General features: G+C 44.4%; 4 protein-coding genes and 1 pseudogene across 6 annotated transcripts; 1 reads left to right on the top strand and 4 right to left on the bottom strand.

Moving 5' to 3' along the window:
* Positions 1-891: 891 nt before the first annotated feature.
* On the bottom strand, positions 892-13,065 carry LOC115398746 (GTPase IMAP family member 4-like; annotated as a pseudogene).
* A 29,547-nt stretch (positions 13,066-42,612) lies between these two features.
* LOC115398255 (GTPase IMAP family member 4-like) lies at positions 42,613-43,287 on the bottom strand. The gene is given in 4 exon segments (XM_030104937.1): positions 42,613-42,764; positions 42,767-42,799; positions 42,802-43,173; positions 43,176-43,287. Coding segments are annotated over 4 exon segments (669 nt in total).
* A 9,382-nt stretch (positions 43,288-52,669) lies between these two features.
* Positions 52,670-55,306, bottom strand: LOC115398316 (alpha-(1,3)-fucosyltransferase 7-like). Its single transcript, XM_030105012.1, is given in 3 exon segments — positions 52,670-53,437; positions 53,439-53,827; positions 55,241-55,306. Coding segments are annotated over 2 exon segments (1,047 nt in total). The 5' UTR covers positions 53,799-53,827; positions 55,241-55,306; the 3' UTR covers positions 52,670-52,750.
* A 3,013-nt stretch (positions 55,307-58,319) lies between these two features.
* Positions 58,320-105,410, top strand: abca2 (ATP-binding cassette, sub-family A (ABC1), member 2). Of its 3 annotated transcripts, none has more exons than XM_030103882.1 (50): positions 58,320-58,635; positions 76,910-77,003; positions 79,571-79,573; positions 81,469-81,580; positions 81,914-82,077; positions 82,428-82,549; positions 82,671-82,784; positions 82,910-83,086; positions 83,230-83,451; positions 85,246-85,625; positions 86,676-86,835; positions 87,099-87,227; positions 87,316-87,483; positions 88,212-88,308; positions 88,508-88,681; positions 89,843-89,945; positions 90,256-90,370; positions 90,792-90,982; positions 91,444-91,594; positions 91,691-91,895; positions 91,979-92,143; positions 92,436-92,616; positions 92,687-92,899; positions 93,366-93,562; positions 93,811-93,984; positions 94,095-94,279; positions 94,536-94,656; positions 94,766-95,038; positions 96,214-96,435; positions 96,563-96,665; positions 97,011-97,336; positions 97,624-97,837; positions 98,215-98,320; positions 98,407-98,518; positions 99,603-99,663; positions 99,774-99,948; positions 100,028-100,143; positions 100,274-100,421; positions 100,494-100,617; positions 100,791-100,923; positions 101,000-101,120; positions 101,785-101,963; positions 102,815-102,956; positions 103,065-103,199; positions 103,316-103,419; positions 103,506-103,598; positions 103,693-103,795; positions 103,869-104,006; positions 104,084-104,293; positions 104,540-105,410. In XM_030103882.1, the coding sequence occupies exons 1-50, from the start codon at positions 58,570-58,572 to the stop codon at positions 104,573-104,575; spliced, it is 7,557 nt and encodes a 2,518-aa protein (XP_029959742.1). In that variant the 5' UTR covers positions 58,320-58,569; the 3' UTR covers positions 104,576-105,410. The 3 variants fall into 3 exon arrangements, with proteins under 3 accessions (XP_029959742.1, XP_029959741.1, XP_029959743.1); XM_030103881.1 differs by having other exon boundaries at positions 94,536-94,651; positions 94,758-95,038; XM_030103883.1 differs by lacking the exon at positions 79,571-79,573.
* Positions 105,411-105,553: 143 nt separating this feature from the next.
* npdc1b (neural proliferation, differentiation and control, 1b) lies at positions 105,554-120,387 on the bottom strand. The gene is made up of 9 exons (XM_030103884.1): positions 120,062-120,387; positions 113,983-114,168; positions 111,278-111,367; positions 111,010-111,195; positions 110,559-110,625; positions 110,393-110,474; positions 109,163-109,242; positions 108,973-109,072; positions 105,554-108,621 (listed from the first exon to the last, which is right to left on the bottom strand). The coding sequence occupies exons 1-9, from the start codon at positions 120,129-120,131 to the stop codon at positions 108,550-108,552; spliced, it is 933 nt and encodes a 310-aa protein (XP_029959744.1). The 5' UTR covers positions 120,132-120,387; the 3' UTR covers positions 105,554-108,549.
* Positions 120,388-121,896: the final 1,509 nt, after the last annotated feature.

Genomic DNA, 121,896 nt, shown 5'->3' on the forward strand with positions numbered 1-121,896 from the left:
CAAACAAACAAACAAACAACCTCTTCTCTGTACATGTCAGTGCTGTGAGAAACAAAAATGTGATATGATACAGTAACCAGTGGTGTAGTCCAGGTTTACCCTTTTTCAAGCAACATGATGTACATCCTCTTGCGAAAAACTGCATTGCACCACTCACTCAGCACTATTTTTTCCCTATAGGCTCTATGCACAACTCAACCACTTCCTGAACTTCAGGAGGCTCCTTGTTTCCTGTCTTTCATGATCGGATGAACTGATTAATACAGGTGTGTCTGAAGTGTTAGAGAGGTCAGACACATCTGCATTAATCAGCTCGTCCTATCATGAAAGACAGGAAACAAGGAGCCTCCTGAAGTTCAGGAAGTGGTGAAGTTGTGCATAGAGTCCATCGGGTAACCCTAACCCTGTGGGACTGATTTTGCTATAGTAGTTTTCATGCCACTATTTCTAAAAATGGGATGCTGTATATGAACACAAAAATCAAGCATATCTACATCTCCAGGGACCGCTACACCCCTGGCCCAGCTAATTTTGGAAGTAAACACCTGATTTGACAATAGCACAAGAAATTCAGGCCCAGAGTGTTCTGTCCACTCCATTATAGAACACTAATACTCTGTAATTATGCAGTATTATGAATCATAAAAAACAGTACCATGAGCATTCACAAAATCAATATAGTGCAATTAAATATCCCACAATGCATCATGAAAACTGAAAATGAATGTGGCTCACAGAATAGTACAGTCAGGTGTGTTTGATTTTAGAAGTTTTTTGGATCAATTCACTCAGCTGTTTCTCATGTTTTTTCTGAGGGTTCTCGTTCCTCCATCCCATCTGTGGACTTCATTTCCTTCTCTTTGTTTTTTCAGCAAGCGACTGATACTTTTGACATTTTCTCTTTCCCTGTGATACATTTAATCAAATTTTGGATTTCCTCTGATCTTTTTTGGTACTTGGTCTTGAATTCGTTGCACTCCTCTGCTTGTTTTCTGGCCTTTTCTTCATAGTCATCTTTCATGTTCTGCAGTGAGTTTGATACGCCTCCTCAAAGTCTTTTCGCTCTTTTTCTTCCAGTTTCCTCATTCTTTCTTCTTCTTTTTGAAGTTTTACTTTTTTCTTCTTCATGTTGTGTTTTCAGGTTTTGGATTTCCATGTGATGTTTCAACCAGTTTTACACTATTTTCTGCACGTCTTTTTTTCCCGTATTCCTTTTGTTCTTTCTCCCAGGTGTCATTGTTTCTCTTTCATTTCTGCTCTCAGCTGCTCCAGCTCCTTTTCAATCATCTCCTGTGATGTGGACTGCTGTTTTATTTTGATTTGCAATGCTTCGTAGTTTTGGTGCCACGCCGCTGGATCAATTCATCCTCTTGTCTCTTTCTTTCCTCTTCTTCTTGTTCTCTCTTTTCTTGTTCATCAAATTTTTCTTTGAGCATTTTGATGTGTTCTTCTTTTTCCTTCAGTTGTTTTTCCTTATTTTTATTTCCGAACTGATTAGTATTTTCCCCTCTTCTGATTTTCTTTTCATTACTTGCATTCTTCGTCATGTTTCATCTTAAGGTCTTCCATCTTACTTTTCATCTCTTCTTCCTTCTCCTTCAGGATCTTTTCCATTTTTTTCTTTATCGCTGCCTCAGCTTCTTGCAACATCTCATTGGTGAAGCAGTCACCGCCGTTTTTTTTCCACCATGGTGTTGATCTTTGCTATCAGCTCTCTGACTTGCTTGTAATTTTGTCTGTCTAAGTTATCAAACACATGGTATCTTCCTCCACAGTCAGAGACGAACCTCTTAAAATAGTGACCACTTTCACTGATGTACTGTTCAATTGACTTACCCTGGGGTTTCAGTGAATCTCCTTTGGTGAAAAGAATGATAGTGAACTTCTCTGAATTTTCCCCAAATGCTTTCCTGATGAGTTTCAGGGTCTTCTTTTCCTCCAAAGTAAACCGTCCGATTTGTAGCACCAGTAAGAAGACGTGTGGTCCTGGAGCCAGAAGACTGACACATTTCAGCAGCTCCTCCTGAACCTCATCATGGGACAAATTGTTATCAAACAGTCCAGGAGTGTCGACCACGTGGACAGCACGACCGTCCACTTCTCCCACTGCTTTCTGACAGCATTTGGTGACTGAGGTTGAAGAAATATCAGCTTTAAACTGATTCATTCCAGTAATGGTGTTTCCTGTGGAGCTCTTTCCATGGCCAGTCTTTCCAAGAAGAACTATTCTGAGTGGCTTTTGTCTCTGCATCTCTCCCTCACCTGTGGAGTAAGAAAACTTGGATTTACTCATTTTAACAGATTGTTTTCACAAATAAAGGTGCACAAAAAGTTGTGAACTGTAAATAAGTGTCAGATGCACATTGTTCATTTTTCCAGATTCCCCATCCTTTGATATTACAGGAACATCATGGTCCTGTGTGTCCTGTCTTTTATCTCCTGTCATTCCTGAGTCCTGTCCCCTATCTGTCCATAGCCCCATATGTTGCCAGTGTCTAGTTTTGCACCCTCTCTGTGTCTCCCACTCTCCTGCTGTCCTCACCCGTCCATGCTTCCCTTGTCTCTCACACCTGGACTGTTCAATCTTCCTGTTAAGTCGTCATATCTCGTCTCCTCCCTCTGTCACTGTATTTAGTTTTGTCTTTTCAGTTTGTCTGGTCAGTCTAGGAAAGCTTGATAAACACGTCAGGATTTTTACAATCTTCCCCCTCTGCACTTGAAAATAATTCAGCATTTTAATGTTTTTTTTTGTTTGTTTTTTTAACTTTTGCTTCCAAAATGGAGCAGTAGACAAGAAGTTTTTAGTCTCTGACAAATACAAACTACTTTTTTAAATTACCGAATATCCTAAATATTCTTTTTTTTACCCCCAGATTGAATAGTTTAGACCAGAAAAAAATATGTATTTTAGCTTGAGTATAGTTTTATGATACATCTTCTTTGTCACTTTTTGTGCGGCACGGACTCCTCCGGGAGTTTTTATTTCCTTCATTTTCCCATAACTGTTAATAATGGAGACGAATGGAACATTGGGATATCTGACATCCAGGAGCAATACAATATTGAGGATTATCGGCTCACTTTCTGCATTACTGGGTTTAGGAAGTCTGACTTTTCTGTGTTTCATTGTCATATATACAGACATACATACATATATATATATATATATATATATATATATATATATATACATATATATACATATATATATATATATAATATATATATATATATTCATGTCTCCAGCACTGAGACTAATTTTTTAAAAGCAGCTCCACCCACACCTTGGTGAGTCGGAGCTATTAGTCAATCAGTTTCTTACAAGGGTGTTGAAAGGCTGGCTCTGAACTGATCCGCTCCTCTTGGAGCTCCACACACAACTGGATTTGCGATCAGAAATATTAAACATGTTCATATCTACGATCTCACTTCTGAGACCTCCCAAGTGGCTCCAACAGTAAAAAATCACTCCTAAAACACTGCACACCACAGGAACATCGAACCCAATCGAATTTGCATACTCCCGACAATCAGACCTTTGCTGGCTTTGATCGGGAGGAGATCATGGCTAAATCCAGCCCGATTATCCTGTAGTGTGTACCAGCCAGTCTGTTGTCCTGTCCTTTCTATCCTGTTGGGGTGGAGAGCCAGCTCCTTCTGTGTCTGCCTGCTCATCTGGTTTTGAACTAGTTCAGGGACATGAACTCTGTTTTGGATTACTCGTCTGGACTTGTCTATCTTGTTGAAACTTGTTTTGACTCAAAAGCCAGTTGGTTTCATCTTTTCCCATTTCTTTGATGGAGAAGCCTTCCATGTAGCACTTCCAAGCTAAGCCATGCCAGGAAAAGTGGGCTATTTAGATAAATGGTCTTTACCAAAAAATAGCCCCCAACACCTGGTAACAGTGAGATTCCTGGTTACTGACAATAGAGTCTGTAATGAATGAATGAATTCCAGGAGTGGTACATTGTGACACTTGTCAGTGTTTAACAGAGACAAGGGGTATTCTGGGTAATGGGAGTGTGTTTCAGTCAGTGGACATTCATGATCTTTTCGGTAAACATGGCAACTGAATTCCTGGAGTTGGTGTGTGTCATTGTATGTCAATCAGCAGAGTGTACCGACATTACAGTGTTATTCTAATATATTGGGTAAATTTTGTGATTGTGAAAATCAGGGTCTTCATCACAGATCTGTCTGCCATGGGAGACTCTACCAGTACCATATTCTTTCCAATTGGAATAGTTCTTGAGATCATGAAACCACACAAGCCCTCCCACCCAGACAATCTCGGGTCAAATCATTAGTTGGATTGTCTAGGAACCCATCAAATCCCACGATGTTCATTTATGACAAAGTAACAACATCATGCAAAGCAGATGTCAAAAGCTTTGATCTTTACTACTACTTTAGCAATAAGAATAGAAAGTCTGTATTTACCCAGCCAAAAAAAAAAATACTTACAGGTGATGTTTGTCTCAAGCTTTGCTTGTCGGACCTTAATAGATTTTTCCAGCTCAAGGTTTCTTTCCATTTGAGCACGAGCAAGAGATTCCATTGTGTAGCCAAATGGTCTTCTGTTCTTGTTGAGTCCATCTACCACAACCATTAACTGTACGATCCAAGTCATGTCCTTGTTGTTAACAGCAACAGATCGTCCACATCTCTCAAAGAGGTCCTGGATGTCTCTGGGTGGTCTTGTGGTGTTTTGACATTTTTCTGTGAAGGATCTGAGTTGTCAAGGATTAGAAGCACAGTGAAGTCATTGACTTCGAGAGCTGAAGGTGTCCTGGATGGTCTGTATTTCTCTCTTGTCTTCATCAGTGGGTGGACCCACAGGCAGGACCAGGATGAAGGCGTGGACACCTTCAGGATCACAGAGGGAGACACACCTGAGAACCTCCTCCATCACCTCCTCCTGAGGTCTTCCACACAAAGCAGGCAGCTCCACCACAGAGACCTGACGTCCACACACCTCTCCCTGGATTCTGACAACACTCTGAGGAGGTTGAATGATGGTCACTTCGTCCTAAAATGGTTGCGGCTATTGAGTCTTCCCTGGTCCACTTCTCCCACACACAAGTAGGTTAAAACTGGCTTCATCTGTTGAGAGATGGATGTCATGGGTCCTTGGTTGATGGGAGGAAAGTTCCTTCATTTTCAACTGCCATCTTTTCAATCTTCTCCATTAACTGCTCTTTGGTTTTTTCAGTACAGCTGTAATGTCGTCCATCACATTTCTCAACAGTTCCCTTATGATGACATTTCTTTCCATGTGTTTGGCATTGGTGACGACCATCAAGTGTTTGAAAGTGTTTTCACCAAAAACATTCAAGATGGAAGAGATGTTCAGTGTCTTTGCTCCAATGACGTCAGAAGGCTCCACTATTAGCAGCAGAACGTGTGGTCCAGGATAAATCAGACTCTCCATGTCTCGCTTCACTTCCTCCTCAGACAGTCTGTTGATATCTGGAGACTTCACAACTTTTATTGTTTACACTTCCATTCCACAGTCCAGAGATGGCCTTGGAGTGTTGAGAGTATCATATCCCTGACGGTTGAATTTGGGGTTTTTCGTAATTATATCGCTCAAAAGCATCTTCGAAACCTCATTTTCACCCAGCAACAAGATCCTGAGTGAAGTTGCTGAAAAACATTAAGGAGATAGATGACGGACTTTAACATTGAAAACACAAAGCCAGTTTTTTTGTCCTTGTGATCTCCTGGCGAATTATAAAGGCTCTTTCATGCTTTCCGCATTGTGTCCGCTGACGACATTGGACCTGTACACTAACTGCAGACGTGCACATGGTTCCTACACTGTAATAAATGAATCTATGGCCATGTAAATTATAATCAATTAATAAGTAAATGATATTCAATATTATTTATGTTCTTGCTTTTGTCGCAATCATTTGATAAAAAAAACATAAAAATGTTAGGAGAAATATCTACTTATTTTAGTTAGACAAAAAACAAGCATTTGTTTATGTGATTCCAAACACAGAGATAAATCAATGAATCCAACTTAATGTTTTTGAAACAGTTTTTAATTGAGAACCACTTCCTGTTGAAGCAGGAAGTTGTCTTTTGAATGCTGCCCGCCTACAAGACACTTGAAGGCTTGCATGGTAAGGTCTCCAGCTTTTTCCATATTTCTCTGCAATATGACAATTATTAACTAAGTTGTTGAAATGTACATTATTTTCTCATGTAAAAAGTATTGAAATAATATGTAGGTTGCAGATAGGTTACAGTTTTCTGCGGTTACCTTTCCTATGCTTCTTATAGGCTATTGTTAATACATTAAAATTGTGTAAATCACTTTCATCGAGTGAAATGTTGAGAGATGAAGCTGAAGGTATAGGTTGTCTTGTCTTTCTTTTCTTTTAAGTTTTTATTTATTTATTTATTTATTTTGTCCTCACGACAGCCCGGTGTCGCGAGATTGTCATATATCCAGATATATGTTCGATTTGAACGTATTACTTGGCATCCACCCGTATCTAGATACCTTTTTTAATTGATATAATTAACGGGGCCACACGGTTGGTGCAGTGGTTAACGCTCGTGCCTCACAGCAAGAAGGTCCTGGGTTCAAATACCGGCTGGGCTCAGGCCTTTGTGTGTGGAGTTGCATGTTCTCCCCGTGTGTGCGTGGGTTCTCCTCCGAGTAGTCCAGCTTCCTCCCACGGTCCAGAAACATGCATTTCAAGTTAATTGGTCACCCTAAATTGCCCCTAGGTATGATGTGTGAGTGAATGTTGTATGTCTGTATATATATATATATATATAGAGTGTGTCAGCCCTGCGACAGACTGGTGACCTGTCCAGGGCATACCCCGCCTTCACCCACAGCAGCTGGGATTGGCTCCAGCCACCCGTGACCCCGAAAGGGAAGAAGCGGCAGTTAATGAATTAATTAATAATCATATAATAATCATTGATTAATTTAGATGATTATTACTAAACTGTATATCATTGAAGTGTATAATTAAATTAATTTTTATAAATACTGCTAAATCATTTCTAAGTTTCAGTTTATTTCAATTCAAATTAATATTTTAGATTAGTTATCAATTAATTCACTTATGTTTTGAATCAGAATTTACTCATTTAAATGGGTAATTATGACACGCCTTATTTCACTTAAATTTCTCAATATCAAACATACTTGAATTTAATTAATATATTGCTTGTAATGTGTTGCCTTAATTTTATTGAGTAGATAGGGGGTACTTTTTTTTACAGTGTATATTCAAGTTCACGCTGGTACGCGTTCCACGTATGCCCAACTGGACTACCTGTTCTGGGAAGTTTGGGGTCTGTCTGGCGATGTTTCACAATCAGAGAGGCAGTCCAGCGTATGTTCAATACCAAGAAAGTCCTGGACTGAAATCTCAAAACTATGGTTAAAGAGGAGAATACCTCCTGCCAAAAATGGAATTATCTTCGCGACCAATATGGCATCCACCTTGTTTGTTGCTGCTGCACGCAAATGCACATGGACGACCAGCACATTGAGTCCACATGGTCACAAAAATCAGCCTTCATGGATCGATAGCAGAGGAATTTGCATGGACTGTCGCACACACTAGTCAATGATGACTTTTACGTTACACATAACAACATGCACCATGTGGACTCATGGATGCGCAAAAGCATGAATGAGCCTTAAGTCTCAACTCATATAAGCACCGCAAAGTAATATTTCTAGAATTTTTTACAGACAACCGGACACAACACAACTTTTGTGCTGAAAAGACAATGCATGAATGTGTCAGTATGAGTTTAAAGGTAAAAATGAGCTATCACGCCTTCATCTTTTCTTGTTGACAACACAAAATAAAGCCTTAACATTGTGTGTGTGTTGCGTGTGCGTGCATTATATTATTAAGTATTATATTAAGTATTAAAGAAGTTCTTTCTTACTTTGTGCGGTCACATGACTATCTTGTGCTTGGTTGAGGGAGGAACCTGGTTTGTACCCTACAAAAAACAAATAGAGAAACAGAACAACAAAAAATGGACAGAGATGGAATAAAATATGCTATGATAAGATAAATCTTTCAGGTTAAATAAATAATAAATTGATTGTCATTTTGCAGTCACACTTTTGTATGCGAGTACAACAAATTCTGGCATTAATCTAAATGTGTTTTGGTGGATTATTCCGTTGTCTTATACAAAGCTCATGGTGTAATTGTTGTATCTCTTGCCTCACGAATGTTTTTCACGTTGGGTCGACCTACTTTTGGGTCGAGCCGGGGCCGCTTCGAGGAGGAGGTCCGAGGTCGAGATGCCCAAGTCAATATGAACACAGCCTAAAACTTACTTCCTGAGCAAATTTAACTTCTCCGGCAGTAGCCATGCTTGTTGTTGTTAGTTACCCAACGCTGAGTGAAGGCAGGCACACACTTCCGTCATGACGTCATGAGACGGGCCGGAGAAAACTACGGTGGCTTAAGCCCCGTCACACCGCCCGAACTTTGCTGGAGCGTCCCTGGAGCGGTGAAAAAAATCCATCACCACTCGTAAACGTTCACCACCGTTCACCACCGTTCACCACCGTTTAACAGAAGTTGGTCTCCGTTAAAGCGACGTCGTAAACGCTCGGCCACCGCTGATGTTACCGGAGGGGCCCTCCCACCGCTCCGAAAGTTTTGAGCTGCACAAAATATTCCGAGCGGTGAGGAGCGTTGAATTTTCCGCCCCGGCAACGTTCACCCCCGCTCCACCAACGCCCAGTCCAAGTTTGGCACCGCTAGACGCAAGTTCGTGGACGCTCGGGTCCGCCAGGCCAGCGCAATCTTGAACGCTGGACCACCGCTGCTTCGCTGCGTTGCCCGGGCAGCGATTAAACGTTGCACAAACATCGGTGGAGCGGTGGTAAGCGTTTTACGAGCGGACACGGGGTTGCTGGAACGGTGGAATGGAATAATAAATGAAAAAGGTTTGAGTAATATATATAAAACAGTATTTTTTTTCACAGTTGTTAACACCAGAACAGCCAAGACGGTCTGACAGACCGTTTGGGTTTTTAGAATTCTAATAAATCTGTTAAAATAATTCCCCTGTCCTCTAATTCTTTGACTTTTCCTAAATATGTGTCTTGTATGTTTTTCTGAAGCAAATAAGGTTTCTGAAGCAAATAAGGTCCTAACAATGACACACATAATATTACAAAGCATTTATACCTCCAAAAGAGAAGAAGACGCACTTCGCGTTGCTTGTTTTCTGCGATTGATTTGTTTTGGTTCATATGCGCGCATCTGAACAGGGAGCTAGCTTGACATCAATCGGCCATAAATATCAACCAATCCCCCCCCCCCCCAAAAAAAAAAAAAAAAAGACAATAAAAAGAGGCATAAGAGATATAAGGTGGAAGAAAGCTTTAGCAATGATACAGGAGGTCAGTGAGGGGGAATCGGATGCGGAGACGTGTCGGACAGTCCAGCAGAACCTGCAGCGGCGCATGAAGCGCTCACGCGTCACCTCCAGGTATAGAGAATTACTGTAGGCTGCTGTCAGTTTACACTAAATAATAATAACATAAAATGGTGTGAAAAAAAATAACTCATGGAATAAATCTCAACACAACAGTGAACACGGTAGTTGGAGCACTGCAGCGTATCCAGAGGGTGCCAGTTTACAGATTCAAGTAAAATATTCTATCCTCCATCAAAGTACAGCAAACCAAGTGTTTTTCATTTCCAAAAATTAATTTTAGAACGAACATATTTTCTGAATAAATACCTCTGTCCTGTGGAGCCTGCAGTCCAGAATCAAATGAGCAGGGTGAGGACGGATCGTGTGGGAAGGTGTCCGTCCTGGTGCGCAGCCGGGGAGACTTATTTACTAATTTTTAATATGTTCTTGATTATTATTGATGGTAAATAATACAACTGTTTTATGTGTGTTGGTGGGTGTGGTGCATGTTTAGCAAGGAAACAGAGTGCGTGGAGTGTGAGAGGTGACGCTACGCAAATGCGCACTTTAAAAAAGTCAAATAAATTTTAAAACCTGATTTGAGGCATTAATACAGCAGACATGAGGCATTAAAAGGTTTGCTGATCCTCTTGACTTAATATTTTGTTTTTTTATCTTAATTTCTAATATATTAGATTACAGAAAAACAACCTGCTGGTGTGCTCCTGAACAAAAACACTGTTTATGATGGTCTGGCTGACCGTTGCAGCCTTTGGAGGGGGTGTAGAAATATTTCTTGACACAACCAGTGGGCCACATCTATTACTGATTCCATTGCTTCAGCTGCCTGCTCAGTAATGAATGATCTTCTTGGAGGCTGCTGCCTTTCCTTCTCACGCCTTCCTCTTCTTTTGGCCACGTCGCATGATGAACTTCAACTATCCACTTCTATCAAAAACGATCAGAAGTTGTATCAAAACGGTCCGTTCAGCTCCGTAGTCACAGAACGCTGCTATACCAACGCTCGCTACCGCTCTCTGCCGCTCTCTACCGCTAAACCACGCTAAGCAATGCTGGCTTCAGCGGTGCACCGCTAAGCTAACGTCTGTGTTATCGATTTTTTTCCCCATTTTGTGCGCGGTGACGAGCGTTCGGCCCCCCTCCCGACCGTTTCAAGGAACGCTCCGGCAAAATTCGGGCGGTGTGACCGGGCCTTAGAGACACCAAAACGGATGCGTTCATGTGAAAAGCCGAAAATCGTTCATGTACCATTTCAGCGTTTTACCATCTTCTTAACCCACAAAGTCGATTACGATTCAAAATCGATTAATCGTGCAGCCTACCTCCTTGCAGGATCTCTGAAATGTGGAACTGGAAGTTGATCTTAGCTTTCTGCCTCAATCTGTCTGCAGTGAGTGAATTTATGTCTGCTGCTGTATTGCTACCCAAAACACGGGTTTGTCCCTATATCCACAATCTTGTTGTCTGTCCTACATTTTCACTTCGTCTATCTCCGAACCCCAGCTGATACAGCAGAAAGTCTCAACCTCTGAGTCGAGTTTTGCAGGGTTCTCCATCTTTGAGTCTCTTTCTGCAGAAAATCTCCACCTGTGAGTGTGGTTCGGCAAGCCCTGTTCAAAGGAAGTTTTTCCTTGAAACCATATTTTCTGCTTGCTCATGTGAGATTGTTGGTTTTCAGGTGACTGTGTTGTATTTGGTGTTGTAGAAATAAAATTGAATTGAATTCTCTTCCACAGCTGAAGAGCAATAAAAACAGAGAACCATTTTCATGAGCAAATAATCCACCAAGCACATATTTCCGATCTAATGGGATGAATATTATTAATTCAGCGACTTATGCATCAGAAAGCTGCTTGTTTATACTTTCTATATTCAAACTTTGTCCTGCACAGACTGACATGCATGTATGACTTACCAGGATCCCCTGTCCACGTTTCAGCTTTGGTAAAACGTGATATGGTGCTGGAAAATCTTCATGGGAGCTCAGGTATTTTCCTTTGTTCTCTGTTACAATTTGATTGAAGAGCCCAAAGAGATCTGATTGTTCGAGGTGTTGCTGAAAAGCAACTCTGTTTCTGAATTTGCTGATCAAGTCTGGCAAGGGGAGAACTTGGACTGGTAGTTATATGGGCCCGGCTCTGTGGATGGTGTAATCAGTACCAATGAATGATGAAATGCGTCGTCACTGAAGAGTTGAAGGACTTTGCAGAAAGTCTTGTTCTGTTCTTGAGTAAAATGTTCAGGCTGCACAACCAACAGGAGCAAATGGGGGCCAGGAGTAGAGAGTCTCACACAGTTCTCTACAAGTTCTTTCAGTGTTTTCTCAGAGACTTTGGGAGACACTGTATGTGGAGTGACAATGAAAACAAAGTCTTTGATTCCCCGAATTATCACACAACGGTCTTCATCAAATGGGATCGCAGGAAGTTCTCCCAGCAGGAAGTTCAGCACTTGGGTTCTCTGAGAGAAGCTGTTCCACACACAACAACCCTCACCTCAGACACTGAAAGAAAGCAGAAAAGACAATTCACGAAGGACTTTACTGTTTTCCATTTTCTGTGTGAAGGAAGCACAGTGGTGTCGTGATCACACTGAAAGTATCCTTGATTTTTTTCTGGTTGGAAGCCTTTCTGTGTGGAAGTTAATCTTGTCCCTATGTGGGAGTTGTTTTCTCTGGGTGCTCTACTTTCCTTGAACTTGATTAAAAATACACATTACCACCAAACAGTCCACAGATATTTGGCTTTTTTAGGTGAAATCTATTGAAAACATAAAGCGTTATAATATTATTTTCAATGTATCTGTCAGGGACTGAGAAGAACCAAAATGGAGACTTGCACAGATGGCTGAAGTAGATCATTTATTGTCATCCAGGCAGACACATAGGGACAAACCAAGAGCAGGGTAAAGTCCAAAGCAGAGTTTGTTACCAGGGAAGCAGGATGACAGACTGAGGTATCAAAATGATCCAGAGACAGAGAGGTCAGTGCCACACGAAAGTCCAACATACATGAAACACAGAGAAGAAGAGACAAAAGTACACTGATGACCAAGCACCTTGTTCGAGAAACAGAGAGGAGACAAGAGAAAATGACACAATTGACAGATCGCAGGGGTGAGGTGAAGTGAGGGGAAAGGCACAGAGAGAGAGAGCACAGAGAGAGAGAGTCCTGACAGCATTGTTGGGGTTTACGTTTGGTAATTGATATTAAATTACTTAAGTCTGGATTACCGAAGGTAATTCGTCACTTAAAGTAATTTCATTAAATTATTACTTTGAGTAAGTTTTCATTTACTAATTAATAATTACAGATCATGAACTGTGGGTCACTATAACAATGAATTACATTGTAATAAACTGTTTAAAGTGAGACACAAAAATAATTTATCCCAAAATCAATTATTAATTGATTTATTGATTCATTAGATAAATGAAGACATTTCATCATATTGTACAAGATTCACATATAGTACACAAATGGCAGTTTAAATTATGCTTCTCCTGTGTAACTCACTCCTAATGTCTTAACCAAATGTTTTTACTCACCAGATTGTGCAGTTGCCATTCTTCTCAGATGGAGACATTTACAGTTAAACTTTGTCCCAACTTCTGAGCTTGACAACCTACAAAAAGAACAAACAGATAACATTCTTTGCATTTCTGTTGACACACACCTGTATACACGAGACTGATCTTGTACGATTGAAAATGCTAAAAAGTTAGGTGGCCGAAAGGTGCAAACGCGTTGCAAACACAGTAAACACATGCAAGAAAGAAATGCTGCAAGAAAAAAATGCTGCAAGAGAAAAAAACGCCGCAAACACAGAAAACACCTGCAAGAGAAAAATGCTGCAGTCACAGAAAACACATGCAATAAAAAAAAAACACATGCAAGAAAAAAAAAATGTTGCAAGAGAAAAAACCGCTGCAAACACAGAAACACCTGCAAGAGAAAAATGCTGCAAATTCGATCCACAACTGAAGTGCACCAGGTCGCTCCAAGAAGAAGAAGATGAAGAAAGTACGGAAGCCCTACAAGGACATAGTCAAATACTTTTTTTTAATTCCTCCGCTTTGCATGATAAAGAGTTAATTTCAGTGGTTTATCAAGAAGTCGACTTGTTTTTTCCGCGTTGTCTCGACAAAACGACAATACGGTGAACCAGAAATCACAGTCTTTCTCCAGACAGCGACGCTCCGCTGCCACGGACCACAGACAGAGGTGAGTTCAGCCTGTTCATGAGGTTTTTGTACTGTTACCCATTCTGAATAACTTATATGATGCATGCAAATCAAACAACTGTCTGTCCAGCATTTGCACAGTGGAACTGCGATATTAGCCTCCTAATGCAGGACCTGTGTGTTTTCTAGTGTCTGACCCAGACTGTGTCTGTTCTGGAGCAGCTCAGAGAACTGCAACAACCTCACCAAATTCACCAGGTAAGCTTTCTGTACTTATGTAATAATAAAAAAATGCTGTTCCCTGCTTCCCATCCTGACAACCGTACTGTTTTGGGTGTTTTTTCAGTTATATGCATATAGCAGAATAGCCACTTTGGCTATAGCCATATGTTCATTATAGAAAAAAAGTCGTTTCAAATGAGTCGATGGTGAAGGACTCATCAGTCACAGGTAATGTTAAGTTACAAGAGCAAGGTGGCTGTAACTTGCTTGATAAACTTCAGAAGTATTTGGAAGTGGTCCATCAGCAACCATGGCATAACTTTGTGCCTGTAGCTGTGGCCTAAAGAGCCAATACAACAAAAGGCTGCCCCTGTTGACAAAAGATCAACAGTTACCTCCCTTAAGTGCAAACAATAGCAGATATGTCATATATGCAGATATATGTTCAATTTGAATTTACTACTTGGCGTGCAGCATATCTAGACCCTACATCTAATATCTATGTCTATATGTCTAGGCGGTGGTGGGACGTCAGCGGGAGCTACGGGAGGCTGCAGTGTTGTTGTGTGCGTGTTTTTTTCGACTGCCGATGCTAACGCATGTTTCTGATCCCTGCTCTTGGAATAAACATCGTCACGCTGCCAAACGCCTCTGGACTTCTTTCAGGCATATTACAGAGATAAATGTTTTGGTGTTTGTTTACTTCTGAACTGAAAGCTTTGTTTACGGCGCCGCAACAGCTCATTGTTTTCCGGGGCGACATGAGGCTACACGGTGCTTTTTGTTCCAGTGTAGTGTAAAATGGACGAATATCTATTGATGAATATGTTGTGGACGAGAACTTTGAATGATTTTCTCTTTAGCAAAAGCAGCGTTTGGCATTTTAGCACTAGCTTTTAATCCAGAAGAATGAATCTCACACTTTGTTACTGTAGCTAAAGAGCTAGCTGTCGCCATATTAACCGGTCCGTCACTACAGATGTCCGGGTGGTGCGCAGGAACAATACTTTGGTTCCGCAAGTGGCGTCCGTGCTACTGGCGTCTAGTTATTATGAAAAATAATCGATTTTAAATATTTATGAATCATAATCGAATCATTATGTGTCGCATCACGATTAATCTAATAATCGATGTATCAGCACACCTCTAATGAATAACATGCAAGTGAGCAAAATTTCACTCTCTAAATACTGTTTTTTGTTCAAGGACAATGACATTTCACTCTATCTACATCCCAGAAGAAAATAAAAGTTCAACCTTGTTTTATGTTTTCTGCTTGATCATCTTTCTCTGTTTTCCTCCACACCAGCATGTTCACCCAAGGTAACTTCTCATACGGACTCCATTTCAAGCAAAACCTACCTCAATGATGATGGACCTGTGTACAAATAAAAGATTCACAAATAAAGTTAAAACTCTCTGTTCTCCTTTTAGCCTCCTACTGCTGAGTGCCTGCATTTTTATGTCATTTATTCCAGCGACCCAAGCTGTTCATCTGCTCTTTTATTATAGATTATTTAAAGAGAAAAAAAGCACACACATTGTTGGTTCATCAATTAAAGCCCGCCTGTGGAACAGCATGCTGGAGAACCTCGGGACTGTAGAGACTGTATGGGTGTGTCTGAATGTCCACACTATTCCCTATATAGGGGCACTACATAGTGAAGACACCATTTGTAGGGCTGTCCGAATGTGCAGATAGCAAAAAAGAAGGGCACTAGAAATGTCCCACAATGCATCTCGAAAAGCAGTGAGCATCGATGGTGGGCGAGGGGTGTTGAGGAGCAGGGGGATTGGGCACGGGGGGGCTGAGGAGGTGTGAGGGGGTGGTAGGTGGTATGATTGAGGTTTGTATGGGTGTATGGTGTGTGTGGGTATGTGTTTGGGTGTATATGTGTGTGTGTGTGTGGTGTGCGGGTGGGTATGTGTGAATGTGTATGTGTGTGTGTGTGTGTGTGTGTCTGTGTGGGTGTATAGGTGTGGGGTAGTTAGGTGTGTGAGGAGAGAGCAAGGTGCCCTGTGGGGGGTGGCCCTGGTGGGCCTGGGGTTTGGGTTATTCCGCTGCCCCCTGTCTGTCCTCACCTTCACTCCTCCTGATGCATGATGGTGTGTGCTTCTTGGGTCAGTGGCCCTCTGGCCATGGTCGCTGGCCGCTGTGGTCCTGGGAGGGGGATCGCGCTCCTGGCCCTGTCCTTCATCCGGGGGCTCCTGGGTGACGGGGGTGCTGCGGCATCCCCGGACCCCTCTCTCCCCCCGCTCTCATTCACACACACATAGTGCTTGGGAGGCAGGCTTATCAAGATGGGTGTGGTGGAGGGGGCCATCTAAGTGGCCCCAATGACTGCACCCTTCGGTGGCTCGCCTCTCCGTCTTAATTGCTCTAGTCATCTAACATGACCAAATACATACAACACACACATCTGGGGGTCTGGGCGCGCCGTGTCGGGGGGGGGGGGGGGGCTGTTCAGTAGATGGGACTGCTCGTTTGGCCTCACTCATGGCACAGTGTGGTTACTGCCCCTTAATTTTAATCGCAAACAACATATACATCAACACTTATGAGCGGGAAGGGAGAGGGCCATGGGGTCTTCTGTGTTCCCGTCTCCAGTCCTTTCAGTTGGGTGGGACGGGGATTGTTGTTTCCCTGCAGGCCTGGGGTTTGGACTGGCTGTGGTTTGGGGGCTGCTGGCTCCAGGGGGTGCATGCCTGTCTGCAGCGGAGGGGGCTGGAGGGGTGGGGGGGGGGGGGGAGTTGCGGGTGGTGGGGACCTGGACGTGGGTGCTCGGTGTTCCCTTGCCTCCTGGGGGGTCTCCGACAGGACAAGGTGGACGGGTGACACGGGAATGAGAGTGTGCTTTGGATTAGGTTTGACTGGCTGTGTGTGTGTGTGTGTGTGTGCGTGCGTGCGCGCGCGCGAGAGGGACGTAGGAGGAGGGATAGGAGGGAGGAGGGGGGTGAGCTGGGTGGGTGGGTGGGTGGGGGGGGCTGGGGAGTTGGGGGGGGGGGGGTGATGCCCTGGATCTCAGGGTACTTGGCTGGGGGGGTGCCAGCCCGGGGCGGGTAGCCGCCCGTGTGGGCCGGCAATTCTAGGTATGGACATGGCCCTCTTGAGGTGGGTGAGGGCGGGGGGGGGGGGGGGGGGGGGGGGGGGGGGTGGGGGGGGGGGGGGTGGGGGGGTGGTGTCGGCCCTCTTGGGCTCTTGCGCCCTGGGCTCTCAGCTCTGCCGTCCCCGGGCATCCTGGGCCAAGGGTGAGCCAGCTCCTGCCGGCCGTGGCTCCTGGCCGGTGCGTTCCTCTGCCCTCTTCTGGACCGGAGCGCGGGTGTCTGCCTGGGAGAGGGATCGGATCTGGGCTCTGGGATGGCCGCCAGCTATCTGGCCCTGAATGCCTCTCTGGCCTGCTTCTGGCCTTCATAGGGGTCAGAGGTCATATATGCATGAACACTGTCACTATTACATTTGCATGATCACGCCGACTCTTTAATCACTCCTCACACTCTACTTGTGAAATTAGTTAAATTGTTTTCCTGTAGTGAGTTAGACTAATAGTGATAAAAAAAAAGCAAGATGCCATTTGTCATACCCTTGTACTAGTAGTAGCTGATTGTGTAGTGTTTAATTTCACACAAAAAAAAAAGCATTTCCGTCCTGGTCATGTCCGGCAGCCATGTCATATGCCAGATCCTAATAAACTGTACAACATCAACAGGACTCTCAGGAGCTTCATTCAGAACTCAATGGGGCTGTGGAAGACAAGTCTAGAGGCCAACTCAAAGCCAGTGGCACAGGTGAGCATCAAAAGCGGCATATACCAAGGTGATGCCCCTGCCCCCCCTGCTGTTCTGCATAGGCCTGAACCCCCTCAGCCAGATCATTACCAAGAGCGGCTTGGATACCGGTTCAAAAGCGGAACAACCTGTCAGCCACCTTCTCTACATGGATGACATCAAACTGTATGCCAAGAATGAGCGTGACATCGACTCCCTGATTCACCTCACCAGGATATACAGCAATGACATCGGGATGTCATTCGGGCTAGATAAGTGTGGACGAATGGTATCTAGAAGAGGGAAGGTGGTCACAACTGAAGGAGTTGAATTGCCTGAAGGGAACATAACAGATGTGCAGGACAGCTACAAGTATCTGGGGATCCCACAGGTAAATGGTAACCATGAGGAGGCAGCTCGAAAGTCAGCCACAGCCAAATACCTACAGAGAGTAAGACAAGTCCTGAAGAGTCAGCTGAATGGCAAAAATAAGATCCAGGCCATAAACACCTATGCCCTACTGGTAATCAGATACCCTGCTGGCATAATATCCTGGCCACTGGAAGAAATGCAAGCCACTGATATCAAGACAAGAAAGCTCCTTACAATGCACGGAGGGTTCCACCCTAAGTCCAGCATACTGAGGCGAGACACCAAGAGAAAAGAGAGAGGCCGAGGACTAGTGAGTGTCAGAGCCACTATCCAGGAGGAAACCAAGAGCCTCCACGAGTATACCAAGAAGATGGCTCCCAGTGATGATCTGTTAAGTGAGTGCCTCAGACATCAAAAGCCCAGTAAGGAGGAACCAGAGGAGCTATCATGGACAGACAAAGCCCTGCATGGCATGGACCACCGACAAATTGAAGAAGTGGCTGACATTGGAAAAACATACCAGTGGCTGGAAAAGGCCGGACTGAAGGACAGCACAGATGTACTAATCATGGCTGCACAAGAACAGGCCCTTAACACAAGATCAATGGAGGCCGGGATCTACCACACCACACAAGACCCCAGGTGCAGACTGTGCAAAGAAGCCCCAGAGACAGTACAGCACATCACAGCAGGGGGTAAGAGCTGGCAGGCAAGGCATACATGGAACAGCACAACCAGGTAGCGGGCATCGTGTACAGGAACATATGTACCGAGTATGGACTGGAGGTCCCAGGGTCAAGATGGGAGACACCTCCAAAGGTGGCCGAGAACAATCGAGCCAAGATCCTGTGGGACTTCCAGATCCAGACTGACAAGCAGGTGATAACCAATCAACCAGACATAGTGGTGGTGGATAAACAGCAGAAGACAGCTGTGATGATAGATGTAGCAATCCCAAGTGATGGAACATCAGGAAAAAGGAGCACGAGAAGCTGGAGAAGTACCAAGGGTTAAGGGAAGAGATAGAAAGAGTGTGGGGCGTGAAGGCAACAGTGATACCAGTAGTGATCGGGACACTGGGAGCAGTAACCCCCCAAGCTGGGAGGATGGCTCCAGCAGATACCAGGAACAACATCTGAAATCTCTGTTCAAAAGAGCGCAATCCTAGGAACAGCTAAGATCCTGCGCAGAACCCTCAAGCTCCCAGGCCTCAGGTAGAGGACCCGAGCTTGGAAGGAGACAGACACAATACCGCCGGGGGTGGCGAGAACACAATTTTTTTTTTTTAATATATATATATATATATATACATATGTTATGCTGCCCATTGTTATGCGCCATTTTGCGAAGGTAATCCTGCCGACGGCACCTTTAAGAGCACCTTCTCAGATGAACTGCAAAATAAAATTTCCAACATATCGAGATGAAAAATAGAATGTAGAAGAAAAGCAGGATGAAGAAAACAATTAAAGATTAAAAGTATATATACTTTTTGTTTGTTAAGTTAGTATTTTGGTGAGACTCTTATATTCTTCTATGTTATTAGAAATATATTGTTGAAGCTGGATTTTCAAACAGAAGTTTTCATATTTAGAACATTATTTAATATTTGTAAAGAGTGTAAGAGAGCTATTATTTTGTCACAAGTATTTACATTTCATTTTATTTTGTTAAAGAAGTCAATTTCGCATCATTGAAGCATAGTAAAGCATGTTCATCAACCTCTGAGAAGCCTATCTGAATTTGTGTCTCAAGCCCCGCCCCCGTCCTCTTTTTTGAGATTTAAAATATGGTCACCCTAGGTCACGTGATCAGCGCTGAGGGAAAAAGTAGGGAGCTGCGTGTCCGAATCGCCAATGAATTTAGGGCACTATAAAGTCCACGATGTGGTCCAGCACTATATAGTGACTGAGGGGTAAGGGCATAGTGTGGATGTTAGAAGAAATTCTTATGCCACTGAGTACATGTGCTTTATCGTTGCACAGATGTCCCAGTTATGCACAATATGCTATCATGATGAAACAAGTTCAAAGACTACGAACACATGTGTCACCTCATTACCTGTCTCAGCAAATGACATGTAGGATGAAAGTTCATTGTTATCTAAAGACTCGCTCTGTATGTGTGTCAATCAATCAATCAATCAATCAATCAATCAATCAATCAATCAATATGTGTATGTGACGCCGTCTCAATAAAAGGAGTGGTGGACAGACAGAAGCAGAGATCAGGCTGGAGCATACATCCTTTAGTCAGGCTCTCCTTCCGACGGAAGTAAAACCTCAATCGAGTCTTGTGTCTTTTTGTAATGTCTGTTGTCTGTTTTCTATCAGGTTTTGAACCTGACAGTGGACATTCGGACACAGCCTATATTTTTAAAGGACGGTTAAAAACTTAGGCTTTTAACTGACCTTGTATATTTTCTCAAGCATGTATTTATTTTATTATGTAGGTATTTTTTTTTACTTACAAAATGTATTTTATTCATCCTATTTTAAGCATTTCATTCTATCTTAAATTCCAGTCTTCTCTTTTAATCGGGACATAATATGCTTTTTTTTGACTTTGTGAATAGTTTCTTATAGTAGTATGTGTTGCTGTAGCCTCATTATGACGTTCAAATGTGAAAATTGTCTGTTTCCTCCCTGTCTTGCTACACCACATTTTGTGGAAATGCCTGCTGAAACGGTAGTGTTTGAGTTTGGTCCACTTATCTCGAAATAAGCGAAATTAACTCCCCCCGCTGACTGTGCCCCCACCATTACCGGTACGCCTTCTGTGTACCAGTGGACCTGCAGTCAGTGTGTTCAGCTCAGCTGTGGTCACCTGCTGCCCCGAAAAGTCGAGTTGCTTGTTTTAACAGAGCGGCTCGTCTCCCTCCTGGCTACATTTGAGCTCGGGGTTGGGTTAGCATGGGATTAGCAGCAGCAGCAGCAGCAGCAGCAGCAACAGCAAGTGTCATGCTAGTGTTGATGTGAGGTGCTTCATAAGGTTGGAGTTGCTCGAGACAGACGTGGATAAAGTCTTACAGTGACACTTCCAGTTTCAGAACGCTACCTTTGAATGTCCTGGGCTCGAGCTTGTTGTGTTTACTGGTCAGCGCGTGCATTGAGTGAGACACGTGATCAGGGCATGATCTGCCAACCAGCCCAATAATCATCGCGTCTTCATCACTTTTTTCTGTGCTCTCCAATATCGAACGAGGCACTCTGCTACACCAGATCTCCTGGCGGCTTGGAAGTTGTTTGATGACTCTGCTGCGTTGATCACCATCAGTTTAAAGTTGGTATCATAAGTTTGCCTCTGTTGTTTGCTCAGTTGTCCAGCGTTCGAGCCCCTTTGTTCCAGATGATCTGCCATTTTTCATCAGATCATTTGATCTCATCTCATCGCTCCACTGGTCAGTGATACTTTGGCTCCATCTGGCGGCGCGGATGCGTATTGACCATTTACCGTAAGTCCGCGATTATAACACGACCCCACTTTTGAGGATGCAATTTCTGGAAAAAAACATTGTCTTATATTCGGGCCAATCCGGTAATTATAGTAACTCACAACTTCATATTCTCAGTAACGGTAACGGCGTTGCAACGATGGGAAAAGTAATTAATTAGATTATTCGTTACTGAAAAAAATAACGCCGTTACTAACGCCGTTATAATCTAATGCTGGTATTACCAACACTGCCAGTGAGTGGTCTTCAAAGGTAAAAGACAGTCTTTTATTTATAAGCAACACAGAAATAATCTTCTCCTCCTCTGTCTGTGGGCCGTGGCATCACAGCACATCATTCACAGCAAAATGGAGACATTTTTTTAGTCATGCCTGTATTATAAAAATTGTAATACAACAATATTTTGACAGTAGTGTCAGTAGCATCTCATAATCTGGAAATTCTGCTATTTGAGCCAGATTTGAGATTATGTGCCCTGACTTGTTCCAGACCTGTATGATTTGATTGGACGCCTGTTTAGCTTTAAGCTGATGAGAGAGAAGCCGCTGGGCCTTGTCACTATGTTCATAGGGCACGTATGAATGAATAATCAACCTTTCTGCTTCTATAGAAGGTTAAGATCTGTTTGGGCAGATAGTCCCTCTTTTTTTAAGTCTACTTTTAGTTTACCGAAACAAACATAAATTTCACTCTTTTGCATAACTCATTCCATAATTAAATAATCTTCATATATTCTCTCATACTTGTCTGGGTTACATGTATATTTGCTATGGACAGTAATTTATCAGTGTTTGCGATCTGTCTTTCCAGTTCCTGTTTCAGGTTCCTTCTGTGTTTGTTAGCATGAGACGTATAAAAGTTAATCCTATCTCGGAGGAAGGCTATTAAAGTTTCGCAGAGCAAAAATGGGTCTCTTTCATTGTTCTAATTTGTAACGTGGTAAAAAGTAATAGAATCTGACGTATATTTGCAAAATTGAAACCCTAACCCTAACCCTAACCCTAGATGTGGTTTCACTTGTTTTAGCACGAAATTATCACTGCACCAAGCTGAGCCACCTCCCCATGGTGTACGGCCACACCACTCTTGGCACAAGCAGAGTGGACCAGTCAGTAAAAATACCAAATTTAACTTTGAACGTGTTGTGCGTGTCGAAAATTACCACTGCAGGGCCCACGCCACCTTGCGCACCCCTTGCTGAGCCGTTAAAATGGGGGCCTTAGAGTTTAATTTGTTCTTTTTATCTATTTCTGAGGGTTAAAAATTACAGCTGATATGCGGATTTGGCTCTTCTGGTATGGAGGACCAAAACTGCTGTAATTAAAATAAATATAAAAATGGGTCAATAGGTACATTTATGTGCCAAAAAATCAAACAATATAAACATTTATTTTTGTTCATTACAAACCTATAAAATGTGACAGGAAATATATATTTATTTTGTCAAATCAATCAATATTTTGTCATTTTGACTTAAGTCTGTTTAATAATTTCTTGCCTTTTTAAATTTCTTTCCTCATTAATTTTGATGCCTGTATTTATTTCCGTATTGTTTTACTTTCTCATTTATTTTCTCCAAATTATATGTTTCTGTATTTTATTGTCATCTGACATTTTACTTATGTGTCCGGGGATCGGGTCGCCGGCCACCCTGCCGTTGGCTGCCACGGCCTGGGCCCCGTAGCCAAAGGCGCGGCCACCAGGCGCTCGCTTACGAGCCCCAACCCCAGACCTGGCTCCAGGGTGGGGCCCCGGCTGCGCCATACCGGGCAACATAACTACCTTTGTTCTTTTATACGCATAAGGGCTATTAAACTGCTTTCAGTCTGGCCCGTCACCCAGGACCTGTTTGCCATGGGAGACCCTACTAGGAGGCATAACGCCCCCCGGCAACATAGCTCCTGGGATCATGTGGGCTCTCAAACTCCCCCACCATGTTAAGGTGGCAGTTCTAGAGGGACTGTGTGTATTTTGTCACCTCGTTGGAGGGGGAAGGAGGACGAGCTCGTGAGGGAGGTTGAGAGGTACCGGCTAGATATGGTCGGGCTCACCTCCACACATAGCCTGGGCTCTGGAACCCAATCTCTCGAGAAGGGCTGGACTCTACACTTCTCTGGCGTTGCCCGCGGTGAGAGGCTGCCGGCTGATATGGGTCTGCTTATAGCCCCACAGCTCAGCCGCCATGTGTTGGAGTTTACCCCATGTGACTGAGAGGGTCGCATCCCTGTGTCCTTCGGGTCGGGGATAGGTGCCTCACTGTTGTTTCAGCTTACGAGCCAAACAGCAGTGTAGTGTACCCGGCCTTCTTGGAGACCCTGGGCAGGGTGGTGGACAGTGCTCCAACTGGGGACTCTATTGTTCTCCTGGGGGACTTCAACACCCACGTGGGCAGTGACAGTGAGACCTCGAGGGTGGCAATTGGGTTGCGAGGCCTCTCTGATGTGACCCTGGGTGATGTTCTGTTGTTGGACTTCTGTGGTAGCCACAGTTTGTCCATAACAAACACCAAGTTCGAGCACAGGAGTGTCCATAAGTGCATTTGGCACCAGGACACCCTAGGTCGGAGGTAGGATGATCAACTTTGTTGTCCTGTCATCTGATCTCCAGCCACGTGTCTTGGACACAAGACAGGAGCAGAGCTGTCAACCGATCACCACCTGGTGGTGAGTTGGATTCCTCTGGCAGGAGGAGGAAACCGGACAGACTTGGCAGACCCAAACGCGTTGTGAGGGTCTGCTGGGAACGTCTGGTGGAACCCTCTGTCAGCATGGTTTTCAACTCCCACCTCCGGGAGAGCTTCTCTCATGTCCCGAGGGAGGTTAGGGACATTGAGTTCGAGTAGACCATGTTCTCCACCTCCATTGTCGAAGCAGCTGCCCAGGAGCTGTGGTCGTAAGGTCTCCAGTGCCGGTCGTGGCGGCAACCCCTGAACCCGGTGGTGGACACCGGAAATAAGGGCTGTCGTCAAGCTGAAGGAGTCCTATCGAGGCCTTGTTGGCTCGTGGGACTCCAGAAGCAGCTGACAGGTACCGGAAAGTGGATTCAGGAGGAACAATGCTCTATATCCTCCATAGGGTGCTTGAGGCCTCGTGGGAGTTCGCCCAACCAGTCCACATGTATTTTGTGGACTTGGAGAAGGCGTTCGACCTGCAGTCCCTCGTGGTGTCTTGTGGGGGGTGCTTCGGGAATACGGAGTCCAAGGCACTTGTTAAGGGCCGTCCGGTCTCTGTACGACCAGAGCAGGAGCCTGGTCCGCATTGCCGGCAGTAAGTTGGACCTGTTCCCGGTGCATGTTGGATTCCGGCAGGGCTGCCCTTTGTCACCGGTTCTGTTCATAATCTTTATGGACAGAATTTCTAGGTGCAGCCAGGGGCCGGAGTGGGTCTGGTTAGGACCACAGGATTTCATCTTTGCTTTTTGCAGATGATGTTTTCCTGTTGGATTCATCAAACCCAGACGTACAGCATGCACTGGGGCGGTTTGCAGCTGAGTATGTAGCGACAGGGATGAGGATCAGCACCTCCAAATCCGAAGCCACTGGTCCTCGACCAGAAGAAGGTGGCTTGCCCCCTCCAGGGTGGGGGAGACATTCTGCCCCAAGTGGAGGAGTTTAAGTATCGTGGGGTCTTGTTCAGCGTGAGATTGACAGATGGATTGGTGCAGCGGCCGCAGTGATGTGGTCACTGTATCGGTCCGTCGTGGTGAAGAAGGAGCTGAGCCAAAAGGCGAAGTTCTCGATTTACCGGTCAATCTACGTTCCCACCCTTACCTGTCCTGAGCTTTGGGTCATGACTGAAAGGACAAGATCTCAGATACAAGGGGCTGAAATGAGCTTCCTCCGTAGGGTGGTTGGGCGCTCCCTTAGAGATAGGGTGAGGAGCTCAGTCACCAGGGAGGAGCTCGGAGTAGAGCTGCTACTCCTCCACATCGAGAGGAGCCAGCTGAGGTGGCTCGGGCATCTGTTTAGGATGCCTCCTGGACGCCTCCCTGGGAGGTGTTCGGGCATGTCCCACCAGGAGGAGACCTAGGACACGGTGGAGAAAGTATGTCTCTTGGCTGGCCTTGGGATCCTCCCGGAAGAGCTGGAGGAAGTGTCTGGGGACAGGGAAGTCTGGGCATCTCTGCTTAGACTGCCTGTCAGTGTTAAATCTGTTTTGTCAGTCAGAATGTGAAAACGAGCTAAATCCTTGTTGATTGTTTTTACCCAAAAATGAAAAACTGTGAAAAGGACCCATTTTACGGAATCTGATCATGTCAATTTAATAGAAGATAAAGCTAACAAACTGCACCTTGTCCCGTCTCCCTTCCGAGACCCCTCACAAGAGAAACAGACGTGTAGTCAATCCGTGGATGTAGACCATGTTGGTTTATCCAATAGGCAAGGAGCTTTTCCCAAGACTCACCTCGAAACCCCATCCCCTTTTTTACATACTGATGCAGCACTGCAGAAATAAAGAAATATTTGTGGTGAAAAAAAGCAGAGGAATAAAATCCAAGATTGAATATAATAATAATAGAAATATGACAGTGAATAAAATATGTGTCAAAAAATAAATTAAGTAAATAAGATGTCAGATGAAAATAAAATACAGAAAAATATAATTTGGAGAAAAGAAAATGTGAAAGTAAAACAATACAGAAATAAACAGGCATTAAAAGTAATGAGAAAAGAAATAGTAAAAATCACTAAGCAGATAAATAGATTGAAGTCAAAATGACAAAATATATATTTTCAGCTACTTTTTATGGGTTTTCACATGAAAAAAGCTATATGTTTATTTTGGATTTATTTTTTGGCAAATAAGTTTATTTATTTAACCTTTTTTTTTTTTTTTTGGATTTCTGTATTTATTTTTAAATGTAGTAATTTCGGTCTTCCATATTATGGACCAAACAAGCTTCAGCCAGGTAAAATCTTCTACTAATGCAGAAACAGCACAAATATTATTTGGCAACAGGGCAACAGTCACTAATCTACAGAATGAACTCCTGGCAGAGAAAGCATGCTGCTGCAGATATCACTCCTTCAATAATGAGATGAGAATTTGACTATTGTTATTATTATGAGTGTGACTCACATATTCACCAGTCTTCACAATATTGAAATGTAGTGCAAACAAGTTCAACATAAAAAAGTTCCATATTTGTTCTGGCTTCAAGTGGAAGAATGTGTCAATACCCCTTCATTAATATTTCATGTGTATTGTTTTCGCCTCCATGAAGGGCCACATTATGTAATAACGCCGCATTATGTAATAATGTAAAAAAAAAAAATCACATCATTATGTAATAACGCCGCATTTTGTAATAACTTGCTGCATTTGTAATAAAATTCTTGAATGCAATATGTAATAAAGTTTGCCACATTTTGTAATAAGTTGTTATATTGCACCGGTTATTACAAAATGCGGGTTTTCAAAAAATTTTTGAAGAAAATGTAATAACTTGGTGCATTATGTAATAAACCACCAAAATGTATGTCTTCATTTTAAAGAGCATAACATCAGAACAACATTGATTTTAAGTATTCTAGCATGACTCAAGTCAGATGATATATTGTTGTTATACTGTAGTTATGTTATTGTATAGTATATATTTATGGGGATGACTCTGTGGTATGTGGGGGCATATTTTGTGTATTTATAAGGATATCTGCACAGTTTATGCATATTATATTTGGTCATATTATGTCATTATATTACAGGATGTTCTTTGAAGTATGACTTTAAAACTTAAAAAGGGGTAGGAATCTTTAAAAAAAAGTCTTTACTTCCTCCTACTCCTTTTTTAACTATGTTGATGTCTTCTTTTGTTTTCTTGATTTGTATTAACTTTTTTTTTATCATTTTTTCTTTGTATGTACAAATTAGCTGCATACGTTTTTACAAGTTCGAAAAATAATTCATTCATTCATTCATTCATTCATTCATTCATTCAAGATGTTTCATTAGTCAACACTTATTTAAATGTAAGTGTTCACTGTAATCAGAGAATGTGTTTGAAAGTGCAGACAAAAACTGCAGACAAAAACTGCATTAAATGCATGTTACAGACAGAAACATTATCAGTGCACTGAAATGTCAGAAGACACACACACATCTGGATTATGTTATGCATATATACGTGATAGAAAGCAGACAAAAGACAAAAATCCTTTTCTATAGAGGTCGCAAGGTGTCAGAAAAGTTCCCACAGGGATAACTGACTTGTGGCGGCCAAGCACTCATAGTGATGTTGCTTTTTGATCATCCTGCTTCCTAAAAAACAGTCGAAACAATCAAAAATAAGACATTTCTAATCTGTTATTAAAATCAAAAAGAGGGCTATCCACAATTGCCTATTAACAAAAAGATTTGCAATATATCAAATATCCAAGACATTTACTTAAAGCTACACTAAGGAACTTTCAGTTTTCGTTGATTTTGGCGGCGCCAGTGGACAAAGCGGTAGTGTTTTGCCTGAAGGAATACTACAGTTCCCATGAGGCCTCGCGCGTGGCGTGGTAAAATGCTGCTCCCTGTGGCGTGCTGTCGGACTGAACTCGCCTACATTTGTTTCCAGTGGCTGTGTGAAGGACGGATAGCGATGAGGTCATGAATCTAATAGTGGCTAAACAATGTTATATCATGATGTGACGCATGCCGTAAAGCAGTCCGTACATTTGGAGTTCTTAGTGTGCAGGGTTCCTACCACCCTCCTCACTGCTGCTCAGTCCAAGTGAAAGCAATACTGACGCCCTCGGCCCGTGACAGAGGGGTCATTCAACTAGTTGTAAGTCGATGTATCATCAGAAAAGATATTAAAATGTTTTATTAAGGTTGAAAAGTTCCTTAGTGTCGGTTTAAGACTTGAAAAAAAACAACAGCAGAAATACATTTTCCTCCAACATAAACTTCTCTTAAAACCACCACTTAGTATGATTAAAGATGATCAGTCAGAAAATGATTGAATTAGGTACAACAGAGTGTTCAAGGTTAAATGGGATCTGTGCCACATTTGGAAGCTCCTCCTATCATTCTTTCCTTTATTCATTCACTCTTTACATCATATTGCTCTTTCCTTCCTTTCTTTCCTTTCCTTCCTTGATTTTTAAATGTCCACAGCTTGTGTGGCTCAGCAAGACCCAGGCCCTCAACCGCTTCCTATTTTTTCCAAATAGCTCCCTTAATCTTGCGGAGTGACCACTCCCACATCCAGTTGATTTGTATAGCCTCATGATGCCAATGACACTATCACTGTCATGTTCCAACTGAAGGCTTTCAGCTAAAGATTCCCTGATGTAGATTTGAGGAAGAAATCGTGATGCAAAGTCTTGAAAAAGTTTAGAAACCCTGATGAATACACCAAGCATTGGCATGTCAGAATGTACTGAATAACACGTGACAGCAATTCTGTCGGCAGGTTGGGCATGTCACAGTGTCCATCATCATATAGAAGGACATCATCATGGGGAATATTCAGGGCATCCTGATGGTGTTTATCCAGGGCACAGTCATCGGGTTGATCCAGCACATGGATAAAAAATATATCACAATGTATGTGCTTAATTTTCTCTAAATAATCCGTAATAAAGGAGCAGATAAACAGTCTGTCATGCCAGAAAAGTGCCAGAAAAGGTCATTTCAGAAACTGTCCAAAACCAATCTAGCATCTGCTAGTTTAGCTTAGATCATGATTACTGCCTTAAAAGTTTGACCATTCAGTGCACGGATAATGTTTCTGTCTGTAACATACATTTAATGCAGCTTTTTGTCTCTGAACTTTCAAACACATTCTCTGATTACAATGAACACTTATATTTAGACAAGTGTTGACTAATGAAACATCTTACTTGTTTGTAAAAGTAATTCTTAGTTATGAGTCATGCCAGATTGCTTAAAATCAATGTTGTTGTGACTTTATCAGCTTTTTTTTTCAAATTAAGACATACATTTTGGTGGTTTATTACATAATGCACCAAGTTATTACATTTTCTTTAAAAAAAAAAATTAACACCCGCATTTTGTAATAACCGGTGCAATAAAACAACTTATTACAAAATGCAGCAAACTTTATTACATATTGTGTTCAAGAATTTTATTACAAAATGCGGCGTTATTACATACTGATGTGAAATTTTTTTACATTATTACATAATGCGGCATTATTATATAATGATGTGAAAATTTTTTACTTTATTACATAATGCGGCACTACACTCCACCTTACCATCTGACATGTTTGCTTCACTGCCAGTACCTCTGCCCCATCCCATCAAGAATGGGCGAGTCATCATGAGAATTCCCCCGCTGCTTTTTTTTTTTTAGCACAGTCTGCCCCTGCTGCACAATGTTTTTATGATCACTACCTGTTTCACCTGGTCACACCAGGTGAAACAGGTAGTGATCATAAAAACATTCACTGAATTACGAGAAATGACATCAAGGTGTTTCCTGTAATGCTTACCAGCAGGTGTGGCTTCTGGTAATTAAATCTGTCATTCAGCAGTTAGCCTTCAGCTCATTGTTGTGTTGATTAAAAGTGAATACAACAAGTTATACATTTTCAGTTATCAGCCACACAGGGGGAATGGACACAGGGACACAAACATCTCAGTCTGTAACTATATTTCCAAGAATTGATGGGACATATTTTACAGAATTTGAATGAAAATTCTTATGTAGTGAAATCAGCCCCCAAGATAAAAAACAAAAAAAAAAACAGCTCTAAATGAAAGCACAATAGTTCTGTAACACACTAAATAGGCTCTGCCACAGCTTATCAAACTATCTCCATTGATAAAGCATTTTGAAAATAGCTGAAACTAGAAATTGGCACTCAGAGAGCGCAGACCTCTGCCACAGCTGAAATCAGATAAAGAATCCTTTAAAAAATTCCTGGATCCAGACAGTAATCCGGATCATCACCAAAATTTAATGGATTCTAAGTTAGCCCAAGACCCACTTTTCCATAAAGTTTCATTGCAACAATCCGTCCATTGCTTTTTCCATAATATTGCTAACAAACCAACCAACAAACCGACATGATAACATAACCTCCTGGTGGAGGTAATTAAGGGCGGTTCACAAACAATCCAAACAAGCAATGAAAACAACCAGTTAGACAACTGTGATTCAACTTCTTGGATGAGTAATAGCAGTCTTCTCAGAATCATTTATATTTAATTTGTTCATACTTTGCTAATTTAGACAGTTTCAGAACTGAAATTAACAGCTGAAGATATTTTTTCCATTTTTACTATTTTAGCTACTTTAACCACACTATTTAAACACTATTTAGCATATTTTTACAAATTTGAGAAGTTTAGTATTTTAAGGAAGCATTTTGAGCATTTAAACATTTTCACAATTTTTGCTGCTGGAGGTTCTGTTAAGATGACAATGTTTTTCAGTGAAAACAGGAACATTTCATTGCATTTGCCAAAACAACGGTGGTTTTAACCACCAAAAACACAACTTTTTGAAAACTATTATGACCACACACTGGTCACATTAAATATCCTGAAATCAACTGCAAATTAAAAGCCATAAAGTCAATGAAGCCATTTTGAAGACAGAGATGTAAAAACCTGATGTGATGCAGCTGCTCTGTGTCCTGTGTATCCCGCTCTGAGTCTCATGTGGAGGGATCTGAATCCGGACCGGCTACATTTCAGTCAAACTTTCATCCACACCCATCAGGCAGAAGTCCAATCAAACATGATGAGCAACAAGATGGCAGAGAAGAATAGTTTCCACTCGTGGAGATATTCGGCGAATTCGCATTATTTCATGCATCGTGACTATGATTTAATTTAATTCATTTATTTAATCCATTCGGCCCGACAGACCGACAGCTGTGCGCGACTTCACAATGTGTAAAAAGTGACTAAAGTGCTGTGTGGATGTTTTCTTTCAATTGTATCTCAAACAAGAAGCCTTAATCTCACTAAATGAACGCTCCAGCCACACTTTGACGACCGAGTGTTTGTTTTATAACAACTTTAAAATCCGAATGCAACAATTCGACACGCCCCCCTCATCTGCACCTCCAGACACAAAATGCAACACAACACAAGATCCATCTGCTCCACCCCAACAAGTTGGGTCTCATATGAAACTAGAAAAAGCTACATTTTAAGGTGACACCAGGCAGAATATTCTCTGAGCCAACCAACTCCCGTCAGCGGCAAAAAAAAATCCAAAACCCAGCTTCACGTTTCACAGCCAACACCTCAGATTGCATGTTTCTCACATACTTCTTCAACAAATCTCAAAGCTATTCACACCAAACACAACATGTTTTATTTCCTTACCATTTTTTGGTCATTTTCCATCTATCCGGGCTCTCCTCTGACCAAAACTATTACCATAATCCTCTGGAGTAGTGAAAGAGCGTCATGCACCAGACTGTATGTGCTGCCCCTTGTCCCCATCTTGTGGGCCTGCATTTCATTTTGGGAGTTTAAATAAAGTTTGTTGACGTTCTACGTCTTGCAAGCTTTCGAATGATATGTTACATGTGACTGAGGCATCATCCAGCTGGGAGACATCTTTGAGCGTAACTGCACAGTACTGCTAGAATGAGGCATGTGGATGGTAAATAGCTACTATTTCTGTGATATTTGGCAATTTTTTTATTCTGAAACATGCACATTTATCTTCATTGTGCGTTTCCACAGCACATTTCACGTTTTTTTTTTTTTCTTGATGTGAATTTTGCAGATGTTTACATATTGCAAAGGGGATTTTTTTGTTTTCCCTGTGATATAATTGGCTATTTTTGTATTGATATGCATGTGGTGTTATGCATCAGTATGCATTTCATATTTCATTCGTTGTCTTTAACAGAAGTTCTTAGGTGCTGAGTTAAAGCACGTTAATTTGTCCAATTTGATTCTGAATAATAGATTATACCAGAATGTCTATATTTGCTTTAAGCCACTTTAATTTTTTTGCAGGCTGATGTTGAATAAAATAAATAGGCATTGAAAAAATACTTTGGTGTTTGTGTTGGTGCACAATGGATAATATTCCATGGCTAGTTAGTAGTTAGATTCAGTGATGTGGATGAAATGAACTGAAATGGTTGGTTTCATCAACAGTTTGTAAAATAACATCAGTACAGACTGAAATAAGGGCAACAGGGGAGTTCAATCAGTCAACCTTTATTTATTGAGAGCACTGGAAAAATGTTTAAAAGTAACTGAAAAAGTTACTTTTTCAGGAATGCATTACTTTTTGGTTTAAGTAACTGAGTTACTTTTTTCATGAAGTAACTAATAACGGTAACGAGTTACTATTTTTCAGTAACTAGCACAACACTGCAAAATACACACTGCGTAGAAAAAAAGCATAATTCGGGGGGGAACCTTTAGCGGTGTAGAGTAACTCTGGATGGATGGAGAATGAGCGACTGTTGTGCTGTGTCACTGATTTCTCTGCAATATTTTCAGTATTTCCAGAGCATCCCTTTTGAAGGATTATCTATTTATCTGCCAGTGGAAACCCAGCTGGGACCTGCTACATTTACACTGCATTGTTGATTGAAATTCAATTTTCATAAACTCTGATGATTAAATGAAAAAAAGCTATGTAATATGTCATAGAAGATCACATATAGTCCACAAATGAAAGTTTGGTGGGGGTTTTTTTACTTAGATTTTTTTTTTTTTGTGGGGGGGGGGGGGGGGGGGGGGGGGGGGTTCTCTTTTGCAATCTAACTCTATGTCTTCGCCAAATGTTTGGACTTACCAGATTGTGCAGTTGCCATTGTTTCCTCTCAGCTGGAGACATTTAGCGTTCAACTTTAATCCGACTTCTCAGTCTGAGAACCTACAAAAAACACAAATTGGTTAACAGTCACTTTGGATTTCTGTTGACACACAGGACTATGAGTACTTCATTCTTAAAATGCCCCATATATAAAAAGAAATCATACAGTACAAAATATTAGTAGAAGAAGCCTTTCTACCAGTTGATTAATATTTACTATGCTTTATCCAGTTCAGGGTCTCAGGGTGCTGATTGATTCTAAGTGAGTGTGGTGAATTAAGGAAACACCTGGAGAGTGACTCATGTCTTTAAGAGTCTAAGAGGATACCTGGGTGTTAATACAAAGCCAAATGCACAGGAAGAACATGAACATTTCACAAAAACATGAAACTGAACTGGAGATAGTTTCACCATGACGTTCTGAACCTCCTCGACTCAGGTTCATCTTATTGAAGGATTGGAACCAATCCCAGCCGAGGATGGTTGGAAGGCAGGGTACAGCATGTCTGAATCCTTCATAGTTTCGTTGGTAATCACTTCCTGTGGTCAGTCACATCCATATGGGCTCAATATTATGCCATAAATATTTAGCTTCTGTAAATGAATGTTTGCACATCATTTCAGAGTTTGTATTTGCAAATCAAGTTTTGCCATGCTTTAAAAAAAAGCTTCACGAAAAATTCATCTTTGTGAATCTGTTGAAAAAGATTTGCATGGCTGGAGAAATGATTAGCATCTGTGAAAATAATGGAAGTTCCGTTGCAAATATCCTGTTTTGAGGTGCAAAGTATAAAAACTGCATGCAAGTCTCTGAAGTTGTGGTTGTGAATTCTGGGATGGTCACTAGTTTCTACACATTCACTAAGTTGAATTGGTTTACAAATATAAACTCTGAAATTATGTGCAAAACAAGACATTATGTACAAACCTTCATTTACAGATGCAAAACACTTATGGCATGATATTGAGCCCATGCAGTCATTCATTAACTTACACACTCACACACCTCACATTAATTGAGGGTGCTTTGAAAGGTGTTCAACCCCACTGGAAGTAATGGTAACACTTTACTTGAAGCCCCCCTGTATAACACATTATTAGTACATTATAGCATCGTATAAACTATAGTTATAAACACTCATAAATGATTACAATGCTTTATAACATCAGTAACTAACCCCAAACTGGTAACACTTTATTTGAAGCCCCCCGGTATAACACATTATAAGACATTTATAAAGCATTATAATGCCATTATAACAAGTGTAGCTATAGTTATAACATTCATAAATGATCACAATGCCAGGACCCTAACCCTATGCTGTATGGTGGGTTATAAAGCATTGTGATCATTTATGAGTGTTTATAACTACTTATAATGTGTTATACCGGGTGCTTCAAGTAAAGTGTCACCAATTAAAACAATGAAAACAGACTTTAGAGGGCAGGTAATGCTGGTGCTGAAAAAGCCACATTTAACATTCAAGTAAAATGGGATACCGTGCACTGAGCTCAAAAGCTTCTATTAAATAAAGTAGTTGTAGTAAGAAAGAGCTGCTTTGCTGCCACCAGGTGAAACAGGAAGTGATCACAAGAACATTCCACTGTATGACCAGAAATGACACTTAAGTAGTTCCTGTAATGCTTCTCAACAGGTGTGGCTCTCTGGCATTTAAACCTGGAGTGGGGCAGTTTGCCTTCAACTATTTACTGTATTGATTCAAAGTAAACACAATAGTTCCTGCATTTTCAGTAATCAACCACAAAAAGGAAATGTACATTGGAACACAAACATCTCTTTTAGACTGCATTTCCAAGAGGTGATGGGACTAGTAGGCAAACTTTTAAAGGAAAATTCTTCTGCAGTGAAATCAGCCGAAGATAAAAAAAAAAAAAAGTGACAGATAAAAACACAATAGTGCGACAACGAGCTAAACTTGCTTTGCTACAATTGATCAAGCTGCCGTCAATTGATGAAGCATTTTAAAATAGCTGGAAGTAAGGGCGGTTCACAAACAACACAAACAAACAAGAAAGATGCAGTCAGCCAGCTGTGAGCCAGCCTGCGGATGAGGTGCGGGAACACAAGAGCATCTTTCTCAGAAGGTTGTTTAGTTTGTTTACACTTCACTAATTTAGACAGTTTCACGAACTGTAGCCTACAACCAAACACATTTTTCTACAATTTTCAAAATCTTAGCTGTTTCAGAAAGCTTCAGAAAGTTTTAACTAATTTAAGCATTTGAATCTTATAATCATTTTCTGCATTTCAGCTACTATAAACACCTTTTACATGACAACATTTTTCAGTGAAAACAGGAATATTTCATTGCATTTGCACAACAACAGTGTTTGGAACTAATGAAAACAACTTTTTTTACTAGTTTAAACAGTTACAGAATTGTAGCTTACAACCGAGCCCATCTTATTTCATTTCCGAAATCTTAGCTGCTTAGAAAGTTTCAGAAATGTTTGAAGAATTTTAAGCATTTGAATAATTTCATTCATTTCAGCTGCTTTAGGGTCCTTTACATGATGTTTTTCAGTGAACATTTCATTGCATTTGCACAAACAAAAGTGTTTGGAACTAATGAAACAACTTTCTGAAAACTAATATTTCCTCCTACTGGTCACATGAAACATACTGAAATCAAACTGTAAAGTTAAAGACAGAAATTCAGTGAGATCTTTTAAAGACAGAGATGTAAAAACCTCGATGTGATGCAGCTGCTCTGTGTCCTGTGTGTCCCGCTCTGAGTCTCATCGGGAGAATCTGGTTGAATCTGGACCAGTTACAATTCAATCAAACTTTCATCCACACCCATCAGGCAGGAGTCCAATCAAAACACCCTGGTCACGCCATCTGAAGTCTACTGAATGATTAAATTGGAAATTAATATTGTCTTTTACTTTTGTTCTTCTCAAAAGAAAATGTGCTACTTGATAACAAAAAAGGAAAAATGAACAATGAATTGTTCTCACAAATGTTTCAGGGAGGTCATAGTAACTCTCTGTTATATCTGCTGAAATCCATGTGATGTTGCATGCAATTATATGACAGTCAGCAGCCACAAGAAATAATTATAAGTATTTGGAACAGTTCCTTGATAGACTAATAAATGTTATGTCATAATGCTCAGTCCGGCTGTCACTCACTCACAGCCATTCTCCATTATAAAGCCTGAGACCCTAAAAGCAAGGACTGAATCAAACTCTGCACAGCACTAGTCTGTTGTCATGTTTGAATCAGACCCTCCATGTGACTGGGGATCCACTGTATGGACACATGCTTTCATACACACCTGAAAAAATGTTCATGACCCTTTACTCTGAAACTGCTTCTGTTTCTGAAAGCCTCCTGGGGCTTCACCTGGTGTCTGCATTATATATTTGGGCCTCTGTTGTGTGTCTTGGAGCCAATTTGTTGATGTGTCAGTCATTCCTGCATTACTTTTTGTGCTTCAAGTTTGGAATTTTCAATTATTTGTTTGCACCACTACATCTGGCTCCAGCTCCTCTTTTCTCCCCAACTCTAATGAAACTGGCTTCAGTCCAGTAAATGTAACTGGTTAATCATGCAACAAGATGCTGAGTTGAAAACGTCTAAACTTTTTGTCCAAAGTGTAACAACTTCTTACGCCTTGGATGAATGGAGCATTATAACTTGATCAGATTTGCTCTAAATGACATGAGATTTGTGGGATGTGTTCACACCTCGACCAGAAAGTAATATTTAAAATGTGGAAGCCCGGCCTCCTTCCTGAAGCTACTTCCTGTTTGGGGAGGAACCTATGAAATGATTCCATCAGATTATGATTTTACAGTTTCCTGAAGCCTCACAGTTCAAGTTTCAGGTCTGTTTCTACTGAGGAGAAATGAGAGCAAAAGAGCAATCGAGGTCAAAGGTCTGAACAGGTTTCATATTCAGTGAGGCCTCTGAGGGTACATGGTCTTTCCTTAGCTCCTTTAAAGGAGTGTGTGACCAGAGTTGGGTATGTAACGAAAAGTAACGAACGTTACAAGTAGTTTAATTACTTTTGATGGGAACGAGTAGTGTAACGGCACTACCCCTTCTAGATTGGTAGTTAAACTACCGTTACAAATGAAACGTTATGATCGTTACTTTTACAATGACTGCAAATAGAGCAACCAGAATATTATTATTTGAGCGGAGTTCTTTTTATTACCACCAGCAGATGGAACGGTGGCCATACGAGGAACGACTCGCTATCTCTTCCGGGTCAGGGCTGATGGAACCGTCAAAGTAAAATTGGTTGTCTTATATAAATTTGTGCCCCACTGACAACACTGCACTCCCTCCTACTGTAAATGCCCCTTTTAAATGAATACTCTGAAGATTAGGGACCCACGCCCTTTCCCTATCATTGACAAAGTTAGACAAGCTCATAAATACCTTTTTTGTGTCTCTGGTCCAGCGGCTGGTTCCCAGCTGTTAGCATCGTAGTTAGCTTAGCTCGAAGCTTAGCTGGAAGTCAGTCAGAGCCGGACTGACGAAAGTGGACAAAATACTCCTTCCAGTGGTCCAGGGGATGGCGTATTAGAACGTGAAGTAAATCCGAATGATTATAAAACATTTTAAAAGACGTGTTTTCTTTTCAATCAGTTAAAATAACGTTTTGATGCACAGACCTGCGGAGCGCAGCGCTCCGGAAGGATTATACCGGAGCACAGTCCTGCGGAGCACTATGCAGTAATGAGTGGTGTAACTTCTTTACTATTTCCATGGAGTAACCAAGTAGTGTAAGGCACTACTTTTTTCAAAAGTAACGAGTAACGGGTAACGCTTTACTTTTTTGAATAACAGACCCCAACTCTGTGTGTGACACTAATCTTGTTCCTGGACTAACATGAGCAAGAAAAATCAATCCCTTGGCTTCAAAACGTTTTCTAAACATCAAAATGCAGTTTCAAGTTTCATAAATGTCCATACATCATAATCTTCAGAAGTACAGTTGACAAGAAAGTTTGAAAATATTATGATCTTGATGTTTTAATGTAATATACACACACATACAAGCAGATAAACTGATTGATTTGCTGATTCACTTTATGATTCATTTACCTCAGGATAACTAAATTGTTTTTAGCAGTATGGATACACCACGTCTGAAAAAGTAAATGAATTAAGTATTCATGAAAGAAATGACTTAAAACTGCCAGTATAATGTCGGAACCCTCTGTCAGCACAGTTTTCAGCTTTCAGCTCCGAGAGGGCTTCTCTCATATCCCAAGTGTAGGCTGGGGGAAATAGAGTCTGAGTGGACGATGTTCTCCACCTCCATTGCTGAAGCACCTGCTCAGGGTTGTGGTTGTAAGGTGTCCGGTGCCTGCTGTGGTGGAAGCCTCTGAACCCGGTGGTGGACACCGGCAGTAAGGGCTGCCATCAAGCTGAAGAAGGAGTCCTATTAAGTCTTGCTGGTTCTTGGGACTCCTGAAGCAACTGATAGGTGCCAGCAGGCCAAGCAAACTGCTGCCCAAGTGGTTGTGGTGGCAAAAACTCGGGCCTGAGAGGATTGTGGAGAGGATGTGGAAGAGGACTATCGGTCTACCTCTAAGAAATCTTTTCAAACTGTTTGGTGACTCAAGACGGGAAAGCAGCTCTCCACCAATACTGTTTCCAGTGACGATGGGGAGCTGCTGGGGATCTCCTCAATCCTGTTGCTACATCTTCCATGCAGGAAGCAGAGGTCGAGGTGTCAAGGTGGACTTGTCCATCACCCAAGCTGAAGTCACCAAGGTGGTTGGTAAGCTCCTCAGCGGCAAGGCACCGGGGGTAATTGAGATGTGCTCTGAATGTTGTGGAATTTTTGGTGAATCAGAGCCAAAGATGACGAGTCAAGGTGTTGACGCTGCACAAGGAGGATTTATTGAGGATTGCAGAGGAAGCACACACAAATCAGCTGATTGAGAGCAAGGCTGTTGCTCCGGGGAGAATCCAACCCGACTCTGGCATGACTTCTGGCCAAGCCCTCTCACATAGCTAGATTTCACGAGACGAGCAGACGCAGTTTCCAAGTGACTTCAGACAAAACAGAGCGGCCTTCACACTGTGTTCCTGAGAACTTGGAAACAAAGCATTATTCCATATCACTGAGTACCTTAAGTTTCTGGATGTGCAGGGACTGTCATGATTGGCATGTAATTGCAGCATTGCGTGGCGGTTGGCAACCGTGTTTCTAGATTGACAGACCGGGGTGGTGGTTCCCCTTATAACAAAATATAAAAACACTTCGATCAGGGACGTGTATTGTAAAATAATCATTTATTTTACATTATGTACAATTCAATAACAGAAAACTCAACAATTCAGACTGTGGTGTGTGTGGTGTGTTGTGTGTGTGTGTGTGTGTGTGTGTGTGTGTGTGTGTGTGTGTGTGCATGTTTCCACCCCTCAATCAGTAATCAAGGATCCATCCACATCATGCTGACCCAGATCAATCGGAGAGGCTGGGTGACTGAGGAGCGGACTCTGCACGGCACACCAGATCTCACCCTCAGGCGGCACCTGACGGTGCGGGTTGGCCCTCGGATACGGACCTGCATCACGGTGTCTCCTCTCCTTCATCCTCTCCACAATCTCGACTGGACTGACTCAGGACACCGCGTCTTATACTCTGTCCGAGTGCAAGCTGCTGGAATTTCGAGTCTGACTCGCCTATAGCCAAGTTCTCTCACATCGTCATCTCAAAGCTTCCTCTCCAGTTTATGCCGGTTGAGTTGTGATGGTGCCCCAGAGCCACTCTCAATAAAAATGCAATTGACGTCTAAAGACACCTAAAGACATCCATGGCAGTGGCACATAGAACAAGTTTATGTGCTCACCTAATACTTTTAGGAGAGCTCACTTAAAACAAAGTTGGTGTCCCTTTAGGGTCTCCGTAGCTTTCTTTCCAGCACCTGACTTTCTGTTTAGCTTGATCTGGGAGGGCTGCAGTGTGTGGAAAAAATTGGATCCCAGTGAAGTCTTCCACAGCACCACACGGCCTCCGGGGGCGGATGCGTAGACGGCGCGGGCGCTGGAGCGGCGTGTTGAGGCGTCCCTTTCTCACCAGCGCGGTCTGCGTGAGCGGGTTGTCTGCGGCAACGGGCTACAAGTGTAATATGTTTGAAGTAATTCGAGAGGCGTTTCGGGAGCGAAAGGATGTTTATTCCCAAGAGCAGGCATCCAGAAACGTGCATCAGCATCGGCAGTCAAAGACACAACACAATGCGGCTTCCGTAGCTCCGGCATAGACCTATAGATATAGATCTCTAGATATGTGTATCTAGACACACGCGCTCCTCTTAACTGCGCCGAATAGTAAATTCAAACGGAACATATAAAAGCGCTGCGCCGCGGAATGCCAGCATCTTGCTCCAAAGTCACCGGCAGCGCAGCGGCGCTCCGGCTGGATGGGGAGGGCTTCTGCTCTGAGAGGCTCTCTGCTCTCGATATCACACGAACCAACACATGATATAAACAGAAAATAAAAAAAAAACACACCTCATTTCGCTTCTGCAAGGTCGCTCTGCTCGTCCAGCCACCATTGATCTGTGATTTATAGGACTTCCAGCAAGGATGAGTGCATGGTTATGTTTTGATCTCAAATGAGTGCTTTTCTTTATCCAATAGTTACTTTTGTATGGTTTATTCTATATAAAAACGGTAATTTCTGCGTTCGCTACTGTCTGGGACCCTGTTGAGCTGATTCTCGTGCCTACCAAGGTGGCCTAATAACAATAAGAAAAAATGTCCGTCTGTGAGGTCCTGCCATTGTGTTTTATTTCGAAACTTCCGGTGTAACTTCCTCTCTGGTGCTTTCTGAACGACAGTGAGTTTACGAGGTTTAGAAGCGGCGGTGCAGAAAATAGAACTGAAGCGAATCACCAGCGCCATGGCGCGCACCAGCACTTCTGGGGCGCGGTGCTTCGAGTCCAGTGGAAATTGTCTCATAGAAGAGAATGGGTTCAAAGTGCTGCGCAGTACGTTTCAAGGCGCGGTGCTTTCACGTCTGGTGGAAATTGGGGGTAAGCATTGCTGAGAGCCTTCCGTTTTAGTGGTTAATTGGGTGCTTTGTCATTTAGTGACTTACAGCCCGCGTCCGCTTTGGAGTGTCCGCGGCGACCCCGCGCACCACCGGTGCACACGCGCTTTCTCCCATACTACATTTTGAGCTCAGCTGTGCGCTTCCATGCAGGCGCACTGATCCACGCATCACGAGAAGCTTTTACAGCACTACAGACTGTTTATCTGCTCCTTTATTCCAGATAGAAAATTAAGCCCATACATTGTCTACGTTATCATTAAGCATTAAAGTTTATTTAGCCTTTCTTTCCCGTTTCTGAATCGCGGGGCGGCGCCGGAGAGATTAGTTACTTTCACTTCTGTCTGCAGATCTTCTCCTCCTCCAGACAGAGTCTGCTCTCTCTTTCCACGAGTTTTTCACTCTTTCGGTGTCTTTAAGTGGAGCCATCAGGCTGGAGCTCCGTCTACTTTCACTTTTACCATCATGTTTTGTTTGCTGTGGCGCTCTGGCGCATGTGTAAAATTTTCTGTCTTTCTCATTCTTCTAGCACAAATTAGTCTGCAATGAAAATGAATGTGTCTCATAGAACAGTACAATCAGGTTTGGTTTTTTATCAAGAAGTTCTTGGATCAAGTCACTCAACTGTTCCTCGTGTTCTTTCTGCAGGGCTTTCTTTTCCTCCTCTCCATCTGTGGACTTCATTTCCTTCTCCTGTTTTTTCAGTAAGTGGCTGATTCTCTTGACATTTCTCTCTTCCTGGTGGCACATTCATCAAGTTTGGATTTCCTCTCCTCTTTTTTGGTACTTTGTCTTCAAGTCGTTGCACTCCTCTGCTTGCTTTCTGGCCTTTTCTTCATCGTCATCTTTTACGCTCTGCAGTAATTTTTCACAATCCTCCAAGTCTTTTCTCATTCTTTCTTCTTCTTTTTTAATCTCTGCTTTTTCTTTCTCATGTTGTGTTTTCAGGCTTTTGGACTTCCATGTCATGCTCAATCTGTTTCTGCATATTTTCTGCAAATGTTTTCTCCCTATTTTCCCTCTGGATCGTGTCCCAGGCGTCTTGTTTCTCTTTCAGCTCTTCTCTCAGCTCTGCAGCCTCATCTCCTGTAATAAGGATTTTTGAATTATTTTGAATTGCAAGACTTCATAGGTTTGTTGTGACACTCGGTGGAGCACCTCCACTTGTCTTTTCCTTTCCTCTTCTTCTTTTTGTCGCTTTTCTTGTTCTCGTAATTTTTCTTCAAGTGTTTTTGATGTTTTCCTGTTTTTCTTTCAGTTCTCGTTCTTTCAGTTTCATCTCTGAACTGATTTTTTACTTCCTCCTCCTCTCTTCTTATTTTCATTGCTTGCATTTCCCTGTCATGTTTTCTCCTGAGGTCTTCCATCTCATTTTTCATCTCTTCTTGCTTCTCCTTCAGAATCTTTTCCATTTCTTTGCCTGAGTGCCTCAGCTTCTATCAGCTTCTCGTTGGTGAAGCAGTCACATCCATTTTTCTCCACCATGGCGTTGATCTTTGCTATCAGCTCTCTGACCTGCTTCGATTTTGTCTGTCTGAGTTATCAAACACATGTATCTTCCTCCACACTCAGAGACGAGCCTCTTAAAATAGTCACCACTTTCACTGATGTACTGTTCAATTGTCCCTCCTTCATCTTTCAGTAAATCTCCTCTGGTGAAAAGAATGATGGTGAACTTCTCTGACTTGTTCCTGAATGCATCCTTTATGAGTTTCAGGGTCTTCTTGTCCTCCAAAGTAAACCGTCCGATTTGAAACACCAGTAAGAAGACGTGTGGTCCTGGAGCCAGAAGACTGATACATTTCAGCAGCTCCTCCTGAACCTCATCATGGGACAAATTGTTATCAAACAGTCCAGGAGTGTCGACCACGTGGACAGCACGACCGTCCACTTCACCCACTGCTTTCTGACAGCATTTGGTGACTGAAGTTGAAGAACTTGAGCGTTAAACAGGTTCTTTCCGATGATGGTGTTTCCTGTGGAGCTCTTTCCATGGCCAGTCTTTCCCAGAAGAACTATTCTGAGTGGCTCTGGTCTCTGCATCTCTCCCTCCACCTGTGGAGTAAGAAAACCCAATTTTAGTCATTTGACAGACTGTTTTCACAAATAAAGGTATGATATTTTGTATGTAAGGAGCAGATTATCTTTGTTTTTCAGTTCTTAATATCTGGAAAGTAAAAGCAATCATCCTTTCATATTGAAGAGCAGTTTTGTACCTCTACCCCAATTTCTTTGATGGAGGTACCTCCCAAGTAGCACTTCCAGGATATGCCAGGCCAGGAAAACTGGAATATTTAGCCAAGACGTGCTAACCAAAAAATATCCCCCAAAACTTGGTACCAGTGAGAGTCCCAGCCACTGCCAGTCTTTTGTTATCTTGACAGTAACTGGGTAAATTGGTAAGTTTTGTGAGGTTGGGCTTGCAGTGTGGAGTGAGCTCAGCTTGTCATCGGCACAGCTTCTCCGATAGATCCAGGTCAGCATGTGGCGGATGGATCCATTATTACTTGTGAAGGGGAGGAAACATGGACGCACGCACACACACACACACACACACACACACGCACACACACACACACACGCACGCTCTCACTCACTGACTCACTTACTGTGAAGTGTCGAGTTTTTTGTTGAGTTGTCTATAGTTATTGCTGAAAATAAGTGATTATTTTACAATCAAAATCCCTCATCTAAGTGTTTTTAAATTTTGTATGAGGGAAAATAACAAGTGTTCCGATGTTTCAGGATTCACTAAAAGAAAAACATTAGCACAACGTCAGTTTTCTGTTTGATTTTTCTCCTTTTCTAGTAAGAGAGTGCTCTGTTTTTGGTGAAACCACCTATCTTCTCCTGCCAATAACTAAAGAGCAGAAAACAGCAGAAACACAATCCTTTTGCAGATGAAAGAAAGAGTTTACTCTTTGTTTTGCTGGATCAATGTTTATGTTATCATGAAATTCAATATTCTGTTGGTCTTCAAAATCTGTCAAAATCCTTGAAAGCAGCTGGCAGTGAGGGGTTGTCTGCTCCGAAAAAGGCTGGAAATCAGTGAGTTGTCAATGGTTTGCACCTACCAGATTGTGCAGTCGCCATTGTTTTCTCACAGCTGGAGACATTTACGAGGGTGGACCCAAAGTTCCCGGACTGTAGTTCTAACTTTTTATTTTTTAATCTTCGCAATTATTTGAAACTGTCACCTTAAAAATACTCTCCTTTGGCTTGAATACAACGCTGCACCGGAGATTTTCACTGTTCAGAAGAGTCGCCATAACCGTGCGTAACTGTGCCGATTAGATAGAACTTCGATTTTCCATCCCCCGCCTGTATGTCTGTCTTACCGTTCCGCTGCCGCTCCAGTTTCATCTTTGACAACAAAAAGCAGTCGCCTGGGGCCAGATCAGGGGAATATGGCGGTGGGAGGCTGGCTGGTCACGGTTTTAGTCCAAAAATATGCTTTACGCACAACATTTGGTGCTATTTCTGTGCATAACGGGGCGTCCTGTGGTCTGCTGTCTGCTGTGATGCGGCCATTTCCGGGGGCCTTCGTCTCCCTGCTTCTAATAACCGCCTGAGGATGGTCAGTCTGGATCTCTACAATACTCCCATCAGTTCTGCAATGTCATCAAAGTCCTGCGTGGACCTACCAGGACGTCTGCTTCAGTTTTTGTGACGTTTTCCTCTGTTCTGGAAGTGGATTGTTGTCCTCTGCGTGCCTGGTCTTCGTGATGTAATCTGATTACTCTTAAAGGGCCCAAACCACTCAGACACCCTAAGAATCCTTCTTAAAGAATGTCTGCAACATGGTGTGTGTTTCTGCCGCTGGTTTTCCCAATAAAAACAAAATGTTTTGACAGAGCGCATATCCGTGGATATCCGCCATCTTGAAAATCGAAGAACGGGGTGTAACTCTGTCAACATAAACAATGATTGTCAGCTGACCGCATCACGGGGGAAGACCAAACCTGGCACAGTTATGCATGAGGTTATCCTGTAGCGACATCTGGATGGGACTCCGGGGGGCGGGGGATCTCTGGTGGCCCTTTGCTTCGGGTTGGGCCTGGGTGTTGGGGTCGGCCCGCTGGCCCGGGTACCTGTGGTGCGGATGCAGGTCGGCCCTGTGGGGGGTGCTTGTCTGGGGTGGGACTGGGGGGGGCCTGCTGTGTCTTCTGGGCCCCCGCCGTGTGTGGGGTGCACCCTCTTTTTTTTTTTTTTTTTTTTTTTTTTTTTTTGGGGGGGGGGCAGGATTTTATCTGGGCGTGTCCCTGGTCCCCAGCGCTGGAAACACCCCGACTGGGTCATGGTGGCGTTCCCTCCTGGCCCTCTTGGGGGCGCTGGGCCCCAGAGACATGACCAGCATTAGGGTGGGTTTCCCCCGGGCTGGTGTCGCTGCTGCTCATTGGGTGTCGCCTGTGCCCCCGGCTGCCCCAGTGGGTCCTGGTTGACCTCTGGCGCCCCGGGGGCGGGACGGGTGGGGGTGGGGGGGGGGGGGGCGGTGCGCGGCGGGCTCGCCCTATTTCCTTGCCTCCCTCGGGGGCGGCCCTGGGGGATTGGGGGCAGGTGCCTGCATGCCTCCGGGCCTCCGGGGTGGCGGACTTTCCCGGTTTCCCCCCTGGGTCGCGGGGCGTGGCATTACGGGGGCTCCGGTGGCGTGGATTGGTATCGGCTGGGTAACATCACATGAACGTCTATATGATCATTCCAGCCTCTGCTCAGTCCTACAAAAATTTCAAGAAAAAAAAAAAAAAAAATCCTGTAGCGACATCTAGCGGCCAAAGTCGAAACTTCATTGTATTTTTTATTAATAGAATCAGTCCGGAAACTTTGGGTCCCCCCTCGTATTGTTCAGCTTCACGCCGAGTTCTCAGTTTGACAACCTGGAAATAGAATAACATTTCCTTGCATTTCTGATTTCACAAAAGACATTGTTGCTTTAAAATTGCATTATTCATTCTATACTCAATAGCAGGTAAGCTACATATGTAGCGACAGCTACCCTGGGGTAGACTGATAGAAACTGGATAGAAGGCTGCCAATCCATGTCATCAGCCTCTCCAACCACTCACTATCACACTGCTTTATCCAGTTCAGGGTCTCAGGATGCTGATCTGATTCCAGCTGACTGTGGGTGAATTAAGGAAAAACCTGGACAGTGACATGTCTTTCAGAGTGTGAGAGGATCCCTGGGTGCAAATCAAAGTACAAATGTCACGCACAAGAACAACATGAAAATTTCACAAAAGCATGAACTTAAACTCTCGGGGCTCTACTTTGATGGCGCAACTTGTCCGGTGAATACCGGCGGAGACCGCGGATTCCTATTTTCGACAGGTGCAGAAGAGGGTTTCTGACCGGTCCGCTGCACTTGCGCCAAGATGGGCGTGGCCGCGCACCAGGGGGCGGTGTCGACAGAATCAGCTGGGCGCAGTGATAGTTTCATGCAGAAGGTGTGAGCAGGCTAATTTGTCTGAGAAAACCTCAGAGGCAGGGTTTCAGCTTGTCAGTGTCATGAAAGATACACAAAATCACTCATGAAGCACATCATTGTTTTTATTCTTTAAAAGAATACTGCGAAGATTTTGGACCCACGCCCTACCCCTATCATTTACAAAGTGAGATAAGCTCATAAATACCTTTTTTGTGTCTGTTCGTCCAGCCGCTGACTCCCAGCTGTTAGCATCGTAGTTAGCTTAGCTCAACTGTGGGACGTGAAGAGGAGGCAGAGCCAGACTGACGAAAGTGGACAAAATCCTCCTTCCAGTGGTCCAGGGGACGGCGTATTAGCACGTGAAGTAAATCCAAATGGTTATAAAACATTTTAAAAGACGTGTTTTCTTTTCAATCCGTTAAAGTAACGTTTTCATACACACAGATCTGCACAAGCATAGTGCTTAGTGAAAGGATATACCGGTGCACAGCAGCTGAGTCTGTTTCTACTTCTGTGCTTTGGTATATCCTTCTGCAGAGCTCTGCCATGCGCAGGTCTGTGTGTATCAAAATGTTATTTTAATGGATTGAAAAGAAAACACATGTTTTAAAATGTTTTATAACCATTCGGATTTACTTCACGTGCTAACACGCCGTCCCCTGGACCACTGGAAGGAGTATTTTGTTCACTTTTGTCAGCCCGGCTCTGTCTCCTCTTCACCTCCCAGCAGACAGCAGACAATCAGACAGACGGCCAAAAATATCAACCAAATCCCAAAAGAAAGAAAATAAAAAGAGGCATAATGAAGAGATATAAGGTGGAAGAAGCTTTAGCAAAGATACAGGAGGTCAGTGAGGGGGAATCGGATGGTGGAGACATGTTGGACATTAGCGATCTTGACTGGAGTGAAGAGGAGGAACGTTCTGAATCAGAAAAACATTCGCTTCGCTCCCAAGTCCTGCGTACGGTCCAGGGGTCGGTGGGGCCGGACAGTACGGGGTAGCCAAGACCCTGCATCGGTTCTGGGCGGGGTTCCACTGGCACGGCTACCGGAAAGATGCACAACTTCATGTGCATGGCTGCGACGTCTGCGCCTGGTCCAGTGGTCACGCCGCTCCGCGGTGCAGGAGCCCAGCCAGCGCTGGAGTAAGACCAAAGTGGGTCAGGATGCCCAAGCGCAGGCACGTGGTGGTTTCACACCGGGACAGGCTTTCCCCGTACCGGCCTTTGGAGCCGCCGGAGAGGGAAGAAGCCGAGGAGGACAAGACTTAGACTGTTGGTGCAGACCCCCAGCCGGGACGGACGCCGGAGGGTCCGCGTTGTTCTTCACGCCGCCGGGGGCGGGCTGGACAATTGGATTCCTTTTCGAGTATTTTCTTCCTGGACTAACAGTGTTTCGGGGACGTTAAACCCCTTAGGTGGGGGCTATGTAGCGGCCGTGGGGGCCGCTGGGGGCCGCTGTAAGAGCGACTGTGTGCTGTGATGGGGCCGCTAGGCATCATGGGGATTTTGGGGACTGTTCGGGCCGTTTGCTGGCCGTTTGAGTGTTTTTTTGTGTTTGTTATGTCTTCCCTTTATTATTAGTTGCTTGTGCTAGTCTTGCTTTTGGTGTTCTGCGTTCATTTGTGTTCATTTTATTTTCTAGGGGAGTGGCCTCGGCCTGCAAACCAGTATAAGGGTTGTGTGATGTTCCCAGAGTGCTTAGCTGTTGTGACAATAAAGTCCTGGTTGAGTGAAGAGCAGTTGTACGCCTTGTTTCTTGCCATCAGTAGCCACTTGACTCTACAATATACATTTATTTTGTTGTCATTCATTTTTGTTTGTCTGTAAAGAACCTTGTTGTTGTCACTATTTACTATTGTGAGCACTTGTCTGTCAAATTCTTCATTACGTTAATTTTGATTGAACTATTTTTTCAGTTTATGTTCCATGTTTAATAAAGTTCCTGGGGAAAAAAAACCTGAAGTATTTCCTGTATTGCAGTTGCGAGTCTCTGGCATTGTGATCTCCAGTTTGGCAGTTTGCCTTCAACTCATTGCTGCGTTACCACAAAAGGGGAATGGACCCTGGGACTCAAACATCGCAGTCTTAAACTGCATTACCCAGAAGCGAGGGAACACGTTTGACAGACTATGAAGGAAAATTCTTCTGCAGTGAAATCAACCCAAGGTAAAAAGAGCTACAAACAAAAACACAATAGTGCTACAACAAGTTAAACATGCTCTGCTACAACTGATCAAACTACCTTCATTGGTAAATCTTTCTCAGAAAGATCTATAATTAGTTTATTGATGTTTTACTAGTTTAAACAGTTACAGAATTGTAGCTTACAACCGAGCACATCTTATTTCATTTCCGAAATCTTAGCTGCTTAGAAAGTTTCAGAAATGTTTGAAGAATTTTAAGCATTTTGAATAATTTATTCATTTCAGCTGCTTTAGGGTCATTTTCACGATGTTTTTCAGTGAACATTTCATTGCATTTGCACAACAACAGTGTTTGGAACTAATGAAAACAACTTTTTGAAAACTAATATTTCCTCCTACTGGTCACATGAAACACGCTGAAATCAAACTGTAAAGTTAAAGACAGAAATTCAGTGAGATCTTTTAAAGACAGAGATGTAAAAACCTGATGAGATGCAGCTGCTCTGTGTCCTGTGTGTCCCGCTCTGAGTCTCATCGGGAGAATCTGGTTGAATCTGGACCAGTTACATTTCAATCAAACCTTCATCCACACCCATCAGGCAGGAGTCCAATCAAAACACCCTGATCACGCCATCTGAAGTCTACTGAATGATTAAATTGGAAATTAATATTGTCTTTTCCTTTTTTCTTCTCAAAAGAAGAAAAGCAAAATATTGCTGAAACTCATGTGACGTTTCAATTGAAGTCAAGCGGAACTCAACAGACACAAGAAATTATCTTAAATATCTGGACGCTCGGAACAATCCTTTGATGGACTAATGAATGTTATGGTTTATGGGTCAATTCAGAAACGCTCAGTCCGGCTGTCTTTCCCACTCACAGCCATGCTCCATTATAAAGCCAGGGACCCTAAAAACATGGACTGACTCAAACTCTGCTCATCTCCAGTCTGTGTAGTCTGGCTTGAACCAGGCCCTCCATGTGACTGGGGATCCTCCGTATATTCTCCACACACTTTAATACACACCTGGAATAATGTTCAACGACCCATTTACTCTAAAACTGCTTCTGTTTCTGAAAGCCTCACGAGGCTCATGGTGCTTCCCTGCTGTCTGCATGATAATTTGGGCCTCTGTTGTGCGTCTTGTTGCCAGCTGGTTGATGCTTCAGTCATTCCAGCCTTCCTTCTCATGTTTCAAGTTTGGAATTTTCAATTCTTTGTTTTCACGACTACATCTTGCACATTTTGTCCTTGACTTCAGAGTGAGGAGGCAGCAGCATCACACTGAAATACAGAAGAGAAACCAGAAGATTCACAAACACATGAAATACAAATATCTTTACTTGTGGGTAGAGAGAAGTGATACACCCAGATTTGACTCACACTGTAAATGAAAGGCCCCTACGTCTGATTTGATTAGTGTAGGTCGCCATCTAGTGGCCAAACAAAGCACTGCTTCCCCGAGACCTGCCTATAAATCACTTCAGCTCTACAGGGGTAAATAAAGACTCTTTAGTTACTGTTACTTTGCAGCTTAAGTGGTTTGAAGGCAAGAGTCAGTAAAGACAAACTTCAAAACTTCACTTTGATTCATCTGAATCAAGCTAATTTTTTCTCAGGATTACATTCAAATCAATTTGTAGAGCAATTTTTTGACAGGGAATAATTTTTATTCCTATTTTAGTTGCTGAGGTTTAAATCAAATTACATCACATCTGGTCACATGTCTTCCAGTACTTTTATACAGCAATTGTACACGACCACTCTGCAATACCACATCTGGCCACCAGAGGGCCGCATCCCACTGTTTGAGAATCACAAGCTGTAACAACATTTTGTGAAAATTCAAAGAGAAATTATTACATTGTAAGAATTGTGGAGCGGGGGGACTGATCACTTTGCTTTTTTTTGTTTGTTTGCTTTTTCAATGTCGTTACATATTTATTCAGACAGTTACATTTAGTTAATTATTTCTTGAGTTTCAATATTTTCTCTTTTCTTTTATTCAGGGAAGTTTTTTCAACAGAAGCACCAGCTGATATAAATGCATGTCATCCACCACTGGATGATGTTACTGATGAATCCAGTCCAAACATATCAATGATATGTTGTTAAAAAAGAACAGAAGAGAAGAGAAAACATTTTTACATGTGTGACATTTGTGTTTTGGACTTATGTCTTCATTGAGTCAGAAAATATTCAGAACAGCCTCTAAAACAGAGCAGCCTTCAGTGACATCCACTGGATTCAACAGAATGAAAAGAAATTTGCAGAAAAGAAAGAAACAAGTTGAATAATTAAAAAAAAAATCTTAATGTGGATGTAAAACTCATCAGCGCACTGCAGTCGACATGAAACACAGAAATGCACCAAATGAAACTGGCAGAATGAGGAGCGGCTCTGTGTCTGTACAGATGTGTGCAACCAGCTGGTAAACATGGTGAACATGATCCTGTCTCAACGCCTATTTTGACACATCACTGAATCTGGCTCGGAGATGTCAAACAACATGCATATCTATATTTCACAAAAGCCAAACAATTACTCCCAAAAATGACTATAATCTCAACATAAAGTATTTTTCTAATGAAATCTTCTGATGTAAAATACAGTGAAATGTCCAAAAAAAAAATCTTCTCCTGTAGCCTCTCCTGTTGCATTTTACATGAGCAAACCAAGTGAGAGATTGCAGTGAAGCGTGTGAGCGTGACTGTGCAGAGGTGACGGAGAAGCGGATGTCTTGTTCAGTAATCGGGGTTTGCCTTAAAGACAAGACCCTCCCTGCAGTTACCACACTGTTTATTTATTGCAACACAAAAGCTCACACTTCCACATTTTTTCTGCTGCTGAGGACTCAGGATTTGCTCGTGTACAGTGGTTTGTATCGGAGTCGATTCCCCCTGAAGTTTTCCACATTCGGGCTCATTACAACCCTAAATGTAAATATAATTATTCAGAAACAAACCTAAAGAGACTTGGGTAACACTTTACTTTAAGCACCCGGTATAACACATTATAAGTAGTTATAAACACTCATACATGATCACAATGCTTTATAACCCACCATACAGCACAGGGTTAGGGTTAGGGTTAGGGTTAGGTTAGGGTTAGGGTTAGGGTTAGGGTTCGGTCCTGGCATTGTGATCATCTATGAATGTTTATAGCTATAGCTACACGTGTTGTAATGGCATTATAATGCTTTATAAATGTACTTATAATGTGTTATACGGGGGGCTTCAAATAAAGTGTTACCGAGACTTGTAGCTGTGATTGCAGCTCTTGATGGCTCGAAGGTCTTCTATTGCATTTTCAGGGTTCTTTTTGAAAACGGCGACCAAGGTGGAACCTTTTGAAAATGCTCAGACTCCATGGAAACGGGGAAACCACAACTTCCTGAAAACAGCTCTTCTGCACATGTGAGAGCAGATGGATAACAACAGCATATTCTCCTGTTAGTTTTATAGAGTTATGGTAACAACAATCTGACTTCATCATCTGTCCATGCAAACGTTCTTGTACTCAGCAGTGTCAGTGTTGAAAGCGTATTCTGGTCTGCAGGCATGTGTGTGTGGTTTCATTTCAAAAACAACCAACAGCACCAACTCGTGGCCCAACACACTAACTACATCACTTTTCAGCGTTTCTGTCATCCATGTAAACAGACGTCGTTTTCGAAACATTGTCATGTAAACATGAAACTTTTCTGGAACAAAAACACAAAAATGATGTTTCACTTGAAAAGTTATTTGAAAAAAAAAATCAAAAACCATGTGTCATTTTCCTTCTGCCTCACATTGCATTGATCGTTCACATAAAATCCCACTTTAAAAAAAGACCAAGTGGTTTCAACTCCTTTGCAAAGCCACCGCAGTTTGAATGATCGAGAGAATCCAAACGACATTTTTCAGTATTTATGAATCTCAGTGATGAATCTCAGTCCGAGTCCGTGCTGTGAACCCAGCGCTCCAGGTCCTGGTAGACCTTCCTGGTGGGCAGATGTGGATGCTGGAGGCAGATCTGACACAAGCGTTCCCTCCAGTCGGTGTAGGTCTTGATGGAGTGAGTGCGGCGCCACAGGAAGTACTCCTCGTAGGCCTTCCTGTCAGCTGCCAGCTCTTTCAGATAAGCAGCCAGATCTTCTGTGCTATTAAAATCAGAGACATGGATGAAGGAGTGAGGGGGGGCCAGGGACTCATACGTGGCCCTGCTGGGGCCGAGGACCACAGGTACGGCCCCAGCTTGGAAGGCGTTCCTCCACAGTTTCTCGGTGATGTAGTCCTTTGCCTCGGAGTTCTCGAAGGACAAATAAAACAGGCACTTGGCGATCGTGGGCAGCAGCTTCCCGCTGGGCAGAGGTTTCCTCTTCCACCTGCCGTAAACCTCAATGGGGACCAACCTCTTCAGGCGATGGTAAACCCTGGCTCGAGCCTGGCGAGCCTGGTACCTGCTGATGACCCAGCCGACCAGGCAGGAGCGGTTTGTAGAGACCTGGAAGTGTGGCTCGTTTCCCCCCACCACCGTCTTCCCGTACGGGACGAAGACGTCGGCGTCGCGCCTGTAGCTCATCGTCCAGTTGAAAAGCCCGTTGAGCTGCGAGAGGTTGGTGTTGTGGGCGGGGGGGCTCCAGGGACAGCCACACCCAGTGCTGGGAGGCGGGGCGGGGCAGGTGCAGGGGCGGAGCCGAGCGGCTCAGCTCCTGGTGGTGGAACACCACCACGTCGGCCTCGGGGAAGGCGGAGGGGTCGTCGGTCAGGAAGCAGTGGCTGATGTTGTACTTGGCGAGGCATCGGTTGCCGTCCAGCCGGTAGGAGCGGCCGAATGGCCAGTGCCACAGGAGCACGGTGAGATTCCTCCGAGGAGCCGGCGCACAAAGAACCAGCTCCCGGTCCAGGAGGCGGCGATAGAACAGAGGCAAGACCGAGCTGAAGAGGAGAAGGACGATGAGGAAGAGGTGGAAGATTCGAGGTGCAGGTGCCGTCATGGCGACCAGGTCAAACAGAACACAGATCACTGGTGAAAAACAGAAGGAAGGAAGGAAGCAGAGACCAATGTCATGACCTCATATACCTCACAGGAACCACAAAAGAGATGTTAGATACACATTAGAAGAAAAACAGCAGAACATTTTCAATCCAACGTCAGTCCTGTCATTGCTGATGGGTATTACTGCTTTAGCAGTCCATTGAAAAAAATGACCAACTGGCCATAATTTTTCATTTGGTTGGTTTGTACTAAAATCCGAGCATGCGTTCTGTCAGTCATTGTTTCTCAGGAGAAAACCATTTTATTTGAATTTACTTAAAAAGCCTAATTCAGACATTAAAGCAGAACTTTGCAACTTTTTTACCTCAATAAATGTGTTTCAGAATCCCTGTGGGGGTAAACAAAGACTTGTCACTGTGATTCGCCTGTCCCTTCACTCCCCCCGGGGTCTGAGTCCTGAAAACAGCGCTTGCAATTTCAGAGGAGCGGACCCGATTACATCTCGCGAGAACAAACCTGCTTTACGGCGCTCATACGGGATTACAAGTATAAAAGCTGTTGGAGTACGATGCGGAGGACGTTTACGACAGTGAACTTTCACAGGAGACCAGTAGGGGGAGTGCTAAAGAAAATCTTGCATAGTACTCTGGCTGCAGACCTCCACTCTCAGGACCCAGACCCCTCTCCCCAAGGCTCCGCCCAGCTCCCACCCCATTGGAGGAGCTCCCGTTGGGAGCGGAGACGCGGAGACGTTCACGGCGTGCGCGGTGCGCGCGGCACTTTCGCATCCAGTGCGTTCTTGGCGTAACCTGTCCTCAGCGCTTCGTTTCTTCGTTTTTCTTTATTTGCACTGCGCCAAGTTATGGCGCACTCAACGGTAAGTGAACCCCCAAACATTCGTCTCCGCCATTCTGCAACCAGGACCACTGAACCAGGGTCAGTGCACGCGTACATGTACGCGCAGGGGGCAGGTCCAACGGCGAAGGGATTTGATTGGTTTAAAAAAAGGTGTCCCCTCAAGACTATTGGTTGCTGTTTTTCCCGTTTTACTCCTTCTGTAGATAGCGGATATTTTCCAAACTACTTTAAGAACACACTATGAATTGCTGCCCATCGGGTCATGAAGATCATTTTAATCAGTATTTAAAGAAATGTATCTCATTCAAATCGCCAACCCTAGCTTTAAAGAATAAAGAATCTGGAAAATTTGTTGCTTCGTTTTGCAACATTTGGAACCTCTTTCAAATAATTAAAGTGTTTTGAGAACTGTGCTCCAAAATGCGAGCTAAAAGTACACATGGACTCTTCTGTCAATCAGCTGTTAAATCTGTGAATTTCTTTCAGCAAAATTGTGAAAAGAGAAATTTCCCACCGGTGGAGAAGGTGCATATATCTAAAAACTGTCTGTAGTGTGCAGTAAGTGTAGAAGTTTCCTCTCACCTGCTGGGATGAGGCCGCAGGGTGAGAAAAGAGCGTCATTTCATCCCAGTTTCTCAGATGTGACAGTTGGTGCGTGCCTTCTCAGTGTTCATGCTGGTTTGCAGCAGATGTGGTTGATTTGAGCTGGTACACCACAGCTGGGCTTCCTCTTCCTGCCAGGGTGGCTCTGCAGAGGAAAGGGGCAGCGCTTCTGTAGGCAGCCGCCACATCATAACCGTCTCAGAGAGACGCAAACTCTCAGTTCAGAGCAAATTCACCAGTGGGGGAAAAAAAAACATTGAAACTGCCCTCAGAATCACCTCCGCCTGCTCTGACGAACAAGCAACGCTCAGTTTTTGATCTGGAAATAAAAGCACTGTTGGCATTTTTCCTGCTGTGACTGGTTTATGCTGAATTAGATCTGTGCAGGAGAACCTATGGTGGCCATGGAGGTAGAAAGCTGCACAGATTCCTTTACAGAGAAGCTTAATCTAGCAGTAATGATCTCTAAAGATTTGATTTTTTTTTCAATCTACTTTTAACTCTGAAATCTCTCAAAACTTTGCCACAGTTGTTTTAATAAAGGATATTTTCAGACTTCAACAATTTAAAATCTGTGTAAATAAACACCATAAAGTAAAGTTAGTTTATATCAGATGATCTGAGGACAGTGATAAACTGAACAAACACACACACACACACACACACACACACACACACACACACACACACACACACACACACACACACTGACTGCAATGAGACATTGCTTTTAATACTGATTTTTTCCAGTTCCAATCTAGACTGTTCTAACTACAGTCACTTGAACTGTGACAGGTTGAAAAAATGCTGAAACTCTCACATATTAACATTTAGCACTGCTTCTGAAGAAGAATTAACTTTGCTTTCTCCTCTTGGGACTGGCTGGGGAGGGTGAGTTGAATTAGTTGGTAAACATTTGCTAATGCTAAAGTAGTTTGAATTAAAGCAGAACTGCTTCATCTTGCTGCCTGTGCTGCTGCAGCAACGGTTTCACACATTAATCAGTGTGAAGCCGATCCTGTAGTAAGTCCCTCCACAAAGTTGCAATGCTAAGATTGCAGCAATCACTGCAAATTCAACTAGTATCCATGAATTTCGCAAGACCTTGCAATTTTGTCAAAGTTGCGTTGATTAGAGAAAATTCCATGATCATCCATGATTCAGATATTGATTGAATTTAACATTAGTATATTTAAAAAAACAATTTTCACAAATAAACCATAAACTATGGAGCCTGATGAGCGATAGATGAGCCTCTATTCAGCTTGCAAGCCACAGTTTGAGCCACAGGTTCAGTTCAGTTTGCAGCACTTTGCTGCCCTCTACAGTCACAGAGTGTGATTACAAATTATAGTGAATGCTGCTGCAGGAAGAAGTTTAAAGGTGCCTTAAGGAGTTTGCACGTTTTATGCGAAACAGCGCCCCCTGCAGGCCTTGGGCGTAATGCAGCTTAGTGAAAAACTCGTCCCTGTGGCTCGCGTGCACGGAAGAGGGGGACTCCGTCTTCGCTCGTTTAGTAGCGCTCAAGTAAGATGTAAGTTTCTTTTACCTGGTGGAGTCTGTGTGGAGCTGTGGCAGTGCTAGAAGCCGGTCTGTTCTGACTTTCTGGAAGATCCTGCTCAGTTGTTGCTCACTAAGCATCTGGCGGAGTAATGGCGGGCATAATGAAACCTAACCAGCCAGAGCGCGCATTACGTCATTCCTTTCAAATTCTCCCCAAAAAAACTCTGGTGCTGGACTGGCACTGCAACTTTCAAGTGACAATTCAGCGCTGTTAGAGGTACTTGTAATGAATATGTCAGGGCACATTGTACACATCACTAAAAATGTGTAACATATTTATGGTGGAAAATAAGTATTTTTAAGGTAAAACTCCTTAATGCACCTTTAAAAAAATCATAATTCAATTTGGACCATTTGATATGATTATAAATTGAAAGATTCTATATTTAAAAGTTTTTGTGTAAAAAAAAAAAGTTTTCTGGAAATACGGGATTATTTCCATGTGATCAATGATATATCTGCATGTTATAGGACCTCCATACCCGGCACTTTCTGGTGAATGAAGTATCTAGAAAGGATATCTTCTTCCTTTGTGTATTATCTGTTAGTCTTTTATGTATTTTTTGTTTTAAAATTAAAAGTTTTTGAGTTAATATACTAACAGCTGTGAAACAATGTAAGGAAATGAGAATTACCTTATGTTTTCATCACGAGACACACTATGGTCACGGAAGAAGCAACTCATCCATGAAAAAACATACCGGTACAAACCACGTGTGGCCACTAGATCCCGCTGTGTGACAACAGACAGCTGCTGCATTGCCACAGAAAAACCTTCATCAGTCTGACTGACAGAGCAAGAAAAATGTCACCAAAAAGACAACTGCCTACACAGAAAATTAAAAATAGAAAACAAAGTGCTGTTTTTTTTTTTTAAATCTTTGTACCCTTGCTTGGTGGTATGTTGGCATGTAATTGTATATGTCTCTTTTTAAGGTTTTTCTTTTTTGGCTGTTTTTATGATTTATGAATGTTTCGGTAGTGATTTTTGTGTCGTTGTGCATTTTTCCGTTCATTCTGTCTTATTTGTTTATTTGTTTGTTTATTCATTTTATCTGTTTTGATTTTCTTGGGGGTCTCCTGTGTGGGTGTTTTTTTTTTTTTTTTTTTTGCATTAGTCTTGATTCATATTTGTGCCTTTGCTGACCATGTAGTTTTGTGGTGCTTTTATGTGAATTTTTTAATACTTCCTTATGTTTTTTTTGTTTTTTATTTTGTTATTTATTATTATTATTATTATTATTATTATTATTATTATTATTGTTGTTGTTATTATTACCATCGTTGTTGTTGTTGTTGCTGTTGTTCCCATGCGTCTCCGTCTCTCCAGCTGCTCTCCGGTGCAGAGCGCATGTGTGAGCGGAGCGTCAGCGCTGTTGTGCGCACTAACCGGAGCCGCGCTGCTCTCCCGTCCACAGACCGGCTGGGGCGTGCAGTGGTCAGCTGGGGCGTGCGCCAGCGTGTTCGGATGTGCAGTGGTGTGCTCGGCAGCGGGCGGCTACATGCCACGTCGTACCGCTCCGCCCTCCCCGCAGACAGCCGCTCGGACTCGCCGGTGCGGAGCGATGCCCGGCGCCTCCTCCCACCGCCGCTGCCCGGTCCGCGCCGAGACGCCACCGTGAGCCGCCGAGGCCCACACGATCCCCCCCAGGCGGACTCGGACGGGATGCCCTCGGACGGGGCTCGGAGCGGTTGTTGAAACCCAGCCCGCGCGCGCGCTCACGTGTTAGAATAACAACGCGAAGATGGGATTCCTGCACCAGCTCCATCTCCTCCTGTGGAAGAACATCACCCTGAAGAGGAGGGGGCCGGTGAGTCTGCTGGGGGGGGGGGGGGGGGGGGGGGGGGGGGGCTTATTTTATCTTATCTTATCTTATTTATGGGGCCAGACGGGCGTCGGTTCAGCCCCTGCGCTCCTGCTGCATTACCGCTTTAATTCACCTGTGTGTGTGTGTGTGTGTGTGTGTGTGTGTGTGTGTGTGTGTGTGTGTGTGTGTGTGTGTGTGTGTGTGTGTGTGTGTGTGTGTGTGTGTGTGTGTTAGAATAACACCGCAGTAAAGCTGCGTGACTGTCTCCGGGCGGCCGCAGAAGGGCCGCGCGCCTCCTCTGCGCGCGCCCCTGCTGTCTAACAGGTTGTTGTTGGTGGTGTTGGTATAGGTGGCATTGATGGGGCAAACAACAGATATGTCTTTGTGTGTGTGTGTGTGCGTGTGTGTGTGTGGTGGTGGTGGTGGTGGTGGTGGTGGGGGGGGGGGGGGGGGGGGGGTCTGGGCTGACAACACACTCCTCTGCACCACCTGATGCAAATCCTCCACAAAGTTGAGGGAGCAGAGCAGAGAGTCTCCACCCAGCCTGTGCTGCTCTGCTCACATTCACCTGGAATACCTCACTTCATCTGAAGAAGGTTTATTCAGGAAGAGAAACAGGGCTCCCACTGCATGGCTGAAAATACAGTTTTTTATTTCTAATGCTTAAAGAGAAAATATAAAGAAGAGAACTGCTTCTTGCAGCCAATCTGATCATATATTAGTGATCAATAATCTGATTTGACAAGATTATTGATAGACTGCAGGTAAAAATCTTAAGAATAATAAAGTCAGAAATGCTAATATCATCATTACATATGATCAAAATAATAAAAATGAAGTTAAAATGTTAAAAATGTTCAATGAATGAAATGAATCAAAATCTTTTGATTAGATTTGAAATGGGGCAAATAAACAAGAAATGCAAGGCTGGAATGTCACAGAACAATCCAATTTTCAAGAATAATTTCATAAAGAAAGAAAAGTCTCGGCAATTAAGTACATTTTAAGTCAAATGATGGTTACTTAAATTTAAGCTTAAATATGAATAAAGGTGTTTGAAATATTCCAAATTAGCATAGATGTTATAACATGTCCTTCAGATTTTTTATTGTGTGTGTGTGTGTGTGTGTGTGTGTGTGTGTGTGTGTGTGTGTGTGTGTGTGTTGGGTGTGAAAAATTAATAGAATTTAGCAAACTGGGAGGATTTTAGTTCTGGGTTTTAATTCAGAAATGAAATCAAAGCAGCTTTTTGAGTTATATTGAAGATTTTTGTGCTTTTAGATTAAATCAAAGCAAGTTGAAAGAAAAAAAAAGAGCTAAACTAAGATTTTGCCAATTATTCCAAATTTACTAGATGAAATTTGGGTCACAATAAAGAAAATTGTCTGAATTTTGTTGGTATTGAGGTTGATCTACTATAGATGAAGAAGAAATAGTTTCGAAGTTAAAGTTGAAAGTTTAAATTGAAGAGTGTTAAAAGAGAGTTTCATTTAAAAATAACAATAAAACTGCAACAGAACCACTTCTGTACAGTCAGCATCACCGGTCTGGAAACATGGAAGATTCCCCGTTAGCTTCAGCTTTAGGACCCTGTTTCAAATGGAAACATCTCGTTTTTGTTTTCTTCTTGAAAAACTTTAGCAGCAGTTCCACATCGAGCTCCTGCACTGGCTGAAATTAAAAACACGTCTCTGAATGCATGGTTTTCTATAGGATTGTGTTGTTTTCCTTCTCACACACTGATGTGTTTGTTGGGGAGTTTTGGGATGTTGACAGAAAGACACAATGCTTGTGTTACAGGAAGATCCAGCAGGTCAGAGGGAGCAGTGACAGATGACCACATTTTTCCAGCCTGCTTTTTGAAACTGTTTTTGGTGCCATTGAAGCTTTAATTGATGCAAAGAGTCTTACTGCGCCGTTTCATCATGCTTGATCCTTGCATTGTGATGCTTTTTCTTGCACATCCGTCGAGTCAAAGCAGCACCGACACCGAGCTGGGACTTTCACATTGACACGGAACTGTTGTGATTATCAGAAAAATCCAAATGTGAGACTCATTTTATTTTATGTTATTGTATGAAACCAGAGAAGGAAAAGTATATTGTTAAAAACATCTATATTAAAGACATACTGGAGGATCCTTGGAACCAATCAGAATTGTATGGTTCCAAATCGTAATTGGGCAGTCATAGTGTCAATCAATGTGGGAACGCGTTTGCGTGATGACTGAGGCCTTTATCATGTCGAGTCGCCACCTCTGTGCGTGCTCTGGTTTCGAGCCGCGCATGCGCAGAGCGTTGTTTAGGAAGTGACATGCAGTGCACCTCATTCACAAGTGGCTTGCTCCTCCCGCGAACACCTCCGAAGATGGCCAGCCACAAAAAAAGAACATTGTTCGAGATAGCAGAGGATAGAAGAAAGGCCATAGAAAAGAAGGAAGAACGCGTGTTTTACTGGGAGATTCCTTTACGAGGTGGCGGACATTCAAAGCACAAAAGGGATTTAGGACTGATCACGACGTGGGGAAGTTTCTGCTGGACAGGTAACATGCTGATGATCCCATTCAAATGTGTTTCTGTTGCATAAACACGTAAGACACCTCTTTACGGATCGTATTCTTATGGATGATTGGAACAAGAGTCCGACATGATTACAAATGTGTTTTAATCCTGTGCGGAAAGACGATGCTCCAGCTGCGCCGATGTAAACAAACTGACATGCGGCTGACGTGCGCGCTCCCACAGTCCTCATGGAGGGAGCCGCACATGGCAGTGCTCCAAAAATGGCAAATCAGAAATCAGATGTTGTACGAAATAGGCGGAGAATCCTCGAATACGTCTTTAACATGACACAAAATGTTCAGGAGTGATTGTAGTACCGCATTGTGCCACTAGGTGTGTTTATGTGTGTGTGGACCATAGATATATATAGAAACACTAGATGGCTCATGCGCGCTGTAACCCAATGGGGACTAACGTCGTCACATGGCGGCCATCTTGGTACAGGGCCGTTCGCTCACTCATCACACTAATGTCAATGGGCCATTTTCACAGCTCCACTACTTCCTGAAATTAACTGTGCACATTCATTTCCTGTCTTGCATTATTGGCCAAAATGATTAATCCAGGTGTGTCTTGTTGCAGTAATCTAAACCAGACACACCTGGATTAATCAGTTTGGCCAATAATGCAAGACAGGAAATGAATGTGCACAGCTATTTTCAGGAAGTAGTGAAGCTGTGAAAATACCCCATTGAGCGTCAACTTTGAAATAGCTATAGATTGCTCAATTTTCAATCGATTTTCAAACGACTTGGTTTGTTATAAACGTCAGACATGTAGGCATTTAACTGCATGCAAAAAGAAAAGTTGTGATATTAAAATTTAGTCTGCATCATAGCAACGTAACGTTAGTAATGAATCGAACTGTCTGTAAATCCATGAAGAATTCAGTGAGTTGAGTATTTTAGTTAGTGTAAATCACTCACCTTCCCTTAGATTACACAGAGCGCCCCAGAGTGGTCCACTGTACTAAGATGGCCGCCAGTGAACGACATTACTGACTCCGCCTTAAGGCATCTAGTTTTTATATGATATCTATGGTGTGGACAACCCACTACCCTTATGTAGTTCAGTCTAACTGTGAATCGTAAGTCTAAATCTAAAAGCATAATCTTGTCAAGAGGATCTATTAAAGAAAATATATTTTTATTGTTGAACAGTGAATAAGAACAACTTTTCTCTGGTTGATTGTATGATTGTGGCTCTGCATTTGACCTTATTCTAACATTTGTGATAAATACAAACATGTAAATAGACATTGAAATGTTGATGTTTTATGAATATTTGACATGATAAAGCACTTTTTCTTTGTCAGTTCAAGGTAAAATGTCAATAGTTAATCGAAAAGCTGCAGTGAATCAATGCAATTTATCTAAACAACTGAACAGCTTGTTGTCGTTCATAGAGTTTCATACCTTTTGTGACCACTCGAGGTCACTGTTTGACACCAGAATGCTGCTACAGCTCCATAGAAGAACCTCTTTTAGTTTTATATTTAAGGTTCTGGAAGTGCAGCTTCTGGACCAGGATTATCAGTAACATCTGGAGAGGTCCAGATAAAGTTGTGCCTCAGAAAAACTGAATCTTTCCCTCTTTGTGACACATTTTTCCTACAGATGTGGCTTCTCGTATAGAAAAAAAAAATAGTCATTGCACTTTTCTTTGACATTTTAAATTCTGTCATTTTCAAATTAGATTTATCCTTCAGCTTTGCCGAAGCTCTCTGGCGGCCTGTATAGGAGAGATGAACTCACAGTCTCTCATATCGTCATTTGACGAGAAACCCTGTGTGGACGTGAAAAGGCCCAGATGTGAGCTGTAATCCAACGTGGTGACCTCTGCCAGTCTGACGCTGCATATTGTGAATCCTTTAATCCTGTACAGCGTCTCTCATTAGCCATCAGAGGTCCTAAAGCCCGTCAGCATCTTCCATTGTACTGTTTGTGCGTTTTATCTGAAAGTCCAGGCTCGGTCTGCACTCTGCTGCTGGTGTCCTGATGGAGGGGTGAGGAGGAAGAGGAGGAGGAGGAAGAGAGGGAGGGCTATTTTTATCCCATCTACCTGCAGACTTCAAACCGGGAGGAGCACCGGAGAGCTCGTGCTGTATTAATAGCAACAGCTGCGTCATTTCTTCCTGGATTTATCGCGGCGCTGCTCCGCTCCGGCCTCATTAAAGCTGTCCGTCGGATGGATGGCGAGCCGAACCGGCAAGTCAGCACTCGGCTCGCTCCGTTCCCATATGCCGGTCCCTCCTGACCGGGTCCGGCTCGTGCACAAATCAGAAGTACGTCGTGGCCCGCATGAATTACGTATATCAAGGTTTTCTCTTTAAAAAAATGTCAAAGTAGTCAATCTTAAAACAAATAAGGCTAGAGAAAGTAACTACAGACATTTAAAATACATATAGAAGTACTCTAAAACTGCTGTATTGTATGAACTGGCTCTCTGGAGGAAAACATTGTTCTTGTCCATCTACTGGCACATTTCATCGTGGCTGTGAGCTGTGCCCAGTGGCAGCATTTCTGCCGTCGAGCCAAACAGAGCTCAAGCGTTTCATAAAGTTGCGTTTTCGGAGCGATGTCCAAATGTCCCACCTTGGGAGCTGTTTGAGTCACTTTCAGTGATTCTGAGTGCTTCTGTTGCTTAAACAACCCCCAAAATGCCGTGAACGGGCCGAAGTCGAGGCCGAACTCACTTTGAGCCTCAAAGAGCAGCAGTGGAACTTTGTTTTCCTTCGTTTGAGACGGGATCAAACCGAACTCCAGGTGTGAAAACCACATCCGCTCTGCTCGGCCACCATTACTCACAGTCACTGGATCCACCATCGCTATCAAATATTAAGCAGCGCCACTGTGAGGAAGTTAATTATTTCACTGGTGAGGTGGTGATCTGAGCCCTGGTTCATGTCTGGGTGTATTAACACATTTCTGTTGAGCGGATTCGAAGGGAAAACAGAGCGAATCACAAACTGAAACCAAAGTGGGAGCAGCTAGCAGAGAGTCTGACCTAGATCTGGTCTCTCTTTAAACGATAGTCTTACAGCGCAGAACCCACCGTCTGGGTATCTATGGAGACTGCAGAGAGAGCCAGGGACTGGAGGACACAGATTTAAAGTGGAGAGAGAGGGAGAGAGAGAGAGAGGGAGACACACAACAGGAGAGCATTCATGAGCGAGGGGATGAAGGATGAAGCTGCTGACTGATAAGAGAGCGTGCAAATCTGAGGCAGAAGGTTAACTGACAGCTAAATGAATTATAAATGCTATCTGTAGAGTCTAATAGAGCAGCAGCTGGTTCACGGGAGACAGGAGAGGTTATCTATAAATCCAGTGAAGGGCTCTGCTGCAGCTTCAGGACACTCGTCTGTTTTTAACTTCTGGTTGTCAGACTTCCTGATTATGATGAGTCCGTCTCGAAAACCTAAGCTTCCTTTACAGAAGCATGCTGAGATCAGCTGTTCTGCAGTTGTTAAGGTTTTAATTTAAAGTATTTTCGCGGACTAATGTGAAGTAGGGATGCGTCAACACCAGCAGAGACATTTGAACCAGTGGAGTTAGAACCATGTCGCTCAATATTTTTACTGCTTAGTGGCTCCAGCAGCACCAAGCTGTGCTTCATGCTGCATGCTAAAGAGTTTCAGATGCTCCAATCAGGACTGCTTTATAAATGAAAAAAGTAGAAGACATATTGCATCTACAGCAGTTTCACAAATCTCAATCCATTGACATTATTTTGTATTTCTGCCCCTTGGGGCATTTTGGAGGCTTCTGCTGAGTCATGATGTTTGAGGCCTGTAACATTGGGCTCAGTGTGGACCAGTCAGACATCTCAAAACAGGATTCCACACTAAAAGTCAAACTGCAGCCAAACTGCAAGCAGGAAGCCATCCAAAACGTGTCAGTGAGCTGAAGTTTTTCCCTCTAATGGGCTTACAGAGTTGAATCCATCACCATGTTATCGTACCTCCATCAGACATTGTGTATCTGGCAGGTTAACACTCCCAGCCTCCTCCAAAGCCAGACGCGTCCATCACTCAACTGTTCTCGCCATGTAACACCTTCTGAGCCCTGTGCTGTGGTTCATGTTACGCCAGTCGAGCCCACGCTTGGTGATGGAAGGCTTCATGCACCAGGTGGGATATAGAAACCAGCCTGGCTCACAGTTCAGCTGCTGCTGTTGATGCTGAATAATTGAATCAGTGGAGCATTGGCACCTTTTGGCACTCAGCGGCCATGGTGCTGATGCTCGTATCCTGAGTTGATAGGTTTAAGATGCTTCTGGCTCCCAGTGAAAGAAGTCCATCTGTTGAAGTCTGCAATTCTCCCTGCTTTCTTCTTCACTAACAGTGAATCACAGAACACATAAACCAAAATTAAAATGATGTAAGACATCAGAAATATCTTTAAATTCATAGTGTATCATTCAGTGACAACAAGTACATGTTCTGCACACGTCTGACAAAAACTTCTCATTATAAAAAAAGCTTTTGTCTCTTTACTTGAGTGAAACATCTTTTCTTCTCGGTTTGTGCTGCTCGTTGATGCATTTATCTTACAAGTGTTTTTTTTTTTTTTTTTAATGGGAAAGATCCATGACAATGTGTGATCACATGCACCATTCATACATATAAGAACTTTGTGTCCAATAAACTCTTTGTTTAAAACTGATTAGGGTTCTTTTAATCCCTGTGAAACCACTTTCTGATTTCTGGCAGAAGCTCCTGGTCACATTTCAGTGACTCTCCTCTCATGTAATGCAGATGCAATTTAGTAGAAAGGCCTCTGCAATCAATTTTCACTCCACCGTTCACAAAAGCAGACAACTTGGATAGTTTGGAGACAGAGATCCATGAGTGTGTATTCCATGGTTGACCTGCTCGGTGCATGGATGCTGGTGGCGGCTTCATGTTGTGCGGATGCTGAAGAGAAACGCTGCTGAGAAACAGGAGAAGGGTAAACGAAAGCGAATATCTTGAAGAAAATCTGTCCCAGACAGCAGAAACCCAAGACCAGGGGGCAGGGGGACGTGGGTGTGTGGGGGTGAGATTGTACACCACAACTTAAAACTGAGTCAAGACGGAACTGGAGAGGCATCAGGAAGTTTCAGCTCAACTAAAGTTCATATGCAAACTCATCAAGCAACAATGATGAAGACAAACTCATATCTGTAGAACAGCTGTGAAGAGGTTGAGAGGTTCACTGTCATCTCTTGACTGTGTAAGTTGCAAACTTGCCCTCGTGAAGGCTGAAGCTGAAGGCTGCCCCAGTTTTTAGGTCTGGTTACTTCTGAATGCTAACAGGATCTCATTATTTGCAGATGATGTCCCATGTTACTTAGAGCCTGTATATGTGTTTTCGAGTGAAAACAGAGCTCAAGGGGGACAAGGCACTGAAAACGAAGCATTATGGGGAAACTTTTATCAAACGCTGCTCCTGCACAGCTGCATCACAGCCATAGTCAGCAGTTCTTCTGCACATGCTCAGTAGATGGACAAGAAGAACAATGTTTTCCTCCACAGTGTCAAGACTCTCAGTCCATATTCTCCTGGACTTTGCAGTTTTATTGTTTAGAGATACAAAGGTATCAAAGCCGCAGCTTTCACCAGTCCGACATTAACATATTAGTTTATAAAACAGCTGCAATTTTTTTACACACCAGTTGAGATGCCTGTCATGCACGATGCTCATTCCACCCATTGGAAGCAGTTTGACGTTCAGTGCCTTTCTCAAAGGTACTTCAGCATGTGGACAGATAGGGAATCAAAGTTGCAACTTTCCAATTGAGAGACGATGCAAAAAAGATTGTTTTTTCCAGAAGCATTGTGTAAAAAGAGTTGAAGACATTCAGTTTCACATGTTAACAGTGAGAACTTTTCTCCTCCATCTGGGAAAAGATGTGAACACTAACTAGTAACAGGTAACACAGCGGTGAAACAACGTTATGAAATCCTTCTTACACATCCTGTCACTTGATGAACTTAAAAAAGCTTTTTGCACCACAAATATAACCAATTTGAAGGGGTGTTTGCCCTTTCTCAGAGCATGAAGTGGAGATAAAATGTTTGACGTCATTCTTCTATAAATGTTAAATTTCAGGATAAGTTGCTGAGCTGTAAAATGGAGCGTTTGTTGATTTGTTTATTACAGGACCGACTTCAGCTTGAATGCAAGCATGTTGCCTAGCAGTCACGTCTCTGATGGTCACGTTCCAAGATTAGCAGCCAAGTTAGCGACTTTGTGGCTAAATTTAGCAAGTATTTCAACAACTGTAGGAACTCTTATTCTATTATTCTATCTGTCTGTCTATCTATCTATCTATCTATCTATCTATCTATCCACAAAAACCCTGGTCCAATAAAAGCACATAAGTACCACACACACACATACACACACACACACACACACGCACACACACACACGAAACGGAATGCCTTAATGCTCTTTGTTTGAGGCCCATTTGAAGCAGGCAACAATTGAAGTTACATCATAATTTAGTGTAATCTAAGGTTAAAAAAGTGTATTACAGGCATGTTGATTAAAATTCCTGGCATATAGTTAGTCATTTTCATTAAAATTAGCATTTTTCAGTGAAATAATGCTTGTAAAAAGAACATTTTGAACTCCTCTGCATGGATTGTATCTTTTTTTGTTGTTGTTAGCTGCATATAATCCTGGCCAGTTTCAGTGTAAGTGATTTGAATCAACTCTTTATTATTTGCAAAGCCTTTTCAATAGTTTATTTTTCCAATAGTTTTTTTTTTTCTTTTTTAACTCTTTTGATTCTTTGGACTGCTGATGCAAATTGTTACTTGAAAACATTTCCCTAAGAAATGATCCAATTTTGCGATTTGTTTTTCCTTTCCCATTTCCCAGTTGCCCTCGAACGCGCCGTCAGATTTAGGTGTGCTGCAGTGTAAAACATGCAGGATGTTCACCATCCATGCCCACGATGGGACACTTGAGCTGTAAGAAATTCCCCCACCATGGCTGAAAGCTCCCAAAGGGTCTTTTTCCTCTCTCTTTTTATTAATTAAATGTTTGATTTTACCTAAATTTCAGTGCCTTTCGAGCTGAGACTGGCGACGCCTTGGAGAGTGCAGGCAGCAGCACAGAGGTCATTTCTAAAGCAACAAGCTGTCCTTTGTCTCTTCATCTCATCTATGGATTTAATCTAAGCTGGTGTCTCTGGTGCACGTCCCAGGAGGAAGGAAGAAGCATTCAATAATTCATAGGCTGTCTGCGTCCCTCTCATCCTCCTCCTCCTCCTCCTCCTCCTCCTCCTCTGCTGCTGTCTGTCCGCCTCAGCTAAATCCGACTGGCACAGACTGGCAGCCAAGGGGACTGAAGGACTTTCTGCCAGCAGTCGTGCTCTGCCCGAATGCTCCATCATGAATACAGCTTTTTTTTTTTAACTGTGTGGATGGCCCATTTGGTGATTGTGAGCAGGATTTGTCTTAACCGGACAGAAAAGAAAGAAAGGAAAAAAAAAAAGCCATCAGCTTCAAATCAAAACCACATCAACAACAGTAATCCAGCTGCTGCAGCTCTTTTCAGGCCCAGTTAGACCACACCTCCACACTAATCCAGGCTAACACATGCAGACTTTCTGTTTTCTCACGCTTAATTGCACGATGTGTGTAAGTGCACTCAGATAATGATTTGACTGAACGGAAAAGCCTTGACGTCGGCAGTGCGGCTGTTTTTCTAATCTCAGATACTGCATTAGTGTTGAAAAGTTCTGCTGAGTCAGCAGATCACAAGCAGCATATTTTTACTTTATGAGGGTTAAAAAAATGTTTTTTGGCTCGTTTGTGGTTGAAGACTTTTTCATTAGCCAGCAGCGCCTCCTCCACCTTCTGTCTCTCTCTCTCTCTCTCTCTCTCTCTCTCTCTCTCTCTCTCTCTCTCTCTCTCTCTCTCTCTCTCTCTCTCTCCCTCTCTCTCTCTATCCTCTTTCTGTAGTCTCCTCTCAAAGCTCTGCTTCCTACGGTGGCCTAAACCGGTCAACGGCATGAAAAATCAACTCACATCAGCACGAAACACACCAATATACAAGATATATGTTTTCACTGAACATTTACCTGTGTGTGTGTGTGTGTGTGTGTGTGTGTGTGTGTGTGCGTGCATGTGTGCGTGCGCGCGTCCTGCAGGGAGAGCCACCTGTTTCCTGGGCTTCACCCCGCAGCCGACCACAAAATGCTGAGTGCTGCTCTTTCTCATCACTCAAAGCTCTTGTTTTCAACTGTCACTGTTTCACCAAACTCCTGTTCACTGAAGGATCAGTTTCCCAATCCTGAACCGACTCAATTCCTCTGGCAGCAACACGAGAGATGTTCCGCCGGACTGTTAGATCTAAAGGTTCCGGTTGGTGTGTGTTCACCAGTCCACTCACTTTTCTGTTTACGGGAAGGGACGAGGCGGTGAGAATCCGAGGAAGCTGTCTCTTCTGTTTGTTTATGTCTGCCGAGGGTTGAAGTGTTTGCTGCTTGCAGATGTTTATATAACCCTGAGAACGTTTGTCATGAATCAGACACACACACACACACACACACACACACACACACACACACACACACACACACACACACACACACACACACACACACACACACACACACACACACACAGTTTCTTGTTGTAAACATATGGGCCTCCAGTCACCCAACAACAAGCTTGTCCGCTGTCAGCTGTTAACTGATCCTCAGTTTGCTGCTGTCTTTCTCATCGTGAGCTAACCAGTAGCATTAGCATTATCCGGATCCATTCTACAGTCTAATATATATCGTCCTCTCAGTCACTTTACCCTCTCAGTTCTGCATCGAGGTTGTATGTGAAGTAGTTTTCTGTCATAACACTCGGGGGATCAGTTGAAGCTTTTGTTTATTCTCAGGTCGTAATGAGCACTTTGGCTTAAAGATCAGCAGCGACTGTGAAGTTCAGCCTGGGGTGGAGCAGAGCCACGAGCTAGCTTCCTGCGCGGCGTCATCCAGATTACGTGCATAGCATTGTGAACAACACCCAAAATCTTTTTTTTTTTTTGTGCATGGAGCATAAAATAGGCTCAAGCTGCACTAATTCTCACTGCTCTTATTGCCTTGATGAGGAGTGTGTCAGTAATCCTCAGTTAGCATTAACTGTAACATGTCTCACTTTAAGCAGCATTAGCTTTAGCTCCATACACTTTACCTGGGATCAGCATTAGCTTTCTCAAGCAAAGGCTAACTTCCCTTCATCGTGGAAATAGTGTTTACTAAAGCTGTTCCCACAAGAGGTACGATTTCACTAAACTCCTGTTTGCTGGAGGATTAATCCAGAACTAGCTGAAACAAGAGGGATGTCTTTCTGTAAGCAGCATTACCTGTAGATTATGATTTGAAATTAACCATCCATCACTCATAGCAGCTGCTGTCCTGTATTATCAGTCCACATTATTGAATTTTAGGAACCATGATTGGATTTGCTGCCCTAGCATGACTCTTTAGAGCCCCTTGGGTTTGGTCACATGTCAGAAGATAATCTCTAGAAAAGCCTCTGCGTCCTACCTCTTCAACATTTATTCTCTATGTCTACGTCTGATCAAACTCCTACAGTAACAAGTAATCACAGAATCCAGGCTTTCCAACACACAAACAAAGCAAATGTGTGTGAGCAGATCCATGTGTGGGATGAGAAAAGCACGTTACATAACCCAAAGACTGGGACTTGTTATTTTGATGCAAAAATTGTTTTTTTTTGTTTTTTTTTATGACAGAAATGGATGTTCAATAGGGAAGAACATAATAAAGAAAGCACATTACAGGTAACAGAGAAGTAAAGCTGAATTCGAGAGAGTGAGAGCTGATGACTGACTTTGATCTCCTATTTCTCTACATTAACATTACAGCTGCTAATTTACTGTAATCCTCCATTTTCATGAATTAGTATTAGAGCCACAGCCTCACTATGATTATCAATTTGACACGTTGGCATTAGAGCAGCTGACACACTTGGAGCATTGCTAACGTCATTTAGTGTGCAGCTGGATTTCCCTCCTGTCTGAATCCGTGCGGACCTCCATCTCCTGCCCCTGACTGTCAATGAAAACCTCATGGGGACGATGCAAACTGCCATCAAACGGCAACAAGCACACCTGAGCGACGACCTCCGCTTTGTTTGTTGTGCCTAAAAAGCTTTAATTTCCGCCACTGAAGCGAGCTTTATCAGGCTTTTGCTAATCCAGCCCGCAGACGGAGTGTCCTCTGGTCCTCTGGAGGACAAGTCCTCGCCGCCTCCAAACTGCACCGACCGATCAAATACCTCAGCGGGGATAAATCTGAGTGCGTCTCTGTTTATTTTGAGGCGAAGTGGCCCTTTAAAGGACAAGCGTGATGAGAGGACGACGCAGCCAGGCTGAAGATGACGCATCCATCCAGAAGGAGGGAGTCATTTCCCCTGGGTGGGGCAGGAAAGGGGCTTTTAGTCGGGGTTTACTGCAGCGGGGATTAAAAGACGAGGTGGTGTCGTGTGATGACTCTGATGGACGACCATGAAGAGTCTTAACTCTTCAGTCCCACTCTGGTTTTATTTACATTCACTGGATTTTAAAATACTCTTAAGACCACCCATTCACATGCCATTTGAGGAGAGAATACATTGTTTTTGCATTTTAGTTTCAGGAAAGCTGCTCCGTGCTGAGCCAGTCGTGTGACTGCAGCAGAGCTGTGCCAAGTTAGCACGCAGCACCGAATCAGCTCGTCACAACACGTGATAATGTTTCTACTGCTGCTGGACCTCAGCAGTACGGTGGCCATCTGTCCCGGTGCGCACAGCGAACCAGTCCCCTCCCCCACCGTCCCGGAAGCCGAGACCGCGCTACGCCGGGCGATGACCGAGCACCAGCGAGTCGCCCAAAACCCAGCGGCTAAGCTAACAACCCCGAACGACCCGCTCACACCCGAGCACCACCAGGTGGGACGGGATCCCAACCCCCGGGACGAGACACTGCACGTTCCAGACAGAACAGGACAGGTGGATACCCCTACCTGAAAATATAGAAAAATAAATGTATGTCTGCCTTCTGAAGAAACAATGGAAGATGGAAGTTTTTTGGAATTTTTTAACTTAAACAGTTGTATAATGTTACCTGTCATGTTTAACTTTGACAGAAAGTTAATACCTACATTAAAAATAAACTTCTGATATCCTTAATCTCACTTAAAAGTGGCAGGGAACATTTAAAATTCACTGCAATAGTAAATCGATTTGTTTTAAATCGTGATATTTATATTGATATCGATGGGCGTGAAAAAAATATGATAATAGGACTTTTTCCCATTTCGCCCAGCCCTTTTTGACACTTTTACAATTTGTGGTAAAACTTTACTGAGAAATACATATGTTGAGTTCATGATGTATATCAACATCCTGAGAAAAACTATGGAGATATATGCTTTGGGCCATATCGCTCAACCCTGTGAACAGAGGAGAAATCAGACTTTATACAGCCAAGTGTTCCGAGAATCAACATAAACAGCGCGTTCAAACATGAGGAGGATAAGAGCTGATTTAGGAGAGACGCTGTCAACTCCAGCTAAAACGTTGAAAAGGAAGCGTTGATCTATGACAAACCTCTTTATGGCCAAAAGAACTGCTTTTGTCACTTTCCACCAATCGCCTACTCGAGGCGAACGGCTGAAAATTGGCAACCTTTCACTGCAGAAAACTTCCCTTCCGCTCTGATCGAACGACCTCTACTTTATCGACTTTCCTCCAACCACAACATCCTAAAAACCGTGTTTGATTCTCCTCTTGGATCACTGTCCAGGAGCAAACGGCAGACTTTACCTCCACATCCTCACAGCGCGCCCTGAAACGTGCTGTTATTGAGCCACATGCGGTCGGCCGTGGCAGCGTTCTGGACCGGGTCCCGCCCAGCGGTCCCTGAAGCCTCCGTCCTCCTCCCGCTCTGTCATGATCGGCCTCTTGATTAATAATTGAGCTGCAAATGAGTGGTGAGCAGCTGCTTAATAATACATCTGCAGCAGCAGAGTTACAGGTCCTTTTGTGTTTCAGAGGCGGCTCAACGCGTGGCTTCATCAAAAAAAGAAAAAAAAAATTCCTGCATGGGTGTGCATGTGCAACGTGCACGTGTTTGTGTGAGGAAAATGAAACCGAACCAACATGTTCTCTCAAAGTTCATGAACGGGTCACCATGAACCATCACAACTTTCTGATGACGACACACACACACACGCACACACACACGCACGCACACACACACCGCTCACCTCAAACACAAGTTTTTAGGACCCGTTTACATGACAACATTTTTAAGCGACAACAGAACATGGTTGTGTTTTGGTGTCTGTTTACACAGCGGAGATCGGAGCCACTGAAAACGCTCCTAGGCAGGAACTTTTTGAAAACACTCTGAATCCGTCTCCGTGGAAACGGGGGGGAAACGCAACTTTCCTGAAACGCTGCTACAGTTCACAATGGCCGGAGTTCTGCACATGAAGGGCAGACACAATCTGCACTCTATATCTGCAGAAAAGGTGTGAACACTCAAATCCCAACTGAAATATATGGCTTCAATCAGCTCAGTGCAACATTTAAGCTCTGTGAAGCTTTCTACAATATTAAAATAATATTAAAGTAACAAAGTAACAATTCATGTTGCGGTCTTGGTCTTGAAATCGATCTCGAGACGATATTTTCAAGCTCTTTGTCTGAACACTGAAGGTCTTTGTTGCATCTACAGCTTTGATATCCACATTGAGGAAGGACCACACATTGGTTACATCTGTCTCTACTGTCTTTGTTATTTTTATTATAGCTACTTCTAGACAGTTTCCGCTCACTGAACGTTACCTTGAAGGTGCATTAAGGAGTTTTTCAACTTTAAAAATACTTATTTTCCACCATAAATATGTTACACATTTTTAATGATGTGTACAATGTGTCCTGACATATTCATTACAAGTACCTCTAACAGCGCTAAATTGTCACTTGAAAGTCGCAGTGCCGGTCCGGCACCAGCATTTTTTGGGGGAGAATTGGAGAGGAATGACGTAATGCGCGCTCCGGCTGGCCTGATTTAGTTAGGTTTCGTCAGGGCCGGCCCGGGCTTCAGAGGCGCCCTAGGCGAGCCCGAGACGAGCGCCCCTTGGGAGCGTGTTTTTCGCGCGGTCCCGACATTTGTTGAGCGGGGGCGGGGGCGGGGGGGGGGGGGGGGGGGGCTGAGGAGCGATGCCGAACAATACCGATCAGTGCCGGGCAGCGCCGAGGACGAGGAGCGCGGTGCGTCGGACCGCTGCACAGCGGGGCACACGGAACACAGAGCGTCGTGGCGCCCCTTGTACGACCGCGGCGCCCCCCTCGGGACATGGCGCCCTAGGCGGCCGCCTAGTTCGCCTATGCCTAGAGCCGGCCCTGGGTTTCGTTTTGTCCGCCATTCCTCCGCCAGATGCTTAGTGAGCAACAACTGAGCAGGATCTTCCAGAAAGTCAGAACAGACTGGCTTCTAGCACTGCCACAGCTCCACACAGACTCCACCAGGGAAAAGAAACTTACATTTTACTCGAGCGCTACTAAACGAGCGAGGAAGGAGTTCCTCTCTTCCGTGCATGTACACGGACGCAAGCCACAGGCACGAGTGTTTCACTAAGTTGCATTACGCCCAAGGCCTGCAGGGGCCGCTGTTTCACATAAAACGTGCAAACTCCTTAAGGCACCTTTAAAGTGTTACAACAAAGTCACAACAAGTCACAACAAAGGAGGATATTTACGACAGTCAGGTGGATATCCTACCATATCATGCCAACACCTTAGAAAACTAATATAACCTCTATTATATGACATGGACATGAATTTAATAAAGGTTGACTCAAAAATGAAACTATAGAAACGAGAGCATTGGTCTTGACTCCTTAAGGTGTTAATGTTGGACTCCTCTTGACAGCTGTGGAATTTAGTGAAACACACATTTTTAAAAACAAGAGAGCTGAATGATTGACAGTCTGCAGGGTGTTTGACCTCGTGTGTGTGTGTGTGTTTGTGTGTGTGTGTTTGTGTGTGTGTGTGTGTGTGCGCGCAAGCTGCAGAATCCTTCACACACACTCCCACAGAACTCCAGTGATTTGTTATTCAAATCACACATTTGAATTTCTCCTCCGAAACACCAGAAGCTTTTCTCTCAGAGATCCTTGTGTGTATGGGTGTGTTTCTGTCTTTGTGTGTATGTAATTGTATGTGGAAGTGTGTGTAGTTTTGTGTTAGTGTGTATCTTTATGTTGTGTTGCGTCTGTGTGTGTGTCTGTGTTGTTCTTTGTATGTGTATTTTGTTCTAATGTTGGTATAAGTGTATATAAACGTGGATGCATGTATACGTAACTGTGTGTGTGTGTGTGTGTGTGTGTGTGTGTGTTTCTTTTTCTCTCTGCTCCTCTCTCTGTATGTATCTTTTGTTGGTGTTTTTGTGTGTGTGCGTGAGAGTATCAATGCTCTCTTGTCTCCTATCTAAATGGCCCGTTTGTCTTCTGTCATGACCTTCACACACGCACACACACACACACACACACACACACACACACACACACACACACATACACACACACACATACAAACACACACGGTCGTACAAAGACGTTATGGTTTCTGTGGTTCTGTGGACAGTGGAACAAGAGAGGACTAGAGGGCTATGCTGTCATATTCAGCACAAACACACACACACACACACACACACACACACACACACACACACACACACACACACACACACACACACAGACACACAGAGTCCTCCTGTTGCCTGGTTGTTGTCGCACTGTTTTATTACAGTTCATGGAGGTGAAAGTCGAGCCGGCTCAGTAAATCTGAGTAATGAAGGAAGTTGACAGACGACAAGCTGCTCTTTGTTGAACTGCATTTAGATGTGAAACCACAAATAATGTGACGTTTAACCGTAACATGCTTTGTCTTGCGGCATACGCAGAAGAACGGCTCCCCTTTGGCCCCCGGCGGCTCTCGTTACACACAGATTTCACTTCCTGTGTCAAACATGGAGAAGCGGTTAATGAAGACATTTTCACAGTGACTCTAAAGGAAACCTCCACATCCTGAGCGGCTCAGTGGAAACACCTTTTATCAGCTCATACAGCAGAGTCCTGTCCTCCATGGTGTTGAGTTTTAGCTGTCCCTTTACACAGCAATGGTGCCAACAGGAAGTTTGTATGTAGGAATATGTACAAACATGTACAAGAATGAAAAAACAAGACTTCTCCTCCTCCGCCTCCTGATGAATGTGTCCTGGTCCCTGCAGTCTGCTCTGTGTCCAGTCCACAGGCAGACTAATTGAATCTTAAGACACTGACAGTATTTTTCCTCCATGGGGAATAATGAAAGCAAAGTAAAAGGGCCTCATGTTGAAGTGGCTTATACACTTTGTGACATTGATCGCAGATTAAAACCTCAGACCGTGATCAGCACAGGGGAAATAGCAGTAATTCATTACCGTGACCAGCTGCAGATTGTTCCAGCAAATAAAAAGGTGGGTCAGAGGGCAGGATCTCTGGTTTAATTTTTGGTTTCTGCTGACTCATAACTAAATCAGAGACGGAGGGACAGAAGCTCCTCGTGTCAGTCAAACAGTAGGTTTGGGTCAAAAATCTCTCAGAGAGCATGAAGGTTTTTCTCTGTCTCTTCAGTATCTGTAATAATTTGATTCTTTTCTTCATCCGCAGTGGGTGCTGGCCTTCGAGATCTTCATCCCACTCGTCCTCTTCTTCATCCTCCTGGGTCTGAGGCAGAAGAAACCAGCCATTCCTGTCAAAGAAGGTATGAGGAGAAGGTGCATCATGGGTGCAGACGGAAAACACACAAATCACAGTTTAGACCTTCTTTCCTGTCAGAAATCACATTTCACTGGTGTCTGATATTTTCTGTATTTATCTGTACAATATTTACAACATTATCTTGCCAGGACCACACAAAGAACAGAAAATCTGAAGGGAGAAGTGTTTTATCAAGCAATCCACAATCAAGAAGAAAGTCTGAGCTGAAGTTTGAACTGTGAGATTACTGTTTACCATAGCAGTAAGTAGTGATAAATAAAAATTTGCAAGATCGACGAGGTGTGAACTTGTCTTCTCAAGTTTTCAATAAGAAACCATTCTGTGTTTTTAAAATCCAAACGTTAACGATTAAGTTTAAATAATCTTGTATTTGTTTTGAAATGTAGATAAAGATAAAACACAGACTCTTGTCATTATACATAGCATATTTTAACAAAACTATTTTGACAATAAATCTCACATATTCAGTTGGTTTCATAGTGGAAAACAGATTCCTGTATTAAGATTGAATAGCCACAAATAAGGTGAATTATGTTGAGTTTAGTCAAAATTCCACTTTGGTATCACAGAGGGAATATGGAACATTAAAGTAATGCCACTTTTGTCCTGTGGTGGCATTAGTGAGTCAGTGTCTTGTTTACTTCTTTTCTTACCAGAAGCAGCAGCTGCTGTTCTGTTTACCGGTTGAAAGAATAGAATTTCAAAAGTGGGCAGCCAGTAGCTGGCCTCCTGCTGACTACATTTGTAGTAAATATGTTAAAGTTAAAGTGCACTTGTGTGAAGCACTTTGGCACGGCTTTGCCGTTTGTAAATGTGCTATATAAATAAACTTTGACTTGACTTGACTTGAAAGTTTTATTGAGTGTTTTGCAAAACAATCTGTTTGTTTATCAAATGTGTCGATGTTGATTAAACTTAGGCCCCGTTTACACGATGACATTTTCCAGTGAAAACAGAAAGCCTTCGTTGGGTTTACCCGAGGCTGGTACTCAGAGCCTGACATGCTAACTGCTTCGTTTTCAGCGATTCTGCCATTTCTGTGGAAACGGACATTATCATCTAAACTTTGACGTGTAGCCGCCAAACTTCCATGACATGAAAATGCAAAAACAACGCGTTTTCACTTGAAACGTTGTGGTGTAAATGCCGTCTCAGTTGTGTGTGTCTTGGATGCAGAAGTGTCTCATTTTCTTCCCTCCTGATGCAAAGACTGATATTTTCACGGCCCCCACTGTAATGCAGCACTGCAGCAGGAGAAGCAGTAACAACGGGAACCACTGAAAACAGCCTCAAACTCACGTTGCCACCCGACTTTGTTTCTCTTTGAGTTTATTTTTCCTTGCGCTGCGGTCAGAGCTGTGTCTCGGTGTTGAGCTGCGGTGGAGGAGCTGCAGTGATCCTGCATGAGTTCCCCCGGTCTCCTCCCTCCTGTCGTCCATGTTCAGACGTGCTCCTGTGATACTGATGAAGCTGAGCAGCTCACACCTCTGCTCAGCCGTGGTCCGCCTCCTCGCCATGTGCCGAAGCTTCTGTGTCTTTAGCGTTCTGTCCAGGGCCTGATTTACTCAAAGCTGTCCTCAGAGCTAACGTGGCGTCTAAAGATGATATCATTATTACTTAAGGTGATTACCATTCTTAGATTTACTTTGAAAGCCTTTGAAATGAACCTTTAGTTGTGGCAAATGCGCGACCACAGCTGGCAAATCACAGCGATGGCCAATTTTAAAATTGTGACTGCTGTTCTACCGCATCGCACAGTGTGATGCTGCAACCAACAACCAGACATGCAGCAACAAATGATGATCGCCACAGATCAACAGATAGCGCTGAGACTGCACAATTCTATCATAAATGATAAATTATGTTTACCTTCATGCCAAACTGCTCCAGAATATGGTTAAAATATAATGAAGACATTTCAAAAAGACTGAGCGGAGCGACAGCATGACCAAGAGAAAGAACACTGGTTTTTGGAAACACAAAAGCATTAATATAATCTATATTAGTGTTTTTACTCAACAAAAATGAAACTGTTGTCACATTAACGACAGAGAAAAGTTCAAGCACCCTCTCCCACTCTGACCTTTTCGCTCTGCGAGAGGAACAGCGGTTCGATTCTGTTAGCTTCATGTGTTTATATCTGAAGCTGAGGTCCAGGATGACTGTTCGCACACGGTTAAATTCCAAAGATAATCAGAAGATGTTTTCTTGCGAACATTCTGAAACAGTGGTGAAGCTGCTGATCAGGGCGTGTTCTTGGCCACGTGTGCTGCTCTGCGACCGCGGTCAGTTTACCAGACCAGAGGAAAAGGATTTTTGGCTGCTGGTAAATCAGGCCCTCAGCTTTCAGTCGGTTCAGTTCTTCATCTTGTAGTTGTAGCGTCCACTTTATTTTTGTCATGTTGTTCTTTTTTTTTCTCTGTTCTTTCATGTTCTGCTCCTCTCTGTTTCTGTCCTCCTCTCTCTCTCTCTCTCTCTCTCTCTCTCTCTCTCTCTATCCTTCCTTCTTTTGGTGCATGATGCATGTTCTCCACATGTTGGACGGAGCAGTGTGTAAGTCTCATCATGTTTTTCCTCTCATCAGGACCTGCTTACCTTTAACCCAGATGTCTAAATCCTCTGAGCTCCTCCCTGATCATTAAAGACAGGATGAAAACCTGGACGATTCAGTCACTCAGTCCCGCTTCCTTAGTTTTTTTTCTTTTTTCTTTTTTAATTATGTTTGGAGAAAAATGGTTGAACCTGAGATTTAAAGAACACACAAAGAAAATACTTTTCCTGACTCAGCATCTTTTCTGCTCTACTTTTATCTGTTGTGATGAATTATTTATTCGGATCACATCAGCAAGCAGCACAAGCTTGGTGAATAATCTGCTTCACCTTCTGCCTGTTTTGTCACCTTAAAGGATCTCTGGATGAAACTACGTCCTCTTCATAAGAGTGAAGCCCCCCTCATCCATACAGTCAAATCTACCTAAAACACTTGAAAAGTCTCCCTTTATGGTCCTAATGAGTTTATAGCAGGTATTTAAAACCAATGAAACTTTCCTACAGAAACCAGGAAGGAACCTTGATGAAATATAAGTTCATTACTTTGTTTCCTCATTCAGGGCTGAGTCACTGAATCACTTTGTTTTAACTTAATCTATGTGTGTGTGTGTGTGTGTGTGTGTGTGTGTGTGTGTGTGTGTGTGTGTGTGTGTGTGTGTGTGTGTGTGTGTGTGTGTTCCTCTCAGCCCCGATCAATTATTTGGCAGCTCGAGTAAATGATTATAAGTAGTTTCATGATTTGACTCTGGTATATCTCAGCCACGTTAATTAATCTGACTTTTTTTTTTTTATTATTCTTGCATAACTAGTAACTCTTGTGATTATAGAGCATCTTCCTCCCACCTCTAAACACTGGCTGCTGGACTCAGAGGAATACACTTTTACCAATATTTAACGATAAATAATCTGATTAATCTCTTCATTTTAAAAAAATGCGTACACAACTGGCATTTTCTCTCACTTTTCAGTGTGTGATCAGAGTTTTTGTGTGTGTCCTTGTGTGATTTGATGGATATCTGTGTGATTTAAAGTCTGTTGCTCTTCTTAACCCCCTGACCTGAGCTCACCCCTCGGCTCTGGAGGATCCTGCCGTCTCAGCTCTGCTGGTCCGAGGGGACACATGTCAGCCGGTCACACATCCAGCAGATAATACAGAGCAACAGGTTTCTAACCTCACGCGAAATAGGGAGAAAATGTCAAGGCATTTGCTTCGATGCAGGATTTTTTATTTTGGGAAATAAATGTGACTACAAAGATTTGATGGTATTTCAAGCACATAAACAGCTTTAAATGCCAGCTCTGTTTGCAAAAGTGTAAAACTCTCTAGAATAAAAAAATTCTAAGAATAAAAAAAGAAAAATAGGTGAACCTATCCAAGCCTGAAATGACTGTATATTTGTCTGATTAGGAAAAACAAAAACAAACCTGGCTATAGTGGTCCAATCAATAAAATGTCCACTTTACAATGTAAAATATATTTTCTGAAAAGAATCAGTTGTAAAAAATAATTGAATAAAACATACCCAAAATATAACCTTAAAAAATATGTTTTTTAAATATAAAAAGAAATATATTAAGGTAACTGAAATACCACTACCAATAATATAATGTGATGTTTTTATTGGTGGTGCAGAAACTGAGATAACCCCAGGACAGAGCTGTCCCTGAAGAGGGCAGAGTGTGCAGAGTGAGGCCTTCTTCCAGCTGTGGTTATGAGCCGCCGTCTCAGACAGATGTGCTGGATCAGACTGTTCTGACATGTGGAAACGCCTCGGACCTCCAGCAGGACTCTCCTGACTCCTCCTCTCCTTTCTGTACTTGACAAACCCACCTCTCCTCTCTACATCTGCGGCTCCCTCCCTCCCTCCTTTTTTCCCTCTCCTCCCTCCTCACTGCAGCCTTCTACAGCGCCGCCCCCCTCACCTCCGCCGGCATCATTCCCATCATGCAGTCGCTTTGTCCCGACGGACAGCGGGACGAGTTTGGATTCCTGCAGTACAAAAACTCCACGTGAGTGAATTCACTCACAAATCTCCACATTTATCATTATTACTATTAGCTCATTTTTATATTTAATTTTTTTTTTTTTTGGGGGGGATTTACAAACTGGTTAAAGATGAAGAGATGCTTAAGGATCTGCTCCCTAGTGAAGGTTTTCATAAAAAGCTAAAATGTTTCAGTTTTCCACATCCAGCATATTCTTTACTATCTTCTGATGAGAATAGAATGTGGGGGTTTTATTTTTATGTTCAACACTGTCCAGCTGTGTCGGCGCTGTGGTTGTAGCAGTGACAACCTGCTGCTGCTGCTGGTTAAAGTCTTGTGTGTGACTCTGCCTGTCAGTGTGACTCAGCTGCTGGAGAGGATCAGCGAGGTGGTGGAGGAGAACCGCCTCTTCACCTCGGACCGGCCTGGTCTGGGTCAGGAGCTGGAGACCCTGCAGCAGCACCTGGAGAGCCTGAGCTCCACGCCGCTGCCCCCAGACTACAGCTTCAACAGCAGCCAAGGTCCGACCTGCACCCAGCCTCTAACAGCTTCCTGGAGAGATGACAGAGCAAAATCTGCCGAAATAACTTTATTTCGGCAAATAATAAATAACCAATTCTTCATACTATGAAACGCTGCATAGGATTAAAACACTAATTCTAATAATGCTAACTATGTAACAGCTGTTTCCTAGGAAACAGACATCGTTTTGAAAACATTGCATGAAAATGCAAAACTTTCCTGAAACAAAAAAGCAAAAACAAATAAGTGTTTCAGCAGCTGGCTCCCTACAGCTCTTATTAGTGGACTTGATTATAAAGTATAATGTTTGTTGCATTGTTTGCTGATGCTGTTGCTTCTCCGTTCGCAGGCTTCACGCTCGCCAGCGTGTTGAAGAACCAGACGCTTTTCCTTCAGTTCCTCCAGAAGAACCTCTCACTGTCTAACTCCACGGCCGGCCTGCTGCTCGACACGCCGCTGAGCCTCAGAGAGGTGAGTCGCAGTCCAACACGTCACCTCGCCGTCAGGTCAGACACACAGCTCCCGTAGTGTGTCTGTTTCCATGAGTGTGTGTTTTGTGTGTGTATTTTGTCTGTGTGTGTTTGTCCGGCAGGTGCACAGTCTCGTGTTTGGCACACCTCTGAGAGGCGGTGCAGGAGCTCAAAGCTGGATTCAGGGAGTGAAAGATCCCAAACAGAAACCAGGAGATAAAGGTCTTCATCTGGAGGTGAGTCCACAGGAAACCCTGAAGCTTCCGGTCTCTGGATCCAAAATGGATCCATTTTGAGGAAGTTCAGCATTTAGCTTTAGAGATGAAAACAAACGGTGTAACATTGTTTCTGGTCCACTCAGGAGAAGCTGCTGGGAGGAGTCCACAGTCTGGACGGAGGTCTGATACACGGAGCCTTACGAGACCCGACGAAGGCGGCCCACCGGCAGGCTCTGCTCCGCCTCATGTCCCGGGCCTTTGGCCTGGCCGATGTGTCTGGAAGGCAGAGGAGCGACCAGCAGGGCATGAAGGAGGCGGAGGTACCTACATCAGGCCTCGGGAAGACCTGGATTAGTCTTTTGTTAACATTTCCACAGCATCCCACCTTTTTCAGCTTTTGAGTTGAGCTGTGGCTGTAAACAGGTCTAGAGCGATTCATGTGACGTGCTGCTCCGGTCTGCAGGGGGCATTGCTGAGCGGGGCCGTGCTGGAGGCCCTGACCTGCGGGGAGAGCGCCTCCGCCCGGCTCGGCGACATCCTGCTGGTCCCCGAGAGGCAGCGACCGGTACTGCAGGCTTACCGCAGCACCCTGTGCAGCCAGGGGGAGGGTCAAAGGTCGGAGCGCTTCAGGCAGCTGAGCCTGGAGCTGAGGGAGCAGATCAACAGCCAGAGTCTCGCCGAGAAGGTACGCTGAGAATCTGCACCCTAATTCAGAGGAGGGGGATGAGGAGGCTGTGATCAGCCTGATGGTATATTTGATATGCTAAATAACTGTTTCACAGCTTACATTTTTCTTTAAAATTTTTTGAAAAAAAGACATTTAGATGATTTCTGGGACTGTCTTGGCTGACATGTCTCTACAGCATCGCGTGGCGGTCAGGGGCAGTGCCTCTGGATTGGCAGACCGGGGTGGTGGTCCCCCTGTTTGAAAAGGGGGACCGGAGGGTGTGCTCCAACTATAGGGGGATCACACTCCTCAGCCTCCCCGGGAAAGTCTATTCCAGGGTGCTGGAGAGGAGGATCCGACCGATAGTCAAACCTTGGATCCAGGAGGAACAATCCGTTTTTCATCCTGGTCGCGAACAGTGGACCAGCTCTAGACCCTCCATAGGGGCTCGAGGGTTCGTGGGAGTTCGCCCAACCAGTCCACATGTGTTTTGTGGATTTGGAGAAGGTGTTCAACCGCGTCCCTCGTGGTGTCTTGTTGTGGGGGCTCCGGAAATACGGAGTCTGGGGCCCCTTTAAGGGCCGTCCGGTCTTTGTATGACCGGAGTAGGAGTCTGGTCTGCATTGCCGGCAGTAAGTCGGACCTGTTCCCGGTGCATGTTGGACTCCAGCAGGGCTGCCCTTTGTCACCAGTTCTGTTCATAATCTTTATGAATAGAATTTAAAGGTGCAGCCAGCGGCCGGAGGGGGTCCGGTTCGGGAACCACAGGATTTCATCTCTGCTTTTTGCAGATGATGTTTTCCTGTTGGCTTCATCGAACCCGGATCTACAGCACTGGGGTGGTTCGCAGCCGAGTGTGAAGCAACAGGGATGAGGATCAGCACCTCCAAATCCGAGGCCATGGTCCTCGACCGGAACAAGGTGGCTTGCCCTCTCCAGGTCGGTGGAGAGACTCCCGCCCAAGTGGAGGAGTTTAAGTATCTTGGGGTTTTGTTCACAGTGGGGGACGGATGGAGGTGAGATTGACAGGCGGAGCAGTACAGCGTCTGCAGTGATGCGGTCGTTGTATCGGTCCGTTGTGGTGAAGAAGGAGCTGAGCCGAAAGGCGAAGCTCTCGATTTACCGGTCAATCTACGTTCCCACCCTCACCTATGGTCATGAGCTTTGGGTCATGACCGAAAGGACAAGATCCCGGATACAAGCGGCTGAAATGAGCTTCCTCCGTAGGATGGCTGGGCTCCCTTAGAGATAGGGTGAGGAGCTCAGTCACCAGGGAGGAGCTCGGAGTAGAGCCGCTACTCCTCCACATCGAGAGGAGCCAGCTGAGGAGGCTCGGGCACCTTTTAGGATGCCTCCTGGACGCCTCCCTGGGGAGGTGTTCCGGGCATATCCCACCGGGAGGAGACCCCGGGGAAGACCCAGGACACACTGGAGAGACTATGTCTCTCGGCTGGCCTGGGAACGCCTTGGGATCCTCCTGGAAGAGCTGGAGGAAGAGTCTGGGGACAGGGAAGTCTGGGCATCCCTGCTGAGACTGCTGCCCCCGCGACCCGGCCCCCGATAAGCGGTAGAAAATGGATGGATGGATGGATGGATGATTTCTGTTTTATTGTTTGAGTGAGATCTCAGCATAAAGATGTTTCCATCAGAATTCTGAGACTCAGTTTAAAGGCGACCAATCAACAAAAAGATCAGAAAAATGAGAAACTTATCAAGTTTTTTTTTTTTTTAATTTTTATTGGTGGAAGCTAATGAATGAAGTCATGACTTTCATGTGTTGCTAAGCTGAGTGTCCCCTCCGTTCCCCCCCAGCTGCACCTGGAGCACCCCCCCTCTCTGCTGCCCCTGACCCAGTCCCACCTGGGGGCCCTGCTGAAGGACCTGGCTGATGTGGAGCGGCTCCTGAAGGATGTGGACGTCCTCTCCGGCCTCGCCCGCCTCCTGCCTAAAGGGGCCTGTGCCGGGCGTGCTGCGACCCCCGCCGCCAACGCCAGCTGGGCCCTCAACGCCACCACCTGGGGCCTCAACGCCACCGATGTCCCTCCGGAGGAGACAGCGGGGGAGGAGGGAGTGGAGGGGGCAGGAAGGGGAAGAGGAAGAGGGAAGGAGGACGGAGAAAACCCTCATTCTCAGTTCTCTGCGTTCGTGCAGCTGTGGGCCGGACTGCAGCCCATCCTGTGTGGCAACAACAGGTGAGCGCTGCCACAGGAAGTGGCCTCACAGTAAAAATCACACTTCCTGCTTCCTGCTCACTGAAACGACACTCTGCATATCAGCGCCACATCTCAGGGAAGAAAACATTTCTGAGTGACAGTGGTTACCTTTCGTAGCGTTTCAGGGGTTTGTTTGCAAGACGACGCTCAGAGCCAGTGAAAAAGCAACTTTTTAAAAAAACAACTCACAAGGCGGAACTTTTTGGAAATGCTGCTTCTGCACATGCACGCCCCAGCTACAGTAAATAACAACAATGGCGGTCCTGTCATGACTCTCAGTCCAGATTCTCCTTGACTTGGTAATTTTAGAGTTAACAGTCACTGTATTCCATTCCAATGTAGTCGACTTAACACTTCAAATGCGCCATGGGTTGTGGTTTACGCAGGCAAAAGAATCATTGCCCACAAAATTTCCAGTGAGTTTCATCTTGGTTTATTTCCTGACTCAAGCAAACAAATAGAAGTCTTCATTTCCTGCTGCCTCTCCCCCCCCCCCCCAGGTGCATGCTGGTCCTATACCTGCAATCTCCATAAATAAACTCCAGGTGCCAGTGGCAATACTTAAATCTACAAAAAATTAGCACAACAGAAAATAAGGTGTCATCTAACCCAAAGCAAACATGAAAAATAAACAAATAATAAAGCTAAACAAATAAACACTACATGTGATAATACAAAACAAAAACAAATCAATAAATATGCAGAAAATATACAGAGACTAATTTGTAGCTCCTACAATTACAACCAACAGTGCCAACTTGTGGCCCAACATGCGAACCACATCATTTTCATCATTTCTTCTGTTCCAGTGCAAAAAGACATTGTTTTCAAATCATTGTTCAAAACGTGAAATCTTGGAAAGTAGCGACTCTCACTCATACATTAAACTGCTGATAATCTATATTGACACAAGACTCTGAAGCCGATGTGAGAAAAATAAGACAAACCTGGATATTGGAAGTGGTTTTTCACTTGTTTCTGTGCACGCTAGCAGGATGTGAGGCTGAACTGAGGCCGCTCTGGTTACAGGATCATCGAGCCGGAAGCGTTGAAGCAGGGAAATATGAGCTCTCTGGGCTTCACCAGCAAAGAGCAGAGGAATCTCGGCCTCCTGGTTCACCTGATGACCGCCAACCCGAAGATCCTGTACTCGCCCATTGGCTCACAGGTCGACAAAGTCATCCAGAAGGTAGGAAACCACTGAAAATTACGTCTCCTTTACTGAAACACCATCACTCTTACCGCTAGCTCACAGGCAGGGTATTTGATTATCAGCAGTCAATGTGCACATGAGAGACAAATTACTGGCTACTTTTTAAATCCCCGTAACGAATAAAGTGACAGCATTAGATATCACTGCACAGTGTTTCACATCAAGAGATTCCTGTTTCGAGTCTGAGACAGAAGGCCTCCCTGTGTCCCTTCTTTCAGCTGTGTTTCCGTCCCTTTCAGGCCAACGAGACGTTTGCGTTCGTGGGGAACGTGACGCACTACACCAGAGTGTGGCTCAACATCTCGGCCCAGCTGCGGACGTTCCTGGAGGAGGGCCGGCTGCACACGCACCTGGTGTGGCTGCAGCAGGTAGGCTCCAACACCTCCTCTTCTGAGTGCCTGAGCGGCGCTCCGCTGCTGCATTGCCACCTTCTTCTTCTTCTTCCTCCTCCTCCAGCTGTCGTCGGAGCTGCAGCAGCACCCGGAGCTGCTGAACGGCACGGACAGCGAGCTGATGCAGCAGCTGATGGAGGGGAACTACAGCCTGCCCAACACCTCCACCCTGCTGGAGCAGCTGGACACCATCGATAACGCCGCCTGCGGCTGGACGCGCTTCATGTCCAAGGTCAGCTCGGCTCACACACAGCTCTGTTTCATATTGAGGTCAAGTTTACACAACAGCGTTTAAGAGTGAAAACTTTCTGAGCATTTTGGGGGTGTTTTTCCCCAACAACGTTGATCAGAGTCACACTGAAAATATCTCCCAAGATGGAAGTTTTCAAAAATGACTCTGCCTCCCTGGAAATGGGAGACAACGCAAGTCTTTGACAACTCATTGACTGTCTCAGTGGAAACTGGGAAAAATGCAACTTTTTGAAAATCCTTCAATTATGTCTCTGAAAAAAGCACATTTTTGAAAGATTGCACATGCACACAACAATTGTGGTAGGTCATTCTGAACATGCACAAGAACGATTCATTCATGACAGTGAATACAGCTTGCGCTTTTCACTCTTATATGTAATAAAGTCACATTTTTTTCTTTTTCTCTTCCAAACAACCAATAATGAGTGGATCCTACTACAGTATATTTCAATTACTGTCAGTTACACAGTAATCTATCATTTACTCTGCCTCTGACTCTGGAACAAACTTCTTCAGGACATCAAGATTGGAATATCGCCTCACACCTTCAAGTCACATCTGATACACACCGCTTCAGAGTGAAGAACACAGCAGAATAACTGAAGTCAACATGCAGACAGCAGAGCACAACTCCTGGGAAAAAAGACAAACAAATCTGCCAATAAGTGCTCATTTTAAAGTGACGTTATCACTGTGTCGTCTGTCCAGGTCAGCGTGGATGTCTTCAAGGGTTTTCCTGACGAGGACAGTATTGTCAACTACACCCTGAACCAGGCCTACCAGGACAACGTGTCCGTGTTCGCCAGTGAGTCGTCACAGCAAAAACACCGCCACTACGTCACGAGTGTTCCATTTGAATGTTTCTGTTGTCTGAATTTGTTTACCAGCCATGCTCGTGTACACACAGTGGTGAGCTAATCAGTGAAAACCCAAATGTGGCTTTCAAAACTGCAGAAAGTATCTAGAGCCGATTTGTTTATTATTATTTTCTCTTTTTGCTCCAGGTGTAATTTTCCAGACCAACAAAGATGGGTCCTTGCCACCACATGTTCTGTATAAAATCAGACAAAACTCCAGCTTCACTGAGAAGACCAATGAAATCAGGAGAGCCTACTGGCGCCCAGGACCCAACACAGGAGGGAAATTTTACTTCCTCTACGGCTTTGTTTGGATCCAGGGTAGGAGCATTTTTCAGAGATACTGTTACTTTACTGTACTCCGTGTAGAACTCAGCATCAGCAGAGAGAGATGAGTTTTCTCTGAATATTCTGCTTATAGCGCTCTTTTTTAGTTTCTTCATTGTTGCTTGATTTGTATCTTCACACGGTCGACTCTTTAACCAGTCGTGAGTGACTCTGTAACCAGTCCTGTGTGGATACTTTAACCAGCTGATTAATCACTCACGGCTCGGTTTGAGGTTCAGACCTACAGTTAGGTGTTATTGGGTGTAATTTTCTGGACTGGGTTGTGATGTAGAGCTAATGAATTGGTGAAAAAGCTGTGAGCTGTTATAAAGACCATCGGCTGAACTTGTGTTTTACATGTGATCTTTGACTCATTCAAAGGTTTTTTGTTTTTGTTGTTTTTTCTGAACAGTACTGTCTCGGCGTTTGTTGCAAAGCCGTTTGCAGGAAAGCCATTTTCTTAAAGTTTACTTAAGTCAATATAAAGATTTTGAATCTCAGTGGAAACAGTTGTTTATTAACACCATCTGTTCTGTTTCGTCAAAGATGAAAGACATATTTATCTCACAACATTCTGATCTACCTGCCAGGATTTGCTCCATTGTTTGTGTTGGAACCAAAATCTGTCTTATCTCTTCCTTGAGTGAGTCTGACCCTCCCCTCAGTTTTCCCTCCTCATTCCAGAGAGTTAATCTTTAGTGTAAATTCCACATCAGTGTGTTTGACGAGCAGACCAGCCTCCATTACTGATTGTTCTGGATGATGCTACTGAAAGCTCAACACGTTGAAGCAGACAGGTGGATGAGAGTGTTTCAGATCGATATACCTTTCCTCTTTGATTTCACCTGAAGGAAACAACTAATCACTGTTGACCTGGATAAGTTTGCTTTGAGACGCCTCCTACCCGGACAAACACCCGCAGACGTTCCATCCAATAAATAAAATGATTCAAAAGTCAAAACTCCAAGACTGGAAAAATGTGGTGTTTATATTAAAAAATAATGAAAACTCTGCATTAAACTGGAGTTTAGAGAAGCTGTAGCAGAGCTGCTTTCACACAGCGCAGCAGTTTTAGATGTAGTTAATAGTCTTGTTTTTGCCTCACTGCTCGGCTCAGGACATGTGAATGAACAGAAGCGTCTTCTTTCTCTCCAGATATGATCGAGAGAGCCATCATCAACACGTTTGTTGGACACGATGTGGTCGAGCCTGGAAACTACGTTCAGATGTTCCCGTACCCGTGTTACACCAGAGACGAGTGAGAAGCCTGCACTATGTTCACAAAGGACACACACTCATTCTCACTGTGTTTTAATGCTTTCATTCTGCTGAATTTTATTCAAGTTTTTGTTAATACCCTTCTCTTTAAAAGATAAATGAATCATATGTTTTACTTTATTTTTTTGTTTTTACTTCATTTTTATAGGAAGACTTGGACATATTTTAGTCTGTTTTAATGGGTTTTGGAAATATTTTGGACAAATTAAATTCATTTTAGACAACTTAAAAACGTGTGTGTGTGTGTGTGTGTGTGTGTGTGTGTGTGTGTGTGTGTGTGTCCTCTGCAGCTTCCTGTTTGTCATCGAGCACATGATGCCTCTGTGCATGGTCATCTCCTGGGTTTACTCCGTCGCCATGATGATTCAGCACATCGTGGCAGAGAAGGAGCACCGCCTCAAAGAGGTGAGGCCTGATTGGTCCAGCATTGTGGAGGCGGAGCCTGCCTAAGTTATTGAAAAAGATACCAAGACTGTAAATCTGCACAACACTGAGAGTTTTTTTTTGTTTGGATTGTGGGAACTGCACAACTTCTCTCAGCTGTTGCTGCTTCTTATTAGTCAATTAGTTTGTTTCTTTATGAAGAGGTAACATCCACATTACAGAGCATCTTCCTCCACTAACATCCACATTATAGAGCATCTTCCTCCACTAACATCCAGACAATAGAGCATCTTCCTCCCACTGACTGTTGTAATGTTAGATTTCCCTCAATCTACTGAATATTTGTGAATAGTTCCAGTAATTAATCCCCAGTGTTTATTGACATGTATAACAGTACACAGTGTGTGTGTGTGTTTGTGTAACTGAAGTGTCGCTCTCTCAGGTGATGAAGATGATGGGTCTGAACAACGCTGTCCACTGGGTGGCGTGGTTCATCACCGGCTTCGTCCAGCTCTCCATATCCGTCACCGCGCTCACGGCGATCCTGAAGTATGGTCGGGTGCTGCTGCACAGCGACCCCTTCATCATCTGGCTCTTCCTCACCATCTATGCTGTGGCTACCATCATGTTCTGGTGAGACCCCTGACCCAGAGACCCCTCCACTGCTCCACAGCATCAAACCAAACAGCGGATATAAACTACATGCAGACTGACACAAACAGCTCTGACAAAGGGAAACTAACTGCCGCTACAGCATGATTATGTTAATCACAGCTACTGAGGATACAGGCAGGATAAAATATGAAACCTTTCTGAGGCAACAATGCAAAAAATATGCATTTTCACTTAAAACGGTGTCATATAGTTGGAGCATTAGTCACACTGGGATGAGGAGAGAAACCCCTTCCAAGATATAAGACCGAGTGTAGTTAATTCAAGTTGCTTTTAGGGTTTGAGTGATCTGATTATTTTCATGTGTTTGAATAGTATAATTTGTAGGATTGGACTTGATGATGCACTAAAGATCTCTGAAGTCTTTCCTTTGGAATGTGTGAGCTGTAAATCAAAGGCTTGAGCTTTCTGCTGTTTTCCAGTTTCTTGGTGTCCGTAATCTACTCAAAAGCCAAACTGGCATCAGCCTGTGGAGGAATCATCTACTTCCTCAGCTACGTGCCCTACATGTATGTGGCCATCAGGGAGGAGGTGGCCCACGATAAGATCACTGCCTTCGAGAAGTGCATCGCTGTGAGGCTTTTTCACTTCCTTTCACTAATCTCTGAACCTGAGGCTAACTCCACGAGCAGCGTTTGCTGATTGTGTTTGTTGTTCTCGCTCCTCCAGTCTCTGATGTCCACCACAGCTTTTGGCCTGGGCTCTAAGTACTTTGCGTTGTATGAGGTGGCGGGTGTGGGCATCCAGTGGCGGACCATCAGCCAGTCCCCGGTGGAAGGCGACGACTTTAACCTGGGTCTCTCCATGATGATGCTCATCATCGATGCTGCGGTGTACGGCGTGCTCACTTGGTACATCGAGGCCGTGCATCCAGGTGAGAGATGTTTCTCTCCTCACATCGCTTTCAGCTTCTCATAGGTTACTCTGAATGCCTAACATGCAGTCTGTTTCCTCCAGGAATGTACGGGCTGCCCCGCCCCTGGTACTTCCCTCTGCAGAGATCCTATTGGTCAGGCAGCGGTCGTGTGGAGACCTGGGATTGGACGTGGTGCGGAGGCGGAGCTACCAGGCTCAGCGTGATGGAGGAAGATCAGGCGTGTGCAATGGACCAGCGGAGGTCTGGTACGGAACAATATGGCCAACAAGGATGGCTTTTATAGATGAGATTTTAAGATTTCAGTCAAGGAACAAGTCAAGGAGTAGAGTTATAGTTACCTGACCACTCTATCAGCACTTATTCCGTTATGTTTTACTCCAGACACAACAGCTACTAGCATTAGAAGGATGCTGGTGTCAAATTACAAACTGTCAGTTCTGGAAGTATTTCAAATAAATTAGTGTTTTCAGGAAGGATTGTCTTTGTCTCTGTTTTGTTCACACCTGACCCTGGTCTGCCTTGTGGTGGTCCTTCCAGAGGAGATGCGTGGCATCGAGGAGGAGCCGAGTCACCTGCCGCTGGTGGTCTGCATCGACAAACTGACCAAAGTCTACAAGACCGGCAGCAAGCTGGCGCTCAACAAGCTGAGCCTCAACCTGCACCAGAACCAGGTGGTCTCCTTCCTGGGACACAACGGAGCTGGGAAGACCACCACCATGTGAGAGAGAGAAAGAGAGAGAGTGTGTGTTTGTGTTCAATCCGCTAACATCCAAACTATATTTTGATAGGTCCATCCTGACCGGCTTGTTCCCGCCCACTTCGGGCTCTGCGACCATCTATGGCCACGACATCCGGACGGAGATGGAGCGTATCCGACAGAATCTGGGCATGTGTCCACAGCACAACGTGCTGTTCGACAAGTTCAGCGTGGAGGAGCACCTGTGGTTCTACTCCAGGCTCAAGGGCATGGACGAGGAGGACATCCGCAAGGAGATGGACAAGTAAGCACATGCCTCGTCATCACCACGTCTGTGTGACCCCTCTGAATGTGACCGTCTGGCACAGTCTCCTCATCCATTATCTTAAAAAAATCCTTTGTAGAGAAGTGTATGGAGGGCTGGAGATAGTTATATCCAAATAAAAACATCTGGAAATTAACTGAAGCTTGTAAAATTGTCTTGTGGAATTCATTCGTAGCTAACTCACACGGAGTTACACAACGAGGGGCTTCTCATTTCTATCAGACGTGGATTAAACATGTAGAGCAAAACTGAAGTGGAACAATAATGAAAAGAGAAGAAGTCCCACGGTAGAGCCTTGGGGAACGTCAGATGGACTGAGAACTCCGAAACGTAATAAGTCTATTGTGAAGAAATGTTGTCAACCAGATGAATCTTCTGGAGACAAACTGAGGAGGAGAACATGAGTGCAGAAACGAGCAGCTGACCTTCTCCTCACATGCTGCAGGATGATCGTGGACCTGGAGCTTTCCAACAAGCGTCACAGCCTGGTGCAGACGCTGTCTGGGGGGATGAAGAGGAAGCTGTCTGTGGCCATTGCCTTTGTGGGCGGTTCTCGGGCTGTCATCCTGGACGAGCCCACGGCCGGAGTGGACCCCTACGCCCGCAGAGCCATCTGGGACCTCATCCTCAAGTACAAACAGGGTGAGCGACAGTCTACCTCAGACTCAGTCCTTTATCTTGTTAAAATAGTCTTAAATAAATGTGAAATGCAAAAATAACAGAATTTTAAAGATGGAAATGGGATATCCATCATGAGTAACAGTCAAAAAAGGTACAATCAACAAAAGCTATCGATTTGCATGTTTAAATTTCAGACGTGTGTGAATCCTTCTTTTGTGCACCTCTGGTTCTTGATATTGAACCCACTCGGTGTGTTTCCTCCTGCTCAGGCCGGACAATCCTGCTGTCCACTCACCACATGGACGAGGCCGACCTGCTGGGAGATCGCATCGCCATCATCTCACACGGGAAGCTGAAGTGCTGCGGCTCGCCGCTCTTCCTGAAGAGCACCTATGGAGACGGATACAAACTGACGCTGGTGAAGAAGCAGAGCGAAGGGCGGGGTGAGTCACAGCTAAGATCACAGATCAGATAAGAAGCCACATTTATTGACCTCTGAGCTGCTGTAATGTGTGGATTACCTCTGATATTGTCGACTGTCACATCCCTCCAGGTGAGCTGCAGCCGCCTTCGTCTCTGTCTCCATCCTCTCTGTCACCCTGCTCTGAAGCTCGGGTCACACAGTTTATCCGACAGTTCGTAGCGTCTTGCCTACTGGTGTCTGACTCCAACACTGAGCTGTCCTACGTCCTGCCCTCCGAGGCCGTCAAGAAGGGCTGCTTTGAGAGGCTGTTCCAGGTAGCGCCTCCCAACTTCCTTCCCCTGTAGCTCAAGTTCTAAAAGAAAAGTTTCTTATTTGAACATAGTTTGGAAAGCCCTACTCTAAACCACTGAGTCACTGCTGTTCAGCCTGAACCTCACGACTTTTATTTGTGGACTTTTTCCACAAGATATTTTCTGTGTTGTACCTTTGTGACCTTTCATCCCTAATGTTGCATGTATTCCAATCTGTGCATGTCCTTCAATTTCCTTCTTCTTCTGGGGTTTCCTTTAGGCTTTGGAGCAGAGTTTGGACAGCTTGGCTCTGACCAGCTTTGGAGTGATGGACACCACACTGGAGGAGGTCTTCCTCAAAGTGTCAGAGGAAGATCAGTCTCTGGAGAACAGCGATGCTGGTAAAACTGAGTGACTCGCAGCTGAATGCTTTCCAGGGTCATTACTGTCAGTTCAGACATATTTGGTTATGTGCCGATCTGGTAATCCTTCCCTTCATGGTCTCTGCAGACATGAAGGGGTCACCAGGGGGCAGCTCGGTGGGGAAATCCTCGGTGGGGCCGCAGGATGAGATGGGACCCTCAGTGGAGAACGAGAAACCGGAGGTGGAGCTGAGTAACCTGGTGATGTGCTCCAAGCTGAGCCAGAGTCAGTCCTCCCTGAAGTCCTCCTCGTCCGTGGGGTCAGTGCGGGGGGACGAGGGAGGGCTGTACGCAGACTTCTACGGAGACTACTGCCCGCTGTTTGACAACGGCCAAGAGTCAGACTCTGCCAGCCTGAGGGGTACGACAACACCACACTGTCTGTCATTCAGACATCACAGTGATGCCGAAACAGGACGCACTGAGCAGGAGTATCATTATGAGCTTCACTAATAAATACAGCTGATTATTTCTATACCTGTGGCATGTAGAAAAATGTCTCCAATTCATTTTTAAAAAGTAATCAAGAACTGTAATCCACCAGTGGGTTGGCACTAGTGCAGCAATATACACATTCTTTATGTAACTGAAGGTGACTGAAGTATTTTTTTTTTTTACAAAATAACCAGATACGTGTTCTAAGTAATGAGGTTCCCTGTCTTGAGTGGTGTTCAGCAGCGCACCTGGTGGCACAGCCCCAAAAAGCTTTGTGGGAGGTCAATGTGAGTCCTCCCCCTGTCTAACATGAGGGAGCGTTGCTGGGGTTGCTGCAAGAGTACTAACTACATGTTGCTCTGACACACCATTTAAGCTTGGTCTCTTTCTTACTCGGGTGCTGCACAGAGTGAGAGTTGTGGGTCGAGTGTGGGTCCAGGGAGGGAAACACTTGACTGTTTGTGCTTTATACACCAGACAACAGCTCAGAGTATTCTGCCTTTTAGAGCGAGCGGCTGACGTCCTGGTAATGGACCCATAAAAGAGATTCCAAAGTCTTACTGGGCGACTTCAGTGCTCACATTGGCAATGACTGGACAAACTGTAAGGAGGTGACCTGATCTAAACTTGAGCGATGAGTTGTTGTTGGACTGCTGTGCTCATCATGGATCGTCCATCACAAAGACAAGGATGCTCATAATCATACTTGGGAGTCAAGCTCTTTGGGTCTCAGGTCGAAGGTCGAGGTTGTGGTTTCACCCACCTGAGACCATATGTCCTGAATACTCAGGTGTAGAGAGGTGCAGAGACCATCTGGTGGGTAAGACTACAGGCCAGACCTGGCAGACCCAGGCGAATAGTGAGGGCAAGCAGTGAAAGACTCCCAGAGGACTCTGTCTGAACTTATTTCAACTCCCACCTCCATGAGAATGTCTCCCATGTACCAGAGGCGGCTGAAGACAGAGTCCAAGTAGATCCTGTTCAAGACCTCCACTGGTTCATATTGACTTGCTTTTGTTTTTTTTTATTTAATTGTTTATGTGAATTTGCTGTGCTTCCATGTCTAACATGGTTCATGTCTGTGACTCTACTGATCCTCAGGGGAGGCTGAGAACCCCTCATCCCCGGAGCCAGAGGTCCTGGAGGGGCAGGGAAGCTTCAAGCTGGAGGGTTGGTGGCTGAAGCTGAGTCAGTTTCATGGTCTCATTGTCAAGAGGTTCCACTGCGCAAAGAGGAATACCAAAGGCCTCTTCTCCCAGATCCTCCTGCCCGCCTTCTTCGTCTGCGTGGCCATGACCGTGGCCTTATCCGTGCCAGAGATCGGTGAGCTATTCCTCTCAGGCTCGTCAACTTCAGTTCTTGTCATAGTTCAATGATTGACTTCAAATCAGTTAAGACTCACAAAGAAACATGAGCGTTCAACTCTTTTCCTGTTCCATCCCTTTCCCAGGAGATTTGCCTCCACTGATTCTCTCTCCATCTCAGTATCACAACTACACCCAACCGAGAGGCAACTTCATCCCCTACGCAAACGAGGACCGGCCTCAGTACAGGTAGCGCCTTATTGATTTTCCATGTGTTTCTGTGCAGGAAATGATCTGCTGTGTCTTTGCTCTTGATGGACTCAGTGTGAGTGACAAAAACATAGACAAGAATCAGAAAAGAGGGGAAGGATTACAATATAAAAGGGTGAAGTAACTCGAGGGTGATTTATAACTTTCCCCTATCATATTTTTCACTCCAATGAAATAACAAATTGAGAAATAAAATGCATACACAGTTACAGGCATGCATACATACAGCATTGATAATACAGTCAGTAATGTGGGTGAAGCTGTGCTAGCAAACTGTTTTTGAAAACTTATTTGATTTTAAATATGCCTGTTCCCGCCTCTCAGGAATAAACTGTCCCCGGACGCCAGCCCACAGAAGGTCATCAACACCCTCCGCCTGCCGTCGGGTGTCGGTGCCACCTGTGTCCTCAAGACGCCTTTCAACAGCACCCTGGACCAACTGGCCCAGACCCTCAACCCCTCCGCCAATAACTCCAAGACGCTGGCTGCCCGATACTTCGACTCCATGTGTCTGGACTCCTTCACGCAGGGTGTCCCCCTCTCTAACTTCGTCCCACCACCTCCCTCTCCGGCCCCCTCGGATGACCCTGACCCCCGTTTTGTGGACGGCTTGTGGAACTTCACGGTCGCTCCTCCGACTACAGTCCGCGGTGAGTCGGATGTTCAATGCCTTCACTTTAAAAGTTACGTCAGGTTACAGACACATCAGTCTTAGCTCTTAGAAAGTGACGCTAACTGCTACTTGTGCACACTATTGCTAATCAAAGCCACTGTGGACACAGGCTGATTCTAATGCTGCTTCCCACAGCACATCTAACCCATAAAAAGATAAAAGCTAAATTTAATCCAAAACACTGAGACAAAATATGTGTCAAAACATCTCAAAAACAAAGAATGAATGAGTGAAAAGGCATCTTTCTTATTCCCGTCCTGTCAGAGCCCGTCACCTCTCCCCCCACCCTCCCGCTGTCCATCCACGAGCCGGTGCGCTGCACCTGCTCCATGCAGGGGACGGGCTTCTCCTGCCCCAGCGGGGTCGGGGGGCGACCCTCCCTCATGAAGGTGGTGACGGGCGACATCCTGGTGGACATCACGGGCCGTAACGTCTCCGAGTACCTGCTCTTCACGTCGGACAGGCTGAGGCTGCACAGGTAGGACTGCTGCTGGAGGAAGGCGTGAAGAAGCTGCTCCATCCCCTTTCTGATCACATTTGGTTCTTCTTGATGAAAAACTGCTATTATGACGCAAAAATTTGAGCATACAGCATCTCTAAACTGTCTTTATGTGGACATTAAAATATAACATACTTTCTATAAAATAATATAATATAATATAATATAATATAATATAATATGATATATAATATAATATAATATAATATAATATAATATAATATAATATAATATAATATAATATAATATAATATAATATGATATATAATATAATATAATATAATATAATATAATATAATATAATATGATATAATATAATATAATATAATATACATGAACTCCTTTTGTTTTAATAGATATGGTGGTCTAACAGTGGGAAACATACAGAAATCAATCCCAGCATCCTTTGGGAGGCAGATCCCTCCGATGGTGCGTAAGATTGCAGTGCGCAGATCAGCTCAGGTATGTCGGCCACACAGTCTTTGAAGATTAAAAAATAGATTAGATTATCAGAATAGCAAACAGTCTCAGAGTCCCTTGTGTTTCAGGTCCTGTACAACAACAAAGGTTACCACAGCATGCCCACATACCTGAACGTGCTCAACAACGCCATCCTGAGGGCCAACCTGCCCCCCTCCAAGGGGAACCCCGCCGCCTACGGTGAGGACCTAGGTTCAATAAAATATTTTTGAAAGAAAGGATCAAGGATTGGGGTGGACGGTGTTCACAGCTTTTGTTAAAAATGTCAATGAGGGGCTCCTTGTTAAAGGGATACTTCAACATTTTGGCAAATCGGCCCATTTCGCGCAACTCCTTAGTCATTTCGAACAGCATACTTACTGTTTTTTGTGATTGCGAACTGTTGTTTATTCTGTGGTGAGTCGAGGAGGGCTTTGCGGCGGACATAATGGAAGTGGATGGTATTTTTGCTTCCCCTTGTCAAACTCATCAAATACACAATCCAACAACCCCAAAACACTTTGGTGGACGCAATATAATCCGCACATTCACTACGCTGTGAAATATTAATGCAAAATTACGAGATTGAGTTGTTTATGCGAAGATGGTTAAGATGGAACTACTTACTAAACATGGCGTCTGGGCGTAGTGATTTCAAAAGAAAAAGTAGTTCCCAGTATTTGCTTCAAGTGTCGTAACGCTACAATATTATTTGTTGGTGTTCCACAGCGTAGTGAGTGTGCAGATTATAACGTGTCCACCAAAGTGTTTTGGGGTTGTTGGGTTGTGTGTTTGATGAGTTTGACGAGGGGGAACAAAAATACCATTCACTTCCATTGTGTCCGCTGTTAAAGCCTCCTCGAAACAATAGCTCCTCATCACAAAAAACAGTAAGTATGCTGTTTGAAATGACTAAGGAATTGCGCTTAATGGGCCAATTTGCCAAAATGTTGAAGTATCCCTTTGAGCTTTATTGTATTTATTTATTTATTTATTTATTTATTTTTTTACCAGCCTCTAGTAAAAGACCCTCCAGGACCAGAACTGGACACTAAGGGCAAAAACTTTGGGAATCCTTTTCAGTCAAACTCCGTTAAAGTTGTAAAGTTTTCTTGACCAAGTGGAGAGAGCACAGACTATGACAGGAGAGAGTGGAGTGGCACATTAAAGAATCCCTCCCAGCAGTGTAAACCTGCAGCAACAGCACTAAGAAAATGTCCGAAGTTGAATTTCGTGATCTCTCCTGATACACAAAGCACAATCAACCATGATGCGTCTTTTGCAGGTATCACATTGACCAACCATCCAATGAATCGAACCAGTGCCAGCCTCTCTCTGGACTACCTGTAAGTTCATTCTCCTTCCTGTCAGTTTGAGATCCTATTTGTCAGGATTTTCTTCTTGTGTTTGCCATGTGATGGATGTTTTTCACCGTGTTTGCCTCTCGTGTGTCCAGGCTGCAGGGTACTGACGTGGTGATTGCCATCTTCATCATCGTGGCCATGTCCTTCGTTCCCGCCAGCTTTGTGGTTTTCCTCGTGGCAGAAAAATCCACAAAAGCCAAACACCTGCAGTTTGTGAGCGGCTGTGACCCCGTCATCTACTGGCTGGCTAACTATATTTGGGACATGGTGAGTTTTGCACACGACGTGAAGAGGTGTGGGCGTTCTCAGGGTGACTCGCCTCTGAGCATGTGTCATCTCTCCTCAGCTGAACTACCTGGTTCCTGCCACGTGCTGCGTTATCATCCTGTTTGTGTTCGACCTGCCTGCCTACACCTCTCCGACCAACTTCCCCGCTGTTCTCTCCCTCTTTCTGCTTTATGGGTGAGACACACATTTTTACTGATTACTCATAAGCTCTGCTGTGATTCTCTGATAGTAGTATAAAGTACAAGCATGATTCTCAGCTGTGAGGAGAATTCTGTCCTGAAGAAGTGCCCCTCACTTCCTCCAGGTGGTCTATCACCCCCATCATGTACCCGGCTTCCTTCTGGTTCGAGGTCCCCAGCACTGCTTACGTCTTCCTCATAGTCATCAACCTTTTCATCGGCATCACTGCGACCGTGGCTACATTTCTCCTTCAGCTCTTCGAGCATGATAAGGTGGGTTTGAAGGTCTTCTCAGCTCACCCTGCAACATTTTCTGTTTCACACCTGCTTCTTCTCCCTCTGCAGGATCTGAAAAAAGTCAACAGCTACCTGAAGTCCTGTTTCCTCATCTTCCCCAACTACAACCTGGGCCATGGTCTGATGGAGATGGCCTACAATGAGTACATCAATGAGTACTACGCAAAGATAGGTACGCACAACCCCACTGGTTAAGTCACAGTGCTCAAAAGTCTGAAAGAGATCAACCAATCAACCAGTCAGTCAATCAATCTGGTAAACAACCAGTCAGACGATCAACCAAACAACTATGTCTGTGAGACTTATTGATAGTTTTGTAAAAGTTGTTGTGGACGTCTCCTTCAGGTCAGTTCGATAAGATGAAGTCTCCTTTCGAGTGGGACATCGTGACCCGGGGGCTGGTTGCCATGACGATCGAAGGCTTCGTGGGCTTCCTCATCACCATCCTCTGCCAGTACAACTTCCTCAGGAAACCCCCGTGAGTCCCGTCGAACAGAGCTGGCATCTCTCTCCGTTTTCAGTTGCCGTTTCACTGAACTCTGCTCTACGTCCAGGAGGGTGCCGGTCAGCTGCCAACCCATCGACGATGACGATGTGGACGTGGCCTGTGAGAGACGGCGAGTTCTGCGGGGGGACGCCGAAAACGACATGCTGAAGATCGAGAACCTGACCAAGGTATGAGGCTCACATGAATTAAACACAGAGGAGGAAGGATGGAGTTTTTGGTGTGCTGATTCTTGGCGATGAATCAGTAGGAGAGTTATTACCCAGAAATAATTTTTTTCTGCACATTATGAAGATCTGTGATGATTTGTTTTTCATTTACATAGTTTGCTCAGCCCTGTTTACATGACGATGTTTTCAATTGAAAATGGAAAACTTTAATTTTGGGATTCCATTTGTTAGGCAATGGTGTTCAGAGCCACTGAAATTGGCTCCCAAGGTAGGACTTTTTGAAAATGCTCTGTAGAAATGTCTGGGTTTATAAACCCCTTCCCCCCCATTTTGGTACATTCACAGTATTGTATTTCCTTCAGCGTTGGATTGTATAAATGCTCGTATAGCTTGATTGGCTACTTAAAATGTCAATTAAAGCTGGCGCACAAGTGTTCTCATGGGAAATATGAGCAAAGCTGATTCTCCAAAAACCTGGGATGCTTTGTTAAAAGTGAAAAGGGTAGTCAGGCCCCTCTCAAAACAGTTGGGATGCTACAGGAAGCTCATCCAGTTCGTGTCATATTCGTGTTTGTTCATGTTGCCTTACAACCTTTTTGAACATGTATTTTGTACCAACAGTTTTGGAGGAAGATTTTGTGTGTGACACTCTGACTCCCTCCAGGTGTACAAGTCCAGGAAGATGGGTCGGATCCTGGCCGTGGACCGTCTGTGTCTGGGGGTCCGGCCCGGTGAGTGTTTTGGGCTGCTAGGTGTGAACGGAGCTGGTAAGACCACCACCTTCAAGATGCTGACGGGAGACGAGTGCACCACCGGAGGAGAGGCCTTCATCAACGGGAACAGGTGAGCATCATCGAAGGATTGATCGGCCATTACATTAGGACCACTTCCCTCTGTGAGAGGGACACGTTTATTCCTCAGAGCTCATGTTCAAAGCAGAAACGGGGACTGAAGATTTAAGCCAGTTTGACATTGACTGTGTGAGAACGTCTCCAGACCTGACCCAGATGGTCTGATCAGGTCCATGACCCCGATACGAAGAGTAAAAAAAAGACCAGTTACAGAAATATATTGCAAACCTACAGTACTTTAGTCTATGTCTACAGGAGGCTTGGATATTTATAGAAGATTTGAACATATTTTAGTCTATTTATAGATGTTTTAGACTATTTTTTCGTTCATTTGATGTTAGTTTTAGAATTAATTTTGGCCACCAGTATAAATTTTATTTAGCTTTTGTACACGTTACATTAGTTTATGACAGAATCTGAGCCGATTTTGTCATATCTTAAATCATTTTTGAACGAATAACTTTTGACTAGTTTTCAAACTAGTGGGCTGACCTTTACTGTATTGCTTTACAGTTTTCGACCGGTTTTACAGTAGTTATTGGTTTGTTTTTGGATACTTCACACTGTTAATGAAGCAGTTTTAGACATGTGTCAGTAGGTTTTCAATGTTTCTGGACATATTTAGTACTCATAAAGCAGAAATGGTTCAGCAGAATTGAAGAACCGTTGGACGTGCAGGACAGATGGTCATAATGTTCTGGCTGATTGGGTGGTTTTGAGAAAGTATAAACCTATTTTCTTCCATGAAGTGACGTGTGTGTGTATGTGTGTGTGTGTGTGTGTGTGTGTGTGTGTGTGTGTGTGTGTGTGTGTGTGTGTGTGTGTGTGTGTGTGTGTGTGTAGTATCTTGAAGGACCTGCTCCGCGTGCAGCAGAGTATCGGTTACTGTCCACAGTTTGACGCTTTGTTTGACGACCTGACAGCCAGAGAACATCTGGAGCTTTACACTCGCCTCCGAGGGATTCCCTGGAAGGACCAAGAACGGGTGTGACACACACACACACACACACTCACACTGACCTGCCTCCGTGTGTGACCCGAACCAGGACGTGGTCCTCGTGTTGGCGCTGACAGTGCCTGTGGTCTGCTGTAGGTGGTGCAGTGGGCGTTAGAGAAGCTGGAGCTGTCCAAGTATGCAGACAAACCGGCCGGCACGTACAGCGGAGGGAACAAACGCAAGCTGTCCACCGCCATCGCCCTGATCGGATACCCATCACTCATCTTCCTGGTGGGTTTACCCAACGACCCCGCGAGATGATCGCAGAGTCCAACAGAAAATGATCACTGCAGACCTCCAGGGAACCACACTTTGCTGATGTGTGTATTGTGGGTGACCCGTTCCAGGATGAGCCCACGACTGGAATGGACCCGAAGGCCCGCAGATTCCTGTGGAATTTAATCCTGGACATCATAAAGACGGGCCGCTCGGTGGTGCTGACGTCACACAGGTGAGGCTCCGCCTCCTGCTGCAGCGTTCAGTCGCTGGAGGGCTTTTCTTTTTCCCGTGGTGTGAATGTGTGCATCCATCCTGCAGCATGGAGGAGTGCGAGGCGCTCTGCACCAGACTGGGCATCATGGTGAACGGCAGGTTCAAGTGTCTGGGAAGCATCCAGCACCTGAAGAACAGGTGAGCAGAGCCGTTTCCATTCTGACAGAGTGAGAACCATAAAGACTCACACTCAGCCAAATACAGAGCATGTGGACGACTCGATGTGCTGCAGGTTTGGAGACGGATACATGATCACCGTGCGGACCAAGAGCAGCTCCAACGTGAAAGAGGTGGTTCGCTTCTTCAACAGGAATTTCCCCGAGGCCGTGCTCAAGGTGCGTTACCCACAATCCCTCCGGTTTTTTTCCTTTGACGTGCGCCGGGCGTAACCATGTTTGAACCTCGCAGGAGCGTCACCACACCAAGGTGCAGTACCAGCTGAAGTCGGAGCGCATGTCACTGGCTCAGGTCTTCAGTAAGATGGAGCAGGTGGTGGGGGTGCTGGGCATCGAGGACTACTCCGTCAGCCAGACCACGCTGGACAACGTGAGTCCCCCGAAGACAGAACCCTCTCCTTTAAAGCACAGAGAACCCCCTCCTCACCGCCTCACGTCCTCCTGCAGGTGTTTGTCAACTTTGCCAAAAAGCAGAGCGACAACCTGGAGCAGCAGGAGGTGTCGCCCACCGGTGGAGGACAGTCGCCACTGCAGCGCGTCCTCAGTCTGCTGAAGGCTCGTCCCGCCAACACGGAGCTCAACGCCTTGATCAGCGAGGCGGCCGACGAGCTGGAGAGCGATGACGACGAGGGACTGATCAGCTTCGAGGAGGAGAGGGTGAGGGGGGTGGTGATGGTGGTGGGTGGAGGTGGGGGTCCACCATCGTTCTGCTACTGTACAGATTCTAGCTTTAATACAGCTGTACTAGACCTCAGGGTTTCTTTTTTTTACTTTTAATGAATTAGTCTTTCTTTTTAAAATATATATATATATTGTGTATGTTTGTGTGTGTGTGTGTGTGTGTGTGTGTGTGTGTGTGTGTGTGTGTGTGTGTGTGTGTGTGTGTGTGTGTGTGTGTGTCAGGTGCAGCTGTCCTTCAGCACAGACACTCTCTGTTGAAGTGTTTTTGGATCAGAGGGTGGAGCAGAGCGGACAGGAAGTGATGTCAGCACTCTGTACCTGAGAGAAGGAGCTGACCTCGAGGACCAAATCTGTGTGCAGGGGGGCCCGGGACCCCTGGAACTGGCTTTGGGGGCCGGAGCCCCTGCAGATCTGCAGCTGAAGACTCAGGCTTGAATCTGGACTGAGCACTGTCTCTATATTTCTTTTGAGAACGTCTGCGAGCGGCTGGGCGGCTCCTGTTCCTGCACTGAACACTGCAGCGCCTGTCATTAAACTGTTGTCTTGCTTCGTCTCAGTGACGGAGCAGATCGGGGGGGGGCGGGGGGGGGGGGCTCTGTTTCCTGGTGACGAGACGGATACCAACCGGCTGGTTGTGGTGCTGGTGGTGCCTCCCTCTCTCTCTCTCTCTCTCTCTCCACCCTGAACTCAGTGCTGGGTAGGGGATCACCCTGCAGTGGGGAACAGACCCTCCACTGGCCGGGGAGGCCTGAAGGAACTCTGCATCGCATCACTGTGACAGCCAGCAGGAGCTCTCAGATCATACACCAGTTTAACTTTACGTTCCAGGAACTCGGAGGACTCGGGGACCTTTTTTTCCAACTCTTTGTTTGGCATGTGGGTTTAACAGCTCTCGCTCTCTCACGGGTTTTGTGATAACCGAGTTGTAAAATGTCCTGTTGAAAAAACAAAAAAAACAAGAGTAATTCCTGTGTTATTTCTTCTTTCACAGCTAACTGCAGTCGGATGAGCATTTTCTTGGTGATTATTTTGCCTCTGCTGGACTTTTTGTTTCCTGTTTGAAGGGGTGGTCAATAAACTCAGAAACAAACTGCTGGTGTCATCTGTTAAACTTCATCCTTCTTCCATCCATCGACTTTCCCTTTCAGTCCACAGCTTTGTTTGACATTTATTTTTCATGTCCAGATGTATCTGGATGTGTAAGAAAAATACAGGAGCCAAAACGCAGAACGTTTCACTTCAGATTATAGAAATATTTATTGGTTTCTTTTCAGCTCTGCTATATCCACATGCATGCTAAACATGGTGGTCAACACGTGTGTAAAGAGCTCCGAACATTGAGTGTGAAAACAGTCAGTATCAAAGGTCAGCGAGTTTATAGGTAGTGAGGAGATCAACCATCATCATCATCATCGTCATCATGGAGGATGAGCATAGAGGTGTGTGTGTGTCTACAGACAGGAAGAAAAGCAGCAGAGCTACATAACATTAAAAAAGTCAAAGATGAGATGTGTTTCAAACGCCCAACAGTCAGTTTGTTCGTTGAACTCGGCACACAGTCAACAGTCTCAGGCCTGCTTCCTTCTCACACAGTATGGAGTCCGTCTGATCTGAGCAGGTCTGGTGGAGGAGCCGCAGTGGAGCGACCTTCCTGAGAGGACAGTAAGAGGCCACATGTTGGAGCCTGATGGACAGACAGCAGGGCACACTCAGGGCACACAAACCCTTTTTCCAGGTAGCTAGTTCAGCGCTGGAGCTAAGCCGATTCCGACGTAGCAACTCCTAAGAACCGTGTGCTAGGAGCCAACTGGGAGCCACTTCACTACGTCATATGTAGTTAACTCAACGGCCACTCCATATAGAAGCCAACGATGGAGGAGCTCGTTGTGTCCATGTCAGCGCTGTTCCGGACTTTGCAGACCGACATCTCACTGTGAGTGGCTACCCGCCTTCAGAGCGGTTGTTCAAACAATTACGTGTTTTCAGCAGTCTCAAACACCCTGCCAGACGCCCGTGGTGTGTGTGCAGTAGGTGTGTCCTGTACGTACGTTAGTGTGACTGGCTCCCGAAAGAAGACAATCAGACCTGGAACGCAGGAACGAACAAGGAATACAAAGTGTCAAGACTTCTAGAATGTCTAAGAGTTCTATAATGCGTCAGATCTCTCAAACGTCTCCAGCACTATAGAATATGTGGAGCTGTAGAACATGTCAGGATTCTAGAACTTTTCAGAATTTAACGATGTGTTGAGCATTTGAGCATTTGTCATACTTCTAGAATTTAATGTCTGTGACAGTTCCAGGATGTGATCATTCCAGATTACATCACGATTCTTCCAGAATTCTTGAATCAGTGAGAGATCTACAATGCCAGATTTGTTTGACCTCTAGAATGTCTGGGAGATTCGTGATAGTTCTAGGATGTGTCAGAGTTCTACAATGTGTGTTTTAGACCATCAGAGTTTTCTAAAGTCTGTGTGTTCTAGAACGTGTGATAGTTCTAGTCAATGTCAGAATTCAAGTACAATCCCAGAGTGGTATAACATGTGAGAGTTGAATGATGTGTCAGAGGTCCAGAATCTTTCAGAGTTCTAGATTGTGTGGGCATGGAGAGTATTTGAGTGAGTACCTTATAAAGGGTTACAGCATGGACTTCACAAAGCGTGTGCAAATATAAAGAAAGAACCGAGAGAACGGTGAAGGAACACGCAGAGTGAGAGGTCGGATCTCGTCTGCTGTACGCAGTAGCAGCTATTTACACGTCACAAAACCATGGGGACAAGCCATGTTAGTCAGGTACTGTATGTACAGGCTGGGTTCTCTGTTTCAGAGTTCAGATAAAGAAGTTTCAAATTCCTTTGAAATCATTCAAGTTCTATCATATATATATAGATATATTCCTATAGATCCGTATAATGGTCGTTACCAAGTTTGCAGAAGAAACTTGTCAGAAGTATAAATGCATATTGACGGTCGGGTTTCGTACAAAGCGTCATCACTTCATGCATAGAAGAACTAGACTGAGAACACAAAGGCTACAGAACGTACGGATACAGATCACGGTGCTGCGCAGAGCTCATGTTTAAAACCTCATTTAAAACAAATACTGAAATAAAACCACTGCCTGCTCTGAGAGCCCAACCCAGGAGGGTTATGGTTTACTCATAAATACAGAAATGGGAAAAGTTTGATCATAGCTCAAAGGCAAAAGAAAACAAGAGGAATTCTGGTTTATTCCACCCTGTTTAGGGGGATGTTTGGGCTCGGATAATGCTTGTTCAACTCTGTCAAGTAAAAGTTCCTTAATAACGTGCCTGGAACGTTAATCCATCTTTTAATCTCACTGATTCTCAACACAAACAAAATAAGATCTTTTTATAAAGACAACTCCTACTGTCTTAGACCAATAAGCAGGAGGATGCTAACGCTAACTAGCATTAGAGATCTCTATTTGAGACAGCAGACTGAAGATAGTCCATGAAAACACTTCTGACAATAAGGATTTGTTCCCCTGTTGACGCTCCAGATGTGCATCTGCGAATGTCGCTGATTGTGTGAAACGCTTCGAGAACGCTAAAGCACGGGGAAATCCGCTACATAAGTGAAGGCACGTGTTTTTTGTTTGTTTTTTAAGCTTCCTGAAACAGTGTTTCATGCTAACTAGCCACGTAGATCTTGCTAGCTTGAGGGAACTCTTAATCACAATATGAAGAAGCTGAACATTACACAAACTGCTGTTTCTCTTTACATTTTCAATAGTCTGCAAGAGAGCTGCTAATGCTAACTAGCATTGGGAATGCCCATCCCCGATGACAAACAAAATATACAATTTACTTTTGGTCTGAACAGTTTTTATCTGCCCAATTCTTTTTAAAATGTCTTGTTTACCAAGATTCTGGGAACAATGCTAATGCTACATATCATTAGCGGTCTGAATGAGATGTTGTTGAGTTAGCTTCGCCAGCTGAGCCACGGGAAAAAATAAACCAGAGTCCTCTTTTAGCGTACAGCGCAGTACTTCACTGTGAAGTACTCAAAGCTACAATAATGAGAAGAAAAAAAACAACAGAAAAACAAAAAGATGGGAGACTTTGGTCCCAGATTCAGTCCTACTTCAGACAGGAAGCCAGTGCTCTGATCCGTCAAATGTCCATCCCCGGTCCAACAATAAGAGTTGGACTTCGAGCACAGGTCAAACTGCGCTGCATTCCTTATGTGAAAACCGTCCCGGGTTTACTTGTGGAATCTCTGCAGGTAAAGCGTGGAGTCGTCGAACAGCGGGTTCTTCACCTCCATTTCACCCGTCTGAGGAAACGCAGAGCAGAGCAGAGGATTCTGGGTTAAACAGAATGTATGAAATGTAGCAGAGAAGCCAAAAACACAAGCAAATACCAGCAGAAGTTAAGATCTTGGAAAGATAAATGAGTCTGTGCTGTAACTGTGACATTAAGAATCTTTATCTGAGAAACAATTTTGCTTGGTTTATTAAATCTTTTCAGGCTGATTTGATCTTATTCGGTCAATCTTAATGATTTTCTTCATTTGTGAGTATTTTGAAAGCAGATTTTAAAGACGTTTAAACCTTTACTCCAACACACTGACGCTGTCTGGACACGTTACCGCTCATGTCCTGCTGACTCGGCAGGCGGGACTCACCGGGGCCAGACCGGGACACTCGTACACCGTGAAGTCTCCGTCCTCGTTCTCCTCGTCCGTTGATGCTCCAGAGTCGGGAACCTTTGGCTCGTCTCTGTGTCTGCGCACACACACACACACACACACACAGAGTCACGGTGTATTCCAGGAAGCTGAGGCAGATTGAAGCGGGCAGGCGAGCTGGACTCACTTCTCCAGAGAGAGCATCTGCTGCTTCTGGTGCTGGTAGTGGTACATCTGAGCACTGTGGGCCAGCTTCTTGTCCCCAGGCTGCAGCGGGGGGGTTGGGGGGTGAGAGGACAAAGAGTCAGAGGTATCTGGCTACAGTGGTCAGCTGGCCTGCAGTCCACTGCACGCGTCCCAGCTGCACGTGTTCACGTCTTATCTCAATACCATCAAACTACCGGACCAACCAACGCTTGATCAGATTATATAAAATAAAGAAGCTGCTAGAAAACTGAAAAACATTTACATTTTCACACAATGACCAAAAATATTTGGTTTAAAGGGGCTGTAAAATTCATTTTTTGTATGTTTTAACCTTGTTATATAGTTATGTACTCACCAAAAACACCCCAAAGCATTTTTTTCCTTCGTGCCTGTGTGTTTGAGCTTGCCTCGTGTTTCTGCTGCTCAGAGAGGCAGCCCCTCCCGCACCCGTGAAAACGCTCTGTTAACCCATAGTGACGTCAATAGGAGAAGACGGCTCCCCTGAGCCCCCCTCCCGCAGGCCCTCGGCAATCAGCATTGCCGCTTTTTGTATCTCCGATTACGGAGATAAACTTTAACCATCGTCTGAAAGCAACAATAAAGCAGGAGCAAGAGTCTGAAGGGTCTGAAGGGTCTGCGCTTGGTGAGTTTCTAACAGGAAAAGACGTTTTCACATGTCTTTGTGTGTAGAGAAGCTAGAGCTAAAGAGCTAAAGCTAGCCAGCGTATTTGTTTTGAAGCGCTGATTGGTTGAAGAAGCTGTCAGTCAAAGTCCACAGGGGGAGAGGCGGGATTTCAGTGAAACGGAGTGTTTTTCTCTTCTGGGTTTCAGAATTAGCCCCAGAAAATATTTGATTTCACACAAAATGACTTTTCCTTAGCGCCAAAAATAAACTATAACCATGTTAATGCCATTTCTAGGGTTTGGACTAAAAAGCATGACACAGCCCTTTAACTTTGAAACTGGGTCAAACCACCTGGAAAACATCTGCATAATCACAACAGCTGCTGGTTTGTTAAGAAACTGCTAAACTGGACCAGTTTTGCTGAATCAGGATGTTCCTGAGGATAAAATTCATCAAATCCACAGTAACTGCGGATTGAGCTGAGGAGAACTGAGGAGTATTAAACATTACCCAGGAAAAATGAGCAGAAAAAGATTTTCGTGGTGTAAAGTCATTTCTCTGTCCCCGTGGCTGGTCTGCACTCACCATGCTGTCGAAGGTTTGAGCCTTCATCAGTCCGTAAGCAGGGTAGTCCACTTTCTGAGTGAGACGCACTCCTTTCTGTAATCTGCAGAAATGACAGACTTTTAGCCTCCGAGGTCACGAGTCTCCGGTAAACCGGGTGGAACAGACCGGTGAGCGGGGAGCGTACCTGACCCAGCAGGCTCCGGCGGCGAGCAGAGCCAGCGACCCGGCCACGATGAACACGCTGCTCAGGACTGAGAACACATAGAGACAGACGGTCAGGGGCAGCTGGAAGTGGGGGGGTCTGCGAGTGCGGGCGGTGGACATGACGGCCGGCGGACCCTGAGGACTCTGAAGGGATCTGAGAGGATGTGAGGGGAGCGGCCGGTATGGCGGCGGCGCCGCACAGAGGCACATTGATGGACTAACGAGGCGAAGCAGAACTAACGGACATGAGACAGACCGCCTTCACGCTTCACAAAGGAGGCCTCTGAAGATGCTTCGGCCCCGGGGGGGCTTCGAGTCTGCTGATGTCACTGCACGCCAGTGGTCTGCTGCACCTGCTCCAGGGAGCCCGGTTCGATCCCAGCTGACTGCCCTCCAAAGGTCAGGCAGTGAGTAAACAGGAGGAGACTCACCGATGAAGGCGTGGTCGTTGGAGGGGTAGGGCACGATGACGGGGTCCCTCAGCAGAGTGGGGGTGTGGTTTGTGGCGGTGGGGGCGGCGGTAGTGATGGTGGTGGGCGGAGCCACGCTCTGATTGGCGCTCTGCTCTGTTGGAGGCGCTCTGGGGGCGGAGTCGGGCTGTTTGGGTTCCTCAGAGGCTGCAGTAAGGAGGGGAAAGCTATGGTGAGAGGTTCTGAGTGGAAACGCTGGAACAGGCTGAGGGGCGTCACGGTTCGATACCTAGCAGCTTGGATTGGGTCCTCTGCTCGCTGATGACGGCCGACAGGAAGTCGATCTCCTCGTCCAGCTCGGGATAACTTTTCACTTTATCTGGAACAACATTAAAACAGAACCGTCTTGATCTGGCAGCGTGACAGTGGTTGGTACAGTCGCATCACATCAGAAAAATCCAGGTCTGAACCCACAACACCGTATTTCTAGAGAGCGGTCTTAGTCTCAAGATCAGTCTTGAGATCACATTTTTGAGGATTTAGTCTTGACTTGGGTTTGGCCCCTTATTGTCTGAATACATATTGAATATTTAGGTCTTGGTCCAGACCTGGTCTCGGGTTAAGTGGTCTTGACTACAACACTACCCACTGTGCATGTGAATCAGCATAAACCTGACATGGTTGCTGCAGAAATGAGAGTCTTACTGACTTCATTCAGTAGCAAACAAGCCATAAATCATGCACTGACACGCACTGTGTTGTACTGTTTGGCTTTACAAAGATCAAGTAAACACAGCTGTCAAAACCTGCTTAATGTCTCAATCTAATTTCAGACTAAACATCTCCTTAAAGTAAGCATCCTTAAACATTTTATCTATTTTTTTCATGTATTTGTAAATACAAATAAACAACATGGGGTGTGTGAATGGTAAGAGGAAGGTAATGCTGATTCTGAGAACCAGGTGGAATTAAAATAAATAAATACATTCTGGGAAGTGGATTTTTACTTCAACAAATGCTTCAGAGCTGTCTCCTGTCATCAGTACCATTAAAAAACAACTCAACCCTCTAGTGGCTGAGAAGAGAAGTGCAGAAGTGCATTCTGGGAATGTTTAATGAGTGAAACTGTTGTTTGAAGCCTTGGAGACCCTTGAGGAATTGTCTGGCCAGGAGAGTCAAAATGAAATCAATAAGTCTTTAGGTCCAGTAGAAAAATTGTCCTCAGACTTCTCTCCGACTTCATTCAGCTCTCACCACTTCAGCTTCCTCAAACATCCCATCTGGACCCTCCAGATCAGGGGGTCAGGGGCCACATATAGCCCAGGTTCATGTGGAGTGGCCAGGAGGACGGTGAAATAGTGCCATAATACCCTTTACATTTCAATTCTATGTGAAATGTTAAAACAACTTCCCATATAACGGTTGTACTATGGCTGTTTTTACAGACGGACTCTGACAGAGTAGCTTTGAGGCTAGTTTGAAGGCAACGAGGAGCTAAGGATCTCAGTGCTGTGTCTGCTACTTTCGAAAATGTGTTAAAGTTGGTGTTTTATTTAAAATTTTACATTTTTCTTGGTGGTTTGGCAGGCCAGACTGGAGCTTCTTACGTGCAGGTTTTGGAAAACAGTGCTTATGTTTGACACCCCTGGTCTAGACCCTACACCAGATCAAAGGAAGCTACACACATTTCATTTCACTTCATAGCACCTTGAACATTATAGTCGCTTCAGTATGATCAGCATGACGGGGACTGAAGAGAACTTTCTCAGGTGTACTAGAAACGCTGGGATGTAAAAGTAAAACATGATCAAATGTTATATTTTTTTGTATTTATCAAGGTTAATTCCATTTTCATTTATATTTTTCTATAGTGCCAAAAACAACACAGCCATGTCAAAGCACTGACAGAGAAAAGTCCAACAATTCCACATGAGCAGACAGAGGGACGATGGAAAGGAAAAACTCCATTTTAACAGACAGAAACCTGCAGAACCAGAACCAGACCCAGGTGTGTGTGTGTGTGTGTGTGTGTGTGTGTGTGTGTGTGTGTGTGTGTGTGTGTGTGTGTGTGTGTGTGTGTGTGTGTGAGATCCACTCTGACACCCAGTTGACTCCAAACGTCTTTGGATGAAAACATGCAGCGTTAGCGAGGAGGAGGAGGAGGAGGAGGAGGTGAGCGGATGTGGATGCTGGAGTCGGGTCCTCCACAGAATGATGAATGAAATCTGTCACTATGGCAACAGGGAGGAGGCAGGAGCAGGAAGATGAGGGAGAAGAGGAGGCCGAGCCTCCGCTGCCGCATGCTGCACCAGAGCAGGGCGACGTGCCAGAGCATTGTCTGGATTTGTTCTTATGAATATTATTTGGTGAATATTGTTATTCAGTGAATAACAGTGCTCTTTCTCTTGACTCGAATTCATGCAGACATCTGCAGTTCCCAACTGCTTTGCTGTCTTTGTCACTATTTTTTGATTGAATGGAGCTATTTATACTTCAGCCACTAGGTGGCAACACCGTTTCCTGCCAGGCTATTTCTGGAGCTGTGTGAACAGTGTTCAGGAGTCAAGCATCCCAATAATTTCTGCATTCAGCGTCTTTTATCAAAGTAACATTGACATATTTTAAATTCTTGTTAGACATTTCTCAATCATTTAGTTTCACCCTGTCCCACTTTTTTTTTGTAATGTTTAGAGTACTTTAATCTGTTAATCCTATCTGTTTTCACCGTTTTAATTTATTGAGCTGTTTTCAGCCTGGAGCTAAGACCATTTTGGAAAATTTTCCAAAATGTTTATCCATGCATAATCTCCTGTGAGCTTCATGGAGCGGGGACCTGTCAGAAATGTTGCAGAAAAAAACCTTTATAAATTTTTGAAATTCAACATTACATACAATAATGCTTCTTCCACCGAATGTGGCAGGAAACAGAAACCAAACTGAAACTTTCCCAACAGGATCTTTATCTTTCAGTGGCTTTAGGAGAAGATGACTGACCTTTACTGGAGTGAGCGGAGTGCGCAGAGTGAGCAGAGTGAGCAGAGTGTCTCCTCTGAACCACACAGCGCCCTCTGGAGTTCTCCACAAGGGGCCGCAGGCAGGGGCCACATCGGGAGCCGCCCGGCAGGCAGAACTCCCGGCCGGCCCGGGCGCAGTCCAGACTCCGAGGACACTGCTGGAATCCTGCGACACACAAACACACAAAGCACCGAGACCATGAGGCTCCGTTCAGGGCTCGTCCTCTCCGAAAAACATTCCTCTTTTTTTCCCCAACTGGATTCTGAGGTGAAAGCTCCACACGTGCAGAAATGTGCAGATCCACAGCCAGAGTGTGTTCTCTTTTCAGGAGTGTGCTCTCTATTTGGTGGTATTCTTTTAATGAACGGGGGGGGGGGGGGGGGGGGGCATGAATGCATGAATGAAACAGGGCTTGGTTGATTTATTCACCAGTTCTGGCCTACAGTCACGCACACACACACGCACGCAAATACATGTGCACATACACATGAGATGAAAGCATACATATACATTCGCACAAATAAACACACATGCACTGCAGCAAACACAAATGACGGTACATAAACACACACACACACACACACGCAAACACTGGGTCTCTGCAGAGCCTGTGTAGCAGCCTCTTGCACCACCAGGGGAAGAAATAAATTAGTCCAGATTATCAATATTAACCTGTTTAGCTTCCTCTACTGCCGAAGAGCCTTGGCAACAGTTGTCATGACGACTGTCATGGCAACGGAGGAGGTGTAACGTCATCACGGGGGTGAGTCACCGCGAGGAGACGGAGGGGTTTGGTTCGTGTGGAGGAGAAACCTTCATCACAGGTGATAACTGCTCTCATCCAGGCAGGGACACTCACACTCACACTCACACTCACACACACACACACACACATACACACTCACGCTCACGCTCACACAAACACACAGCATGCTTTTTGCAGTCTCAGGTGTCCTTGTGGCTCTCCTCCTCGCTGCAGCAGCTAATCCATGCAAAGCTTCTCTGCTGGCGGACGGAGAGCCGCGGGACAATGTGCCGCCTTGTTCCTGAGAGACACGGAGATGTGAGACGTCCGACACGCAGCAGCCACACTCGGACCCTGTCTCCAGGACCGGCAGTGACCATATGTGGCTCTCAGTCCCATGAAGGGCTCAAAACACTGAGACCCACAGCTAAACAGCTGACTGTAGCTCTGCAGCAGTGAAAGCGGCTGCAGCGCATTGCTGGCAATACAGCACTGACAGCAATTCTTTGTACGGAGTAGTTTGGAGGGAAACAGTGTTTCCACAAGACATATCACTTGTTAAGACATTTTGAGACAAATTTAAGACATCTGAATGAAACACGGTGAAAGATTTAAAGAACAACTACTAAAACATCTGCAGACATAAAATAGGCAGTAAAGATGAATCACTTTAGTTACAGCGAAATTCATCCAACTCTTTTCTCTCTTCAAAGAACCATGTGGTAACTTCTTAAATTAGAGTTGTACATGTAAAGTTGTTGACTCAAATTCTAATTTTGTAAATATATAAAATAGAAAAAAGAGTTTTGGTTTTGATTCATCACAGTGAAGACAAAACGCTGGCAGACATGGTCGCTCCGAGCATTTCTGCGGATCGTGTCGTATTGCGGTTTAGTTTGACGTAGAAATCTAATGTTGACAGAGACATGAGAACCCTGTGCTGTCCGTCCTTCAGAATGCGGATGTCTTAAGTCTCCTCTCAACACAACCCGTTGGTCCCTCAGCTGCTTGGAATGCCAGCACATTCAAATCATTGGACGGCGGAGCTTCGAGTTCCATCAGACTGTGTTACATCTGTCAGCAGCTGCACAGCCTTAAAATACACTCCATTCTCAGGAAGTCACAGTTTCCTAGCAACCTTTTGGTCCTCCGTTTCATTAGAGGAAAGGAAACATGTTCGATCTCACTTTGCTTGTCACCTCAAGGCTGCCCCAATCCCAGCTCAATGGAGGAGCTTCACTGTCGTGTACAAACGTCCTTCAGCAGTATATCAACACTGAGTGGGATCTTTTTTAAACGTTTTTTTTTTCTAAAAAAACAACTTGCTGTGAATCCGAGCACTACATAAGCATAAGTAGAACTGCTATCTTAAAAATGGAAACTTTGACAAGTAATCTTGATCATACATCCTGTTTTTTACTGAAACACTGGAGGATCTTCTCTCCCTCCTGTCTCAAAATCCCACCGCTTCCCTGAATCACATCCTGCAGACTGAAGCGGCTCTGTGTATTTGGGGGTTGGAGTTAACGGGACGGGGTCTTTTAATAGAGGTGGTGCTGAACGGAGACGCAGAAATAGAAACCTCTGTCTGTGATCGATGTCTGTTCCAGGATCAGATCTGAGTCACTGAGTGAGTTTTAATGGATCAGGATGTGCGCCCAAATGAGCCTAATGTCCGACACGGGCTGATCTGTGAGTGTGGATCGCATTAATAATGCTAATGCAACATGTGAAAGCTCTTCTCCGTGTTTCTCTGAAGCTCCACGGTGACAGGTGGGAAATTATGCAGCGAGGCGCCCTGACATTAACGCAGATGGAAATGCCAGCTGATGGCGGCGATGCTTTGATGCTGCGCGTGTTCAAACAGGGATGATGGCAGCTCACACAGGAGCAGCGGGGCACACAGAGGTGCTGCACAGCGGAGGAACACCAATCCAGATGGATCAGCGCAGCGCAAAAACTAAATGCCAACCAGTCGCTTTAAAGACCACAGGAGGTACAAGGAACGCATTTTCTATGGATTTATCTCCTGTTTTGGAACTAAACTTGAAAGCGGCGTGAAATAACATCACATGTTGATGATGAGAAGCAACGTGAGGCAACAGGTACCAGCATCAGTACAGTTCGGAGGAATTGAACCGGCTGTCCTGTCCAAGCCAGGTGTGCAGTGGACGGTGTGACACTGACAGCAATGAACAGAGGAAAGGCTTCATGTCAGCTACAGACTGAAGAGACCAGCGAGAAGGAAAGGGACGTATCCACGAATGAAAAAACATAAAAGTGTAGTGATAGAAAGAAAGCAATGTTCTCCTCTAACTGATCTCTTTTAGCCAACAACTGAAAAGAAATATGAGCTACAAGACGCTAACGGCTAAACTGACTTATTGTTCATTTTAAAAACAGGCAGGGGGTCATTTTCTGCACTGCTGAGCCTTTTATTCACTCTAAATCAGGGTCTCAAACTCCAGTCCTCGAGGGCGGCAGACCTGCATGTTTTCCATGTCTCCCTGCTTCAACACAGCTGAATCTCATGAAGGTTCGTCTCCAAGTCCAGCAGAAAGCCAGATAACGAGCCTCATTGCAATCAGCTGTGTTGAAGCAGGGAGACATGGAAAACATGCAGGTTTGCAGCCCTCGAGGACTGGAGTTCGAGACCCCTGCTCCAAATGGAGCCACATCAGTTTCTATTCATTCTGTCAAACTACAACATGAACTGAGGGTGTATTTATTTATTGTTTTTGGGTTCTGAATTGATTTCAGGCGGGACTGAATCAAACGGTGGTTATAATTCGGCGTGGTGAATTAGTACCGAGAGCTTTCAGTAAATTAGAAGTATTAAATCATGTGGAACGCCTCCATTGATCTCATACAACAAATGCAGCTGAAGCAGAGTCGGGCATGAAGAGTCAGTCATCCACTGCGGCCCAACAGCTCACAGAGTGCAGTCAGCAGAGTCTGAACAACGCTGATAAAACACAAGGGAAAACTGATAAAGCAGCCACACGGTGTGGCTTCACATCTCCTATTTCTGCATAACTCACTCTGAAAACCGACGAACCTGGGATGGAAAATAATGGTAGCACTAGAGCATATCAGAGTTTCTTTCAAAGGGTTAAAATTTCTTTTCAAGTTTGTGAAAAAAGTTGATCGTTCAGCATTTTTGGATATTTTAAGATGAACTGCAAAAACTCAACTTCACAAGTTAATATAAGATCAATGACTCAAAAGTCTGTACATCCACACACGATGCATTTAGGTGCAGACAGACACTCCAGATATGTTTTTCCAGATTCAACAGGTCCATTAAAAGTGTATTTATGGCTCAAAAATAAATAATAATTGTGATCTACAATTGGAGATCATCACACAACAGAAGTAGTTATGTGACTGTCCATAAAGAAGCTTTGGGCTGTGACTCGTCATGAGTGTCGTCTCATTCATAATAAAGAACTAAATCAGGACATTGTCTTGAATTGGTGATATGACGAAATACAGAACCCAATGACAAACCGAGGTTAACGTATTTAGCAAAGTATTAAGTCTCTCTTGCGATCTTCTCTGCTTTATTTCAGTAAACGTCACGTTGTTTCAACACGTTCCGTTTGATGAAATGAGTCCATTGGCTTTCTCAGAGTGGTGCTGTGGATCTCCGTGCTGACGGAGCTGGGAGGGAGGAGCGCTCTCAGCTCCGACAGCAGGAACGTGTTACTGAAGGAAGCCAGAGCCAACGCTCACACCTCCACTCTAATAGCAGGGAGGCCGCGAACACAGTGGCCACCGACACAGCCTGGGAGCATCTCCAACCATCCATCCCAACGACCCATTCATTCATCCACCCACCCATCCATCCATCCACCCATTCATTCAGTCATTCATCCACCCATCCATCCACCTGTCCACCCACTCATTCATTCAACGAATAACCAATCAATTGATGCATCGTCCATCTGTTTGTCAATCCACCCATTCCTCCGCCCATTAGCTCACCCATCCATCCATCCATCCATCCATCCATCCATCCATCCACCCATGCAGCTCTGAATCATCCCTCTCTCCATCCTCGCTGCCTTAATCGGATTTCATCTGCTCAGCCTCTCATCCAGACGCCACGGCTGACGTCACAGAGCAGAAAAGCCCCCCGGAGCCACGATGGCAGCTCCATGAGCCACGGCAGCACCCTCAGCCTCACAGCGAGGAGAAACTACTGACATTTAAACTACACTTAAACATCTTTAAACTTCTTTAGAATTGTAGTTTGATTCTGGATCATTACATGATGAAGGCCTTGTTTATGTGATATCTTCAAGTGAAAACAGAAACATTTTTGCGAGTGTCCATTACACGACAACTGTGTTCGGAGCCACACCGATGCCACAATGAGAACAAAACTTTCTCAGAACAGCGACCACTAGTGGCCATGAACCACATCGTTTTCAGCGTTTCCGCCATTTCCATGTAAACAGAACTCATCTTCAAAACATTGCTGGGTAAACATGGAACTTTTCTGAAACAATATGCAAAAATGATGGCTGTTTTCACTTGAAATGCTGTGTGAGCGGGTCTACAATGCCCCAACAACACCCCCAAAAAAATAAACACAGGAGAGGCAAACTATTCAGAATTTCGTAAAACTCCCATTTAATTAAAGTAAACATTGTTTTCCAACTTCATTTCTTTAAAATAAATTTGGTCTTTTTTTAAGATTTTGCAGCATAGTTTTGCTGCTTTTGACATGAAAAGAGCTGAAAAAATGTTTTCTTAATTTTTTGTTTTTTGTCAGAAAAAAAATAAATCTAAACGTGACCTAATACTTACACGCAGATATTTATTGTAGCTGAATTAAAGTAATTGAAATATAGAAAGCATCATTTGTTTCAATTTAAATTGATAAACACGCTCTTAAAAGTGTCAGTCCTCATTTTATATTTTCGAAATTAATTTCAATATCTACTCCTTTTAAAATGACAGGAAGCTTAATAGTTTTTCGAAAAATATGAATTTGCAATTATTTATTGGCATATCTAACAACTTCATCTAAAAACATTAAGTAAATCTACAGAAATAACAGATTAATAGGCTCATGTGGCGATTTAGTAGCCTGATCTCATTTATTTTTTTACATTTAGCAGTACCTTACGCTGCGTTTTATGTTGTACCATAACAAGATGTTAAGCTAAAAATATGTATGTTAATAAAAAAAAATCCCTTCAAAAAATTTTTAAAAAGTGAGAAACCAAGTCCAACAAAGACCTGCGGGGAACGAGTTATCCACAGTCAGACCCCGGAGGACCGACCCGCGGCGCAGCGTCTCACCTGTGAGGCAAGTGCTCAGCGCCAGCAGGGCCGCGAGCACCGCAGCCTGGCCGAGTAGCGGAGCCCCCATCCTGGGCACAGCTCCGGCGGAGGGCGCGGATTCGGAGCAGCGGTGTTGGCGAGAGGTAGAGGAAGAAGAGGAGGGTCGGTGCGCATCATCCCCCCATCCCCGGGAGGACTCCGAGAGAAAAAGCCAGAGATGAGAAGCGGGAGCGGGCCGGTGGTGGGGGCAGCGGGGGCCGGCCGCGGGGCGCCCTGTTAGCTGCGAGGCGTGAGCTCTCCTCCGGACGCTCCGACGGCTCAGAGACGGTCTGACGGACGATGGAGGTCTGATGCGGCTGAGAGCTGCGTCCGCATGTCACCGCGTGACGTCATCACGCTGCAGCCGGCACCGCCCACAGTGCGTGCGCGCGCGCGCGTGTGTGCACGCACATCTACTGCCTGAAGCCTGATGCCCACTGCCATCAGACTCAGGTGGGGTGGGGCAGAAATTGGTACACTGTTTTATTAGGGACCGAGCCCGAGGGCGAGGTGGCCTCAACTGAGGCCACCTTGCCTGAGGGCAAGGCCTCTATTGTTCTTCGTTCGTTTCTTATTATTATCGTCACCACCTGTTTGACAGCAAATTTGACCCCCTAAACATGCATGAAAACTCACCAAATTTGGCAGGCACATGCAGACTGGTGAAAAATTTCATAAAATGGAAAAAATAACCCCATATCTCCATCCGCTCTCTAGCGCCACCTAGAAATGTGAAAAAAGGCCACCGTAACTCGCAGGAATGTCGCAGAGAGATCAAACCAACTCTCATGCGTTCGTCTCCTCGAGATCTACAAAAAAGGATCTGATATTTTTATGCTAAATCCAACAGGAAGTCCGCTATTTCAAGTTATATGTCAAATTTTGATGAAAATCAGCCGAAAATGACTCCTCCTTTAAAAATTATCTGCTCCGAGAGCGCTTGTCGTGGAGACGTCAGAGTAGTGCCAAATAAAAGAGGACAAGTTTCTCTCACAAAGTTGTTAAAAACTTTTTCAAAAGTCTCAGGGTGTGGATTTTATTAACCCTTAAAGTTTGAAGTCTGAAAACACACTTGCAACACTACAATGGACAGTGCGACCCGCACGAATGTCGCAGAGAAATAAAATCAACATGGATGAGTTCGTCTCATCGAGCTCTACAATTTACCAAGAGACATACCTATACCTAAATCCAACAGGAAGTCCGTTATTTCCTGTCAAATCAAATGTGCCTCAAAACACTTTTCACTCAAAAACCACTAATATGGACTGTTTCACCCTTCACAGTGTCGTACAGAGAAAAGAAACATATGCATGCGTTCATCTCATCGAGATCTACAACTTACTCACTCGTACCCATGACCTAAATCAAACAGGAAGTCCGTCATTCACACTTTTATTGTACATTTTTGCTCAAAAACTCTCTCCTTCTTCACCAATTAAGGCTTCCATGGTCAAAATTATAAGTCTGACTGCTCTGAAAACTTGATATATGTAAAGACAACTAAAATGCCTATCAAAGTTGAGGGTGTTTTTTTTCATTTTGGGCAACGGGAATGCCAAGACCAGCTGTTTTTACCAAAGAGAAACTGTGTGTCTGCCGAGTCACACTCTAACATCATGTGACCTGCTTATGCCATATATGGGCATTGAGCCTCGAGGCTGATCTGAGAGCTGCTGTAAAACATTCTGCATGTTGTCCCTGCTTTCCGCAGTAGATGGCGCTCCGTGACCATAAATCACACGAGTGATGGATTGCTGCTCAAACAGGCAAATGAATGTATGGAATCACACTCACATGGATATATTGGTGTT

This window comes from Salarias fasciatus, chromosome 12 (genome assembly GCF_902148845.1).
Source record: "Salarias fasciatus chromosome 12, fSalaFa1.1, whole genome shotgun sequence".
NCBI classification, from domain to species: Eukaryota; Metazoa; Chordata; class Actinopteri; order Blenniiformes; family Blenniidae; genus Salarias; species Salarias fasciatus.

What these genes read in the sequence shown, in the direction of transcription:
- abca2 (XM_030103881.1), top strand. Translation starts at nt 58,570, where the DNA reads ATGGGATTCCTGCACCAGCTCCATCTCCTCCTGTGGAAGAACATCACC. An exon ending in AGGGCATGAAGGAGGCGGAG is followed by an intron (nt 83,087 to 83,229) that starts GTACCTACATCA and finishes TCCGGTCTGCAG; the next exon opens with GGGGCATTGCTGAGCGGGGC. An exon ending in GGGGAACCCCGCCGCCTACG is followed by an intron (nt 98,519 to 99,602) that starts GTGAGGACCTAG and finishes CGTCTTTTGCAG; the next exon opens with GTATCACATTGACCAACCAT.
- npdc1b (XM_030103884.1), bottom strand. Translation starts at nt 120,131, where the DNA reads ATGGGGGCTCCGCTACTCGGCCAGGCTGCGGTGCTCGCGGCCCTGCTG. An exon ending in CTCCGCTCACTCCAGTAAAG is followed by an intron (nt 111,368 to 113,982) that starts GTCAGTCATCTT and finishes ATGTTGTTCCAG; the next exon opens with ATAAAGTGAAAAGTTATCCC. An exon ending in CAACGACCACGCCTTCATCG is followed by an intron (nt 110,626 to 111,009) that starts GTGAGTCTCCTC and finishes ATGTGTTCTCAG; the next exon opens with TCCTGAGCAGCGTGTTCATC.